Here is a 144,179-nt window from a genome sequence, read left to right as displayed (position 1 = left end):
ACATAAAGCTATGAATAAAGGAATTGGGTCATTAGACAACACAATCAATAAAACATTGGATGCTCTCTCCCAAAAAGGCTGGCCAACTACCAACACAAGACACCCTGAAGGGGCAAACAAGGCCCAGAGAAAAAGAAGCGCAGGGGATAACATAACAAAAGGGGTTAAAAAAGCGCAACCATTAACCAAGTGACCACATATTTGCGGTGAATCAGACGGTATAGACAATGAAGAAATTGAAAAAAGGAATATTGAAACTAGCGACAAGGCACCAAAGGCCTCTGGGTCAAAAATAGCCTGAGTTTGTTCGACCCACTCCTCATTAAACATCCCCTATCCCCATGGTGGAGCCCTGCTCAACATATTGCGGAGTACCTCTCATTCTGACTTTGCAAAGAAGTACCAAAATAAGTCAGATCTCACTTAAGATCTGAAGGCCCACGCTCCCTCCTTACGAGACAAAGTTGCTTCAACACAGAATTTGACCCAAAGGTGATGGCATTTATGGCTAAAGGAGGAAAAGACCCGAGGAAAGGCCTTGACAAAGATCTAGGGTTGCCTAATTTACATTATCGGCCCGCTCACAAATGGCTGAAGGAGCCTACATTGATGATTCCCTCATTGATCCGAAGGAATTGCGGCAGTGGGTGCAATGAGCCATTTGTCTCCTAGGGAACGCCAACACAGCCCTCTCAAATGAGAGGAGGAAAAGTGACCTACTCAAAAAAGACCCAAAGCTGGTTAAACTGGCCATGAAAGAAGGAGGAGGAGCATTGTCCGAGGGCCTGCTCTTTGGAGACGACCTCATTAGCGATATGGCAAAGTAGGTAGGGGTATTCAGCTCCATTGAAAAGTCCCAGAAGGACATCAAAAGAGTATTTCAGGATAGGGTTTTTGGCAGGGCCTTGAGAGCAAGGGGTTGGTTACTCGGCCGTGGCCAAAGCTCTTCAAGACCCTACATGAGACGTGGCCAAAGATTTACGCACCCAAGCTTCAGTTCCCACCCCACCATCTAGCCACAGAAACAAAGAGCTTGTGGTAGAGGATACACAGTGGAGAGGAGACAAAGAGGATTCTCGACAGGTAAGAAATCTCAAACACCTTTCACATACCCCTATAAAGGGGGGAGGGAGACTGGCCCAAATCTCTGGGAACTGGGTTATGGTAACTCAAGACCCTTGGATCTTAGAAATAGTAAGGGGATGCAAAATCAAATTCATTGCTACTACTAGAAAGAAAAATCCCCTGGAAAATAGTATTCTCACTTGTAGTATCACAAGAAGTAGAGGACTTACTGACCAAAGGGGTAATTCAAGAGGGGACGGAATGTGGGTTCACCAGAAATATTTCTTGTAGAAAAGAAAGACTAAGGGTTAAGACCTGTGTTAAACCTGAAAAAGTTGAATGAATGGGTGGCTTACCACCAGTTCAAAGTGGAAGGAATACACCTCTTAAGAGACGTATCATGGAAAGGGGACTGACTAACCAGTCTAGAATTCAAAGGTGCATACCAGTTCATCCCAATTTGATCACCACATCAAAAATGTCTTCAATGCACCTGAGGGTGGGGACTTTAGCAGTTCTGCAACCTCCACTTCAGTCTCTCCTCAGCCCCTTGGTGCTTCACCAAAGTTCTTTGCGCTGTAGCAGGATGGCTCAGAACAAGAGGAATACGTCTAACACTCTACTTAGACGATACCCTATTAATGGCCCATCTAGGGAAATGGTGTCACACCAACCAGACCTTACCAATAAACCTTTTAGAACACTTGAGGTGTTCTAAAAGGTGTTCCCCAGTTCATAGGTTGTTAGCCAAGTCACTGGTCTTCACACACTACCATTCCACATGGCATACAGTAAGCATACCTTAATATTTAACTGTTTGTAAGGCCGTCTAAAGCCCACAAAAGGCAGTATGTTGGCATGGTATAAAACACTAAATTAATTATTAAATTGATAAATCATTGGAGAGCCCAGGATATTTATAATTTAAAATAGCCGACATATCAAGGCCAGAGTTGGGCATGTGCAATGCTCTCCAAATTAAAAAAAAAACTAATAAAGTAGAAAAATCGGTGATGCAATGAAACAAAGTCCAAGAACATAAACAATTGCGCTCAAAAGGTGCTGTTGTCGTAAATAATGTCCTTAAGAATATTACTGCTCTGTGCTCACCCTGTGACAAAGCATCCATTAGCCATTTAGGAACAGAAATCTCGTAGAAATCTAAATGTGTATAATCGTGAAAGAGTAGGAACCCATCTCCAATGAGCATTAGGTGAAGTTAAGTGTAGAAGCAGTTGTGCAAAATACACAGCTTTAAAAAACTCACAGATGCTCCCAGTTCTACATAGGGAGGGTCAAGGCATATTGTTGGATATTCATTTCTCTTCAGCTGTTATGGTAATTGGATTTATAGAGCTCAGCGGTTACCCTGAGGTGTCCTGGCGCTATGCACTGCCTGTAAGTTAGCGGAGAAAAGGTCAATGAGTAACAGCCAGGTCTTCAGTCCCTTTCTAAACGAAAGGAGCTATTCAGCATTCCTCAGGTGGAGTGGCAAGTTGTTCCAAGCCTTGGAAGTGCATGTAATGAAGCTCTTGCCTCCCCAACTGGCTTTTTTAAATGTAGTGATTTGGATGTGGGGATTTTGCTTCTGTGGACCGAAGTGTCCTACCGGGGACATACCATTTAAACCTTTGCCTCAAATGGTCAGGGCCTGTTCCATTAAGGGCTGTGAAGGCCTGTGCATGCTTATCCCCCCAAGCAGCAAGTCTGGCATTTTCGGGCTATGATTCCGATCTTTCAGCCTCTATCCCGGGTTTCGGTCAGAATTACCCTGAGGCTGCGGGGCCTCATGGCCTCCTGCATCCTGCTGGTGGACTATTCTAGGTGGCATATGCGGGAAGTGGCTGGCACATCAGGGCATGTCCCTGGTGGTTCAACACCTGGGAGGTTCTCTGAACGCCAGGGCGGACGAACATTGCATGATGGATCACGAACGGCATCTTCACTCGGAGGTGTTGCAAGGCCTCTTTCAGCAGTGGGGGGGATCCTTGGTTGGATCTATTTGCCATCAGAGAGAACATTGTCAGCAATTCTGCGCGTTGGAATTTCCAAGGCGGCATTAGCTAGGCGATGATTTCGTCGCGAGTAGGGTTGCGGTCTTCTATACGTCTTTCCGCCTATAGAACTTCTGCCCAGAGTGCTGAAGTAGATCAAGCGCAACCGGGCCCACGTCATTCTTGTGGCTCTGGACTGGGCACGAAGAGTCAGGTATCCCGAGCTTCTGCACATGGCCATCGATCCTCCGATCAGACTGCCTCTCCGGGAGGATCTTCTGTTGCAGCAGCAAGGGACGGTCCTCCACCCTAACATGTCCAGTCTCCACCTCCTACAGTTGACAGCTGTCGACCTTCCTCTTGAAGTCTGTAACATTATCTTGGCAGGCAGGCGTCCCTCCACTAAAACGGTATACACCTGTAGATGGAATAAGTTTGTGGCATGGTGCGCAGCAAAGGCTGTGGATTTACTTTCTGCCCCGCTTTCAGGGGTTCTTCTCTTTATTCTTTCTTTGGTCCAGCAGGGCTCTGCTCTGAACACTCTCAAAGGCTATCTTTTGACCATTTCTGCCTTTCTTCGGCTTCCTGGCCAGCATTCTCTTTTCAAGTGCCCTATTGTAAATCGCTACCTTAAGGGCATTACACACTTGTTTCCTCCAATTCCTTCTGTAATGCCCCAGTGGGACTTGAAATTGGTTCTGACCTATCTTATGTGCACTCCTTTCAAGCCGCTACATAACTGTCCTCTCAGACTTCTGACACTTAAAACTGCCTTTTGTTTGCCATAACCTCTGTTCGCAGAGTGAGTGAGCTTCAGGTTCTATCTTCCATACCTCCTTTCCAGGCTGTTCATACAGACAAAGTTGTCCTTCGCACTAAGCCTTCTTTCCTTCTCAAAGTGGTTACCTCTTTCCACATAGGAGAGACCATCACTTTGCCCACCTTCTTCCTGCCCCTTCATCCTTCTAAAGAGGAAGAGAGGCTCCACCACCTTGATCCAAAACGTGCGCTTTCATTCTATCTGGATCACACAAAGCAATTCCGGGTGGATGACCAGCTCTTTGTAGGCTATGTGGGTGCCAAGAAAGGTCGGGCCGTGCAAAAAAGGACCATCTCTCGGGTCGTCCTTTGCATCAAAATTGGCTATTCCTTAGCGAAAAAGGAACCTCCAGTGGGGTTGCTCGCCCATTCTACCAGGGTGATGGCAGCCATTACTGCTTTGGGACGTGGAGTTCCCCTTCATGATATCTACCAGGCAGCTACGTGGGCTTCATTGCACATGTTTACTAAACACTGCTGCCTGGACAGTCCGGAGAGACTGCTTCTTTGGCCGTTCAGTTTTCCAGGATTTTGTGGTGTGAACTTAGCTTGCAGACCCACCGACAGGGTTGGTATTGCTGGGGTATCTATTCTAAGGTGAGGAATCCATAACTACTAGTCTCTTTCAGATGAACAAGTTACTTGCCTTCGGTAACAACATATCTGTAAGAGACATATAATAGTTATGGATTCCTCACCCCCCACCCATCCTCCCTGTTCTGTGAATTGACTTCTAGGGTAAGGGACTCCCTTTTCAGGGCCCTAGTTTTTGTGCACCAGTGGTCAGTGTCTTGCATGGCTCTGCGCTTCTGGCGTGGAATGTTGTGTAAAGAACTGACGTCAGCGCTTAGGGGTGGCGTCTAAATAGATACCGCAATGTCATTCCGGCGACCATGACGCCAACGACAAACGCGGAGTCGACGGATGCCACCTTCCGACGCGCAGGGGTACTGCTGAAAAAAAATTCTCTGTATCCAATCTGACGCCTGGCGGTAATTCTAAGGTGAGGAATCCATATCTAATATATGTCTCTTACAGATATATCTTTACCGAAGGTAAGTAACTTGTTCAGTTAGTCCTGGCCTGAAAACAGTAGACCGGTTGTATGCTTCGTATTTCCAGACTATGCCTTCTGGACCGGCTTCTGCGGTCTTGTCGGGAGTGGTCACACCGACCACCAGATTACAGTGCTTGCATATACACAAAAATCTGACTGCTGCAGTCCTTGCGACCTCACCAGGAAATGTTGACGGCGGTGGCATTTAAAAGGACCAATGGAGCCAGTTAGAGAGTGGACTACCTTACAAACTACCCGCCCAATTATGATGCACCTTTTCTGATGAGTCGACGGTGGCGGTCCAATCACCTCATCTGAGCTGGCAGAAAGGGAGGGATAGACGGCCGACACTCGGCTGTACACAGCTTCTCACATCCTGCACCAACATGGAGCCTATCATACACGTCCTGCTGCTGCTGTACCTGCTCAATGATGCCCAAAATCAACACTATCATGGACGCAACGCCGGTAAGTCTCACACCTACCCATGTACATGGAGTCCTCAGCAAATTGATGCACCACCATGGATAAGCAGGGGCGTAGCTTTGTCAGTATGAGTGGGGGGTGTGAGCAACATGTTTCCAAGTCATCACGCTGAGACATCTTGCCAATACATATTTAATGAGAAGAAGGACATGATGGGGCCTGAAGGGACAATGGACAGAGCGAGTAATTAAGAGTTGTGTAGCAGGGCTTGAAGTGGTCTGGGGTCTGCTGATCGTTAGCACCGGCAGGTCAAAAAAGCAGATGCCGAGACAGAATCCATCGGACTCCCCATATTTGCACTCACATTCAGTGTGCAAATAAATTCAACTCTGCAGCAGTACCACCTTCCACTCCCTCAGATATACCTAGATAGAGACACGTAATACTCTATTCCCAGTGTTGTCAGTTCAGAACTGAAGCATTATCATAAAATTATGGAATGAAGTCAAAGTTGTTGCTCTAGTAACTAATGAAACTAACAATCACTGGCAAATCCAATAGTCCTGACTTCTTGTTGGTGCACTGCAACTTGCTGTATCCGATAACTTGATGTTGTGCAATGACAGAAGTAGGAATATATTGCTTGTGTGGGAGAATATGCCAATTGCCGATTCAGAGCTTACATGCTTGTAAGGCACGCCCTCATGTACATCAGCCATGCCCCTGTGAGAGACTCCCCAGTACAGTCATCCCATCAAAGTCCTCTTGTGGAGAAGACTAAAAACACAAAGAAACACAAAATTAACCACGCTGTACAGATCCACCACAACATAGAAGACAGAGAGCATGTGTATGTGACAGTGTGGGCAGATCAAACATCTCTGGTAAAAATGTACAGACACTGCAAATCACCTGACTGAAAGTACTCCTATATACCAACAAAAAGAGAGATAGGGAGAGTTATGGAACACTCTTATTCCCCGGTTAAGTCTGTTCAAACAACAAAAGAGTGTCCTCTGGTGTTTGAGTAACCACAAACAGGAGCAGAAGAACAACAAACTGGCCTCACTTGGATCAGTTAGGAAAGCCCTCACTCACCACCTAGTGGTGACATGTTTCATCATTGAGCCCCACTAAAGAGGCTGAGTGCCTCTTCAGTGTGCTTCGATGCCAGATTTACTGCGCAGGTTTTGTGAGTTCGGGTGTGCAGTTAAAGTAAATTATTTTATAGTGAGGGGATTAAAAAGATGTCTTGAGTGTATCCAAAAAATTGTTTATTATCAGATCACTAGGACATACATTTAAAATTAGGTGTAGGAAAGTAGTCCACAATTAATTGTGTGGTCAACATGTTTCTGCCTTCGAAACGGTGTATAGTTACCAGGCATTCATCAGGACTAAAAAGGTGTACAATGATGAAGCATGTCACCACTAGGTGGTGAGTGAGGGCTTTCCTAACTGATGCAAGTGAGGCCAGTTTTTTGTTCTTCTGCTCCTGTTTGTGGTTACTCAAACACCAGAGGACACTCTTTTGTTGTTTGAACTGAAGGTACTCCTTGCCAACTTTGTCCCACACAATACATCAATCATAGGGTTGGAGCCATAACACTGTGGATAAGGCTAGGGCATATTTTCCCTGGTCCAAACATATTTCATGGGTCCCTATATGCAACATCACAGAATGTATATTCCTAACATATCTGCATGATGCCCTCTATGTCCAGGTCAGTGACAATGTAGAGGCACATTCTTGAAAATTCTACATGTGTGCACATCTCTGAAGCTGATGTACTAATGTGTGCAATAAACAGTGTCACAATACAGCACATCTCATGAATAAAATAGCAATTTTCTTCTGTGACACCCTCACATTGCTCATAAGCTAGATCCTGTTATCCCATCGAACATACATGAGAATGGATATCTCAAGAAAACAAAACACACCACTGCTAAAGCACTGTAATGTGTCTTCACACACCACTCACATGAAAAAGTGAATTCAGGTAAATGGGATTACCACAAACCATGGTCTCATACATTTAAAGGCCACAATGTAAAGTCTCCCTGAAGATCTGGGTTCCCCAAACCAAGGGGATTCCTGGAAGGCAACGGGCCAAAGCCAGTCCATATTGCACCTGCTTTGGTTTCTCCATGTGCACATGACCTCATGAGGTATATCAGGGACAACCAATATTCTCACAAAGTGCAATGCACATGTGGCTAATGTGTCAGAGCACATCCTGAAAAAAACACTACAGCAACACCAGTTGTCATCTAGTAAAATTATGTGGAAATAACACAATTGAAAAAGGGTACATGTGCATCCATTTGGGGTATGACAATACAATACCCCCATGTGTGGAGAAACAAATACCTACTTTGCACACATTAAACACACATCCACCCTGCATCTCAGTAGTACAGCAAGCCGTAAGACGTGGACACTGGCCAAGTCAAGCTGCAATACTTACCATAGCAGGTCCCACCCAATGCAGTGCCAGCCCCAATTGGAACTCATCCCACATATGCAACCATTGAACATTCACCCTCTTCCTCTGTAACACCTTAACTTGTCTAAGGTCTTACCATACTTACCACTGCAAATGGATCAGCTATCACGGCCCAACAAACACACCTGTAGTCACACATCTCAAATTAGCCAATAACCTCAAGTAGCAATGGCCAGCCAAAGGTGTTCTAAACAAAGCAAGTTCTTTATTATGGAGTACAAATTGGAATCCAAAAACAGCCAATGGCCAGTCCAAAATCCAGTATGTGGTTCAGCACACAGTTGTGCCGCCTAACTTGCCTACCAGAACACTGAAGGGGAGTCTAGTGGGCAGTCCAGGCACCTGAATGATGTTATTCTTGGGTTGGGATCAGGAGACCTGGGTTGATCCTTGGAAGGGCGGGGCTTGGGATTGGGAGGAAGGGGTTGGGTTGGGTTGGTCTGTGGGAGGGCTGGGCTTGGGTTTGGGAGGGCTGGGTTTGACCATACTGGGTATTCGATAAGCGTGAAGGGTAGTGATGGGTATAAGGAGGGTGGGAGCAGTTTTTTGTTTGGCCTTAGAAGATATGCGGTGCAGTGGAAAGAGGTCCTTTGGGTTTTGGGAGGGGGTGGATCAGTTTCTGGATGGGTGGTTTTCCTTTTTTTATGTCCTTGTGGGGTAGGGAGAGGTTTAGTAGGGGGGGCTGGTGTTTTGTGCGTGGACTTGGAAGTGGAAGGGAAAGGTAGGGGTGGAAAAGAAGATCTTTTGGCTTTCGGATGGGGCGCAGCTGTGATAGAGAAGAGGTTAAGGGCTAACAGGGTAAGTTGTTTGGGAGACTGGGGAGGAGATAAGCCAAGGTGTTGGGTGTTAGAGGTAGAGGGATATGAAGTCTTCGGTGTGAATGTGCGTGCTCTTTGTGCATGTCTCTGAGTGCATTTGGTTGATGAATTTTCCTGTCCCATGTCAATGTGTGATGCTTCTGTTGATTTGGTCGCATCCCACTTATGGTTGGAACTATTGATGGCACATATAGTGGAATATATCTCTTTACGACGCATGCGATACATCGCATGTGATTACAACGCGGTCGTCACAACTACCGCGTTGTTACACCGCGAACCATTACTTCACATGTCATTACAATGACTTGCTGTAGGGGGTGAGCTGGACTTAGGAATAGTATAATTTACTATTCCCCCTCCAGTTTGTGCAACAGCAGGGAAGGTGTTGGATTGTAAATCCAACACCTTCTGCCCCCTACAGCAAATTGCTGTAACAACTTGTGATGTATCACATGGGATGTAAACACTGTTTCCCCACATATTGCCTTAGTAACACTGCAAGCCAGGAAACAGGCTTATAGGAACAGAAAGCACTTCGACTCTATCAACATGCAAGTGGTTTGTTGATACAATGTCTACATCTCATTTGTATGTGCCAGATTCCAAGGATCTGCCCATGACTCCTTCATACTGCGGAACAGCACCATACGCCTGCTGTCACAACTACTATCAGAGCAGGCCTGGCTTGTTGGTGAGCATGATGTGTCCAACCTTTGTATGTCAGGGCATATCGTCTGAAAGTGTGACTTATTATTACACTTCTGTCTGCCTGCCATCTAGGAGACTCAAAGTGTGCCAACTGCCGATGACTGTTGACACCACTGAGGAATTCGACAATGCCAGGGGGAGTCTTCTTCAATGAGGCCCATGGAAGACCATGGCAGCCAGTGGAGCGGGCTTTTGGGCACCTATTGACTGGGGGCCCGATTCACAGAACTAACTTAAGACAAAATACTAAACTTACTACTTTTGGTATTCACAGAAGTTAGGATTTTGTCTTAAGACAAACTTAAGACAGACTTAAGACAGACTTACGACAAAATCCTAACTTAAGTCTGTCTTAAGTTTGTCTTAAGACAAAATCCTAACTTCTGTGAATACCAAAAGAAGTAAGTTTAGGATTTTGTCTTAAGTTAGTTCTGTGAATCGGGCCCTACATTCAGATGTCTGGACAGGACTGGGGGAGCCCTAGAAGATGTGTCAGAACACCATATAGTTAAACAAAAGAGAGAGTGAGGGATTGAATTCACAAAAGTGAACGGAGAGTACTCCTAGTCCCCTGGGTATCAGTAATAAACAAACAAAAGAGGAGTACCATCAGAGGCTGCTTAGATAAAGCGGTCTGAGTGGGATGACTGAAAAAAGAAGAGAGTCCTTCCTTTATTAATAAACCCCTCACTCACGGACCTAGTCGGTGACATGCTTCATCATCGGGGTCCACCCTGATAGGCGAGTGCCATCAGGGCGTGCTGCGACACCTGGACTACAGTGGAGCTGGTATTTGTGTGTGTGAAGTGAACAAAAAAAGGGTGTTAAAAATTGTCCTGGTATACTTGTGTGAAAAATTTATTTGCAAGGTACTGGGCAATATTAAAATTAGGTGTGTGGATACAATAAGGTACATTATGACCGTGTGTATCACTTATGTGTGAGGTCTACATGTTTCAACCCGTAGGATGGAAGGTACCGGGTTTTCGTCAGGACGAGAGGAAAATGGGTAGTCAGGGCACACTAACGTCCTGCCGGTCCCTAGATTCCTGTACACTACTGACAAAATCTGTCAAAGTGAAAATAAAGAGCTCAAAAACAAAATAGTCGAGCTAAAAGCAAAAAAAGACCTGGTGGGAGAAAGAGGCAAAAGGTCACAAGTATAATTAATACAAGCCTGTTACGAAGTGCCATGCTGGTTCTCACGTGTCTGCTGATATATTGTGCATCCCATTCAGAGCTTAATGTGATCGATAGTGTCTGTCTATCACTAGAGCTGGCACACTCTATCAATAGTGTTGTGCTCAGTGATCACTAGGTCGTTATTCCGACATTCGAACGCATTCAGCACTCACTAGTGCGTGATTTGACTGCTCACAATTCCATTAGCGTGAGATAACAACGACGTGGAATATATACATTCTGAACTTTGACTCGAGCTGACACACTCTAGTAATTGTGGTGTGCCCAGTGGTCGATAGGTCGTTAATTTTAAACAGTCGTAAGCACTCAGCCCTTCCGTGTGCATAACTCGACTGCTCACGGTTTCAATTAAAGTGAGTTAATAACGACGCGAAATGTTTGTCCCATCAAACATACAATCACGCTACGCATACATACATCACACATACATAGACCGGAAAAGGAATCAGGGCTTACTCCTATTTCGGGTCTTTTAGGCTTCACGGGGTGGAGGGAAGGTATTTAAACTCAAAATGCCATATTCTGCGATGAGGAAATAAGAGGAGACAATAGTCAGGGGACATGCTCACGAAACCGTGACCAAAAAAACGGTCCTGTATCGGAACCTGAGCGGTGATGTTACTTACAGTTAAGTTGAGGTTAGGTTTCTATGTACCTACTCGCCTCTCCGTGCCTCCCCGCTCGCGTTCTGAAGCAGCCGGCAGGAATATAGCGCCAGCGTTGCTTCCGGGGTGGGCGGGGTCACGCAAATACGTGATGACGTATTAGCGTGGCGTCAATGGAAATGGAGAAGGGAGTATGCTGTTCCTGGTGTTGCTAAGCAACGTTGGTCTGGGAACAGAAAATTGCTATACAGACTGGAATTGGAAGCGGAACAAAGTCTTGAACCTCTTAAAGGATTACAAGTGATTTACTTATAGGGAAGGGAAAACAAAGGGGAGGCATTTGACAAGCAAAGGCACGTATTTGATACGGCCATTATTATTATCATTCAGTAATCGAACAATTGATCCAACAAAGAACAGGTTAGAGAGAAGGTTCATGTTGACTAGGGCATAAGTTCAAAAAATGTTGGCCCAAGGAATATTGTCATTCAATCCTGTGACATGTGTGGATAATCTGTATATCCATATCTGTTCTTTCTCGTAAAGCCGTTTCTGAATGTTAGGCCCAGCAGTGACTTGTTTGATAACAGTCCATCTCATGTCATTAGGTGTGTGGTTCGATTCAAGGAAGTGATCTGTCAGTTTTGTTGCGTTTTTCTTGCAGCGGATGGTGCTGCGATGCTCGCAGATTCTTTGCTTTACTTTCCTTGTTGTCATCCCCACGTAGCGTTTGTTACATGTACACTCGATCAGATAAACCACATTGCAGCTATTGCAGTTCGTGTGAGATTGCTGCCTCCATATTTTATCAGTCTCAATATTCAGGGTTTTGGTGTTACTTGTTAAATGACATACGCTACAGTTACCGCAACGAAAATGTCCTGTAACATCAGGTAGACCCCATATCATGACTTTGACTGTTACAGTGACTGTTGTTGTGATGCTGTGAGGAGGAGGTTTATGATTACATGTTAGGTATGTACAGCTGTGGGAAACCTTATTTTAGGAAGGTCTTGACACATGGACTTGTTGTTGATGTAGGTTTGTGTAGGTGACATGTATCCATGTACTGTGTACTCCAGAAGTGGACCGCGATTGGTGTCATTTGTATGGCTTCCTAACTAATCTCTTTGTATTGGTCTGTTGTAGGTACTCTCACCATGTCATCTTCATTTTGGAATTTCAGAGTTGTGACATCAGCAGGTACATGATGCTGTTTTGAAGTACGAAGTAGACATGAATTGTTCCTGGGAATGTCTGGCACAGATTATGGGTGGACAACTCTTGTACCAAGCCAGCTTGCACAATGATAGGATGGAAGTTGCTAAGACTACTCTGGACTTGTTCCTTGTCGTGTGGTGGTCCTTTAGCAATATGTTCTCCAATACAATGTTGTTCTTGGGCCAAATTATGCTAGTCTCCATTCACATTGGATAAGTCCTCAATGTGTATTAACTGAATGCAACTATTGATGTGTCTCATTATTGAATGCCACAGTGCTTAAGGCACACCATTGACATATGTTTTTGACATTCCACCAGTTGCAGCAACACTGGATTGGAAGGAACCTGTGCACAGAAACAGCTGTACTGCCATGTTTTGGTTTCTTGTTTTCAATGAAGTGAAATTCCTTTTGTTAGGTTGTCGATATTGCTCCAGCTGATACCATGAACGAATTGTCAATTGTTGGTTCTATTTGGCATTGTCAGATGTATCCCCTCCAAACATGATGTTGAGGTCTGCACATAAATTTGTGGCCACTGACACAAATCATTTCAGTGATGTATTATTTACCTCTGTTTTAGACATTATGCCAGCCTAAGGTTGGAACTATGGAATAAAGATGTAATTAGACTGTTTTTGTGTATGTCTGTGTTGGGGTGACAAGGTTGTGATACTCAGTTGCACATTGTTGACATTCCACATGTCCATGCTTCCACAAGTAGCTTCTACTTACATTTGATAATTCACAAGGAGATCACTTCATAACATGCTAGATGTGAATGATACTACAAGAGCTAATGATTTTGTGAAAAGTGAATTTATTGCAGTGCACAATATGAAGAAAATAAACTAACAATATACAGACTAAAACTGACAAAACAGGAGTATAGTAGTCAGAGTCGGTGGATGGAAAAGCAGGAGAACGCACTCAGAAAAATGGGGGGAGGGAAGGAGAAAGCTATAAAAAACTAAGGAGAAGCAGGAGAAAGCACTCAGAAACACAGGGAGTGAAGAAGGAGAAAGAAGTAAAAATTAGGCAAAAGCAGGATAAAGCACTCAGAACAACGGGGGAGATGAATGAGAAAGCAGTAGAAAATGAGGCAAAAGGAGGGGAACGCACTCAGAAAAACAGAGGAAAGGAAGGAGAAAGCAGTAAAACAAAGCAAAGGGGGGAGAAAGCACTCCTAGAAATGGGGATGAAGCAGAGTGGTGCTGCAGTACAGGGAGAGCAAAACACACAAGGTGATGAACGGAATGTTGCACAATGGCAAAACATTCAACCCCAGTCACAGATCTGGGTTTAATCCATCGTTATTTTGCTCACCACACCACCCCAGTTCAGACATGGCCAAATGCAAATCAGTCTTGACCCTGTGCCTCAAGGGAGAGCTGGGCTTCCTCAATGAGGTTGCGCAGTGGCTTCTTGAGGGAGGAGGGAGGGGCGCTGGGAGGTGGTTACTGTTGCTAGGTGGGAGGCAGGAAAATTGGCAGCAGGGGGAGCAGCAAATGAGGAAGTAACAAGGAGAAGCAGTGAAAGGCGAGGGAAAAGCAGGAGAAAGCACTCAGAAAAACAGGGGTGAGGAAGGAAAAGCAGTAAAAGTGAGGCAAGAGCTGGAGAAAGCACTCAAAAAACAGTGGGGCAGGAAGAAAAGAAAAACGAGACAAAAGTAGGACAAAGCACTCAGAAAAACAGGGACAGGAAGAAGAAAGCGCTAAAAATCAAGGCAAAAGCAGGAGAAAGCACTCAGAAAAAAGGGGGAAAGAAGGAAAAAGCAGGTAAACGAGGGTAAAGCAGGAAAAAGCCCTCAGATAAAAAGGGGAGAGAAGGAGAAAGCAGTGAAAAACAAGCAGAAAGAGCACTCAAGAAAACTTGGGGAAAGGAAGGAGAAAGCAGTTAAACGAGGCAAGAGCAGGAGAAAGCACTCAGAAAAATGGCAGGAGGGAGGCAGAAAGCAGTGATACATGAGGCAGAAGGAGAAAGCACTTGGAAAGCGACGGGGAGGAAGAATGGATGAGCTGACCTGGGGTCCTTTCACAAGTATTCTCAATTTACTGAATCTCTTTAATGTAGAAGTTAAACTGTGTTTCTCCACACGAATCTCGCATTCACAAATCCAAGTTCCCAATCAACTCTTTATCATGCCCAGTTCAAAGTCCTTGTTTATTTTTTGTGAATGTTCTCTGAAGATTTTTTCTCGTTAAAGTTATGAGCACATAACCTGATATAAATTTTTCACTGACCTAACTTTTGCCACTACTGAGTTGCTGCAATCTCTATTTGTTCAAGTTCTTCCACAATCTGGGTGGCAAGATCTTCAAATTCTGAAAGAGCCAAAGTAAACAAGTTCTGCAAAGCCAAGCATATTGCAGTGGTTGGAAGCAGTTTAAATAGCTTCCGCACCCAATATGGCTGCCACCTCTTGCTTGATTTAGAGCCTCCGCATTAAAGCGCAAAGACTTTGCTGCCAGTCCTGCAACAGCTAGGATGGAATTTCTGCCACTCATATGCGTCATGGACCTCCTCAAGTCGGAGTGCGGCACAGTCTTTGAGGCTCCACCTACAGCACTAACTCTTCAGTGCCTCACTCCCCCGCTGCAGCAGGTTGACATCAGCACTTGTAAACACAGTCTCACTGGGTGGGAGTTTCAACGGTAGGACATTTTGGTCAGTCCGTCACAGAGATTGAGGGCCTTATTTACAAGGAATTAACGCAGCGCGGTGCCACAAGCCATTTGGCTGTGCAGTGTAGCGTTAATTTTGAAGCACAGGGATGCGTTATATCTACAACGGTATGACAGATCCCTTTGCTCACCCATGCGCTGCCATGCGCTGATGCAAGTTCCCTCGCACCATTGTGCAAGGATGCCTGCGTCACGGGGATGATTGTTTATCTGCACACATAGAAGTTGCAAAATATCATTTAATGAGTGTTTATGGGTGGGTAGGGTCATTTTACTGCACATAAATAACCCCAAGAGGTGATTTCCTCGATCTTTGTGCGCTGCAGAATGCAGCACGCAGAGAAAGAGGAAAAAAACGAGAACTTAATCAATTTCTCATCATTGCACCTCCCTGCGCCTCCCCTGGGGGTCGTAGCATTCAGACACATTTTCAGATTTACGATTTCTCGTAAACCTGGAAATGTGTGAGGGCCCATGGATGTTGCGTGGGAACACCCACAGCAACATCCATGGAACGCCCTTTTCACGCAAAGTGCTGCGTGTAAGGGGGCCATATTTACAAGGACAGGAAAAGCCAAGCAGGGTGGTTTTTCGTGTCCTTGTAAAGATGGGGCAACAAAATGCACCGCTGGTGTGTCGCAAAAAGTAAAGCACCAGCAGCACAATGAACTTGTAAGTCAACCCCTTTAAAAAAAGGGGCTTATTTATTTTTATTTTTTTAAGAAGCTTATTGAACATGCAGCTACCCCAAAGGGTGAAAAGAAATATATATATATATATATATATATATATATATATATATATATATATATATATATATATATATATATATATATATATATATATATGTGTGTGTGTGTTTTCACAAACCTCAAAGATTGTCCAGAAGTCAAAAAAGGACGGCACTCCAAATCAGCGTTTTGACCAAGATGGTTTATTTGGCAAAAAATAAATAAATATATATATATATATATATATTCAACAACAAACAGCCGTAAGGAGAGTGCACTTTGCATAGCGGGTGCCGGTACCGAGGACGGGCTTGTCCTCGCATTAATTCAGTCACCAAGGTTCCTTCGTGAAAAGGAAAACAGCGCACTCCAACAAAGTTAATATTCAAGGATTTATTTTTCATGCATCTGATCACCACTTACCACCACCAACGCTTCAACCTACAAAAGGTCTTGCTCATGGTACAACGTACCTTAGTGAAAAGGAAATCACCACACTCCAATAAAGTTAATATTCAAGGATTTATTTTTCATGCAACTGATCCCCACTGACCACCACCAACACATTTCAACCTACAAAGGTCTTGCTCACGGTACCTTGAATATTAACTTTGTTGGAGTGCGGTGTTTTCCTTTTCACAAAGGAACCTTGGTGGCTGGATATATATATATATATATATATATATATATATATATATATATAGCTCTGCTTCAAACCAAGAAATGCACTGAAATTCATCTGCCAATATTTTCAGTCCTTACGCGTTTCGAGCGCCATGCGCCCTTGATCACAGGTGTTTGGCAAATGTGGAAAAACAGGATACCGTCTCTCTACTCTTTGGAGGCCCGGCCAATGGGCGTGTCCGTAATTGCATTCTGGTAAGTAGAGTTCCTGTAAAAGAAAAGTCTTTGTGTGATACAGCTGTTGGTTCCACATTACATAGTTTAAAATACCTCAGTAGGTTTTCATTGCAAACCGCAGTTCTGGCAGGGCTGTTTTGCTACTTACGTGGAGAAAGCACCAAGGCTCCATATCGCGTTAAGTAACTCGCTGGACACTGCTTCTTGTGCAGGGGAGCTCTCCGCGACCCTGGAAGGCCGCAATTAGATTCAACAACAAAAGCACCAAACTTGGAGAGCCACACACCCTGCCGTTGTATAGTATGGGATGGTATGTTATAGCCTGTCAATGTATATAGCATGGTATGGTATGCCTTATCATTATATGGTATGGTATGGTATGGCTTGTATTTGTATAGTAAGGTATTGGGTGGTATGACCTGTCATTGTACAGTATGGTATGGGATGAATTGGCATGTTAAGGCCTATCATTGTATAGCTTGGTATCAGTGCTTAATTTGAGCCAGTGGTTTCCGGTGCCCGGCATTTAATTGCCAACACCTGCACTTAATTGCCTGCACCGGCGCTGTTCATGGAATTTAAAAATGATCCTAAAAATAGTTTCTTACTAATTTAATATACATTGTAAACAACTACTACCTATCTCCTAAACCACTCTTATAGCATTGGGGGCCAGTCTGAATTGTCACACGTGTAGCTGTGTGATGGTTAGGAGTTGTGTAGGTTCTGCTATTGGCAATGCTGACAGAGACAATGTGTGGTGCAAGCTGCTGTGGCCTCCTGATGAGGGCCATGAGAGTCTTCTTCTTTTTTTTTTTTTTTTTACAAATTAAGCATTGCATGGTTTGAGATGGTATGGCCTATCATTAAATGGTATGGTATGGTATGACATGGCTTGGCAAGGTATGGTATGGTATGGCATGACCTGGCCTGCCATGGCCTGGTAAGGTATAGAATGGTATTGTATGGTATGACCTGAAGTGATATTGGGGAAAAACAAAGAGCGAGCGAGGAGAAGAAGGGGTACGTACTTATCCCAAATTAAATGATTAGACAACAAAAGGGAGGGATGTTAGCACAGTAATCCAAACACAAGGCGGCTCAATGCTAAGCGCAGTGGAAAAAACCAATAGGTTTTGAAAAAGAACCCTCACCCACCAACCTGGTTGGTGGCAAGCTTCATCACTAGGTTCCCTGCTGGGCTGCCGAATGCAACCCAGCTGTGCTACGACGCCTGAGTTACAGCAGAGCGGGTGATTTTTGTGAGAGGGGTGTGTCTTGGTGCAGCGTAAAAGTACCTTTAGGATCCTCTATCACAGTTTTATTCCTAAGGTCCTGGGACACAAATAAAAACATAGGGTGGATATTGTGAAGACTCAATTGGTTTTCTTTATCCACACAAAATGGTCTAATTGTTTCAGCCTAAACAAAGGTAAAAAGGCTTTCTTCCGGACCAAGAAAGTGAGGTGCGTTAAAATTCTGGTGAATCATCAGTACACACACTACGGTGTGCTGTGGGTGCAGGGGTGTAGCCGTACTTATGGTTCCCACCGTCTGGTGTATAATAGAGGCTTCACCTGTAGTCACACATTTATCAAGGTGGACCGTCCGCCAGTGGTACCTATTCTGGTCCGACAAAGGATGCCACACTTCACAGGAAGTCGTCATCAGGTGGTGTTATGTGGGAATCTAGGACCGTAGTGTAACTTTTCCCGATTCATGCCCATATATAGGTATAAACCATCCAGTCCTTATATAAGCATAAAGAATCATTGCCTTATTTAGTTATAGCCGGCGCAGCCCTAATGTGGCACGGCTACTTCCAATAAACTCCGAGAATCCACATTGATTTCATGGAAAAACCGGCCCTCAGCAGTTAGGAACCTCCCCCTGCTTGAATACTGATTTATCCAAGAAATCCGGGAGTTTTCAAGCAAATAAGGCACTAGTGACGATATTATGTCCAATCTTACATCAGACTCGGTACCTTCAGGGGTATAAATATGCCTACATTTGCCCAGTCAAACACACAGTGGTTCCGGAGCAGGTCGACTAACTACTTGCCCGACGCCCTGCTGATGCAAGTGCTGAAGGAAGACGACCCTCCAACTGACGCACTGAAAAGACGCTGTCTTTTCTCCTGCCGAGAAATCCAGCTCCAGTGTTTCCAGGCTACCCTTGCGGGTTGCTGGGAGATCGAGTCCCGAGAGAGAGATACAAGACCTCTATCATTCTAAAACCAAGGTATGGAGCTGATTAGATCCCTAGAGAATTCTTGTACAGATTCTTGGCAGAGAAGTACTAAACTTAAACTACTAATCACTTACACCTCCCTCGTACTAGGCTTAGGTTAGGTACACTGGGGTAGGCGTACGTTAGAAGCACCAGTTGAGTACTTTTAGCCATCATTTTATCACTGTATGTATTTTATGCATTTTATGTATTCTATGTTTATGGCTTAGAAACCATATCATGCTTTTATAGTACTATTTTATAATACTATCCATATTATATGCCTCGTACTTCTTAACTAGCATTTCAATTGTAGCAGTGCATTTCTTATGCTTAAGAAATATGACTGTTCAAGTTCAAGGTCAAGGATTTATATAGCGCACTACTCACCCAGAGGGTCTCAAGGCGCTTGGGGAGGGGGGGTTCATTTTTTGTCGAATAGCCAAGTTTTAAGTTCTTTTCTGAAGGAGATGTGGTTCTGTGTGAGGCGGAGGTGAGTGGGGAGTGAGTTCCAGGTCTTGGCCGCCAGGAAGGAGAAGGATCTGCCACCCATGGTGGATTTTTGGATACGCGGGACTGCGGCGAGGGCTTGATTGGAGGATCTTAGTTGGCGGGTGTGTGTGTAGGACAGTCGAGTGTTGAGGCATTCGGGTCCTAGTTTGTAGAGGGCCTTGTGTGCGTGGTTGAGGAGACGGAACGTAATTCTCTTGTTGACGGGAAGCCAGTGGAGGTCTTTTAGGTGTCTGGTAATGTGATCTTGGCGAGGGATGTCCAAAATGAGTCTCGCTGATGCGTTTTGGATGCGTTGGAGTTTTTTCTGTAATTTGGCTGTGATTCCGGCGTATAGTGTGTTTCCATAGTCCAGTCGACTTGTGACCAGTGCGTGGGTGACAGTCTTTCTTGTCTCGGGGGGATCCAGCGGAAGATTTTTTTGAGAGTACGAAGTACGTTGAAGCAGGAGGATGAGACTGCGTTGACTTGTCTGGACATCGAGAGTGAGGAGTCTAGGATGAAGCCAAGGTTACGTGCGTGGTCTGTGGGTATGGGTGCTGTGCCCAGAGCCGAAGGCCACCAAGAGTCGTCCCAGGCGGAGGGGGAAGATCCTAGGATGAGCACCTCCGTTTTGTCTGAGTTGAGTTTTAGACGGCTGTGTTTCATCCATTCGGCTACTTCTTTCATGCCTTCGTGAAGATTGGTTTTGGCGGTGTTCGGGTCTTTGGTGAGGGAAAGGATTAACTGGGTGTCGTCGGCGTAGGAGATGATGTTAAGGTTGTGTTGGCGCGCGATGGATGCGAGTGGGCTCATGTAAACGTTGAAGAGGGTAGGACTGAGTGATGATCCTTGTGGTACGCCACAGATGACTTCAGTGGCCTCTGAGTTGAATGGGGGAGTCGGACTCTTTGAGTTCTCCCGGCGAGGAATGAGATGATCCAGTCCAAGGCTTTTCCTTGTATGCCGATGTTGCTGAGGCGTTGTATAAGGGTGCTGTGACAGACTGTGTTGAAAGCGGCGGAGAGGTCGAGTAGAATGAGGGCCACTGTTTCTCCGTTGTCCAGTAGTGTTCGGATGTCGTCTGTTGCTGCGATGAGGGCGGTTTCGGTGCTGTGTTTGGCTCGAAATCCAGACTGAGAGGGATCGAGGGAGTTGTTGGATTCAAGGAAGGTGGTGAGCTGGCTGTTGACGGCTTTCTCAATGACTTTGGCAGGGAATGGGAGGAGGGATATGGGTCGGTAGTTTTTAAGATCAGAGGGGTCTGCTGTGGGTTTCTTCAGGAGGGCGCTGAGTTCGGCGTGTTTCCAGCTTTCTGGGAAGGTGGCAGAGTTGAATGAGCAGTTGATGACATCACGGAGATGGGGTGCGATGATGGAGTCTGCTTTGTTGAAGATGTGGTGGGGGCAGGGGTCGGTTGGCGAGCCAGAGTGGATTGAGTTCATTAGGCGGATGGTGTCTTCAGTAGTGATTGTGTTCCAGGCGCTGAGGTTGTTAGTTGGCGGTGTAGGATCTGAGTGGGGTGGGAAGGGTTGTTCGCGGGGAGTGTTCTCGAAGCTGTTGTGAATGTCGGCAATTTTGTTGTAGAAGAAGGAGGATAACGCATCGCAAAGGTCTTGGGAGGGAGTGATGTCGTTAGATGCTGCGGTGGGGTTGGTGAATTCTTTGACGATGTTGAAAAGTTCCTTGCTGTTATGGGCGTTGTTGTCAAGTCGATCCTTGAATGCTGATTTCTTGGTGGATCGAATCAGTTGGTGGTGTTTGCGGGTGGCTGCCTTGAGGGTGGTCATGTTGTCGGTGGTTGGGTTTTTTCTCCATGTTTTCTCTAGGGTGCGGCATAGCTTCTTGGATTTTTTAAGGTCATCATTGAACCAGGGAGCCTTTTTGCTACCTTATTTGATCTGGTGGTTTTTCAGGGGTGCTAATTCGTCAGCGCTGTGGGTGATCCATTGCTTGAGTTTGGTGGCCGCTTGGTTTGGGTCCGATGAGAGGGTGGGAGGGTTTTGGTTGAGTGATGTGAGGAGTTGGTTGGTGGTGATTTTGTTCCAGTTTCTTCGGGGAATAGGTTGTGAGGGGTTGTGGGTCGAGGTGGTTTTGTACCTGAAGTGAACACAACTGTGGTCCGTCCAATGGAGGGCTGTGGTGCGATCGAAGGAAATGTGCTTGCTGGAGGTGAAGATAGGGTCGTGCGTGTGTCCGGCTACATGGGTGGGGGTGTCAACAAGTTGTTTGAGTACGAGATTTGCCAGGTTGTCCAGAAGGGTGGTGGTGTTGCTGTCGTATTTGTTTTCAAGGTGGAAGTTGAGGTCTCCTAGTAGAATGTACTTCTCGGATGCGAGGGCATGTGGGCTGACTAAGTCAGTGATGTCATCGCTGAATTGTGTACGGGTTCCTGGAGGCCTGTAGATGAGGGTGCCTCTAAGTGTGGTCCTAGGGTCGGTGTGGATCTGGAAGTGGAGGTGTTCGGCGGTTGCAAGATTATCGTCGGAGCTGATCGTGATTTTGATGGTGTTCCTATGGACGATGGTGATGCCTCCTCCTGTTTGATTGGTGCGGTCTTTTCGGATGATCTTGTAAGCGTCCGGGATGGATATGGCGATGTCGGGTGCTGATGATGCGTTCATCCATGTTTCTGTAAGGAAGGCGATGTCCGGTGATGCAGTGTCGAGTAGGTCCCAGAGTTCAGTGGCTTGTCTGTGGACTGAGCGGGTGTTCAGCAGGATGCATTTCAGGTGGTTAGAGTCGGAGCTGTGTTTGGAGGAAGTGGGTTTGGTGTGGGTCCTGAAGCAGGAGAACTTGCAGGAGTGGCAGGCGAATGGACCGTGGGTACGACCTGGGGCGGCTTCGCAGCATTGTGGTGTGCGTCCGGGGTTAAGGGCAAAGAGAGTAGCGGCGTCATACGTAATGCGGGTGGAGTGGGTTTTGCGGGGACCAGGGGGTCTGGCACCGGGCGCGGTCCAGGCGCGGACGGGCATAGACGGGCTTACCTTTGGCGCACCTTCGGCGCGCATAGGGCGCGACCACTGCGCGCACATGCATCTGTCATATATGGATAGTGGAGGGGGCCGGGGCGAGGGAGGGTCAGCTAGGAGGCGGGCACTGGGTGTAGGGGCGGGCTGGAAGGCACAACAAACAAGATGGCGGTAACAACTAAAGGAAACATGATCTAAATGGGGTTTGCAGAGGCGCAGGCACAATCAGGCACAGACAATTACACAGTGCAATGCGAGCCCACACAATCGTCACAGTAAGCAGTATCCTCCAAGTGGCACGATGTTACGCTTTATTCGGCAATGCGGCAAATTAATGAGTTCACGAAAGAGCGCAGGCACCAAAGGGCGCAATGTGGCAGCAGTATCACAGTGAAAGCAGGCTACGATACCAGATGCATGAAGCTGAAGCCAGGGAGCGAGGGGGAGCGACCGCGTCTGACGGAGTCAATAAATACTTTTATTGAAAACGCCCCCCGTCTCTCTATTTCTAAAGCAACTCTGGTGAAACTAAGCATGCACAATTGACTGTGTGAAATAGCCATCTATTGTTTCCGCAACTTTAGAGATACGTTTCATTCTGGGGAAACAAAGTTGTCATGTTATATGGTTGTCAGAGACTAATCCCTTCTTGTTTATTCGAGAAAGTTTCTAGTGACCTCTGAGCTAGCTGGCACTCACAATTAAGTCTAATATATTTGGCAGAGACCTAGTTGACTTCAGTCCTACGTCTAAGCTGCAGGGTATAATATTCCAATGCGCAGAGCCTATTGGGAATATAGGAACTACACTACAGTGGGAGGGGACCTGTTAGCACATTGGATAGTTAGACACTGCTGCTCCCTTAGCTAATAGCAGGTGTAAGAGTGGCACCCCTGGTACAAAGACCTCAGATCACATTGATACTGGAGAGAAGACCAAAGAAGGACTGCCCTGCTGCTTCCTGGAGCCAACAAAGAGATGCTGCACTGAAGGCTGGACTGCACCTGCTGAATCTTTGTATTAGCAAGTGGAGGACTTTGCCTGCAGTGCCCCACTTGTGGAAAAGTTGCCCACGTGTTCCAGACAGAGGAAGTGGCTCCAAAAGTCAGTTGTCTGACTCCATGTTACAGCCACAGAGGCATAAAAGCTGAGAAGTCTGCACCCTTTGCAGCCTAGCCCAAAAAGAGCAACGATCACTCGACCCCTAGGTGCAGCCTAGGAAACCGAGCCCTGACCTTCAGAAGTTAACTCCGAGGAGTCTGAGGGACCTTGGAAGGTCGTCACAGTAGTAAAATTTGGGGAGGGACTGGCCTCTCTCCGAACAGCACCGTGTCCAAGCGATAAATCAGCCTGCTTCGAAGATGCCAACCTACTAAGGATATAAAACAAAGGTGAAATTGTAGCACAATATGGACTCATCTCGTATGGAACTGTAATACCCAGAATGCATCAATAATTATGCACGAAGTTAACACCAATGAGATGAAATAAAAGAAATGAAAATGAGATGGGGTCCAATTGTGTTCTTGCCTCGAACCGCGTCGGCCATCAGTTAATTATCGACATTGAGGAAGCAGGCAGCACGAGGAAACTAATGCCTGGAGGCAGGGCAGGGTTGTGTGACCTTTCGAATGCTGAGAGAACTTTGGAAACAAAATATATATATATATATATATATATATATATATATATATATATATATATATATATATATATATATATATATATATATATATATATATATATATATATATATATATATATATATATATATAACTCTAACCGCTAGTATATGTAGTAGACCTTTGTACTTACTACCATTCCTGTGTGATTTTAGAGTTTATCTGTGTGTATCTCTTCCTTGAGTGACTTTACAGCTTGTACATTTGCATTTTTTCCCTCCTTTCACTCCACTTCTACATACAACTCCAACCACTAGTATATTTAGTAGACCTTTGTACTTACTACCATTCTGACGTGATTTTAGAGTTTATCTGTTTGTTTCTCTTCCTTGAGTGACTTTACAACTTGTACATTTGCAATTTTTCCCTCATTTCGCTCCACTTGTACATTTGCAATTCTTTTCCTGTTTATGACTCTTATGTAACTCATGTAATCCAAAGTTCTTATGTAACGCAACTGGTTCTTTTGTAAAGCGCTCTGCCACCTTCGGGTAATGTTTGCGATAAATAAAATTTCAATAAATAAAAAATAGCATTTAAAAAAACCTACTTTTATGTCCTGAGGCAATGTTTGTGCTCTGTAAACTGCCAAAAATAGAATGTGGATTCAGTCCGTCACCCACAATCTGCTCTCATCCTTCAAAAATTAATGACAGAGCATTTTGATGTCTCAAAGAGGTACCCATCTAGTGGCTGGCTTGCTCAACGTGAAACTGGAAAATTGGGGATCAATCCTGGCTTCCCTGCTTAGCCAAATTGTGTGATATTAGGCTAAGACTTTTACACTGAGCCTCCTTTTTGTTCATTAGCCATATGAGAGTGCTTCAGATACGTGAGTTCACTATGTGTACTGTACACAAACCTGTCTTGTATGCGATTTAATAGTATATAATATTGCTTCTTCTTTAATAAGAGTCTAGGCCACCAAAAGGGTACACATGACAAGTGACTTGCCTCTCAGTCAGGGCTATTGGAATTATGTGATCCTGTGGCTTCTGATTCTTTAGCATAATTATGGATTTGCCGCATTTGCAATATAATCCACCACCTGGTGCATAATCTGCAGAATTGAACAAAAAATGTGTTTTCATTTTAGCTCAAACAGATCAAAAGTTACAAAGGATCATGTTAGCAGGGTCCTGCGATAATTATCGCTCAGCGCTTTAGGCGCGAGGATAATTATCACAGGCTAACGCTGGATTCTATCACGGAGATAGTGTGCTATCAGCAACGCTTATCTCCCAAGCGATAGAAATCCATGCGTTAGCGGGAAAACAATTTGATTATCGCAGGAAATCCAGCGATAATCACACTGCAACCAGCGAAACCTTGCTGATAGGGCAGGGTGAACTTAGCCATGTAATCCACCTCCCATTGGATTACATGGCTAAATCAGGTTACAAGCAGGCGTTAGGAAAGTATCATTAACTGTGGTTAGCGCTACTTTTCTTAACGTTCTGCCTGTTAGCGTGCAGCTTGATAATTGGAGAAATGTCGGTTAGTGACATTTCTCCAGTTATTTTGGCACGGAATGCCCACTTTGCATCTTATTAGAGATGCAAAGCTGGGCGTTGTTGTAAGGGGCGCTAAATCAGCAAAACACGCGATACCGTGTCTTTGCTGATAAGGCGAAAAAATTATCGCCGCTTCTCGTCCGAAAACGCCTGCAAAAGCTGATATACTTTTATAGCGCCGCTTTGGTAATATGCCCCTAAAAAAGTGCCAGCATTTTAATTTGGTTCTTAAATTGGTAATAATGAACTGAAATACTTGCCAAGACAGTATTAGTATATGAAAAACATTGTAAAGTAATGAAGTAATACTATCTATCTATTTTTACTTAATAATGCAGCATAATTTGCTTTTTTTCTTGTCGCATAATTTACTAAATCTTGCCTCATAATTTGGTCCTCCCCTGCCACTTAATTCCAGTGGCCCAGCTATACTAACTTTGCCATCAGGGTCAGGGCAGCAATGCGTTATAACCAACTGTGTGTGTGGGGGAGACAGAGGCCATTGTAAATATGTATCTTTGTCGGTGTAAAAAGGGGTGCTACATTTAGATTTTTGTTGCTCGGGTAGGTGCACAAACGTATGTGGGGGCGTGAAATACTCTTCAGGAAATAGCTCACACAGATTTTTTTGGATGTTGTTTTCTCACTCCTTTCCTTCCAAGAAAAAATACTTTTCTTGGCCCCTGATACTCTATGGAATGTACCGGGGGTCGTTGGCTTGTGGTAAAACAGCTGGAACTCTGCCTCGTGCATCCATACACAGCAAATAGGGCCACTCATTCAAATAGGGAAGATATGGGGCCGATAGGCGCTATGTTGAATAGGGAACACCACTCGATTAAAAACTTTTTTTAAAGTCATCCATTTCTGTTTGGAGGTCGGGTGGAGGCTGCTCTAGATGGTCTAAGGCCCCCATGACGCGATAAAATTTCCAGCGCACACAGACTGCCTGCAGTCGAGCAGGTCCTTAGGGCTTAGGGCACAGGAAGGGAGATAAGTGAGTGACGGACATCGGCGCCCGAAGTTAGCAAACAAGCATCCTCTTAGATCGATTGAAGCTATAAAATTGGACACTGGAAGAGTTCATCCAGATCCTGACATCCTTTTCACATTCACACTTACACCATATTCCAGACTGATAACTGTGCGTCATAACTGACAGAAGTGGAAAACACTTAATAATTAACCAGTGTTTGGTCTGCGCATAAGGGGGCCGTTCCCATGCCGAAAAATACCTGGGCCTTGTCACTAGATGCTCCTGCAGTTTGGTATTCCTGCGCGTTTTCCGAAAAAGCTGGCGTATGCCAGGGTAGAGAAGCGCGGAAGTACACACAGAGAAAATAGTTCGGCAGAAATTCTGCAAGAAGACGCCGAATAATTCAAAATCAAATCCACTGCAGAGAGAACAACAGTGAGATACCGAGGAAAAGAAGAGAGGAACTATTTAAGGCGAAGGAGGGATGAATTGATAGCGGGGTACAAAGAAAAGCGAAAATGGTTAACAAATGAGATAAAAGTTGAGGAGAACCAAAAGGAAGAAACCCTGAAAGTGAGGGAACAGAGGGAGGTAAATATCCATATTGGGCACTAGTAGGAGAGGAGACAGTGCTGTATAAGACATAATGGCGCTGGTCGGTGAGCTCCTGGTGGCCCTGGTGGTCTCCCTCCTCATTGCGCAGTTTCTCAGACAGCGATGGATCATCTGGCGGTTTCCTCCCGGCCCAACTCCTGCCCTCTTCTTTGGAAACTTGTTGTCGATGAACTTTGAAGTGCACCACGAGACCCTCATTCAGGTATTTGCCTTCAGAATATGAAGCCAGACCGTAATTTTCTTCTAGGACACTTGCCCCCTGATTAGACTTGCGGGGCGTGGCGGTGGCAGTACATAGCTGCCAAGGTTTCAGATTGCTATGTGTGACATATTCATAATTTCACTGTATTTATGAGTGACAATTCAAAAACTGTGAGTGACACTTTCTCGCGAGCAACATCAAGCAAAGAAGATGAAAAAAACATAAATTACAGACATTACAACCTCCCTCCTCCTTTGGAGTTCAAGAGGGCCTATTTTTAAACAGTGAAAAGTTGGCAGTCTATACCAGAGGCAGTCAGATCTTTTGGGATGTATGTCGTTACAACGCATACTTTTACAACGCATACCTTTACAACGCATTTTTACACCGCAACATCCATTACAACGCATTCCATTACAACGCATGCCATTACAACGAGTTCTTTGAAACTTCCTTTACAACGCATTCCACTACAACGCATACTACATTTACAACGCATACCATTACAACGCATACCATTACATTGTATGTATGGTAAGTATTGGATAGTGTAGGGGTAAAAGTTACTATTCTAACTCCAGGGGGTGCACCAGTAGGCTAAGTGTTGGATAGTGTAGGTGTAAAAATTACTATTCTAACTCCAGGGGGTGCATCAGTAAGGTAAGTATTGGATAGTGTAGGGGCAAAAATGACTATTCTAACTCCAGGGGGTGCAACAGTAGGGTAATTGTTAGATAGTGTAGGTATGCGTTGTAATGACTGCGTTGTAATGACATGCGTTGTAGTCGTATGCGTTGTAGTGACATGCGTTGTAATGGTTGCGTTGTAATGGTATGCATTGTAATGGATGTTGCGTTGTAAAAGTTTAGTTGTAAAGGTAGTGCTTTGTAAAAGTTGCGTTGTAAGTGTTGTTTCCCGATCTTTTGCGATCCTGCCTCAGCATAGATGACTGTAAAAGAACGTCTGCTCTCCCAATGTTCACCATGAGGACAGGCAGCAAACTGGCTGCACACAGAGAGTGGCATTTCACTGTTGGCTGGGCGAGGGGGAGGCAGAGTATTATATGGTGAAAACTAAAGTGTACTTGCGTAGGAGTCACTGTCAGTCAACTCTGCTCACATGGTACTTGCAGCGCGGACTCACTCTCTGCACTCGTAATCTACGCTCATTAACCTGCAATGCACCGAATTTACATTCTCTAATTTATATGTATTCACAGACAAAAATGTGTGCATCAAAGTCTACACACCTGAAATTATCGAGGAATTTGGAGCTTCGCGGAGCCCCGCTACATGCACTACGCCCACCCTTAGTGATTAAGTGCTGGGAATGAGCACAGAAAATCACTGGCTCAAATTAAGCACTGGTTCGATGGGCTGTTCACTTATTTGAGATAGTGAAAGGTTCAGGGAAATTGGGTGGGCTTAAGCATCACCAGAAGGGAAAGGAATATTATTGACACAGAATGTACTATCCAGAAACGTAGCCCCCCTTTGTGCTTTCAGATTGCAACCAACGAGTCACTCCAATTCTACATACAATGGTTCGCATCAAAGGTTAATTTCTGGAGTCACCTCTGTTGCTCAAGGTCCGGGTGATATTTCATTGCTGAGAATCTTTCTAAAAGACAGAGGAACACCCTGATAACCAGTCAAATAGGAACCATTAAATAAAAATAAGCTGAAAAAAATATAGCGCTACACGGGGCATAACTGTGCAGTGCACGTGCTGATGACCAAATGTCCTTGCTATCAAGAAATCTCAGTTGAGAGCCTTATCTATGTGAGTCCTAGCGTTTTTAGCTAACAGCAGTTTGGATTCTGCAAATCTGTTGTGATGCAGGCATTTTCAGATCCTTAGCCAGAATTGCATTTGTCCATTTGTCATAGTATTTCCCATAATAACAATGTGTTTTTAGGCCATTTTTTGCAGTTTTGCATCCCTTCCTGTTAATTTGTGAAAGTGCTGTCACATAGCTGCCTGTGTATTCCTATCCCAGCTCTAGTCAAAGATACATTTTCAAGGGCTGTACCCGGGCCTGTGCCATCTATACTGCTTTTGCAGGATAATACAAAATAAATATACGTGGGACTAGGAATTTCATTTGATTGAGTTGTATCTTCAGAGCAAAGACCTTGCCCCAAGAATTATGTGGTTGCCAGGTCTGCCAGCATTCTACTTCTTCTCTGGATCAGGCTGCACGGTATTAGATGTGGTCCTGAAAGGTGGGGGTGCATGCACTGACCTTAAGGCAGTTTTCACTCAAAAGAAAGTTTCTCATCAAAGGGTGTTGCATGAGTTCTGTGGTTTTGAGCCAGATATACAACTTACAAATCTTAAACTTACAAAAACCTGGAAATGTTGTTTCGCTGTTGCGAACATTATTTGTCAGCTAACTGGTAGTCGAAGATGCTAAATCCCATCTTCCAGAAATAAATTGTGATGGGGACCCCAATTAATTAAAAAAATATTGCCAGGAGGCCTTTGTCATTTCGGGATATCACTGAGAATTTTGCAGGTTCAAGATTTCAGAAATTCTGATGCGCATTCTCTTGCAGAAAGTCTGTGGAAGTTTTATCCAGGGAGTGATTAATTAATTTTGATTACACAAAAGTGTTCTATTTTGATAGAAAGTAGCCTTTTACAACTTTCAAAATGTGCCCAGATTTTTGTAAGAGTCAATTAAGGGGCATATGTAGGTAATTTCCATTTTGTGATTCTCAAATAGCGATTTTTAAGATATTGCTGTTTGAGAATTGCAAAATGGAATGCAGGTAAAAAATCTCAATTTTTTTGCGAATTGCTAAAATTCCTTAATTGCGATTAGCAAATTGCGAATCGCAATTAAGGAATGAATGTCCCATTCATTCCTATGGGCCAAGGGGCCCATAGGAATGAATGGGGATACATTCTCAAATTGCGATTTTCTATGAGAAAATCGCAATTTGAGAAACGCAATTCCAAGGGTGCCAGGGTGTCCAAAGGACACCTGTTGCACCCCTGGAATGTGCCTGTAAGTACATGTGGCGCACATACATGCCCTAAGGGCATGTCTGTGCGCCACATGGCACTTTGAATTAAAAAAAAAATGCATTTTGACAGGAAATCGCAAAATACCATCTACTTGGAGTAGGTGGTATTTTGCAATTCCTTAAGCCAAAATCGCATTTTAAAAGTCACCCCTACATAGCATTTAAGGAATCGCAAAATTGCTATTCCTTAAATGTTCGAGCAAAATAAGGAATCACAATTTTGTGATTCCTTATTTTGCTATGTGGCACCTACATACCAAATGGCCGTTTGCGATTCGCAAACGCCTTCCTACATATGCCCCCTAAATCTTTTTCAGGTAATTTCTGCAGGTCCACTCTTTGTCGAGTAATTTGAGGTTTAGGCAAAATGGTCATGATAAAATAAACCTCTCGATATATAAAGTTGTACATATACAGGGCCTTATTTCGAATTTGTCTGTTTAATACAATGGGAAAGTTCTAATTTCTGCCAGGGTGGTGGTGGAAAACCTACCATATTCAGATTGTCCTTCAAGCGCGGCGAAGGCTTTGTCGGCAAAGTGGCTGCATTCAAGCAGTTCCTGGAAAATCCACCAATGCCTGTCTTTGCTTGGTGAACGTTTGCCACCATATATGGGCACTGACAGTGTACCCAAAACCTGGTGACACATTGTCAATGCCCACATACCCACTGTCCCTCACATGATTGGGGTGTTGGATTTGCAGCATGTCAGGGACATCATCCCTACCATTTCCTTGGTGGTGTGTCACAGAGCTACCACTTTCAGATATGATGGCCGACCAGCCACCCTAGATTGGTAGCTGACTCACCCCATGTGTGGTGCAGTAAGTCCGGAGTAGCGTAGTCCGGTGGCACGTTTTCACCAAGGGTACACAAGGTAGGGCAATTCTACTGTCAGAGATGACGATGAGGAATCCTCTGTATAATGGCAGATTCTTGAACTCAGGTCAGCCCTCTTTTGTTACATGCTGTTTGTGTATCAACAGCCCTGTGGGTAGAGGACAGGTTGGTATATTGGGTCAGTGCAACCCTACGATGTGGAGGTAAGAGAAGATTTCTGCTCCTAACCCTGGATTATGGGTGTGTACAGTATGAAGGACAACCAAAGAGATGGAAAAGGTATTCAAACAGCACAGATAAAAGAGCAGCTACTTATTGAGGTTCAGTTGGGCTTTTTATAGCTTAATGAGTGAATGTGATAATATGAGGTTCTACATAGACACTTACAAGAACTGAAAAGTAGTTTTAAGATAAAAAAGTATGCTATTGGTGTGAGGATTTTTTAATTGTTGTTTCCACAGTTGGCAAAGACCTATGGGAATATTTTCACTATATGGCTGGGGGGAACCCCCGTGATCGTACTGAACGGGTGCCAGACTATACGGAACGCTCTCACTTCCCATTCGGAAGAACTCTCTGGGCGACCATCCACACCACTCTTATCAGACCTTTTGGGAAATAAAGGTAAGATGTCCATGTCTCTCTATGTAACATACTAATGGCTAACCCACACTCAACATTGATTTTACTCTAGCCTTAATATGCTGTCCCTTTATCAGAACCATGAAAACAGATTGCATGACAAACCCAGGTGGTGTCTAGCAATGTAACCAGAGGTCAATTTTTGACTGAGTTCAGCAATGCAGCTCTATTATGGTCTTGGTTGAATATATGTGCACAATCCCTGGTGCTAAAATGTCTGTATCTTTTAATTTTATGCTTCACGTTATTTTCCCGAAAATATTGAAGGTAAATATAGAAATCCAAGATACTCCCAATATCCTTTTTAAGTTTGCTTCAATGCTAAATCCAATTAGTCAAAAAAGGTACAAGAAGCTCTCAAGAGATTATTGAAACCTATATTGGTTTTGCTTGTAAAATAGCTGGTCCACCCTTGATCCAGCATTGTCATTCCTCCCACACGTAATCCAAATAAAAAAATCTGCAACTTCCATCTGCTCCATCTCAAATAATACAAAAAGCCATGTCCCTCTCTCACCAAAAGCATCAACACACTCCTTTGCTCTCTTAAAATAAAATCTGTTTAATTGGTTTTCAGAAACAGATATAGTCAACAGCATAGCATAGTTGGACTATACTGTTCCAAACAGGGCCAAGTCGGCACGCATGATTAAATACAAGACGTGTTCAGCACCTTAGTACAGCATGAGGAAGCCCACATATGGCAAATGCTGTTGTAGTTGCTTAAATAGTTGTCAAACAGACATAACAGGGGACTTGGCGTGTGAACTGGGCGAAAGGGGGATATAACCGGAGTTGTTTGGGGTGGGGTGGTATGGCGGGATTCATCGTGGTGGTGTTGCCGAAGATGACGGCAAAATAGCAACAACAAGTGCAAGCATGCTCAGCAAAGATGGGATAGTGGAGCTACACACTCCTTTACTCTTGCATATAATCTGTGGAAATGCAGTCCCAGCCGGGATCCTGAAAGCACTACTTACCCTCATCCAAGAAATAGTCTGCTCTACCTCTCATCTCCTCTCTTCTACAGGAAATTCAGCCACATCATACCCATCCTCAGGGAATTTCACTGCCTCCCCTTTGAAGCAACGATAAAATTAAAGATCAGACGCTTTACTTATAAAGTGATTCATTTAAACTTACCTCCTTATCTGACCAATCTCCTAAACATCTGAGATAGCCTAAGACCTCAGAATCATACCCAAGCTATCCTTGAACCATCCAAACTCAAAACAAATAAGTGGTCAACAATCCTTCCCGCACCACAGCATCTGCCTGGATCTCCCTTCCTGCGGATCTACAAAATGCTCCGATGTATGACATTTAGAAAAACATAAAATAAATTCCATTTAGCATACAACTGAGTGTTTTGACTTCCAGATAGCTCAAATAATTTTCTTCTCTCCTTAAAGCTCATTACACAGTAATCCCCGCAGTCTCTGTACCATTCGCCTTCTTGTGATGTATTTTTTTCTGGCTCACTATGAGGCGCCCCAATGCCTCATAGCAAAGGAATGGTATATGAAACTGAAATGCAGAATTAATAAATGTGGACTTCAGTGGAAATTATTGATGTGTGCCAAGTCCAAGGAAACAAAAGGGACAGTGCACGTTTGATAGCTGGCTGCCATTGAACTGTACATCATACACTTAAAATATCCACTTTGTAATGTTGGGTTTCAGCCAAAGGTTTGCAGATAACTTTGAATGTTAGTGTTTAGCTGGATTAGGCCTAACTAGCAATGTTTCTGACTATAAGGTGACCCTGTGAGTCACTTCAGAGTTCACTTTATCACATGGAAATTTGAAAGGATTTGCAGAGAAAGGGGGACTAAGCCAGAGGCAGGATAACTTGCCTTCTACCCCTGAAAAAGTTTGGGATGTACTACAGGACTGAGTAAAAACCTACCACTTCAATGATCTGAAAGGACAAGGAGGTACCCTGCAAGGTATCCTGAGAACATGTTTCATTTGAAGCCTGTATCAGAAGACACAACTGCTACACCAGCTGGTCTGAGTAACTTCATTTGTAAATCATTCCAGAGATTGGAGACATTTTGCTATTGCCCATGCTGACCAGAGATTACTGAAACTGGATCTCTCAGCCATCTCTCCCTGTTCCATAGAGAGATCACAAAAGTGTGAGATCGATTTCAGGTGAGTGTGAAGATCATCTAGATGCGAACGTGGTGGACTGTGACATGTTACCGGTCTGCCCCACCCCAAATTGTCAAATGGAGGGAAAAACCCTCTTCTTCCTTCTCTTCATGTCTCCCCCAAGAGAGGTCGACCCAGTGACTTTACCAGCCAGTTGAGGTGTCGCGAACTAGATGTGAAGATGGTCTATATTAAGCATTTCCAGATTGCCTGAAGAAAGGATAACTCCTCTCGGTAGTAAAGATACCACCTTGTTTGGGATAATATATGTGTAAAGACGATAGGTGTCTCCTTTGAGGGTCACATCTAGGAGGAAAACCCCAACAAGGGTGGAACAAGCCTCCTTTTTTGATCTTGTGATTATTGATTGAAGAAGTAGATAGCATTGGTGACAAACATTGGGCAATAAACTTCATGAGCATCAGGAACAAAAGCCAACATATCCAGGGAAAGAAGGTCCTCAATGAAATCCACAATTACCAATTAAGGAAGGATAATTCACAAAGGAATAACTCACACTGACCTAACAAGAAGAACCTCTACCACAACTTGAACTGAGATAACTAAGACAACTTCCAATGAACTGACTACCGTCTTGGAAAGACCATTTTATAAGTCCAAACTTTGCTTTGATTTGGGAACTCATGGCATTTGCTTTACCTCAAAAAAGCCCAAGTTTGACATTTTGCGTGTCATGTGGCACTCTGCACTTTTGCGTGTCATGTGGCTCTCTGCACTATTCGCAACTCGACAGAATACCTGGTGGGTGTGTTTGGTATCAATGTAGCAGCTCCAATGTTAAGGAAGCCTGCATCAGCCAAAATCATGGAATGTAGCAAGGTGCTGACAAGAAGCATGTAAGAAGCTTCTTCCTCTGCTGAGCTTGCAGGATCCTGCAATTCTTTGCACAATTCTGGGCATGAACGTGGCATTAGGGAGCAGTAGAAAAGCTGGGGGACACTGCTCGCAACACTGCCGCTTATCCAGTGCCTTTCCTCTGCTCTCTGTTCCTGATTTCCATGATGTGGTGTGCCCAATAGTTTAATTTGACCCAGCAATTCACTCAAGGTCTCTGATCCATATTGCTGCTCTCAACCTTTGACCACCTCCTTAAAGCTACTTTGGACTTCCTACGCTGTTGTTGTGCAACTGTGAGAATAAATCTATTTCTAACGCTACAGCGGGTCCCAGGCCTTTGTCGACTCAGGATGCTTCCCTGCAAAATCACAGTGACTCTCAGAACTCTCCCGATGCTGGCGGCTGTTTTGGACATTATACATGTGCTGGCTGAATTTAATGCGGTGCCCAACAACTAGCCTTCCAGCATAAGCCTTCACTGTTTAACATCTTCCCTTGCGAATGAAATCCTCAAACCCGTGGCAATTCTGTTAGCTCGCCTCACGATTTCTGGCTCTGGTGGTTTCAGGGATAAGTTGTTACGAGGGTTGCCTAGATGCTCTTGAGTGCAGTATTCTCTGGCAAACTTGCATGACACCTTCAACTGCCCTTTCTGAGCATCCACTCGCCTTCCACATGGCATGGTGTGAGCAGAGGCACACACCAAGCCTCAAAGCCTAAAATAACCTGTGTGTTGGAGTAAGTGACCCGGAATCACACCTTGAGGATCCCCTTATACTGCCTTTAACGGAGACATCCCTCACCTAGTTCACATCTGCTCTAGCCAGATGTGGAGAACACAAAGAGGGTCCTAGTGATCATAGTGTGAGCATTGTGGCTGTGGTCTCACCGACCAACTACCCTCTGGATCTGAAAGTCATCTACCCTGTCCCAGCAGTACTGAGGTCTGCCCCCACCATGCGTGGAGCCATTTGAGCTGGATTCACTGGAACACTAATTGTCATGAGATACCAATTCTTCCATGGACCAGCACACCATAACTCAAAAGATTAGCATATCTTCCTTTTTGAGAACCTTGAATACTGAGCTCCAGTAATCTTTGCTTACATGTGTATTGATCCCTTCGATCAGTTGGTAACCCAAGGCACCATTTAAAGATCCAAGCAACTTAGAAGATGCTTCTACTTCAACAGAGAGCCAGTTAAGGGCAATGAGCATTGGTGAGGTGCGGTCAAAGAGTCTTGCTCCTGAGATAAATCCTGTAGAAGTGTCCAAGACTGCCTTCATGGGGCCTGTCAAGGCTCTTGGGACAAAATCTGTGATAGATTTCTAGCATCACTCACAAAACAAAGTAATCAATTTGTAGACAAAGATAAACCATGTACTATGAACAAACTCTGTTTAATCACTAACCTCTGGAGAAAGTCAATGTTTAATGCAAAGAGGTAAGCAGTTGCAATACACCCTGTTATGGGGCCGCAATGTGCTGACTCAGATACTAGAGTGTTCTCCTAACCAGGTAGTTCATGGTGTTGGTCTGTTGATGGTGCGCTTGGTGAAGGAGGTGGTGACCTTGAAGCAGAGCAATGATACAGGGCTTTAAACCCCACCAGTGAGTATAGTCAGAAGGGATAGTTTGAACTGTGGTTGCTGGTTATGTCATACTAGTGGGCTGGAGGAAGAGCTAGCTGGCAGCTATTAGGTAGATTAGAGGTTTCTTACAGGAGACCGGAATTAAAGGGTGGAAAGAAATGAAGCACATCAGGGAGAGAGGAAAGTTGGGTCTTCTCAGTTCTAACCTCTGATAATCTGCCCTGGATACTGGCTGGTCTTGTAGGGCAGAACAAACATTAGCACATGTTTGATGTTTAAAACCAGTAGACTCTGGCGAAATAGGCGCAGTGGAAGTTATGACCCTGCATTCCCGATGCCCAAGCCTCCACATGCACCTTAAAGACATCTAGATCTATGGCATTAGGTAGGCCACCAGGCCACAGAGGAGCAGCTCAGCGCCACATCTTCGGCCTCTGATTTGATAGGCAGGAGCATTGAGAACACTCCTGACTATAGGCCTCTACATTCCCTCCACACCCTTGTGTGACAGCCAACACTGACAGCCTGTCACCTGGGAAGGAAGGATGGAATTCTTGGCAAATGAGTTCTATGACCACCCAATGAGTCCCTCTCTCCTTCATGTTATAACTTTGATGTCAGGGTTGACCTGACATCTGACGTAATTTAGTTTGACTGCCCTATCTCATTTCTCCTTTCATGGCTTTACCTAGATGAGAACTAATCTAGATATGAATCCCAGATAGAGTCAGGCCTTAGGTAGAGTTACCTGCTGATGAAACTCTATTGCAGGCCACTAAGGGGCTGATTTGGAGTTTGGCGGATGGAAGAAGTACGCGAGTATAGCAGAGTACTTTACTTCCTTCACATCAAGGGTTCTCCACCCACCAAGTTTAGAGTTGCCCGCCAGCCCTTCAGATAACTCTAAACATTGTCCGGATCTGCCACCATGGCAGGTCCTGTCAATGTGTTCAAAGTTTGATGAACGATTTCATCAAAATGTCTGTATACTCCATCTTTAAAAATGTTTTTATACTTAAAAACAAAATCCCAAAGCAGCATTTTGTTTTTGAAACAAAAAAAACTAATGACCACCACCCTTCCTGCACATAAACAATCCTTAAATGGCGTTGTGTAACTTCTATGTGTGCTGCTTAATGCAGCACACATAGAAGTTGCAAAACGTATTTTAAAAGAAAAGCAAATTATTGTTTATGTCCTGGAAGGGACACCTTCCTGCATATAAACAATCAATGGCGTTTTGCTGTTTCCATATGTGCTGCACAACGCAGCACACATAGAAACAGCAGAAACGAGGAGAAATTAAACATTTCTCCCCGTTTCATCAGTTAAGACCAGGTTTTCTCTGGTCTTAATTATGGTGCTGGCCCATATTTACGCCACCCTTGTAAATATGGGGCAGCATCAAAATCAATGGGTGTTGCAGTGGAATGCAACACTCAATTCCCATTAAGTGGCTTAATGCTGCCTTGTAAATAAGGTGAAGCCTTTATCGCCACACAACATCCAAAAAAGTGACGTTGTCTTGGCAATAGGGGCTTGTAAATATGCCCCTCTATGTCAGCCCCTAAGTTCCACCCTCTGGGGATATGATCTGCTGCTCCACCAGAGCATGGGTTGTCCAGCTGTTTGAACTGACCCCTAAAGAAGCTAAAAGGTTTTTCTCATTGCTGAATCTTCTTGCAGGGATTTTGTTTTCCAGTGGTCATACATGGAAGCAGCAGAGACGCTTTGGAATGATGACTATGAGGAATTTGGGACTAGGGAAAAGAAGCTTGGAAGTCCGGATTCAGGAGATTGCTCAGCAACTTTTGGAATTCCTCAAGGTGGAAAAAGGTGAGTAATGTTTATGTTATCTGTCTGCAGAGCAATATATAGACTTTTGTTTTTTCCCATCTTCATCTGGTGGTTGGTGCGGACGCAACACAGAATAATAATAATAATAATAATACAGATTTTTATATAGCGCGAACAGCTACCTCCACAAGGAGGTGTCCCGGCGCTGTGAGAACAAAACGGGTCAGGAGCCCTGGTGAAGATGTCTAACGTTCCTGTAAGAAGAGCCAGGTTTTCAGCTGTTTTCTGGAATTAGCTTCCGAGGGGGCGCTCTGAAGGCCTGGTGGTAAAGTGTTCCAAAGCTGCCCCGCATTTGCTGAAAAGGACCGTCCCCCCATGCGAGCCCTTCTCACTCGTGGCTCGAGCAGCAGGACCCGACTGTTCGAGCGGAGAGAGCGGGCTTGACAATACCTGGGCAGCCTGGATCTTAGGTAATATGGACACTTTCCGTACAAAGCTCGAAACGCCAGTGTGAGAGCCTTAAATGTTATTCTGCTTGCCACCGTCAGCCAGTGTAGAGCACCTAAATGGGGGGTGACATGGTCCTTAAACGGTATGCGTCTTAGCAACCTAGCTGCTGCATTCTGCGCAATTTGCAGGCGCTGGATCAGGAATTTCGGAAGACCCAAATATAGGCCATTCGCGTAATCCAGCCTAGATGTAATTGTGGCATGGATCACCGTTTTCCTACACTCCTCTGGCAGTAGCTTGAGAATTTTCCGTAAATTCCTCAATTTGCTAAGGCAGCCCCCCGTCACCTGCTGAATGTGGGAGGAAAAAGATAGACTATCGTCCCACTTTACCCCTACGTTTTTAGCTGACACGCTGGGTAGGGGTGCCGGCCCCATCTCCCCGGGCCACCACAGTTCTGCCGCGGGCGGGGTGCCCTTCCCAAAAAAGATCACCTCCGTTTTATTTGGATTCAGTTTTAATTTGTTTGTATTCATCCAGTTTGCCACGTCGCTGAGACAGCCCTTAAAACTAGCAAAGGCTGACCCTGACACTTCTGAGTAACGAAAAACCAACTGGGTATCATCAGCATACGATATAGCTGTGACTCCCCAGTTGGCAATTAGTGTGAAAAGCGGGGCCAGATAAATATTGAATAATAGAGGGCTTAGTGCCAATCCTTGCGGAACGCCGCATCTCAGGCCCTTGGGCTTAGAGGAACATGCCCCCAGCGCCACCTTCTGCGATCTATTAGTTAGGTACAAGTGTATCCACCCAAGAGCCTGATCCTGAAGCCCAATACCTGCTAGCTGTTGTAATAATCTATTGTGGTCGACCGTATCAAAAGCGGCTGACAGATCCAGGAGCATCAGCAACGCCGAGTCCCCTGAATCCATCGACCACCTCACTGACTCGGCCACCTCGATAAGGGCAGTCTCGGTACTGAAACCGGGTCTAAATCCTGATTGGGTCTCATGTAAAATATTATTAGCCTCAATATAGCCATTTAACTGTCGCTGGATCAACTTTTCCATCATTTTACCCGGTGCCGCCAATAGAGAAATTGGTCTAAGGTTGCTCAAGTCCTCTGGGTCCCCATTAGGTTTTTTCTTCAAAGGGAGAAGCGTTGCATGTTTCCAACCCTCCGGGAACTCTCCCGTGCTAATGGAAGTGTTCCAGATATGCTGCAGGGTAGGTGCAATAAAGTCCGCCATCAATCCCCAAAGTTTTGGTGGGCAGGGATCATCTGGCGAGCCTGATTTACAGCGCTTCAATTCCTGTTTAACCATGTCCAATGTTATAGGCAGGAATTGCCCAAGGGATGCTGGCCGAGGGCCGTTGGCCATGGACTCAGCTTTTACCGTAGGTCTCGAGGGAGCAAAAGAATCATATACTTTTAATATTTTATTGTCAAAAAACGTCGAGATTTCATCACAGAGTGCTGGAGACGGGGGGACCTCCCTTTCTATACATAGCGGTTTAAAAAAAAGACTGTACAATTTTAAAAACCTCTTTACTTGAGTGTTCTGCCTGTTGGACTGCGGAAGCAAAGAACAATTTCTTGGCCCTTTTTATTAACTTGTGGAGTTTATTAATGGCTTCCTTGTATTGAGCTTTAGCTACAGGGCAGTAGTCAGACCTCCAAATGTGCTCTAACCTCTTGCAGACTGATTTTTCCGACCTGAGTTCGGCAGAGAACCATGGGGCCGATGGAGACTCCCTCAGCGACATTGCTCGCTTAGCCAGAGCTAGCTGTGACACCATATCCCCTATACATAGATTCAGAGCTCTTGCATCCTTGCTAGCATTTGTAGTTAGCTGTGGTGGATTACGAGCCAAAACTGGGCCCATGATCTCTGGAGTAAGCTTTTTCCACTGCCTCTGGAGGAAAGATCGTTTCCCCTTGGTCGTCGTGGACCCTTCCAGTACTACCACAAAAGGGATAAGTGCATGATCTGACCATAGCAGTGGCTGAGCCTCTTCCACTGACAACCCATTAATGTTTGAAAAGATCAGATCGAGCGTATGACCTGCCCTATGCGTCGGTCCACTAATAGCTAGGGCCAAATTTGCTGCACTCAGTGAGGCAATTAAAAGCTCCGCCTGTGAATTATCCAATCTATCAACATGCATATTGAAATCCCCTACTACCAAGAAGTGGTCATGCAAAAGAGAGCTTTGAATAATAGTTTCCATTAGTGCCTTAGTACTACTATCTGTGCAATCTGGGGGGCGATAGGTAACTATCCCCGCTAGAGCCACTTGAGGGTTAATGAGCAGGCAGAAATGCAAACACTCAATCCCCAGAGTTGAGCTCGGTAGGGCCGATGTAAGAGTATAACGCTCCTTAAAGATGAGGGCCACCCCCCCCCCCTCCTACCATCCTCACGATTGGAGAAGCACATTTTAAAGCCGTCAGGTACTGCTAGTGCAATGGCAGTCATATTGTTCTCATTTAGCCATGTTTCGGTTAAGAACAGGGCGTCCCATTCCTGACTCTCTAATAGCAGCCAAATGTCATTTGCATGCCTTACCAGAGATCTGCAGTTCAACAGTCCTGCTCTAAAGCGGTAGCTGCGCTGTCTGATGGGTGCCGGTTTAGCCCCTCTCAGAGCGCCCGCATCACACCGCGAGCTCTCACCTTCTAAGCATGAAGGCGGCCTGTACGTCGGTTCTGCGCCCGGGGTAAAGGTGTTGCACGGCCCCACTGGCTTAAAGGAAAGCAGGTCCTCCCTCGACCAAGTGATCCTGGTTCCCACTGTGTCAGCCCTTGCAGCATAACTGGCCTTGGCCGCAATCCGGTCGCGGACGGGCGCAGACGGGCTTGCCTTAAGCGACAATGACAATTGGCAAAAAGTGAAAATGGAAGTAGCACACTAGGGAGAGAGAGAGCAAGAAAACACAATCAGCCTTTGTACCATCTTTTCTCAAAAGTTTACTATTTTGGAGAAGCTTTGCTAACTGGAAAAATGTGGCACCTTCTATATTATATCCAGAACCTGCTGATTAGCTTTCTAGCTAATTTCTGTAGGTACACTTGCAATCAAATATGTTCAGCGCAGGTGTACAGATTAACTTGTTGTGCAACCACAGTCCTTTTCAAGCCCACACTGTGTTGTTTCTGTGCACCATTCTTCCTTCAAACAGTCTCCTGCCCTCCCACCCACATCTAGCATTCTGTATGCAGAACAAAACACACCACACCACACACTGGGAGGAGGAATAATAACCCTTTGTGTGGAGAGTTGGATAGAGCTTACAGAGAAGATGCTGGTATTCTTCTCTGTGCCTCTGAAAGTGGAATAAGCTTTCACTAATTAGACATCTCGCCATGGTCTTTACTATGGGTTTGAGTATTCTTTGGGTATCCTTTTTAACCAGAAAGCCTAAATTGTGCTTTTGAATTTCAAAACAAACTATGGAGCTCCTTCAGGGGACTCACAGTCTGTCAACACAATGGGCAATATTATACATTGTGCTCTAGGGCAAAAGAGAAGTGGCTGCAGACGCTTGTGCGGCCCGTTCTCTAATATTGATAGCACTGGTTCATATGTAGCGCCAGCGCTAATAATTATGAAAAGGCGTTCCCTCATTTCCATGGAGGTGTGGGTCCATGCAAACGAGGGAATCTCTTTGCTTCAGCGCCCGCGTCGTATTGTAGACATGAGCAAAGATGTAAACAGGCCCATCGGAGGCGCACTCATGGTGCACCAAAAAAAGGTGGCATACTGTCCGTGCACCCCTGTCCTGTCCTGAAGAAGACCCACCATGACGCACTTTACTATTTGCGCAACTTACGGGGTCGAAACGTCAACGCACCACATATGTCTGCACAACGCTCATGATCCCAGTTTCACTTATCAATGGTCCTGAAGCATATGTGCAAAATCATAAGGACTGACAGAAATTCTCCTTTTTTTCCCTTCTTAAGATACAGTCATTTTTGTTTTGAATATAATGTACTGTCGTTATCACTAATCACCACATGTCACTATTCACAACAGTCACCCAAAACCCCTTTTTGCAATTGAATTTGTAAATTGCGACAGCCTTTATTATTTGATATTTCTAAAACATATTATTGAATTCTTAACCATGGTGTGTGTTATGTTCATGCTATTTTTCTTTTTTTCTTAAATCAATGTTATGGGTTACAAGTGAACTCTATGCTTCTTGAACATTCAAAAGTAATTGCAAACCCAACAGAACCAATTGTTTTGTTTAACACTAATACCCAGGTTCTGATGGACACCGGGTCGCCCCAATATTTTTCTAATAATAACTAACGTGCACCCCTGAAGGCAGCCCTCTGGAGGGGGTAAAAGGGGTCCCATGTACCCCCCAGACATCTCCATGCAGGTGGGTTCAGTCACTCTGAATTCACCTGCAGTGGGCCTCTGTTATGTTAATGTTATGTTATGTTAATAAATGATTTGTAACAGTACAAAAGGGGGTGGTGATGGACGGAGCATCTGAATCAATCAAACACTCACACCCAGTCAAAAGATCTGGGTTTAATCCATCACCGTTCTTTAGCCCACTCTGCCACCCCAGTTCAGACATGGCTATATGCAAATCAGTCTGACCCTGTGCCTCATGGGAACAGTCCAGCCCGAACTGCCAAGCCATGTCTTCCCTGGACCGGAAACAAGCTTCCGAGGACCGGTTTCTGGCATTCCAGCCGTCTTCAGCCCGGCTTGCTTGAATCCAGTGGCAAAGTGAGCAAGGGACTCACGTCTGAGCATACCCTGCCACACTTATGGCAGCCAAAAGCAGTACAAAAGGGGGTGGTGATGGACGGAGCATCTGAATCAATCAAACACTCACACCCAGTCAAAAGATCTGGGTTTAATCCATCACCGTTCTTTAGCCCACTCTGCCACTTTTGACTGGGTGTGAGTGTTTGATTGGTTCAGATGCTCCGTCCATTACCACCCCTTTTGTACCGCTTTTGGCCGCCATAGGTGTGGCAGGGTATGCTCAGACGTGAGCCCCTTGCTCACTTTGCCACTGGATTCAAGCAAGCCGGGCTGAAGACGCCTGGAATGCCAGAAACCGGTCCTCGGAAACTTGTTTCCGGTCCAGGGAAGGCATGGCTTGGCAGTTCGGGCTGGACTGTTCCAATGAGGCACAGGGTCAGACTGATTTGCATATAGCCATGTCTGAACTGGCGTGGCAGAGTGGGCTAAATAACGGTGATGGATTAAACCCAGATCTTTTGACTGGCTGTGAGTGTTTGATTGGTTCAGATGCTCCGTCCATTACCACCCCCTTTTGTACCAATAAATGATTTGTAAAGTGCGCTAACACCGATTGGTTTCCTGGCACTGGCAGAGACAGGGGATGTGGGTGACCGAGGAGTTAACCAAAATTTTATTGATATGCTTGTGTATAGAGCCAGGTTTTTAATGCTTTCCTGAATGTCAGTAGGTCCAAGCTGGACCGAATTTCCAAGGGGAGAGTGTTTCAAATCTGCAGCCACCAGAACGTTTACGTTTAAACGACGGTATCTGTAAGAGACCCAGGTGGGCAGAGCGCAAATTCCGAGACGGGACATGCTTGATGATCAGTTTGTCGATAAACTTTGGGCTCTTACAGTGAAGGGATTTAAAAATTATGCAACCTGTCTTAAAGGTGCATCGCTGAGCCACAGGGAGCCAGTGGAGTTTCATCAGTAAAGGGGTGGCCGGTTGCCATCTGGGTTGATTCAGGATCAATCTGGCCGCATAATTCTGTACCATCTGAAGACGTTTCAGAAGGAAAAGGGGTAGGCCCAGGTAGACAGAATTTGTGTAATCCAGGTGGGAGATCACAGTCGCGATTACCACCTGGGTAATGGCTTCCATGTTAAGAGTCGCCACAGTTTCCGAATTTTCCTAAGTTGGAAAAAGCACTTGGAGACCACCTGGCCTTCTTGGGTTTTTAGAGAAAGGTCACTGTTCAAGGTGACTCCAAGTGTCCTTGCCGAGGAGGAGGGGATGGGGGCTTGGCCTAAATCAGAGGGCCAGTTGTGTGGGCCCCAGTACCTAGCGCTGTCTCCAGTAAGAACCAGCTTGGTTTTTCCCGGGTTCAGTTTTAGGTGGTTCTGGTCCATCCAGGCTTGGCTGAACCTCATAGTTGACTGGAAGTTGAAGATCGATGCTTCAGGGTTGTCAATTGAAAAGATCAGCTGCAAATCGTCTGCATAGTTGAACACCGTTATTCGTTGATTTCTGAGAGCCTGGATTTAGGGGAGGATATAGATGTTAAACAGGTGGGGTAATAGGGAAGAGCCCTGAGGAACCCCGCATGTGATGGTTTGTTTGGTACCGACTAGTTCTCCGAGTCGGACTGAAATAGCTGCTCCGTATTTCACTGAATGTGCTGCCCCTGGGGCAGCACAAGTTGGTGGCTGACCTGAGGGCAGCACATTCATTGTAATAGGGCACAATGTCCCTGTTTGCAGTCAGCATACCTGTTTAAACGTGTGCCGTGATGCAAACAGGGACAGGGAGCTCTTTTCCTAATACGGCCCAAGGTAACAAGTAGACATTAAACAGGGGCTGAGGGAATAGCTCATACTGCCATCCAAATAAATTTGTCCCCATTGTCCTATTGCTGGCACACTACCTCACCCGTTGTCCCTTCTGCACAGAAGCAAAATGTCTCATCCAGTGCCCCTTCCATGGCGACATACACTGCATTATCAGCTGTCCCTTCTATAAAGACAGAGAGAGAGGAAGAGAGATCGAAGGAGTGCTCAATCCTTTCATTTGGGAAATCCCTTAGCCAGCACCCTACCCTAAAAAATTGCATTTATGGGATTGGGATCACTGTTACTGAAGCTTTTGTTCAACAGCTCTGCAATACCCGCCGAACATGTACAATGACAATAGTTTTTGGGGTTCAAACCCATAAAATAATAGAAAAACTTGTGCAATGAATGAAAAAACTTAAGAAAGATTCCTAAAAGTTAGAAAGTCACAATAAATGATTGAAGAAAGTGAAAAGAGAGCACCCCACTACAATAAACTGTATGCATCATGATATTCAAGAATCAAAACAAAATCTGGACTGTCCATGAGCAAAAATAAAACCCCGCGGTTTTCAAAATCATAGGGTTTTCTGCTGAAAAAGGGCTTTTACAACATATGAAAAGCCTCTTCGGGAGTTGGAAAAATCCTTTCAACTTTGCTTCACTTTTCGAATCACAATTAGACGAAGGCATGAATGGGGTGACCCCTCCTATTTAGGAGTCACAACGATATGGATCAGTGCTTTGTGACTACAATTGGAATCGCAAACCATTGACCAGTTTTCTGTCTTTGAGATGGGGTGGTAAACAATTTGGAAAGGGGAATATGTCGTCATATGAGAGCTTCCTGTTTGGGAACCTTGTGGGGCAGCCTAGGGGAGAGAAGGTAGAGGTCTAGAAGACTTCTGTCTGCCCCTGGATGACGAGCATTTGCAAAGCCAAAAGGTCTGCTTTGGATGCCAGCCTTTTGGCAATTGTTTTGTCATGCTTTTTAGCTAAAGTCAAAAGTGTTTTTCTAGTCTCAAGAAAGTGCATATTACCATAGTACACTGGGCACTCAAGGGAACTACCTTGTGTGTGGATGTGCTCCTTGTGAAAGAGCAGCATGTCATAACTGATAGTGAAGTCAGTCAACGACTGAAAAGGCTAACATTTCCCCTTGATGCATGCTGGAGTAGGTTTAAGAAACATGTGAATGACACAGTCACAGACAAATGGATGAAGCTTGACTGAAAACCCTTATAAGGAACTATGTTATACATACCTTTAGTAAAAATCAAAGGTCTTGTCTAACAAAAACCTAAAAAAATGTATTGGTCTGGCATTGACTGCTCACATTTGAGAAAGAAGGGAAGAAAATAAGGAACAAAAAAGGAACGAAGGCAGACAAACTAGGAAGAAAGAAGAGGATAAAGGGAATGAAGGAAGGCAACAATGAGGGAAATGAGCTAGGCAAAAAGGGAAGGAAGGAAGGCAAAAGCGAAGAAAGGAGGTAAGAAGGAAAGAAGGCAAAAGGAAGAAAGATCAAAGAGCAGGAACTAAAGAAAGAAAGAATACATGAGAGAAAGGAAGAAAGAAGGCAAAATAAAAGAGAAGGAAACAAAAAGGCAAAAAAGAAGGAAAGAAGGAAACAGAGCAAAAACAATTAAGAAAAAGGAAAGAAGAGAAGAAAGAAAGAGAATAACCAGCACCACAGATTCGAGCAATACACTCCCAAGAAATAACTTTGAAACACAGATTGGAGTTACTGGCACTCCCATGGAAAGACTCAGAATATAGATTAGAGTTATGACACTCCCAAGAATAAACTTGGAACAAAGATCTCGGTACAGGGTTGATACATGAATCAAGCACTCTGAGGAGAGTTCTCTTAGCACGACTGTTCATCAGAGAGACACAGAGCAAAGTCTCAAGTCCCTGTATAAGTACAGTTCAAAGGCCAAGGTTGCAGGAAGGTTCTGGAGCAAGAACAATTGAGGTGGACTGGAGAGAAGTCACTGGTAGGAAACATGAGCTTACTACTATAAAAGGATAATGCACACAAACCTGATATCAAGTACTTAACCTAGTACTTCAACTTGTCCTAAGTTCGAAGAAGGTCCTGCGGTATTGATAGAGGAATTCACTGAGGAGCTGGCGAAGCTGAGGGGGAAACGAAAGATGTGTTGAGGAAGCTGGAGCCAAGGGAATCACCGGGGGAGCTTAGAACTGCAACCGAGAAGTGCGCTGCCCAGGTCCGGTTGATTCTTTAGGTGAGTGGTTAGGAAGAAAGGTTGCTCCACGGGGAGGGTAGACCAAGCACGGGGCACAGGCTTGGGCATGGTTTTTATAACATGTTCATGGTCCGGTGGATACAGCGGGATCACGTGTGGCATGTGGCAGTCTGGAAGTTTCTCCAAGACTTCTGAAGGAAACACGTGTTAGTACACTGGCTTTAACCTTATAGAAAGAACAGGTGCAAACTAATGGAAGGACTCAACATGAAATAAATGTATTGATTTGTCTAAATGTATACAAGTGAAAAACACTCCAAGACCCTAGTAACGGCAGAGTCAAGGCAAGCCATTGGTTCACGCGTTCTGGGAATGCTTGCAAGGTCAGTCGTAAAGGAACCGGGGATTAAGGAAAGATTAAGCATGACATCATGGCACGTCATAAGGCGCCTCTAAGTTAACACAGTGCAAGGTAAAGGACACTTATGGTTTGGGGAATAACACTACACTAAACCAAGGGTAATGGAATCAATGGTCTTGGAGAAATTTAGGCAAGTTATCATAGCGCCATAAACCGCCACAGCGGTAACGCTACAGGGGACCTGCGCGCTAGACCCACTACACATAGGGTGCATGAGGGGGTCGTGACATTAGCGAGGTAGCTAATATGCCCACCATAATATCTAGATTCATTCTTCCCACCCTAACACTCGCCTCTATTCCCCTGGTCTGTGCACACCTGGGAAGAGGCAGAACTAGGTGCAAAGAGACTCACCATCCACCCTTGTTTAAGTGCATGTGTTTTACTGAGCATGAGATCACCAGTCTACGGCCGTCCTGGACCCAGAAATGCTGCTATGCCAACAACCTAGATCAGTAGCTAGCCAGGGTAGATGGGGTGTAGGAATTGCAGGCAGCACACATAGCTTGTTCCTCATTTTCTCCACCATGAGGAGGACCAGGATATGTATTGGAATGCATCTGCAGTCCCTTTAGTGTGATGCAGGTTGACAATAAATTGTTTCATCATTCCAGTTACCGAGAGGTGCTTGAAGCCTTTGTTTTGTGTAGTGGCCACCTCTGAAAGCCATTTAAAACAAATGGTGAAAAAGTCTCCAGCATGGCTGGTTGACAATTTTGCTTCAAAGCGAGTGGCCAATATATAATGGTAATGTAGTTTCTTATATAGCGCACGTATCACCACAAAGGGTATCTCGGCGCTTGCTTTGGGAACCCGTCCTGGTTTTTCCCTGTGGGGTAGCCCAGCTGGGCGCCACCAAGGTGAAGGCCAGGCATCCCGCCGCGGGGGCCGTAGTGGAGATTGAGCAAGCTATTGCCCAGAGTTGCAGAGCGTGAACCCCTGATTCAAGCAGGCACGGAAGCGAGAATTGTCAGGTCCGTGGACAATTTATACCAGTGATTTAGAAATGAAAGAGTAATTAACTACAAGTATATTTAGAGCCAAATAATCTTTCCTGAAAGAGTATTCTAGCAAAGTCAGAGTCTGTATCCAATGTTATTTGAACTTATTGCTAAAAACGTTATAAAGTTGTATCAAGATTTACTTGCGCAGCGTTGGAGGCACCAGCAGCTTATTATTTACTTAGTGACTGCTTTGTTCCAACATTTGTTGTATCTTGTCAGCTGGAAACTGATTCCATTCAATCTCTTTCCATTTTTTCAGGAAAACCCATGGATCCAGCACAGCTGATTACAAACTGTGTTTCCAACGTGATTAGTTCTGTAGTATTTGGGCATTCCTTCCAGAGCGAAGATCCCACCTTCCATCAATTGCTGAGAGCCACCTATCTTTTGGCCAACATCCGCAAAGAATCCTGGAGCAGAGTAAGCTTTAGCATTTAGTTATTTAACTTTAAATATTGGGAGGTGAACATGAGTCTCTGAGTGGGGATGGCATTCTACTAACTCAAAGCAACATGCTAGAAAGTCCCAATGTCTCACCTGACAGCAGAGGCTGTGGTAACTACAGACATACCTTCAGTAAGAGCATTTAATACCTGCTGCCCCCAAGACCTCTTACAGATCTGAATACGCCATCCTCCACTTCTGGGACACTCAATCGAATCGCCTGGATCTTGGAGAGGTGTAGGACTCTAGAAATCGCCATACTAACACCCATGTATTAGACATACTGGATCCGTGTTGAGACACAGAGGGGCAGATTTACAATAACTGGCGCATCCCTGCATGTCAGCAGGGATGCGCCAGTTATTGTGCGTCAAGGCTCCGCCACCATGGATGCACCGCCATGGGGCAAAAACGGACAGGTGCGTGATGCATCTGTGCCGTAAAGGTGGCGCATTTCTGGAGTTGCGTCGCAAGCGCAACGCAGATCCAGCAAAGCTCCGGGGTGCCTTAAATGCTGCGTCAATCCTTACGCCTGCTTCAAGCAGGCACAGGGTTTTGACGCAGCATGGGCTTAAAAGTGACTGAGTGAAATCTTGTAGATTTCACTCAGCCCCTTTTAGGAGGCGTTCCTGCGCCGGAACGCCCCCCCCCCACGCCTGAACACCTACTTCTGGCGCAGGGCTGTACAATGTGACACATCTCACAGATGAGTCATGTTGTAAATACCCCGCAGCATGGCGCCTCTTTTGTGCCGCCGCTGCGTCACAAAAGTGACGCAACAGCGGTGCAAAAGAGTCGCATGGGGCTTGTAAATCTGCCCCAGAGTATCAGCAGCAAAGAGAAACTTCCAAAACATTTCAACAAGTAAACTAAAGCCCCCATATATGCTGTAGGAAACACACAAAACATACTCCAACCAATAGAGACAGTTAATGTGTCCATAACATCCTTGAAACTCCCTTCCTCTTTTTTTACTGCTCATAAACACAGAATATTCCTCTTGAAAGTTTTAGAGTGATTTATTGCTTTGCTATCATTGTGATTAATGAATGAGCTGTGCTTATTGAAGTGGTTGTTTTAAGGAAGTCATTTGGCTTATTGGGACAGGAATTAACTTAGAGTGACTCCTGGTTGGAGGGAGTGGCCGGCGTTGAGCTTCAAACAGGAAGTGCAGAGTGAGCATGAGGCGGATCACCTATGTTTAGAGGACTTCAAAGCAGCGACAGCCCGGCAACGAAAGAAGAGCCAGGCATCCTCCAAGAAACACCGCCTGGCATTGATCACCACCTCATTTGCCATGTGTTATGCCCACTCGGGGATATCTCTAGTAAACAGATACCCCTGGTTAAATGCCATTTGCAATCCGATGATTTTTCGTTAATCACAGTGAAAAATGGACATGTAGCTCAGTAGGTAGACCTAACTTTTTTAGGGGTGAAGAAGGGTTCCTTTGTGGATTCACCAAGTCAACAGGAGAAATAAACCCTGGTTACTCTATTGTATATATCAAATGTTTGGTGGATAGATTGAGTGCAAATTCAGGGAGGGGAAAAAAAAACCTCCAGATGTAGGGATCACGAATTACAACTCCCAAGAAAGAGAATCTGAGGAACTCTTCACTAGCTGAAAGTTTTCAACACATATTGGGGGTGTCAGTGGATAACATGGTGCAGTGTGCTGTGCAGGAAGAGCTAGAGCATAATAAGGCCACCATCAAATTGTTATCTAGCCAAGCAACCCATCCAAAAAACCTTCTAGGGAGGGAACCCAGGTCTGATTAAAAGGAGAAAATGTCTGAGGGCAGGCATACTGGCGAAAAGCTGGATTCTCAAAATTGGAAATGAAAGATCAGGTGTTAGAAATGGGGGTTCTGGTTGTCTAGGGTTTGCACCTAAGCCAAGCAGAACTCACTACTCTAGTAAGGGCAAATAAGTTAGACATCAAAGATTACTTGTGATCACCCTCTAGTAGCTTGGCGCAGAGCACGGAGGCTTATCATCAGACACAATGTATAAAGTGTTTGCGCAACACACTCACACAGAAACACGATGAATGCACCGCAAAAGAGGCTCCACACAAGATTGTAAAAAAATATAGTGCCAGATTCACAAAGGAAAACTTAGACCTTTGGTCTAAACTTATACCAAATGTTTATGTTTACGACTGGGAATTCATAAAGGGCGTTTACAAGTACTATCTTTATGTCCACACTTCGGCGGAGCACCCTGCCCACAGCGCTACCAAGGGCCTACCTTAGGAGTGACCTGTGTGTAATAAAATGGTAGTTTAAGGCTTGGCACGTAGTTTTGAATGCTAAGTTAAAGTAGCAATAAACTGTGCATGCATGCACTGTGGTGGCAGGCCTGAGATGGGTATGAAAGGCTACAGGCCTAATTACGAGGTCAGCGGACCTTAGGACTACCAAATCGGGGCGGACGGATCACCACCACACTGCGAGACTGCCTGCAGTATCATGACTGCAGTGGTTTGACTGCCATAAGCCGGGATGAAGGATCCTGGTGGGCCCGTGATCTTTTACCGGAAGAAATATGCTGGCGGTGCCGCAGCCTACATCGCGGAGCATTTAGAGTTGACATTGCACCGCCCTTTTCTTGGCTGCAAACCCACCATGAAAAGGGTGGCAAAATGGCAACAAAGGGCCCCCTGCCGAATTTGGTCCTGGGGTGCATGCGAGGGTGCACATGTAGTGCCCCCAAGATTTGCAACCCTCCCTTCCTTCACGGTGTAGCATATATGCCACACCATGCAGGAACGTGCAGTCGCACTCAGACTGAGGTGGGTGGAATGATATGAGCCTAGCTGACTGCCACAGTCAGGCCGCCCCAAGACGGCCCGCCAGACCAGGATTTAACTCCTAATCTGGCAGGCCGTCACACCATCAAATTCGTAATCAGGCCCCTCTTCTGTGGGTGGTACAAAAGGGGGTGGTGATGGATGGAGCATCTGAATCAATCAAACACTCACACCCAGTTAAAAGATCTGGGTTTAATCCATCACCCTTCTTTAGCCCACTCTGCCACCCCAGTTCAGACATGGCTATATGCAAATCAGTCTGACCCTGTGCCTCATGGGAACAGTCTAGCCCGAACTGCCAAGCCATGTCTTCCCTTGACCGGAAACAAGCTTCCGAGGACCGGTTTCTGGCGTTCCAGCCGTCTTCAGCCCGGCTTGCTTGAATCCAGTGGCAAAGTGAGCAAGGGACTCACGTCTGAGCATACCCTGCCACACTTATGGCGGCCAAAAGCGGTACAAAAGATCTGGGTGTAATCCATCACCGTTCTTTAGCCCACTCTGCCACCCCAGTTCAGACATGGCTATATGCAAATCAGTCTGACCCTGTACCTCATGTCACAGTCAAAAGATCTTGGGGGGGGGGGGGCACGGACAGCGCCCGCATGCTCATGACGAGCTCAGCTCGTCATGAGCTACAGTGCTCCTGTGCTCATGGCGAGCTCAGCTCGTCACAGGTGCATTGGCTCCGTGGAACGTTCAGCACAGCGGAGGAATTATCCCCACGTGTGAGCGTTCCACGGGTCATGACAAGCTGAGCTTGTCATGAGCACCGAAGCACCGTGGCTCATGACAAGCTCAGCTCGTCATGAGCATGGAAGAGGCTAAAGAATATAAACAGAGGGGCATCAGAGAGTCTGGCAGCAAGATGGATGCCACTCTTTAAGGCTCTGCAGGCCGGTTTACTTATCCCACATATATCGGCTGTTTCTAGATATCACGGGGGGCTACTGAACTGGGGAGCCCCCCCCCCATCGTCTGGATGTCTGGGCAGCCTACTAATCTGGCTGAACGGGCTGCGCAGAGGCGAACTGTAGCTGTGCGGGCTACCACAGCCTGGACGTCAGGCCCGCTGGGCCGAATTGAACAGGGCAAAGCTGTGGTGGAGTGCTGATCGTGAGGAGAGGGACAGCCTGCTGTGCCACCTGAAAAGCAAATTGTGGCTGAGAGCTGCGGTGTATGATCGGAGGTGAGGCTGCGGGGAGGAGGCGGCACCATCGGCTACCGGTCCGGTGCAGCTGGACGACTGCTGTGCTGCTCCGGCCGTGGCCTGAGAGCTGGTCCAGGGTTGTCTTTCTCCCGCTGAGGGGCAGCGGAAGCCTCTGTGGACTTGGACTTCGTAGCGCTCTGTAGAGGGGCAGGCCCACCCTGAAGTAACTGGGAGTTCCCCACGGAGACTCAGAGCGGCTACGAAAGGCCCAGGACATTATTAAGGACTCCTGAGGCCTGGCTGCGAGATGGCTGCTGCCAAATGGGCACTCTGGAGGCAAGCTGAGATGCCAGTTGGGGATAATGGCTCCCCTCAGGAGCCGTATAGCAGAGCAATGTTTATGGATCTTAAACAATCCCTTTCAGCGATCAACTGTAAAATAGACTCGCTGTCAGATAGATTTGATCGTCTCAAGGAAAAGGTCTCGTACCACGATGAAAGGATAGGCCAACTAGAGTAACGAACATCAGCAGCTGGAGACGATGGCAACCCAACAACTGAACAATTGCTTTGCATGGAAAAGGTGCTAGAGTTAAAACGTAACAAAAACAAAGATTTGGAGGCCAGATATCAACTTAATATTATTAGAATTATGGGGGTGCCGGAGTCCACCGCCATGAACTGTATTGAGGACTAGGTTGAGGGAATGCTGAAACTCTGTTCAGCACAGCGTTGTCTGCGGTATGCTTGGTAGAGAGAGCACATAGGTCGTTGGGCCCTAGACCACCACCTGGGCCTGCGGCAAGACCTATCATCGCCAGACTCCTGAATAACAGGGACAGAGACTCTGTACTTGGGATGGTGAGGGAGCAACAAGCCATATCCTATCAAGGAAATACCATAACTTTCTATCCCAACTTCACAACAGCTGTTCAGATGGCTCGGCATTACTTATCCCAGTGAAATGTGCTCTTCAAAAAACTGATGCTAAATATTCCCTATCATCTTCGGCCATTATGCAGTATTTTCACTCTAGTAAAACTGTTTATTTTACGGATCCAAAAGCGCCCCAAAGTTTGTCAAGAGTTTCCCACTGACTGGCGCTGCTCCAGACCCCACCCGAAGAACTGGGTAATCCAGCCACCTGAGTGGCAATGACTGAGAGCGATCCCTGACTTACCAGTTGTGCTGCTATGTTGCAGAGGATTGTAAGTGTTTGCCCGGGCATTAGCACTGGGCTCCCCTAATAGATGTTGTTAGATGATTGTTACCTGGGGGTCTCTCTACTGCATTTTGTTCAGTGGCCACTGATCACCCTAGGGAACTGGCCACCTGGCTCTGGTTACTGGAGGTGTCTCCCTTGGAATGATTCCCCTGTTGGTCTACTTTGTTGGCCTTTACTGGCTGTGGCGAGGGTGGGAGGTCTATATTCAGCCTGTTTCGATTGGCTGTAGTGGGTGCGAGTGGATGTTACTTGGGACGTTGGTCTTGTTTTTTCTGCTTACTGGCTCTCTTCTTTTCCTCCTCTCCTCTTCACACTCCTGGGCTGCCCATCATTATATTAGTGCCATTGGGGTAAGTCAGGTTAGCTGCGGGGCACAAGGGCTTTTCTTTCAAGTCTCTTACTCCCCACGATGGCACCCTTAAAGGTGATCACTTGGAATAAGGCCTGAATGACAGGCGTACGATGTGACACCCCACCTCCTCCTAAAACATACAGAGCTATAGACATCCCACTACAGCTTACAATAACCCACAGAGAGGAACAATTCCTATTACATGATAATAAAAGTAATGCCAAACGTAAACTTAAATTTGCTACCCCTACTAACTTACTCAAACTAGCCAAGTGTCAAACATGGATGATGGATGGCACATTTAAAATGTATTGAAAACCATTCTATCAACGTTACACCATGCATGGTGAATAAAATATATATATATATATATATACCTTTTTGGTATGCATTACTTTCAAACAAAAAAGGCAGCACCTACATGGAAATGCTAAACCACATTAAGCAACAGACAAACAACTACTATCCTACCTACTATCCAAGCCTCCGGGTGGGGCTGAGGGGGCACCTTTGGTGCCACACTGTTAATCCCTGCACCGTGTGGAAGGCACCTTGAGGTGCCTGCCACACAGTGCAGGGATTAACAGAATCTCCCATGGAGGGGGGCGTGGCCACGAGCTGAGCATGGCGGACGTGTAGCGCGTTAGCTCCGTCCAATGCCCACAATAACTGCTGATTATCCAGAAACCCCGGGGCCCTTGCCGACCCACTAGAGTGCGTTGACACCGCCGTGGAAGTGGACGACCGGCGACGACTGGCCGCGAGTCCTGCAATCCAACCGTGAGCGAAGAGGAAGAACGGCGCTGGTGAGGCCTAGGTACTCGAGGTGCAGCCGCGGCCTAATTTATCAGCTGGGCCGAGCTGGAGAGGGACGGCGGACGCTGCGCAGTGCGGGAGCCGGCGGATCGGCGCACTGCCCAGAAGTGGATTTACAGGCTGAGCCACAATAGCGTGGGTGCCGAGGGCGGCTCCGCACCCGTACACGTACAGACACCTGGGTCCCGGCTGGGGGCGGATGTGCGCGGTGTCTGAACCAGCGGCATCAGAAGGACTGTGACGGTGCGAAACTACTGGGCGACCCACGGAGGGGAAGCGCATTGAGGTGGGCTCTCACACGCAAGCGAAGGACTGCGTACACTACGGAGTTGGAACCTGGAACTGCACCCGGGAAGCGCCCGCCGCAACAACCGGACCACGACGTTCGGCGCCATTTTGCCGATCACTACCGACCCGGAGCTGCCGCCATTGCTATTGTAACGACTCTTAGGCATCTGAGGTCGAGACGGGACTGCGGCAGTGTTGGTTAACTGGGCACCATACAGCATCGAGACACGCAGATATAGCAGCGTACTAACTGCGCATGGTGGTAAGACTGCACGCGCGCCACCGCATAATCAACAGAAGTGCCCCCCTGGGAAGCATTCGTGGCGAGGAGGGACATAGCGGCATTTACGACCCTCTGGAGTGCTGGAAGCGGCGCTGCCCTACTCTCAGTCAGCGACACTACTTCAGGCACTGTCGAAGGCATACAAGCCTTGGTGCTGGGCTGAGACACTTAAGGGACCAGGGACCCAAACTGGATGCACCTCCGACCCCGCAAGATGTCCCCCTTGCACTGACCAAAGTGCTGGCTGGTGAGGCAGGAGGAGAGGAGTATCGGCAACGGGAGAACACCGGACTGATCAGAACAAACGGGACCCTACCACCGCCACCCTGCAGACGAGAGCTATGGGGAAACACAGGGCCAAAGTGCAAGATCAAGGCGCGAACGCTGACACTCACTGGATCGGAGGACCCGTTGGCCTCCTCCAATGTGGAAATCATATCACCGACAGGCAAGTGCACGCAAGACGCAAAGCTAGACCTCATCTTAGCTGAAATAAAGGCCTCCCGGGAAGCACTGGAACTCCGCATGGACAACATGGCGACAGGTTTGTCGCTCCTCAGGGCGGATCATAACAAGCTAGCCGAAAAGGTGTCAGAACACAAACTCGCACTTGATGATCTCATACCTCAACAGACAGACCACTCTACCAAGTTAGAGAATATGGAGAAGCAGATTAAATTACTATGGGACAAAATGGATGACGCAGAAGGGTGGGCTTGCCGCAATAATATGCGAATTTTAGGAATTCCGGAACGAAGTGAGGGGAAAAATCCAACGCAATTTGTTGAGGACTGGCTGAAGAAAATTGTGGGTCCACAGGAACTGACCCCACTATACAGTGTTGAAAGGGCGCACAGAATGCCAGCAAGACCACCCAAACCAGGAGCACCGTCGAGACCACTGATAGCATGCCTTCTAAATTATAAGGACAGAGATTCAGTTCTAAGAGTGGCATGGGAGAAGGCACCGATAAGGTATGAATATAAAACCATTTCAGTGTATCCTGACTTCACCCCAGCGGTGCAGAGAGCCAGATCGACGTTTATGGGAGTGAAACGCAAGTTACGAGACAGGAACTTAAAGTATGCCTTGCTATTCCCTGCCCGTCTTAAAATATTATACGAAAACAAATCATACTTCTTTGACTCCCCTGAGGAGGCGGCAGAATGGATGGAGGTGACTCTGACACCCACGAACACGCAGGAACCATTTGAAGAGGACATAGGCGAAAGATCATCACGCCTTGAGGAGTGGAGGCGGAACGACTCAGGAGGACACCGCTCGAATGCACCGGCGACGAGTGGGAAGACAAAATTGGACCGCTCTGGGAAATCGACGGGGGTGTTCCAACTGACGACGGCTGCAATAGCTGCCCACAATGCAAGGGACAATTCCGACATGGGCAGCAAATCAGGCACACAGACGGAGGTATCTGGTTCTGCGGACAGCCTGCAGCTGTTCCCCAAAATCACGGCGCAAGCGGCTGAAGAATTCTGAGTGCATCCATCGAAGAACCGGTCGGTAATGTATGAGACTCATGCACGGACAGAAGTGGGTTGAAGGGGATTAGGGGAAACACTAGCTTGGGGCACGCTGTAGTTCCATCGACAGGCCTTGGGCGAGTGCAAGTGGGACCCCACCCCCCAACGAATAGACATGTTTCGGTTTAACTTTCGCCCACGTTGGGCAGAAATGTTTGGACCTCGGGGTTGTTACTCGGAGACCTTGAAGTTCAGGGGCTGCAAGTTAAGAGGGCACTCAGCTTTATACTTCTCCTACACATGGCCTTACTGGCACAAGGCTTGTTGGACATGACCTCCACGGACAATGATGGGGACCCTTAATAACTATAAAATGTGCACCTGGAATGTAAGGGGTATGGGGTCCATACACAAGAGGCATAGACTTTTGGCACAACTCAACAGAAGGGTGATGGTGGCCTGCCTCCAAGAAACACATTTGAACAGTGCGGAGAGCGTAAAACTACACAAGAAATGGAAAGGACAACTGTTTGTCACCTCCTACTCTGTGTTTTCTAGGGGGGCGGCTGTATGGCTCAGAAACTCGGTGCCCTTTAAGTTGGTAGAAAAAAGAGCAGACTCAGAGGGTAGATATGTATTTGTCAGTGGAGTACTAGATGGCCTCCCCATTGTCATAGGTAGTGTGTATGCACCAAACTCAGGTCAATCCGATTTCTTGACGAGCATTAATAGTGTACTGGCGGATTGGGTAGAATATCCTTGGATTGTAGGCGGGGATTTTAATGCGGTTTTGGATTTAACATTAGATAGATCGCATCCACCCCTACAGGCCACTGAAAGCAGAAGACAGGCAGACGCACTAGCGCAATGGGCAGAGGGCTGGGAATTAGCCGACGCATGGCACTGTAAACATTTATTGGACAGGGAATACACTTTTTACTCCCCGCCCCATAAACTGCACACTAGGATAGACCGGGTTTTCTGTGCCAAACCATTGCTGGATGCAGTTCTAATAGCAGAACATATGGGGAAAACTCTATCTGACCACAACTCAGTAGAAGTCACAATACAACGGGGTAGGGTCCCGACGCCTATACCAACATGGCGCCTCGACACGGAACTACTTGAAGACACTGTATTCAAAACATCCATTGCAGAGGCAATTACACATTACTTCACAGTGAATACGAATACTGCTAGCTCTCGTCAGATCGAATGGGATGCCTTTAAGGTGGCGATCAGAGGGGAGGCAATGGGAACACGCGTGGGTATGAGACGGAATGTAGTGGAGAGACTCACGGAGGTGGAGGGCCGCCTGGCTATGTTAGAAAATGAAGCTCTCGGCACGAACTTACCGTTCACACCACTACAGGAGGCGAATATACAGCATGCAGAACTTTTAGAGGAACTGCGCGTGCTGGATTACAGAGAATACACATGTAAACAACACACACAAGCGGACAGATCAGGCCCCCTGCTAGCGCGTATAGTGAAAGATGTCCCATCGCAAATGCCCATACTGGAGGTCACCGATCACAGGGGGTCTCAAGCCACGACACAAACAACCATTAATACCGCCTTCAGTGACTATTATGAGACACTATATGGCCCACACCAACACCTCTCAGACACAGCGTTTGACGAGTTTATGACAGGACTCGATCTACCACGCCTAGAGGACAGACAAGGGGAGGAACTAGCACGACCTCTCACGCTTGCGGAAGTACAACAAGCTATCCGCTCACTACCGCGGAATAAGACCCCAGGAACAGACTGCCTCCCGGCTGAGTTCTACTGGACCTTTATAGACCTGCGTGCCCCGCGCCTTCACATAATATACCAAGAAGCGTTGCATACCCATACTCTACCGCAGACATCCCTACAGGCTTTAATAGTCTCGCTACTGAAACCAGGCAGGAATGCAACTGGCCAATTACAGACCCCTATCCTTACTAAATACGGACTTTAAAATATTAAGTAAGATCTTGGCGACGAGGCTAGCTCAGTACATCCCACAACTTATACACTCAGACCAATGCGGTTTTGTACCGGGCAGAAGCACGGCCATGAATCTGCGGCGACTAAGCCAACTAATGCTGTGCGACCAACCACTAGTGAGGACGGAGGGGTGTATCTCCTTAGATTTAAAACAGGCATTTGACTCCCTCAGGTGGGACTTCATGTTTGCAACGCTCGCCAATTTCGAGATACCACCTGCATATGTGGCTTGGGTCAAATTGTTATACACCCACCCAACGACTCGGGTGCGTACAAACAAGTGCATCTCAGAACCACTAGCCATAGAGAAAGGAACAAGGCAGGGATGCCCACTTTCCCCGCTCCTATTTATCCTGGCCCTTGAGCCATTGCTCTGTAAACTTCGCACTTTGGCGCAACACCGGGGCATACAGAGAGCCGGAACGGTGCATGTGGTTTCAGCCTATGCGGACGATATTATTCTATACCAACGGGATATGAGGGGTGACTTGGACCCTATCCCTAGTATTTTTGAGGAATTTCGCACACTGTCTGGCCTTACTATTAGTGAACCTAAATCCTACGGATTCCACTTCAGCGACACAGGAGCAAATACCCCACTGTCATTTACACCACACACCTTCCAGGTAGCGGAGTCAACCTTCCGATACCTAGGGATACAAGTGTATAGGGGGGCTGAGGACATGATTGAAGGCAACCTAGGCCGGGCCACTGCAACACTAAAATCACAGGTGAAATTCTGGACTGCTCTACCATTGTCAGTGGCAGGCAGAATAGCCATATCTAAGATGGTAGTCCTACCACGACTAATTTACTATTTCACGGGACTACCGTTTGTGATCCCAGCCGTTGTATTCCAGAAATTGAACACAATACTAACGGAACTGATATGGGGGTCGGGACGGAGGCACATTAGTCTGACCAAGCTGCATCTTACCACTGCGACAGGTGGAATGGGTGTACCGGATTTTCGAGCATACAACTATGCCTGCCAGTTGCAGTGGCTGGCCTACTGGCTGGCAGGCCGCAACCTACACGAAATTAGTATGTCAGAGACGGACTGGTCAAAAGGATCCATCCACACCCTGTTGCTACCGGGGTCAGAGATCCCCAGGCACACGCCTCCCCTACTACGACTAGTGATCGCATATTGGAGGAGGGCAGTGAAATACATGTCCCCTGCGTCCTCGTATGCCCCCACGATACCACTTCTGGGAGTCCCGCTAGGCACGGAATTGCTCTCGAACCAAACACTCAATGTGTGGCAGGAAGTGGGGGTTATGCAGATGGGAGACCTGTTTGCAGATGGCCAAGTTATGTCGTTTGAGGACTTTCGGGAGACTCATCATGCACCAGGGGGAACATTCCTCTTCCATGCCCGGGTACGCAGGTACATAGTCAGGGCATGGGCGCCCACAGGTGAGGAACCCCCCACGAACCCACTATTGACAATGCAGTACCTCATGGGAACGGGCAGTCATTTGACGAAATGGATCACGAACGGAATAAGAACCGGGAGGGCGGTCTCACTACAACCCCATAGAACTAAATGGGAGGAAGATGTGGGTAGGCCGTTCAGAGATAAAGAATTGGAACGTATCCTCAAATTCCCCCAAAAAGTTTCAAGGAACCCTAAATTTAAATTCATACAACTAATGGTTTTACACAGGGCATACCTATCGCTGCACCGTTTACACGCAATGTTCCCCAACACACCTGATTGTTGCCCTCGCTGCAGCACGGCGAACGCGCGTCTGATACACATGTTATGGGATTGCCCTAAACTGGGGTATTACTGGAACACGGTGCATGACACCCTAATTAAACTGGCACATTCAAAGCCATATGCCACTCTAGCTTAATCTGTATTAGGGCTTGGGCCTACAGAGCGTAAAAAAAGTGTCTCCACCCGATTCACATACCTGGCCTTACTACTAGCAAAACGCACAATAACAATGCGATGGAAGTCGGCCAGACCGCCAAACCCGGAAGTGTGGAGAGCAGAGGTGATACGCTGGGGGAGAGCAGAGGGTGAGGCACTGCAGCGTGAGGAGCGTAGGGGCCTCAGGAAGAACTTATCCTCCCTGGAATGGAATACTACACTGGGGGCTTTCGAGGCTGATGGGTACCCTGAATCGGACTCCGAACTATCAGTTGAATAGATGCAGAGAGACAGGAGGAGAGCTACCATGATCCCCTAGACAGCCAGTATTGATACATACCTCGGCAGACCCAACAGATCTAGGTGCACAGGTAGAACCTAATAGACTTATCATACGATATATCGTCCCCATGTGATACGTGGTGAATTAAAACATGTGATGCCATTGTGCTAGTTGTAGCCATGTAACATGTATTTTCAAAGTAACTAATTGAGTGCTGGGAGAGGGAGGGTGAGGGTGGGGGGAGTTTAGTCGGTGTATGTTTGGGTTATATGACAAAAGAAAAAATGGAAAATGTTAAATGTTATTGTGATACTTGACATGGATATGTGTACGTACAGGAATGCTTGAAATATGATTATGCCACGATACGATGTAACGTTCGCATCTACTTTGCTAATAAAAAGAATTTGAGAAAAAAACCAACAGAATCTCCCATTTCTCTGTGGGAGCTTGTGATACTGACGGTTTACTGTTGCAGCACCAGCTCCCATAGAGAAATGGGAGTATGTGACCGCACCATGTTGGTCGCATTGTCATTGCGGTGTTGGGGGCGCCGGCCGGAGACAGTCAGTCCCGAGACCGCGACGGTGTCGGTCAGGGGCAACTCCGAACGACATTGTAATCGAACCCTATATGTGTATTGTATAAAATACTAATGAATTGCAAACCTTACACTTTTTTACCACATCAATGCAAAAACTACTTTTTGAAATGATTTACTCCTACAAACATAACACATACTAGTCCCACTTCACTACAAAAAAAGTAAACACATATCTAACACTAAATAAATAACATTCTCTATTCCCACTGCAATACAACTTTCCTCAAAACAGGGTTAGGTCACTGAAAGGGTTAAATATACTGTTCCACTCCAAAAAAAAATAAGTCAGCGAAGGTGTTGGGCACTAAAGGGGCAATATTTACTATTCCCACTCCAATCTAACTTAACTCAGGGAAGGTGCTAAACACTAAAGAAGCAACATGAACATTCCTAATGCAATAAAACGTATCTGAGGGAAGGTTCTGGAGACAAAAAGGGTGAAATATATAATTTCCACTCCAAGCTAAATTAAGGGCCTGATTAACACTACAGTGGCCCATTGGACTGCCAGTCATGGTGGCGGTCCGTGGACCACCAGACTGGCAGTCCACCCACCGTATTACAACTTTGACAGTTGGACTGCCACCAGACCGCTGCAACCACCGGGGTTCTTTGATCCCACGGCGGTGGCACAGGGGTGGGAGGCTACAATAGGCTGGCAGTGCCTCTGCTGCACTGCCAAGCATATTAGGAGTTGCCTCTCCATCATTATTTCCATGGCTGTGAGCCCGCTTCAGAAAGGATTGCAGTGAGGCAACTCAGGGGGGCCTTATTGGACCCTCTGTTGCCTCTGTGCATGCAGGGGGGCCCTGGTGTGCCCACCTGTATTTCTGGACCTCCTGTTCCTGCATGGGAAGAAATGCACTTCTTCCTGTGCAGGAATGTGCTGGGGTGCTCCCATGGTGGTGTCTCTCTAAGGCTCTCCTTTGATCCTTAGAAAGGCACTGCTGTGGGACCGCCGCAGCACTGTCCGCCCACCAGGATTAGACTCGTAATCCTGCGGGTCGTCTGACTAAGAGTTTGGTTGTCTTCATGCGCGTTCTGGCGTGGTGCCTGCAGGAAGGCCACCAAACTCTTAATTAGGCCTTAAGTTTGGAAAGGGTATTGGACACTAAAGTGGCAACATTTACGATTCCCATTCCAATTAAACTTAACTTAGGGAAGGTGCTGGACACTAAAGAAGCAACATGAACCCCTCCCCCGGCAATAAATTGTATCTGAGGGAACGCTTTGGACACTAAAAGGGTTAAATATGCTATTCCCTCTCTAAGATAAAATATGTCAGGGAAGGTGTTGGACACTAAAGGGACATCATTTACTATTCCCTCTCCAATTCAACTTAACTTCGAAAAGGTGCTGGATACTAAAGAGATAACATTGTCCATTCCCACTGCAATAACAATTATCTGAGGGAAGGTTTTGGACACTTAAAGGGTTAAATATACTATTCCCACTTCAAGATAAATATAATCAGGGAAGGTGTTGGACACTAAAGGGGCAATATTTGCTATTCCCACTCCAATCTAACTTAACTCAGAGAAGGTGCTGGACACTAAAGAAGCAACATGAACCATTTCTACTGCAATTAAACTTATCTGAGGAAAGTCATTGGACAGTAAAAGGGTTAAATGTACTATTCCCAATCCAAGATAAATTAAACCAGCGAAGGTGCTGGACACACAACTGCAACATTGACCTTTTCCACTGTAATAAAACTTACCCGAGAGAGGGTTTTGGAAACACCAAGGGTTAAACGTACTATTCCCACTCCAAGATAAAATAAGTCAGGGAAGGTGTTGGACACTATAGGAAAAACATTTACTATTCCCTCTCAGATTTAACTTAACTAAGGAAAGGGGCTGGGCACCTAGTGGCTTATTTACAAGCCCCTTGCGCTGCTGGTATGTCACTTTTTGTGAGGCACTGGCAGAGCAACCTGCTGCCCTGTATTTACAAGGACATGTAAAGCCACCCTGCCTGGCTTTTCATGTCCTTGTAAACATGGCCCCTTTACATGTAACACTTTGCGTGACAGGGGAGTGCCATTGTTGTTGCTGTGGATGCTCCCACACAACACCGAAGGCTTCTATTACATTTCTAGATTGACGGGAAATTGCTATGTAAATAAAGGAAGGTTCTGGTAGGTAATTTATCCAGTAGTATGTATTATTCAGTTACAAGTAAGATGGTACAGTCCATCCAGAAACAGCATCCTTCTGCTCAGCCCTACTCATTCCAACTGACCACTCAACCAAACCATGCTCTTATGAACATTCTATTACATCACACTCACACAGGCTAAGCAGCAAGGAACTAGGAAACACAGGATCTAACAAATTGTAAACCTGGAAATGCATCAGAATGCTACGCCTCCCCAGTTGAGGCGTAGGGAGGCGCACCCAGGAGAAATGTTATAATTTCTCCTAATTTATTTCCTCTTTCTAGGCATGCTACATTCTGCAGCACACATAGGAAGAGGAAATCACCTCTTGTGATTGTTTTTGTGCAGGAAGATGCACCACGCTCCATTAATTCCTTGTAAATAAGGCCCTTAAGAGGCAACATTGTCTATTCCCACTGCAATACAATGTATCTGAGGGAAGATTTTGGACACTAAAAGGGTTGAATATATTACTCCTACTCCAAGATAAAAGAAGTCATTTACCCACTTTATTCTAACCTAACTCAGGGAAGGTGTTGGACACTAAAGAGGCAGCATTCACCATTCCCACTCCAATATAACTTATAACAATAAAGATGTTGGACACTAAGAGCCTTATTATGGTGTCGGGTAGACTTAACCGCTGTGAATACAGGTCCGTTCGGCGGTCCCAATCGCTGAATTGCGGCTCCCTTTTCTGTATGGCAGCTTGTGTTGTGGTCGGAAACCATTTGCTAAACAGAATAGGGAGTTTGTGTTTATCCATGCACCGTATGGCAGACACCTCATGGTGCCTGCCACATAGTGCAGAAATGAACAGGGGGGCACGCCTCCTTGGCCACCAACTGGAGACCGCTGGATGAAGGGGGCCGTTCGACAGGCTTTTCTTGTCAGAGAGCCCGGCATGGAAAGCCTGTTGGAACCTAAGCATCGTAATTCAGACGGTGTAAAACGCCGTCCATATGGATTACGGGCCGCTCTCCAACTGGCCGATGGGCTCCTTGAGCCCATTGAAATCTAGCTTGAATGACCGGCCAGTTTCACTTCCTACCGCCTAAATTGAAATTAGGCGGTTGGAAGTGAAACCGATGATCATGGTCTGAAAGCCTCCGACCTCTTTCTGACTGAGACCATAATCGGGCTCCAAATAATCAAAAATTACAAAACCCCCACTTCTACAAAAGAAGAAACCCAAAATACAGCACACTATGAAGATATTATTACCACCACAATATCAACAGAGTGAACACGGATCTACGTGAACATGTTATAAAAACATGATCATTCCAAGTTAAATCAAACCTCATAATTTTAAATGATTATTAGCCACATAACTTTTTAAATATATTTCATACAAAATTGGGTGAAATATTTATATATGAACATATTTAACAACGTACAATATGTAAAAACATAATCCAAATGTAATTAAAATTATGTACATAAGTATGAATATTATAGTTTTAAAACTTTTACAAAATATATAATGTACTTTTTTAATTAATACATTTATATAAAAACATAGCAATGTCTTAATATTTTAAAACATTTTTCCTATTTATAAAATAATTTATAAAAAATAGGTATTTGCATATTTTTTCTACCTGAATAATTCTTTATGTAATTAACTATGTTATTAAAATATTTTTAACTTTTCTTCAATTTTCAGTAATTAATGTTATTTTTTATAAACTAACAATAATTTCACATCAAATATCATTTAATACTATGTTTGTTAAAGAAATGCATTTAAATGTTTTATAATTAGCAATAATGTAACACATTTTTTAAGTCTGTTTTACAATTTGAAATTGTTTTTTTATAAATAAGCTAAAAACAATTTTATAATTAATTTACATAACTTTAATTATTTAAAAAAATCTATCCACACATCCAAAAATAAACACTAATACATATTTTGTTTAAATACTCTCAACCCTTACCTCATATAAACCCAGCATCCCGCTATTAAAAGTAAAAAAAATCTCCAAAAATGAAAACATCCAAAAATACACAATAAAACCAAATGTTATAAAATACTTCTCACCCTTATCCCCTATAAACCCAACATCATGTTCCAAATTAATCTTTTAAAATGTAAAAATAAACAGTAAAATATATATACCAATGCATTATTTTTAAAATACTTCCCACCCTTATCCCCTATAAACCCAACATACCACTCCTAACAATATAATTATACTAAATCAAAAAACAAAGGAACTAATTAAATTACAAAAACGATTCTTATAAAAAGTTACAAAAAATGATAAACAATGACTATAAATAAAAAATATATAAAAACAAAAAACAATATATTACGCACTAATTATCACTTACAAACAACTTTATTAACTACATCGATATTAAACACATTGATAATAAGTACAACACCTAAAACAATATTTTTGATAACAATATTAAAGGTAACAATATTTATGTGCCACAATATTCCTGACACAATATTTATGTTACGAAATATTTTTAATTCAATATTTTGACTGAATACCAAAACCTTTGTGACTATTGTCATAGCCTTTCAATTCTCAGAATCAAAGTGGGGTCCCTCCTAAAATATACCTGCTAAGGTCTCTGGCAGGTTTGTGCAATGCCCATACTGATGATCCATCTGGTAAAATAGTCGACAGGAGAGTCAGTGAGAATGTAGAGAAGTGTGGCTCAATGGTTAGAGCGGCAGACCCTGATGCAGTAGTCTGGCCGGGACCAGGGTTCAATGCCCGCCTCGGCGGGTCTCGGGCTCAATTTCCTCGGACCTGATAATTCTCGCTTCGGTGCCTATTCTAATCATGAGTCCCACTCTGCACCTCTGGGCAATAGCTTACTTAATCTCTACAACAGCCCCAACAACGCTGAGGATGCCTGACTTCACCTTGGGGGTGCTCCTCACAGGGAAAGGCCAGGAAGGGTTCCTCAGCGGTATTCGTACATGCGCCAAGATGCCTACGGGTAGTCGTGCGGTATACAAGTGCGTAATCATTTCATTTCATTTCAATGTCTCAGTTCTCTCCACTGTGCAGACTCATAGGCTATCTCCACAAGTCTGGAGACCAAGAGAGATCTAATGAGGGGGTTGAAATTCTTGCCGGCATCAGTGACACACATCATGGTCTCCAACTCTTCGATCAGTCAGAAGCCATACCAAGAGTGGAAAATCAGCCTATTGTCCATCACTCCTTTGGATTGGAAAAATTCACCCTTATCCCCCCAGGTCTTGTTAACAACTTCCCACTAAAAAATAACTCAAAATTAACGTGTTAGTTTGTGGGTTTAAACCATAGGTTACATTAACATACCAGTAAATGTGTGTCACATGCTTACTACCTACATAGAAATATGAGGTGTGCAACCCGCAGGTGGCATCGTTCCTTTTGTGGCATGATATGACCCCTAATTTACTAAGGAAGCATTATTTTATAGATTATATTTGACACAATTCTGAATAGAGGACAATATGCCCAGTACACCAATTAATCCACTGGTCTAGTATGTTTCATACAAGCCCTTGGAGGTACCATTAACAAACCATGAACAGACGCTGGGATTTCAGGGCAATTTGCCACATGTCATATATCCTATTATAATTTGTCAATCATGATACTGGGGCAAACCTGGCTGGTTTTCTAGCTTCTTCCAAACTGGAACCAACAAAATCAACATGTCACCCAAGCAATTCTAGCGTAATTAATATATGACTATAGATAGGTTAGGCATTACTACTTGCACACAGTTGGCTAAGACCGCCTTGTGTTTGCTTCTCATGTTACATCTCCTTAGGTAATTTTCCTTGAAGCTACAGCAAACAAAGCCAAACCTTGCATTAAAGTATAACTTTAATCAGAAAGTCTGCTTTACCTTCATTGATATAAATCTGTTCAGTAAATTTTGAGATATTAGTGAGGTGGCTTGAAAAGGTAATACTTTTGTATATAATGATTAAAAATTGCAATTTGAGTACGCGATTTCTGTCAATCACATTTGAATTTTCGGGCAAATATTATTAGCTAAAGAAGGGAATCAATTTTATTCCACCATCTTATAAATCGTTAAATAAAATCCACGGCAAAGGGAAGGCAAAATGATCGGTGCCGGGCCCCAAGGGAATGCTTGGGAGCACTAGAAGACATGGAAAATGGGGACAAGAAACAGAAAAAAAGAGTTTGTTACAGTATAGTCGTAATTGCCATGAAAATGAATATCTAATAACCACCATTCTGTGTTCAGAAAAAAAGGCAACATCTTCTCAAAAATATTACATCTTACAAGAAAATTACATTTTTAAAATTAAAGAAAGCAAAGCTATAGAAAAAGACTGTCGTAGCATGCTTAGGCAGGTGCTGCTGGTCTGGCTGTGGCCAAGCCCTGAAGATGTCATATATAAACTAAAATGCTTTAAATAGGGGTAGGCATGCGCATGTAACCCCCTCCCCAGGCTGATTTTGTCCTTGGAGGACACCATCCCCTGGGCCCTGCGTGATTATCAGGGGATGGGGCACACAGCCCCACTAACAGTCCTATTTTTACCCCAGAGACCCCATCCCCGGGGCCTGGCGTGATTATCAGGAGGAGAGGGGCACGTGCCCCCCCTCCCTGTGCTAATTTCAGCCCGAGGGACCTCATCCCCCTGGGATCTGCATTATTATTGGATGGGGGCAAGCAGCCACTACCAGGATGATTTTGTCCAGAGAACCCCATCGCCCGGGGTCCGGCATCATTTTTAGGGGGAGGTGGGCATGTAGACCCCTTTCCTTGTTTATTTTCACCCCAGCCCCCCTTCCCGGACAGATTTTGCCACCGGGCACCCCATCTCCTGGTGTCCAACATAATTTTTAGGGGGCAGGCAGGGGCATCCCCAGGTTGATTTCGGCCCCGCTACCCCATTCTCCAAGGCCCCATACAATAAAAGGTGGCAGCCCTGGTGCCCACCCAGGGCACCCACCATAGTCTTGTTGGGGGCCGCTGAAGGAGACTCAAGGCCGCAGCAGCCCCAGATGGCTCCTCACGAAAAGCGGGAGCTGGCATTGCTCCCACCCGCAAGAGTGGCTACTAATGCTTCTCCCTGCAGGCGGAAGCAATAGTTTGACCTGTTTCCTTGCCCACATCACCATGGGCAGGGAAACCAATCAAACATCTGAGCATTTTTTAAGTTCCTGCCCGCTGGGAGCAGCATGCTGTTACCTCTCGCTTGGCAGAAGTAGTGAAAATGCTCCTGCCAAGCTAGGTTTCCCACAACACAGGTTTCCCTTATCGGGCCGCTGTGGGCAGGAAACCGCTGTGTCCTGGGGATGGGCTCCCCGGGACATGGCATCTGAGCTGGCCCTGGGGGATGGGCTCATTAATGGCTCAGGGCCTTAAGAGGCTCAGGGAGGGGGACCATATGGCCTGTCTCCAATTCACAAAATGTAGGCCCCAGGGGTGGGTTTCCTGGGGCCTGTCATTGCCAGGGATGTGCCTTTCTAAGGCTCAAATGAGAGTCATAAAAAAATGCAGTACCGTGGGAGGGCCACATCACGTGCCTGCACAGGGAGAAATGCACCATGTCGTGCATTTCTTCCTATGCAGAAACTGTGGGTGTAAATATGCGGGGGGCACAACATGAGGCTTAAATTGCCTCACTGCCACCCTTTTCTAGGTGGGGCTCACCGCCATGGAAAGGGGCTTGGTGGCCAACACGTAATATGCTCGCCAGTACCACATTGGCACTGCCAGCATATTGTGGTCTCTGACCGCTGCACCACTACTGCGGGATCCATGATCCTCGGTGGTTGCGGTGGTCCTGTGGCGGTCCGACCGCCAAACTCAAAATACAGCAGTTGGACTGTCTGTGAGGCGGTTGCCACAGCGCCACAAACTCGTAATGCGGCCCTAAGTCCCAAGTCCTGTAATAGCTGCAAGCAACATTTTTCTTAAGTTGCTGGCAGCCTATCAGAGTGCTCACTCTCGTGGGAATCTGACTCTCCTGGGAGCGAGATGACCTAAGGGAAATAAAGCTCTTAGACCCAATCAGTAATAAAGTGAAAACACAACATAAGAAAAATGCCAAACCAACTTAGAGAAATAGATCTAAACAAAAGCACAGGTGCACCACAGAATACCAACAGTAAGATTAATTCAAAACCAAATGATAACATAAGAGAAGGCTCCTCAGTTTTGATTTCTTTATTCTGTTATGTAGTAGAAAAGACGATACAGCCGACGCGTTTCGTCCCAACTTGGACCTTCTTCAGGGCAATTTAGGAATAGTACTTCATGTCTCTATGAATAGCAGAGATGCGCTGTGCCTCGACTTGGAGTCCTTCATGTGAATATATGAGGAGAAAGTCCAGTGTTCTCAAGAGGAAGATATGTGATGAATGTGAACTCGTAGGTAGATGAGCTCTTTGAAGAGGAATGTAGCAGTGTTACTTCACGTGGGATCTGTGGTAATATAGGTCCCAATATTATAAAGCGAAGATTAACGGGCAGATGCACAATGAACTAGTCAGTTGATCCAGTGATGCTGTCACCGAAATCTAAGTGCTTAGGGAGTTGGGGACCGCGTATCTTAATTCTAAATGTGTTTATCCTTGAATCCAAATATCTGTAGAAGGTGAATGCCCCATCAGGCATAACCACCTTTGCTCGTAAAGGATAATTACGGCCAAAAACGCGGTCACCACGTACGCCACAAGTACCAGGGTCCGTCCAGCAGCTGAGAACACACAGGATGGCAATTGGAACATTTCAATAAGAATTTATTGGTCCAGCGACAGCCTGGTGTAAAACATATGTGCTGCAACAATCAGGTGACAGAAGCATAAAAAAGAGATTGCTAGTCCAAAAATAGCAAATAATAGATACATTTCTACTATAGTGCTAATAAGGTGAACAGAAACAGTTCAGATAAAAACAGTAGCAGTTGCATATTTCTAAAATGCGCGCCCTAAGTAATTTGCTAAAATGTACCTAGCCTAACCTGGATGTGTAGGTGTATATATGGGCATAGATATGTGTATCTGTAGCCAGGAAACCCCCAGGGATGAACCAGCCCCTCCCCTGATGGTTCAGAACGAAGGAGCCTGTCTCTGCGTCGAGGTTGACAACCTGCAAGAGAGGTCAGACCGCTGTGTGTCGAAGATTCGGCATGCAGGATCCCTGTCTCAGCTGAGAAGGAATTCTCCTCTAATTTGTAGGGGGAAGTGTGGGTCTTTTATACTAAAGTGGTCACTTCAGGGGTTTTTCTAGAATTGATATACCTTGGATGTTTTGAAAACAATCATAAATGTTTGAAAACAATTTTCTGAACAAGTGCGATTATGCACCGTTGGACAAGAATAAAAAAAGTGGTGACCCTTATACAGAATACATCTGCAGTGCCTGGGGACATGTTTATGTATGTCAGGTACAGGGATTCTGATAGAAGACTGTTTGTGCTGTAGCTGTGCATTGACAGTCACTGCAGGCTGTCGTTGCTGTAGCGCTAAGTGCAGATCTCGAAATGCCGGTCGCCGCTGTTGATCGATGTTTGGTGAAGAGAAGGTCTTCACCAGAGCTTCGCACTGGCAGTTGTTGTGGACAGCAGAGTGTTGGCATGAAGGGGCCCATTTGTGGTTGTGAAGAGCCCAAACCTCAGGATTTCCCCTTTCCTTCTTGGAAGGATCTCAGACGGAAGTCAGTGAAGGGTCCAGGATCTACAGGGCACCTCTAGGGGATCAGGAACTGACTCCAGCAGAGGACAGCAGGGATTAAGCAGGTTCAGATGCAGGTCCAACGGGTCTAGGCAGTTCCAGGTGCAACAGGTCAGCGAGACAGCTGCAGGGAGGTCCCTGGAGCTTGTTATGTCCCTGTAGCTCAAACAGGAGGTAAGACAACTTATCCTTGGATTCACTCTGGTTCGTTCGCCTAAAATGGAGATAGGCAGGCACATGCTTACGTCTCAGACAGCAAGACAATCTTCAAGCAGCAGGCCAGTCCTTCTTCTGTAAAATCCATAAGTCCAGTAGTGTTCTGAAGATTGGTTCTGAGGTCGAATACTTATACCTGGTGCAAGCCTTTATGTGTTGGGGACACCCTGCCCTACCTCCACATATGGTTCTGGGAGGCTCTTCCATTCCCTGTCAAGATCCCAAACTATCTTGGGTAACAATAGGCTGATGTCAGGTTCCTTTATGGGTGCTGGAGCCTCTGTCAGTAGGGGAGGGCACAGCTCCAATCCCAGCAATAATGTCAGGAAGACTCATCCTGCTCACACCTAGTCCCCTTTGTGTCACTGCGAGGAGTACACAAACACCAACAGTAGAACCGTTCACAGACATACAACCCAGGACACTGGCTGAAGGCATGAATGCTTAGACAAGAAAATGCCAACTTTCTGAACGGAGCATTTTCAGAATTGTGTCTCAAGTTCCGACTTTACCATTAAAGACAATTTTAAATTACAATTCATTTAATATCTCTACCTGCTTACAATCCAACGTTAGCACATTTCAAATGTAATAGGTAACCAACCCAGTGTTAGCCAATAGGAGAAATATGCCTTACAGTAGTGAAAAATGTGTTTAGGAATTTTTAATTACCAGGACATGTAAAACTTGAAGCCATATGTCCTACTTTTTAAATACCATGCACCCTGCCCTACCTTAGGGTCTCCCTTAGGACTGGCGAAAAGTTCATTTTCACAGGTCGAAATTACAGTTTAAAACTGCACTACAAGCTACAGTGGCAAGCCTGAGACATATTTTAAAAGGCTACTTTAGTGGGAGGCACAATGACTGATGGAGCACCACTACTAGCATTTCATTTACAGGCCCTGAGTACATGTAGGACCCTCTACTAGGGCCTTACAAGTCAATCAAATGTACCAATATGGTAGAACCCAATTGTACCATGCGGTTACGGAAAGAGCACAAGCTCTTTACCACTGGTTAGCAGGGAAAAGTGCACAGTGTATTAATGACAGCAAAAACGGGTTCAGCAACAGAAGCCAAAAATCTGGGGAATGGCCCTGCAAAAAAGGCCAGGCCCAACACAAGCCTTTCATGTAACAGAATGTATGCACAGTGTTATCATCTTATCATAACCTGTATAATGCAAAACGGGGACTAATAGCCTGCCTAGAACTGTATTTCCATACAAAAAAGTTTTTCAGAATATGATATTTGACTCAGATCTACCAGGAGGCATGTGTCCCCCAACAACAGTCATGCATTGATCTGCTATGTAACCTGCAAGAGACCAGAGACCATGTTAGAGATACAAAAGACGCTCATCAACCTAGCGGTAGAGCTTCTTAAAGTACTATATGGACTCCTAAACCAGGTGACCTTGTGTAAAAGAGAAAGTACATAAGTGGTGGATTGGATCTGCATTTTGTCCGCCTGTTCCGATGATAGGGGTAAGGCACATGTAAAGTAATTCTGCTACCACTACCAGGATCCTAGAAACATCTATTTGATTCCATTGACTGTGTTAAGCTTTATCATGTGGCCTCCAACACCCTCTCATGTTCAGCTCAGTCCTGTTCAGGGCTTTGCTATCATGGAGTTGTCTGCACTGCAAAGATCAGCAGCTTCCACCAGCCCAGAAGATGTTGTCACTACAGCAAAATTTGTTCCACATGTAGCTAATTTAGTCCTGGTAACTGACCACCTCTATGCAATGGAGACACCATTCTCAGAAACTGTTGCAACAAGAATTGACATTCACCTTGGACATTCCCTGGATGACATTTTCTCTTCATGACCCTATACCCATCCATGGATATTGATGCATTGAACAAGTGATTACGCCTGGGTGGAGTTTTCAGAGTTCTGCTACGTGGAACGCCACAAATCGATTAAAAAACTCTGCCGCGCTCACAGAGTTCTGCAAGCCACGAAGTCTGGTAAATCACACGGTTCGTGCTGATTTTTAGCATCAGGTGTTAGTCCCACGCTGGAAAAGCAGCATGAATCGCACCATGTACCGTGCAAGAAGGCGCTGCTTCTTTCTGCACTTGAGTAGATGTTCTACTCGAGCGGCAGCTTCCTCGATCCGAACGGATGGTTTCTCAACGCGAGCGGTAGCGGCCATCCGCGACCGACCTCATTGAGAAATCTCACCAGGAAGTGGTCTGGAGTAAGATTTTCTTCACTTGCCAACTTAATGTTGACGAGCGCGAGTGAATAAAAAACTACACAAGCGGAGCAGAATTTAAAGCCCAGGTCCTCAGATGATATCTGATTTGACAGTATGTGCATCCTTTCACAACACTTACTATTTGGGCACATTTACTCTCAAAAGCATGCTGTGTTAACATAACTACTGCATTTGGTATATTCATCAAGTGAATGCCTCACATTAAATGTATAATAGTAGCCAATGCCTACATTGTGCAACTCCACAAGCGGACAGTGCAGTGATTTAGGGAAACTTTTGCCTATTTTTTTGCAAAATCCAGAAAGGGACTAATATTTACATCTGCCTTATGTTTTGCCCACTTCTCTGATTGCATAAAAGAGCTAGCTATTTGTCTGCCTTTATTGATTCCTACATCTGTTCATACATTCTGGAATGCCATATTACCTCCAAACAGTCATGGGGGACAGAATATCGGCAACTGCAAGGAACTGAAATCCGGCCTCTCTCTGCATACAACAATATTATTTCATGTTCCAAATTTTACAATTCAGCAAAGTACATGGATATGTTTTGCCTCACTTTCAGGTGTGTATACTATTTTTTAGCAGCTTAATGGGCCTTTCATTACCTGGATTACCTAGAGTTATGCTTCAGGGCTCATTCCTCTGGCCCCTACAATCAAATGAGTGTACCCAGTACTTTCAAGGGATGTGTTATGGTTCTTCAGTTAAGAGAGAGGATCTTAGATGCTTTGTTGCTATAGTAGCCCCCAGCAGTGTCAGTAAAACTTGTCAATTATGATACCAAATGCCAGATACAATTTAGGTTCCTCTGTCAGATCTGACATCCACCAACTATAACAATGCAGAATAAATACTTTTGTTTTAGGCCTTGTTTCATCAGTGAAACAGAAAGATGAACTGGTTACTTACCCATTATCAGCACTTGTACCTTATAGCTACTCTTGATCAGGACAGGAATCTATTGAACCTGTTAGAGAAATCAACAGAAAAAACTTGCAATTAACATTCTCGTTTACTGCAGTTGATATGACTTTTCTCACTTATGTGATGTTTCAGATGCTACTTCTAGTGTAATAAAAGAAGACTTGTATTTTCTTACAGTAGACTAGTAACAAAGCTGGGCAAATATGATTACATTGTTTATTGCAATCATGTAAAACACAGAATTTATTTTTACAGATTTTTATATAGCGCGACTTGATCCGAAGGTATCGGGGTATCAGAGAGCTTACACGAGCACCAGTTGCGTTACATGAGGACACATTAATTTTTGTTAGGCACGGGGAGATTAAGTGATTTGCCGAGAATCACAGGATATTGCGTGTCCTTGCTGAGACTCAAACCCAGTTCCCCAAATTTGAGGTCGACCGCCCTAGCCGTTAGGCCAACTCCTCTGCCATTTAATTGCTTGCATTTGTTTACAGGACGAGTGGCACTTCAGCACAGTAAAAGGGCCACTACTAGTACCCCAGATTCTAACATGATGATTGTAAATGTGTTTCTTCAAGGACCTTCCAGTCGCTTGCCCCTCAATGTCTCCTACTTAACTTCTCTTTGCAGCTGTACGATGCATTCCCATTCCTGATGCGCAGATTACCTCTGTCCCAAAATGAAGTCTTCGTTCAGTGGAAAATGCTACGGGAGTATGTCAAGCAGGAGATCAAGACCCACAGGAAGAACCTGTCTGATGAACCGCAAGACCTCATCGACTGCTACCTGCAGCAGATCGCACATGTAAGTAAGTGTCTTTTGGACTACATGGACCTTTAAGGTACAGGAGCATTCTGGTGATCCAAAGAGAATTAGAATATTGGAATGTGTGGAGCTCCTTTGAAAACAATGGAGTGCTGCAGGCTTATAATGGGCGGTAGAAGCCCGGAGTGCCAACATTCCAAAGTTGTCGTTCACAGCTGTTGCTGTGAACAAAGGTCTCATGGAGCCGAAGGTATTTAAATCCCATCGGGCTCCGTGAGGCCTATTTTTTTTATATTGTTAGGGCATTCTGCCCTCTAGTTGCGGAATGTTTTAATAGCCTCATAGCCTTCTGTACCTGGGCTATATCGCACACTAAAGGCCCACTCCCTTGTTAAAGGCCCAGCTTTCGGCTCAGGCATTTATAGGTGGAGTTGGCCTTTAATGCAGGTATTGCCTGCTAAGGCAGGCTATAAGGCTATAGTGAGTTTGAATCAATGCAGAAATGTGTATTCAATCACTAACCTGAAACAACAACAATTACAGCAATTAGCATACATTTCTGACTTCTGATAGCCCCTGTGCCACATTTTATAATAAATTATGACATCCTGTTTTATTGCTAAATTCATGATTGTGGGTTGATTTCTGAAACATGGTTAGAGGTGTATGCTGCTTAAAAGAAACTTTAAAATGATGTTTTAAATCGGGTTGATGCTTGTCCATGACCTGATAACAAGTAGAAGCTCCTCATTGCTGTTCTCTCTTACAAGTCTAGAGAGGAAAATGTGAGCCCAGAATGAGTGATGGGAACAAACGGCTAAAATAAAGATACCTGTAGGGGAGTCTGAAAATAGAGTTAATGCCCAAAGACGTGACTATGGCTCAGATTGAGAGTTTGCAGACAGGGTGCTGTGCCAGTACCCTGTTTGTCAAACTCTCAGTCTGCCCATTTTATTACAAGTTGGGCAGACCGTCAGTTTTCTAATGGGGCAGTGGAGTAGGGCCCGTCAGAGTCGGACATCAGACCGCCCGCCCTATTAAGAGCGGAAGATCCATCATCGCCAGAAAAGACCTGGTGTTTCTAGACAGAAAAATAGAAAATGACCCCTTTGCCCTGGGAGAAATCTCCCAGAGTTTGATGGTCATAAGTTGTTAGTGAGAGAGTGGGATTTTCATTTGGAAAAACCAAAAGATTGGTGTGAGGGTGGCTAAAAGTCAGCAGCCGGACAGTTATTCTGAAGATACAGAGATTATCAATGGGCCACTGGTAATCTTTAAATATGGGGGGGGGTTGTCTACCAGAGTGGTGGTGGTAATGACCTCTGCCACCTTGTTAGATGGGCAGGCTGCCGCCAAACATAAAGTCATCGGGCCTAAGTGTCAAAGGGGGCCTTACCTAGTTGGTAATAATCTTGAGAGACATAGAAATGGGCTCCTTTGACCCTCCCATTGAGGTAGTGGACTATAATGCTAAAATAATAATAAGAACAAAATGAATATTAATTTACTTAGGATAAATCTGGACAGGTAAATTGTAAGCTTAGTGGTAAAACCTGACCATCCTGCAAACCACAGCTACAAATGTAAGCGCATATTGTGTTCACACAATGAGAACAGTACTTCCTAAATAAAAAAAATAGTAGTGAAACGTAGATAGCAACTGCGTTTCTGCAGGTAGTGGGTTAAAAATGTAGGACAAATAAATACATATAACACATGCCCACAATGTTGTAGTCCTATATTAAGTTTGCACAAATGTAAGCAGTTCATAGAAATTGTCCCAAGACTCACCCACAGAGTGCCCTAAAGTCCCTCAGCCATTGCATGCCATCTGAATATGTGTAATGGTTGAGGTTCCTCATCATGGTGAAAGTACACCTGGCCAATTGCAAGAGACAAAGAGATATGTCACTAAAGATTGAGGAATGTGGCTGGGAAAGTCGAAGGCGGAGACCACTCCACCAAATCAGGACCATAGTACAAAAGAGTTGTGCTGACAGAAGGAGCAGAGGCTCCAGGAGGCTTGTATGACACATCGAATACCAAAATACTGTGCTACAAATTGTGTCCAAAATATCGAACATACATATATTGGGGTACATTCACAACCTACATTTTGTAGTACATTTCGGAGTACTACAGTACAAGTTCTAAACTACTACAAAATGCTATTCACAAGCCTATGAGTGGAAATCTTCACATCCACCTTTCTAATCTTTTGAATAGGAAGATTCTCACACATGTAATTGTATTACTTAGTACAAAATGTTGGAGGGATCAGGGGAGTGGTTGAAAAATGGGGCTACTTACTACAAAACAGGTTAGATTTAGGATGGAGTAAGGAAATTTTAATGGAGGATTTGGGAGGGAGGTGCACCTGCCCGCCAAAGAGTAAAGGCCTGATTACAAGTACTGCGGTCCCAAGACTGCTGTACCAGCAGTGGCGGTCCGACCGCCACCTCCTTGGCGGTCGAACCGCACAATTATGAGTTTGGCAGTTGGAGCGCCACAAGCCCGACGAAAGACTGCCGCCACTGCCAGGATCCTGGATCCTGATGGGGCGGCGGTGGAGAAAGCGGTTATCCAGTATTATGGGTGTCTTTCATAGATTCACATGCCTGAATCATTCCCCGTCGCCGAGACGGGAGTCTCCGGTACATAGAAAAGTAATGTCCTATAGACATACATAGAGAATAGTAGGCCTAAAGGCCTCACCTTAGTAACAAATCCATGTCCTTTTGTAAAAAGGACTAAACTCTAGACAAGAGTCAATCAGCTGTCACCTTCCTCTAGAACCTTCCTGACAGGAGCCTCAGTCCCTCAGATTTTCTACTGCACGTTGTGCTAAGGGAGTCTCCAACTGAGTTCTGCTCAGGTTTGCTTATAAAGCTTTATTTCTTTAAAAATTGGATTCTTTCCAGGTAAAAGCGAATTATAATGGCTGATACTCATAAGAAGGGTCTTTTTAGAGCCTGTAGTTCTTGTAGTAAAAAAAGGCTCCACATCGACGACCAACACAAGAAATGCTTATATTGCCTGTACCCGGATCATTCATCTAAGGACTGCAAAATATGTAGAACATTTTCCACAAAAACTCTCAAGGACCAAGAAGGACGGCTTCTGATATGGCTCCAAAGGCTCTAGGGCAGAGACAATCTGGAATCCTCTGAAGAAGGTCTTCAGTCTCCTCTAAACTGTCTCTCAAGAGGCCACGGGTAGCTTCCCCTAGCCCTCAAGACGCTCCTCCAAAGAAGACACCCACTAAAAAGTCTTCAGAGGTCCAGTCAGCATCAGCGTCTGACAAGGAGTTTCACACCTTCAGAAGACCTGCGCCGTCGTCGACGACGACCTCATCGACATCATCATCGCCGCTCAGTAAGGCTGTGTCTCCTGTCTACGTCTCAACGTCGACAGCCTCGACGACGACGGCATCGTCAACATTATCTTCTTCAACGACGATTACCCCATCGTCGACGGTGGGTAAGCCCTTGTCGTCGACCATTGTTATTAAAAGGTCATCGTCGACGCCCAAAACGCCGTCGACGACTACAGCGCCGACGACAGTATCGACGACAAAGTCAACACCGTCGACGAAAGCCACGCCGACGAAGGCATCGTCGACGAAAACATCATCGTCGACGGGCACACCGTCAACGAAGGCGTCGACGACGATGAAGACGCCGTCGACGAAGGAGTCGTCGACGATGAAGATACCGTCCACAGCAACACCGTCGACGAAGGCGCGACAACTATAAAGACGCCGTCGACAGTGACACCGTCGATGAAACCATCGTCGACTGCCCTGTTGGAGCAGTCGACGATGATAATCCCGTTTACAGCAAAGGTCCAGAATGAACAGACTGTTGACAATACATCGTCGACGATCCCTCCGTCGACGAGCCAGGTGTTGATGACTGGTTCTGGGTTCCATTCCACTTCGCAGGTAAAAATCTCAAAGAGGGCAATCACACCGGACTTAACATCTCCAAGCCCGGTGCAAAGTCTACCACCAGCTCATCTCCTAGATGAAGAATCTGATGAGGAGGATATGCTCCAGGCAAACAGCCCTTCGGAGCTAGTAGTGAAATGTCAAAGCTCGGACAAGGAAGTAGTCCAGCAGCATACAGTACAAACGCACATTACACCCATGGTGTGTCTGCCAGCATCTCTAGTGACTGACTTAAGATTTCTGATTGAGGACTATAAGCAAAGATTTCCCGAATCATCAGCTCCTCAACCAGCGGCGACAGTGCCATCGCCACGACCTCGACCCCCGCCCTTGGCTCTCCAGCAGGAGAGGGTGCGTGTGTCTTGTCCTCCATCATCTGATGAAGAAGGAGAGGAAGATCAACCAGAGGAGGGTGAAGTGCAGGATGACCAATCCATTCATGACGACTATGACGAATATGTCATCGATTCTCCAGCGTCTCCTGTGCCCGCTACTTCAGACTTGCCACCGGTGGACATCGGTAGTTTCCACAATTTGGTTGAGAGAGCGGCAAAACGCTTCCACATGACAATGGAATCTCAGGAACATGACTGTTTCCTATACGATTTTAAAGAACCACTTAAAAAAGTAGCGAGATCAATTCCAATAATTGATTATGTATGGGAACAGGGTCTGCAGTTGATGCAAACTCCAGCCTCAGTCTCACTAGTAGTTCCAAGGCTGGATAAGAAATACAAGGCACCACCGTCAGCAGCGGCCTGTCTCACAGGACACCCTAAACCTGATTCTGTAGTCACTCAGGCGGCACAAAAGAATTCTAGAAACCCCTCATCCCCTGTGACAGCACCATCGGACAAGGAGGGGAGAAAGCTAGACAATATAGGAAAAAAAAATTCTACAATGTCAGCAATGACAGTGAAGGCAGCAAATACACTGGCGCTTCTAGGACGATACAATAGACAGCTATGGGCGGATATTGCACCGTATTTATCTGAGTTACCAGACGCCTCAAAAGAGGAAGTACAATCTATCCTTTTGGAGGGTCAGACGTCAGCGTCCGAAATAATAGACTGCGCCATGGACGTAGCGATGACGGGGTTCCGGCAGCTGGCCGGGGCAGCCGTTTTACGAAGGCAAGGATGGCTCAAGGCAACTTCATTTAGACAGGAAGTACAGTCTAAAGTCCTAGATATGCCTTATGATGGCCAACATCTGTTTGGAGCTAAGATCGACGAAACTCTACAAACTATTAAAAAAGACACGGACAAGGCAATAGCGCTGGGTGCGCTCCAATATAAGAACCAGTCCTTTCAAGGTTATGTTATGTTATATGTTATGTTATAAACCGTTTTGTAACGCGCTCTGTTACTTGTGAGTATCCTGGCGCGGGAACAGAGGACGAAGACAACCCTCATACAGAGGTGGTTTTCAGAGCAGATCATCATATTCTTCCAATCAGGGTAGAACCCAATATCAAAATCGCCAACAACAACAGGGCCGACAATCCTCATACGGAAAGTCAACCTTTAGAGGCAAAAATCAAAGGAGGAACAATGGCGGACGCCAATGACCTATTCATCCACCCAGTCCAACCCCTATCTACTTCTTTAAAGATTGGAAGAAAATTGACACATTTTCTCAGGAATTGGAAAAGAATTACCACGGACCGGTGGGTCCTTCAATTGATTCAATTTGGCCATTCCATGGAATTCGAAAGTATCCCTCCGACAACTCCTCCCCGCCCAATGCAACACAAAAACCTACGATTGCTTCTGCAAGAACTCTCAATTATGCTCAGGAAAGGAGCGATAGAGAGAGTACCATCGTCTCAGAAGGGGAAGGGATTTTACTCCCGCTTCTTTCTCATTCAGAAGAAGGAAAAGAAATGGAGACCCATTTTAGACCTCAGGGCGTTGAACAAGTTCTTAAAGAAGCAGTCGTCCCGCATGGTCACCATACAGGAGATCTTGAACATCCTAGAGGAAGGGGATTTCATGACGTCACTGGACTTAAAGGACGCATACTTTCATGTTCCAGTCCACAAAAATCACAAAAAATACCTGAGATTTGCAGTTGCGGGCAAGCACTTCCAGTTCCGTGTCCTACCTTTTGGCCTCAAATCTGCGCCCCGCATCTTCACCAAGTGTCTCTCCCCAATGGCAGCTTTCCTCAGGCAGCGCGGTCACCAAGTCTTCCCATATTTGGACGACTGGCTGGTGGAGGCACCATCCTTTGCAGGCGCCTCCAAATCCTCCAACGCCTGTCTCAATCTCTTCAGTCAATTGGGTCTTACAATCAACCAGGAAAAGTCCACTTTTCAACCTTCCCGCATCATCACCTTTCTTGGCGCAACTCTGAACACAGGTTCTGCAAAGGCGTTTCCATCCCAGGAACGAAAACGCAGGCTCCTTTCTCTAGCCTCAACAGTAGCCTTGAAGAAAACATTGACAGTTCGTATCTTCAAATCCCTTTTGGGGATGATGTCATCGTGCATCCTACTCATACCACATTGCCGTCTACGGATGCGTCCCCTACAAGGCAATGGACACAATGCACAGGGTCATTTGACGACCGCATAACTATTACAGTGCGAATCATCAAGGCATTACAATGGTGGATGTCATCAAAAAACCTCTCGCAGGGACTAACATTCCTACTTCCCACAGCTCCTCATGTAATCACAGCAGGCGCTTCCTTGGAAGGTTGGGGAGCTGTCCTTCAAGAACTGCAAATAAGTGGCAAATGGTCAGAGCTGGAAAAACATCTCCACATCAACCTACTCGAGTTTAGGGCAGTGTTCCTGGCCCTACAGTCATTCTTGCCAAGGATCAAGAACTCCCTAGTGCTCGTCAGGACCGACAACACTACGACGATGCACTATCTAAACAAACAGGGAGGGACGCGTTCGCAGACACTCTCTCGCAAATCGCAAAAGATTTGGAATTGGCTCATTCTCCACAATGTAACACTAAGGGCGGAGTATGTCCCAGGCAAGGACAATTTAATTGCAGACGCGTTAAGCAGGCAGAGAACATTGTCGCACGAATGGGAACTGGACCAGGCAATCATCGACCATATCTTTTCCAAGTGGGGATCGCCGCGTCTTGATCTATTTGCGACCAGAAAGAACGCAAAATGACCAAACTTCGCAAGCTGGCATCCCCAGTCAAAGTCCCTAGGGAATGCATTTTCCATCGCATGGCGCGACGTCTTTGCGTACGCATTTCCCCCATTCCCGATGCTTCCCAGTGTTCTCAGAAAGATGAAAGCGGAGCCTTGCACTCTAATTCTGATAGACCCATTCTTGCCAAGACAACACTGGTTCACGGAGCTCCATCGTCTATCTCTAGAGACACCGATTCATCTGCGCCAGTATCCATCCCTGCTCACCATGAACAACAAGCAGGTTCAGCATCCGGACCTGAAGTCCCTCAGGTTAGCCGGTTGGCTCCTGAGTACTGAGAATTCAGCAGTCTAAACATACCACAGGACTGTCGGGATATTCTAGCCAAGGCAAGAGCGGATAGCACTAACAAGACGTATTCCCTGAAGTGGAAGCCCTTTTGTGTATGGTGTGCGGACAGAGGAATTCGACCTTTTTCTTCCTCTCCGGAACAAATCTTGCCCTATTTACTACATCTGGCACAGTCGGGCCGAGCCCACTCCTCCATTAAGGTACACTTGGCAGCAATATCACGTATTAAAAGGACTTCAGTACGGATGGCTCCACCATCATGGCATCTAAATGTGGTTCTTAACCAACTTATGAAACATCCGTTTGAACCCATACACAAGGCTGACCTAAAGTACATCTTGTGGAAAACAGCTCTCCTAGCGCTTACATCTGCAAGAAGGGTCTGTGGAATGCAGGCATTTTCCATCCAGGATCCGTTTCAACAGTTTAAAGACGACAGGGTGATTTTAAGGACCAATCCTAAATTTATGCCTAAAGTCCCGTCAGACTTCCACTTGAACGAGCCTGTAATCCTAAGATCACTCTTTCCAAACCCCAGCACTGCAGCTGAGAGGTCGCTGCATTCGTTAGACCTTAAAAGATGCTTGAAATTTTACATTGATTAGACCAAAACATTCAGGAAGTCTAATCAACTCTTCATAGCTTTCAGTAGACCTAGGAAAGGTCTACTGCTTACCAAACAGAGTATCTCCAGATGGATCTCTTCAGCGATTACTTTCTGTCATGACCGAGCTGGACAGCCATTACGGTCTAAAGTCAGAGCTCATTCTACAAGAGCTATGTCTACATCTATGGCACTCTTTGCTGGGGTGCCAGTCGTGGACATTTGCAGGGCGGCAACATGGAAGTCGCCACATACCTTCACTAGACATTACTGCCTGGACACAGAGTTGATGAGGGATGCGGCAGTGGGACAAGCAGTGTTACGCCATTTATTTCAGTAAGGTGAGCCTTCCTCCGTCCCTCCATCCTTTTCTCATATGCACATTTCTATGTTGATGCTTATTGTTGATTGGTGGGGGAACTGAAATCTTTTGGGGGGAATACCTTGGTGGACAAGGCCACAGTGACCAGCGCAGCTCCAACGCTCCCCTCCGCTGCCGCAAACCCAGACCAGCGGCCGCAGTGCGAGGGGGGCGAAATCGGGACAAAACTACACTACCCAGACGCCCTAGCGGCAGAACACGCCGCCACACGGATTTCCTGCGCCAGGAGGCGCTTCAAAAGGACTACAGCACCCGCGTCGCGGGATCGCGCGCGGGTCGGCGCTGGGCTAAGCCCGGGCAACGGGCGGGACCTCTGTGGCCATCAGGGGCCAGAAGAGGCCGGGACGGGGCACCCCCCTTTCAATTCTGAACTGCGGAAGGAAGTAAAACAAAGATAAAAGGTACAGATATTAATTGACATTCCCCAATTTATTACAGGTCCCTCCAGAGCGTCACCATAGTTGAACTTTTCCACGGTGATTGATTTTGAACCAGTTTCAACTTATACAAGCCATTTCGCTATGACCCATGAGGAGGATACCAGATATACTCCCTCCCAGAGTGACTTGCATAAGGGAACAATGGACTATTTCATTAAGAGGGCAACTCTCCCCATTTCAAGTGAACTAGAGAGAATAGAACGATCCCCCGTCAAGGATAGTCCTACCAGTATATGTTCTCTCGTTCAGACTGCCGATGCAGCACCAGATTTATCACTACTGGAGGAACTAAATAAATTATGCAAATCCACGTACGCCCCTGTGGAATCAGGAATTGTGCAAATTAGTGCCCCTATTTGTACTATAGCAACCATTAGTCCTCACCCCTGTAGACAATCCCAACTAACTGAAAGCTCCCAGGGTACTCCCCTTTTTGCACGACCAAAGTTAAATCTCAAATCTATAGTGTCACCACAGGTCTCCTCTGCCAAAAGGAAGAGAGATGGGGTTAAACAAATGGGGAGTCAGGTAAAGCAACAAAAACTAAATCCAAATTCCCCCCTGCCCAACACTCCCAGCACTACCACCCATAAAGCACCCATTCAGGCTTCCTTATTGGCCTCGATCGAAAACATGTTGAAAACATTAATATCTTCCCTGATTTAAAAAAAAAAATCAGCTTAGGGGATAGGCTCACGGGTGTCGAGGAAGCGATTAAGGCCAACTCGCCACTCATAAAAACTCTGGCAGGACCCTCTCAGCCACAGCGCCTAGCCTCCACAGAAATGCCTAAAACCATCATACAAAGTAAGACCACCCGTAACCAATTAGTAACCCTACAAAAGACAACTTTAAACTCTTCAAAAGCAGGCCCAACAGCACGGAGCTCTTACTCTAGAGTAGGGCCTAACAAAGCATCTATAATACATAAGGGGTTAGCGGCTAACAGTGAGAATATGCCATATAAAACCAATCTCCTATATTTGCCACCGGAGGCCGCTCCTTTTCTGTGCGTCCTCTCGGGAGTACCAGAACTCACTAAGGGGAATAACGAAAGACAACAGGACCTAAGAAATAAGGTCACGTTCTGGCTAACTAAAAATAGACCTCTGCCATCCAACATCGATGGTACAATACTAAGTGTTAGAAGGGTGGGCTGGCTAGGACCTCTTCCAAAAGACATTGCTGGTGATTTAGTACTTGTAAAATTCAGGAGTAAATATGTCGTCCCACATCTTCAATTACGGCAGTCACAAATAGGAGATGGTCCTATATCAACCTGGAGCATAAGTGAATTCTACCCCAGAATATTATATGTCCCGTCCCCATGTCAAAAAGCACAGAGTAATTACCTGATGGGTAGAAGTGGTTTTGTATCGAGTGGCTACATCATCCCCACTTTTAATCAATTTCACCCACTCTGGGGTCTAACTCAGATGGATTAAAATGTATGGACAGAGACACTATTTTAAAAAGCAATGAATTAAACTCTTTTTCTGTAGTAATAATTCTTTTATCACTTTGTTTTTTCACAGTCTGGGACTATGGAATTACACTTTTTATTGATATCTTCGGTCATTTTATTTTTCTTGTGAATGTAATATTACGTGTCATGCTTTTATGGTTATATCTCTAACCGAATAAAGTACTTTGAATTGAATTGACATTTATTGGTGGTTTATCCCCTTCGATGCTCATGACGAGCTCAGCTCGTCATGAGGTATACCTCTCATGTGCTCATGAAGAGCTGAGCTCGTCATGACCACACCCATTTACATTAGGGCCCAGCACAGGAGAAGGATACCATCAGCAGCAATGGTGTTAAAGTCGCATGATATGTATTATCTAATGACTTGCATATGCTGTACCATCAGAAATGTGCACTTTGCATTGCTTGCTACTCTGATTCAGGCATGTGAACCTATGAAAGACACCCATAATACTGAATAAGAAATGCGCTACTTACCTGTAACTGCAGTTATCCAGTATTGGTGTCTTTCATAGATTCACATGCAACCCTCCCGCCTTCCCGGGAAGGACTCACCTAACTCTCTCAGTGTCACGCCTACTTAGCTTAGTGCGTACGAAAATCTGAGGGACTGAGGCTCCTGCCAGGAAGGTTCTAGAGGGAGGTGACAGCTGATTGGCTCTTGTCTAGAGTTTAGTCCTTTTTACAAAAGGACATGGATATGTTACTAAGGTGAGGCCTTTAGGCCTACAATTCTCTATGTATGTCTATAGGACATTACTTTTCTATGTACCGGAGACTCCCGTCTCGACGACGGGGAATGATTCAGGCATGTGAATCTATGAAAGACACCAGTATTGGATAACTGCAGTTACAGGTAAGTAACGCATTTCTTATCAATGGTGGTGGTGCCAGTACTGCCATGCTGATCATGACCTACCTTTCCGCTGACCTTTTCATGGTGAAGACCCCAATGAAAAGGTCGGCGGAAAGGCTGAGACGGATCCCCTAACAGGGCCCCAGGGCGTATTTGCCCATGTGGGGTTGTGCATGGGGGCGCATGTTGTGTCCCTCCTGTGCTTGCACTGTCGTGCGTGCACTGTATGCCATGCACAACATGGTGCTACAGTGCACCGACGTGCAAGTGGTACTCCCACAGTGGCGGCATATGCTTCAGGCTCTTTCTATGAGCCAAAGCCTGCCGCTGCCATGACACGGCTGACACAACGCTGCCAGTCCGGTGAGGTACTCATAACACAATGGGAGGGATGCCGTCGGTTTGGCAGCGTTTTCCTGAATGCCGCAATAGCAGTTAGCTCCCCAGTATCGTAATCAGGCCCTAAGTACATTGCTATTCATAAACTGCACTTCAAAAGTTACTAGAATCAAAATGGGACCCAAACATTAGTATATTACTCAGGCTAAGGGATGAAGTTAATCTAGTGTCACATATGGCCAACCATTGGTACTGCAGTATTCGTCTACAATAACGGAGGTAGGGACTTAAAATAAAACCCCATCGGAAACAATGTTAACTGAAAAAAAATGATTTAAAATGGATAAGAATATAAATAAATATAACTTCATGTTGAAAAGGTGTTAAAATAATACATATTTATTATTTAATTATAAAATACCTTAATAACCTTTTTTGTATTGAAAAAATATTGTAAACTTAAATGTTAATAAAATATAAGTAAATTACTTTGAATTAATTCTGTACACTGCTTTTAATAATTATTAAATGCATATTAAAAAAATTCACTTTTTTTTTTTAGGTGGGAATGTTCTTTTTAATTCAAGCTTCAGAAAAACTAATTTTATTTGATATGTATAAATTAATTAAATATTTGATTAAAATTAAGCTAGTGCTGTAGCATGTTTTTTTCTTTTGATCTACATTAGAAATAAATGTAAGAAATTAATTTACAGTATTATTGAGCATAAAAAATGTTTTGCAATTTTTTCAAGTTAAAATATAAGTTTTTACTTTTCCCTATAATTTAATGTAGGGAGACACTGCAGTTGAAGCAGAGATCTCCACATGGTAAATTAGGAGAGACGGTGACAGGAAAATAAAATAAACAAAGCTATTAGATAGGGCTACTTTATGGTGTTACCTCTCCTTGCTCTTAAACTAAGCCCCGCCGGTCTGAATTGGATGCTATTGAGAGGTTAACGCTAGGTCAAGACATTAACCCTGTGATGTCATCCAGCGGTCAAAGAGAGAATAATGTAGCTCATTACGATGGCGGGTGGACACTATCGTGGATTGGGACCGCCCGACAGGCAGTCAGCAGTCCAGCAGTAGGCTTTTTGATGTGACTGCCACCACAGCGTTTGCACTGCCTATATTTTTCTTTGCGGCGGGTGCTGCTGGCTGCAGCACCCACGGCCATGCAAAAAAGGGACACTGCACAGATCTCTAAGCTACGTGGCAGGCACCATGCTGTGCCTGCCACATGGTGCAGGGATATGTAGGGGGTACCCCCCAGGTCCCGTGTCTGGGGGCCAGAGGTTAAGGGGGGCCCCATGTCCCTTTCCACCAGCCTTTTCATAGCAGGTTCCCCGCCAAGAAAGAGCTGGCAGAAAGGAACATCGTAATGCCTACAGCGGAGCCTGGTAGGCACTGCCACCATTGAAGGCATTACTCTGCCTCTGATGGACCTACGGGCTCCTTTCTAACCGCCACACAGCCGCCCGCCATCCAAATGTGGCGAGCGGTAACCTTGGTTGCGATGGGGGGGGAGACCACCACTGACAGCCTGTCAGTGGCGGTCTCCCCGCCATCATAATGATGGGTCATAGCATTTGAGTACTGTAGCTGGAGAATTCTTATATACTGGTGATACCTGAGCCCTGGAGACCAGGATCATCAAACCCATCAAATGTTACATGGTGTTTTGATGTGCAACCAAATAAAAATAATAATAATTTTAAAAAATGGTGTCAAAAGCATCATTAACTGTACTATCAGGAAAGCTTAATCATTTTTGCAATGCCCCATTGCGCTTCCAGTACCTCCCTGTTCTAACTTTGCATACTTACAAATCATCATCAGAAGAAAGAAGACCCCTTCTCTACTTATGATGAAGAGAACCTTACACAGGTTGTGGCAGATCTCTTTTTGGGAGGAACCGAGACCACCGCCATCACGCTGCAATGGGCCCTTCTGTACATGGCAAACCGCCCAATGATCCAAGGTAAGATACAGAATCTTGTTACAGATGGTACATGCACTATGCACAGTCGAAAGACAAGTCACTGGTAAACATTGTGTCCAGACATAGGACACACAGGCCCACACTATAGAAAAATGATAAAGATTTGGAAAAGTTATTGTTTGCAGAAAATGGATAGAGATTCTGAACTGCTTGTTTGATCCTTATGTTTTTCTCTTTTTCACAATTCATTGTTTGCTTTTCTATTTCTTATTGTTTTCTTTAATATCCCTCTTTACCCATCTGCTCTTCTGTTTAGCAGTTTATCCCTCAACATTCAGTAATTCTCATATTTGTTATTAGTCTTGCTATGTACCACTCTTTTGGGCCGATTCACAGAACTAATCTGAGATAAAATCCTAAACTTACTACTTTTGGTATTCACAGAAGGCATTTAGTAGTAGTAAAGTTAGGACTCCTAATTTTACTACTAGAAAACTGAGACAAAATCCTAACTTTATGACTTTTGGTATTTGCAAAAGGAATTTAGTAGTAGTACAGTTAGGAATCCTAACTTTACTACTACTAAATGCCTTTTGTGAATACCGCACACAGGTTTGGCGGTGTGGCAGCAGGGCGTTCCATAGTGTGCCCACCACACTCAATCATAGTTAAACATCTTTTCCATCCAAGACTTAAGAATTCTGAAAACAGTGTGCCTGACATTCAAAGATTACAGTCCTCAAACCTTCCAAAACTAAATTCATGAAAAACAGAGTTTATTCTCATTCATTGCCCAATGGATGCCACTCTGTGCAATGACTTGCCCTCTGATCTTTACAAAGCGATACAAAAGGAAATGATGGACGGAGCGTTTGAGCAAATCAAACACTCACCCCCAGTCAACTGATCTGGGTTTAATCCATCCCCATTCTTTAGCTCACTCAGCCACCCCAGTTCAGACATGGCCATATGCAAATCAGTCTGACCCTGTGCCTCATGGGAACAGTCCAGCACGAACTGCCAAGCCATGTCTTCCCTGGACCGGAAACAAGCATCCTGGGACCGGTTTCGGATTCATAATCCTCATCAGCCAGGCTATCTTGAATCCAGTGGCCAAGTGAGCAAGGGACTCAACTCTGAGCATACCCTGCCAACTTAGGGCGAACAAAGCGATGCAAAAGGAAATGATGGACGGCGCGTTTGAGCAAATCAAACACTCACCACCAGTCAACTGATCGGGGTTTAATCCATCACCATTCTTTAGCTCACTCAGCCACCCCAGTTCAGACATGGCCATATGCAAATCAGTCTGACCCTGTGCCTCATGGGAACAGTCCAGTCCGAACTGCCAAGCCATGTCAGAAACAAGCATCCTGAGACCGGTTTCGGATTCATAATCCTCATCAGCCAGGCTATCTTGAATCCAGTGGCCAAGTGAGCAAGGGACTCACGTCTGAGCATACTGATCTTTACAGTGATAGTTTTTCTCAATCTTTACCCAAATCAATGAAATCTCTAGGCTTATCGACTGACCCACATACTGAAATTACAGCTTAGAAAGCCATTAGGTAAAGAGGACTAGAATAATATGTAAATACTAAATCTTCTAATACAAAACGATATTCAAAACTATACATCTTCAGCAGTAGAGCTCGTGCTATGGTCCCTAAAAATATTTCATTTCTGTTGCGGTATTGTATAAGAATTTAAGGTAATGATATAATTAAACTAAATAGCCAATAATGAATTGCTTTCCTGATGAGTTTAACACATTGAGCAATAGATTTTCTTCCTACCGGCCTGGAGAAGCTAAAAGAAATAATATTGAGCGTGCATCCCATATTGTGTTTGAATGTTTGTGGCTTTCAGGATTCATTCGTGGTTTAGATTTTGGATATATCTGTGCATGTGTGGTTATCCTATTGTGTTGTACATTTTGTCTCAGGTTTTTATTGGCAAATTGAAATATATTGTTCTGGATGGACATATTCCCAAAAATGCAATGGGTAATGTGGAACTTGGTTATGGCCAAGATGGTTTTGTCAATAGGTCATAGTCTGTTTCCTTGATGTTCATTTTGCTTTCTGTTTTCGAAAATTTTATATTTATGTCTAACATTTCAACTTCATCCGCCCTATTGTTGGCAAATTTGCCTTTGCTCCATCAGACGTATATTAGTATTTCCTTTGTGCATGCGATCCAAGATCAGGAGAAACAAGGGCTACTGCCCAAAGATCCTTAGTGCAGTTTCACTAAGTAATAGTTGACTATCTTTCTGTTCTTCACAGAGAGAATAACATTTTATCATTATCAATGTCTCTCTATAGATAAAGTCCAGAAGGAGCTGGATGCTGTCCTTGGAGATTCACAGGTCATCCAATACAATGATCGGAAAAAGACGCCCTACACGACTGCCGTGATTCATGAGATCCAACGCTACTGTAACATCGCTCCAATTGGGTTTCTAAGGAGATGTATAAAGGATATAACACTGCAAGGATTCCACATAGAAAAGGTATAATCATATGTTTCCACCACATATTGACCAATTATTGAAAGGCAGTCTTATTGACCACCATCCACAGTGCCATCCATATGTCATGGTTCAGTGGTTGACGTCCATTTAGCTCTGATTGTGTTGCTATTGAAGGAAATGCTGTTCTTGTGAATGGTACTGAGATGCTGTTGCTTTAATTTATCTTCATCAGGGGTTTGATTGGACAGGACAATTTGTAGAACTCGACGACAGAGTTCTATAGAGTATATTAGAAAATACATACTTGGCACCTTCCTCAGTGGTCTAATAGGTTTTAGGATTCTGCAGCATGGGAGGAGATACACTTCTAAGCACTACATATCTTCAGACTGAGAGGCATCATCAGAGCATTGATTGAAAACACATTGGAATGCTCTTGGGAGGTTGTTGTGGAACACTGGGTATGAGGTACCATTAGATCCCTGGTAAGAGGCACCATTAGTTTGTTTGTGAGATATGCCTTGAGAAATGATTGAGACAGGGTGTCATGCCCTGCATATCTGGTTGAGTAAAACTCTGCAGCTGCGATCTTGCAGGCGTGGAGACACTTTGAGTGCTTGAAACATATGATTTTCTTGAGCAACAGGATAGAAAATTGATCAGAGGATTATTCACAGACTAGTAGACTACCTCCTCAGAAGAAAATTATGAGAGAATTATGCCTACATGTTGGGATGCTACAACTAAGAGCTCATCGTTGAACTATCACATCACACTACATATACAATATAGATATATATACCTAAGTCTGATGAGCTAATAAGCAGTAGTGCAAATTACTTCTCAAATGCTGAACACATTGATAGTGAAGAAAAGCAGAGCTGATTCTGTTTATAAGACTCTATTATGAGCTGTTGGAATTGGCGACAGGGTACAAATGCTGGGATCACCTTGCTTGAAGCTGTAACGTTTATTTATATTAATACAGCAGGTGAATTGAAATACACATGCCCTTGAAGCAATTAGCTATGTTTTAACTGATGATGGTCTCGCGGCCATAGGACATTAGTAATGTCTTATCTCTGCATATCCTTTCATCCTCAAACTAGATTTTGTCTGCCCCTGTAGCAAGAAAGAGGTGCTGCAAATCTGTGTGTGAGATGTGACAACTCTTTCATTGTGCATTACACAACATAGAAGAGAAGGATTGGTAGAGGCTGTTTGAGAGATATAGTTCTAGTTTAGTGGCACAGCTCATATTCAGAAGTTTTTGTTATGCATTTTATTGCCCTGACCGCTTTACCCAGATTCCTAATTAACTATTAGTAACCATATGACACCGGTATTCAAATGATGGATTATCCCAGTTATATGTGATTGGAAAATCATTCTGAAAGGAATCTGAAAGATTTGATAGGCTACATGAGTAAGTTATTTAAATTCCTTCAGCAGTCTAAAGTTTTGTCAAAAGTTATGGCTCCTCTACAAAGAACATTTTAGAAATAAGAGCTTATCTTCCCTTTCGTTTGTCAGTTGATGCACATTTTACTCATTTTGGTGTAAAGGGAACATGGCGATTTTTCAAAGTTGAAAATGAAATATTTGAGTAATTAATTAACTTATACATCACTAAGCATGTGTTAAAGAAAAATTGTGCATGTCCATTTTTGAACTATTATCTTAGCAGCATTTCTCCTGATGTGACTAACATGTTAACTTATTACCACTATTGTTCTATGTATTGGGATTGGCTGGTTCCTGTGAGCAAGGCAAGGGGTGTATTATTATAAGTAGAGTAGTAAAGTTCTTTGGGACATTGTATTAATGACGAGGACTGAACAACATACTTAGGGTCATCATGATGTTAAGGTGTAGTAGTTCCCATATTAAAGAATCACCTCTTCTGGGATCATGTACTTTCACTCAGCAGGTTTCACACAGAATAATGCTATATCCATTGGATCATTCCATTTGAAAATGTCTTCCAAGTGAGGAAACATGTAATGGTATGGAAACAGCCAGACAGTCTAGTCAGGCCAATTGAATCAAATTAGGAGGCCATTGCAGACTACTCTATACTTTACAGCAAACAGTACCTAGTTCTCGATTGTCCCAGCAGTTCACACTGTAGTCTGTGACTTCATTTCTATCTTAAGTGACATCCAGGGCATATTTGAGAAGCATGTTATGTGGAACCAAATAAGTCTACAATGCCAATCTCAAAGTTGCAACTAAAAGAAAAAAAAGTCAACCCTAGAGGTGGGAGATAAATATCTCACCATCAGTACACCAATAGACAGATAGGAATTAACCTATCACAATATCTATCATAACAAGTATATATACCACCAAAAGTACTAGGGAATGGAGACGGCATATATTCTTAGGTCCTTTCAAATGGCTTACAGGTATCCACAGATATTTGGTAGGTCACTGTGAGAAGTTGGCCCGATATGCAACGTTCGCTATTCTAGCGACCGCTATGTATCGTTCCAACGACCCTTATGGTGTTTGGTTGTAAGTCAACCTATAGACCAGCTATCCTAGTAGCGTGGATACGAGCAGTCTAAGGCTAAAGACTCGAGAGGGCGCGTTAAGCCAGCTGTTTACCACACATGTACCCCTTGAACACCCAGTGAAAGGACACCACACAAGTGTTATGAAAATAAACAGTATATTTATTAAGAATCACAACAGCCCTGTACTCTTTATGAGGACAGGGTACTTAGCACAAACCAAATCTCTTTAGCAAATACTTTAAGTGCACAATTAAAACAAGTGTCCGAGGACACGGAAAGGTTAAGGCAAGTCGGAAGCGAGGGACTCGGGACCCTAGAGTAAGGAGGCTATGCAGGCACTGAAATGCCGAGTTACCTAGCCACGAGGGCTGCGGCTGCACAAGTCTTACAGGCGTCGGGGTCTTCGCTGACGAGCCAGGAGCCGGAAGAAAAAGGAGTTGCTGGCCGGCGACCAGTGATGAATAGTTCGTAGAGATCCAAGCCTGGATCGGAGATTGATGAAACCTGAAAGCAGAGGGGACCAAGTTCGTACTACTAGCCAGTAGTCAGAGGGTACCAGGAAGGCACCAGTTGGCCGTCACCTCGACCAGGTGAGTGGGCGACGCTAGGCTCTGCAGTCTCACGGACCAGGAGGCGTTGTCGGCGACCACGGTGGAGGTGCGAGCTGTCCCACGACGGATGACGCTGTCGGCGTCTTGAGTGGACCAGGAGGGTCCGGGGTGCTTCTTGAAAAGATGGAAGCAAGGGCCAGTCTGGAGCAACCAGACCGGCAGTGATGATTCTCGGATGTCGTCACAGAAGGACACAAGCCAGCGGCTAGTGACCAGACAACGTGCTGAGCAGCGAGCAGAAGGGCCCCACGCAGATCGTGGAGATGCTGGGGGACTGCACTTCGGAGCTGGAGCGGCTCAGGGTCGGGGCTTCTCGGACCCCAGAGCACTCACCAGAGAGTTACCTCGATGGTCGTGCTGGTTTTTAAGAGCGTGCAGGTTCTGATGATGGCCGGTCCCTCGAGGTCTCGTCGCACCCACCGATCACAGCTGAGCTGATGACGGGGGTAGAGGTCAGAGGTGCCAGGGAAGCCGGTTCTCGTCGAGCTGGGCCGTCGGATTCCTTGAGGAAGGACTTACAGCAAACCGCAGAGTTCTTAGATGGTGCCCGCTGATGCAGGGTGACTACTCCTTAGCCACAAGGGAGAAATCTTGAGAAGAGTCTTGAAGTCCTTTCGTAGAAAGTATTCTTGATTCAAAGATGATCTAATTTGGAAGGGTCCCCGCTCCGGCCTTTATCCTAAAGAAAGGGGTGGGTACATGACTAGGTCCTGCCCTAAGGGTGGGACCAGGAAGGGGGGTAGTTACACCCCTCTCCCCTGCCGGACTTTCCCCAGGCCAGGGCTGTCGCCCCTGGAACTGGTTCTAACCGGCAGATGCGTAGTGAGCACCGGGGTGCCACTCCGCAGTCACCTTCTCGCAAAAGCCCTACCTACCCAGAATACACAAACCCTGTCTGGGACGGTGCGAACACCGCCCTCGACAGGAAACCCTTTGTCCAAGCGCTCCTCGCTGGAAGGACTCCCAGCAGCAGGAGGTCAGACTCGTGTCTGTGGTGGCAGCATCCATTTTGTGGAGCTGAGGCTTTCGTTAACTTTAACCGGGGTTCACAGTTACGTACATGTCGTGTCCCTCTAGAAGGGCGGAATGCTAACCTCGTCGCCAGAGTTGGTGAGAGGGCAGCATCCCGATTCGTATGACACCTTACTCGACATGTCTTGATAACGCGACACCGAAGTTACCGATGTGGCACGCGTTATCATGGAACAGCCATTGGGTCTTTTCTCCGCAAGCTGCAACCGGCTCGGCTCGGGCCAGAACACAGTTCACGCGAGCCCATGCACTCTGCCTTCAGGATTGTCAAGGCCTGCCATAGGAGTGACTGATAGGGACTCGGGTGTCCATTGTATGGTTAGATATAGAGCTACTATATCTAAAGCAAAGGGTGATTACACGACTTCGCCCCAGCTGTCATGCAGCCAGTTGTGTCAAATTTAGGAGGTCAGCCAGGGGTGGCATAATACATGCTGCAGCCCCTGGCGGCCCTGGGTACACCTATGCCCTGAGTTACAGGGTCTGATAAGGTGGCCCAGTACCAATTGGTAAATGCACCTAGGGTACATATCGTAATTTAGAAAGAGAACAGCCAGGCTGTGGGTCTGATTGGCAGGCCCACAGCCAGAGAAAGTCGTAAACCAGTGAAACAAAAGCAAAAAATCTGGGTGATCATAGGATTGCAGACCCTACTCTCCTACATGACCCCCCCCCAAACGTCGGAACAACTAGCTAACCTTGACCAGGTGAGTCTTCTTGTTCTAAGTGGAAATATCTGGAGAGCCCATCGGCATTGCCATGATCAGTACCAGGTCTATGTTCCACTGTGAAGTCCATCCCCTGTAGGGAAATGGACCACCTAAGCAGTTTGGGGTTTTCACCCTTCATCTGATTTAGCCACAAGAGGGGCTTATGGTCGGTCTGAATCTTGAAGTGAGTGCCAAACAAGTATGGCCTCAGCTTCTTCAGGGCCCAAACCACAGCAAAGGCCTCCCTCTCGATAGCTGACCAATTCTTCTCTCTAGGGGTCAGCCTTCTGCTTATAAAAGCAATGGGCTGGTCTTGACCATCAAAATTCAGTTGAGAAAGAACAGCTCCCACACCCAACTCAGAAGCATCTGTTTGGACAATGAATGGTTTGGAGTAGTCCGGACTCTTGAGGATAGGCGCCGTGCACATGGCCTGCTTTAGGTCATCGAATGCTTTTTGACAGCTCGCTGTCCACTGAACCTTTTTTGGCATTTTCTTACTTGTCAGTTCATTTAATGGTGTCACGATGGAACCATAGTTCCTGACAAACTTCCTATAGTAACCAGTCAGGCCCAAGAAAGCTCGAACCTGAGTCTGGGTGGTTGGAGGAGCCCAGTCCCTGATTGACTGTATCTTGCTCTCCAGTGGCTGAACCTGACCTCCACCTACAAGGTGGCCCAGGTATACAACCTGTGTCTGCCCTATCTGGCACTTGGTGGCCTTGATAGTGAGGCCTGCTGCTTGCAGCGCCTCCAATGTCTTCCGCAGGTGGACCAGGTGATCCTCCCAGGTGGAGCTAAAGACAGCAATATCGTCAAGATACGCCGCACAGAAGTCATCCAGCCCAGTAAGGACGTGATTCACCAACCGTTGGAAGGTGGCAGGTGCATTTTTCAGACCAAAGGGCATCACCACGAACTGATAATGCCCACCAGGGGTTGAAAATGCTGTTTTAGGCTTGGCGTCCTCAGCTAACCTGATTTGCCAATACCCAGCTGTCAGGTCAAACGTACTTAAGTAGTTGGCCGAAGCCAGCCTATCAATAAGCTCGTCTGCCCTTGGTATTGGGTGGGCGTCAGTCTTAGTGACTGCATTGAGACCCCTGTAGTCTACGCAGAACCTCATCTCTCTCTTACCACCCTGGGTGTGAGGTTTCGGCACTAGAACTACGGGACTAGCCCAAGGGCTATCCGAGGGTTCAATGACTCCCAGCTCCAACATTTTCTGCACTTCACTTTTGATGCAGTCTCTAACGTGATCAGGCTGCCTGTAGATTTTACTCTTTACGGGCAAGCTGTCACCAGTGTCGACCTCATGGGTGCACCAATCGGTCTGACTGGGTGTCAGAGAAAACAGATGTCGGAACGACTGAAGAACCTGTTTACAGTCGCTCTGTTGATGTTCGGAGAGGCTGCCACAAAAGACAACACCATCTACCGAGCCATCGTCAGGATTCTGAGTGAGCAGGTCGGGGAGAGGGTCACTCTCTTCTTCCTGTCCTTCATCTAGGGCCATGAGCAAACTCATGTCCTTCCTGTCGACATATGCTTTTAGCCTGTTGACATGAAGCACCCTGTGGGGGCTCCGGGGAGTTCCCAGGTCGACCAGGTAGGTGACCTCTCCCTTCTTCTCCAGGATGGTGTGGGGCCCGGACCATTTGTCCTTGAGTGCTGCTGGGGCCACTGGCTCCAACACCCACACCTTCTGTCCGGGCTGGTAAACAGTCAAGACAGCCTTTTGGTCATGCCAAGCTTTTTGGAGTTCTTGGCTGGCCTTAAGGTTTTCGGATGCCTTCTCCATGTATTCAGCCATCCGCGAGCGGAGGCCGAGCACATAGTCCACTATGTTGGTTGCCGGCTTTTTGAGAGGTCTCTCCCATCCTTCCTTCACCAAACACAGGGGTCCTCTTACAGGATGCCCGTACAAAAGTTCAAAAGGGCTGTAGCCAACCCCCTTCTGTGGGACTTCTCTGTAGGCGAACAAGAGGCAGGGGATCAGGACGTCCCATCTACGCCGAAGCTTTTCCGGTAGTCCATGAATCATCCCTTTTAGGGTCCTGTTGAATCTCTCAACAAGCCCATTGCATTGTGGATGATAGGGTGTAGTGAACTTGTAGTTGACACCACATTCCTTCCACATAGCAGTTAAGTAGCTCGACATAAAGTTTGCACCTCTGTCGGAGACGACCTCCTTAGGGAAGCCCACTCTGGAGAATACTCCAACCAGGGCTCTTGCCACAACAGGTGCTGTAGTGGTCCTAAGGGGAATAGCTTCAGGGTACCTGGTGGCATGATCCACTACCACCAGTATAAACTTGTGCCCTGATGCTGTTGGTGGTTCCATGGGACCGACGATGTCGATCCCCACCCGTTCAAAGGGCACCCCCACCACAGGCATTGGTATAAGGGGGGCCTTTGTCGTGCCACCTGACTTACCACTGGCTTGGCAAGTGACACAGGAGCGGCAAAACTCCTTGGTATCCTCATTCATGTGAGGCCAGTGAAAGTGCGAGACAAGCCTGTCCCACGTTTTCGTCTGGCCTAAGTGACCTGCTAAGGGAATCTCGTGGGCCAAGGTAAGTAGGAAACCACGCTGAGACAAGGGGACGACCAGCCTCCTGGTCATGCCAGGCTTGGGGTCTCTTGACTCAGTGTACAGGAGTCCATCTTCCCAGTATACCTTGTGGGTACCTGTGGCGTTCCCAGCAGCCTCAGCAGCAGCCTGCTGTCTGAGGGGTTCAAGAGAAGGGCAGTCTAACTGGTCCTTCCCCAGGTCTTCCCTTGAGGGTCCCCCTGAGCCCAAGAATTCAACTTGATCAAGTTCGAACTCCCTAGGCTCAGTTTCCCTCAATTCCTGTAGGTCAGCCTCCTCTGAGACTTGATCCTCGACCTGGGGCAAGGGGGAAGGCGCAGCCTTAACCCTACTGCTCTTTTTCTTGGGAGGTGTCTGGTCCGTTGTTCCAGGATCCAGCACCTGTTCAGTGGGGCATTTCCTGACCTGTGACCTAGTCACAGCGAACACATGTGCTGGCAAACCTAACATTTCCATGTGAGTCCGGTGCTCCACTTCTGACCATTGTGACGACTCCAAATCATTGCCCAACAAACAATCCACTGGGAGGTCTGGACTAACTACAACCTTCTTTTGGCCAGTTACCCCTCCCCAGGAGAAAGCTACAATTGCCATACTGTGATTGGTAGTGACATTGCTTGCATTGGTCACCAGGAATTCTGTACCTGGCATGATCTGTCCAGGGTCCACAAAGTTAGGCGTCACCATGGTGACGCTGGCACAAGTGTCCCTATAGGCCTGAGCCATCTTTCCATTTATGAAAGGCGTCTGTCGGTATTTGCCCAGCGTATTGGGACTGATGTCAGGGGACACGTCCGCGTCCCCTGTACTGACAAGGACAGCCTGAGTGAGTGTGCCAACTAAGTTGTCACGCCCCTCAGAACCCAGGGTTAACCCTACTAAACCCTTGGGAGGCGCACTACCACTGCTGACTGTACTAGGGGGCACAGGTGCCTTAGGGGCTGCAGTGGCAGGAGTCTGCCCTCCTCCTTTCTTGGTGCACTCACTAAACCAGTGAGATTTACTTTTACAGTACTGGCACCATCTTTTGGATTGGCCTTCTTTCTTCTTTTGGGGAGCCTGACCCCCACCCTCTTTGGGTTGTTGGGGACCTGTCGAAGACTTCTGGTCATTTTGTTCCCCCTTAGAATCTTTACCCTTTTGGTCTGCTTTCTTCTGACCACCTTGATTCTGGCCCTGGTTCTGTTTAACTCTCGTACGAACCCATCTGTCTGCCTTCTTTCCCAATTCTTGGGGAGAGGTCAGATCCGAGTCGACAAGATGCTGATGCAACAACTGGTTCTGACAATTGTTTAAAATTTGTTCTCTCATCATCAAATTATACAATCCTGCGTAATCAGTAACCTTACTGCCCAGCAACCAGCCCTCAAAAGCCTTAGTGGCACAATCGACAAAATCAGACCAGTCTTGAGCCTGCGTTTTCTGGGTATCCCTGAACAGCACCCTGTACTGCTCAGTGGTTAGGCCGAACCCTTCAACGAGTGTATTCTTCAAGACTTGGTAATTATTAGCGTCCTCTACCCTTGTGGTGAGGAGCTTGTCTCTTCCTTTTCCTTCAAAGGAGAGCCACAAGATAGCTGCCCACTGACTCTGGGGAACGCCTTGCACAGTGCAGGCCCTCTCCAAAGCAGTAATCCATTTGTGGATGTCGTCCCCTTGTTTAAAGGGGGGCACTATCTTCCCAAGGTGTTTCGTATCGAAACTCTTTTCCCTATTACTAGGTACATTGCTGCCACCAGTGGGGATTGCCCCACTTAACTGTTGCTCTCTAGCGAAAGCAAGCTTTTCCTTGGCCAGGGCAAGTTCCTTCCTTTCGATCCTTAGATTAGCTGCCCTTTCCTTCGCTTCGTACACTCTCCTCTGAGGGGACGTCATCCCTCTTTGAGAAGAGTTGTGAGAGCCGTTGGTATGAAGGGATCTGCCAGAGTCTCTTGACAGAGATCGGGCTCGTCCATTCCCCAGGTTAAGCGGAACCGACAGTAGCGCCGGGGTTCCCCCCGTACCACTATCGTGTCTGCTTAAGTTGGACCGTGTTAGTCTGACGACTTCTACCTGTCCCTTATCTGCCTCGTCCCCAGAGAGATCCTCATCCTCGTCCTCCTCTCCCTCTTCGTTCTCAGTTACGAGGTGGATGAGGTCAGGATCATCTCGGGTTCCCTCGAGGGGAGGCATGTCTCCTTCTGGATTAGAAGAGCTACGAAGTTTCTCAGCTCTCCTGGCATCATAAGTCTCCAAGAGACCAATCAGAAAGGACGTTGTGGGGTTAGACCCCTGCTGAATCTTCCGGGAGTGACACAGTCGTCTTAACTCCTTGAAGCTCAGCACAGTATATCCTGAAGGGATGACCTGTGGAGGGTCAACTGACACAAGGGGAGACTCAGAGTTTCCTCCTTGGCCCGACATACTGTTTCTAGTGTGGTGTAAGTGATGCACCTACCTACACTATGTGTTTTCCTACTGATCCCTTGCTAAGAGTTGTAGCCAAGGTGTGCTAAGCCTTGAGGAGCTACAACAGCTGGTTCAGTAGAACTCAGAGTATTCTAAGCTTTAGTTATATGTACTAACAGTACTTGCGCGATCTTTCAACAAGATATTCTTAGGATACGTGTGGTAAAACAACAGCAAGCTCAAATCCCAACCGCTGCTCACCAATGTGAGAAGTTGGCCCGATATGCAACGTTCGCTATTCTAGCGACCGCTATGTATCGTTCCAACGACCCTTATGGTGTTTGGTTGTAAGTCAACCTATAGACCAGCTATCCTAGTAGCGTGGATACGAGCAGTCTAAGGCTAAAGACTCGAGAGGGCGCGTTAAGCCAGCTGTTTACCACACATGTACCCCTTGAACACCCAGTGAAAGGACACCACACAAGTGTTATGAAAATAAACAGTATATTTATTAAGAATCACAACAGCCCTGTACTCTTTATGAGGACAGGGTACTTAGCACAAACCAAATCTCTTTAGCAAATACTTTAAGTGCACAATTAAAACAAGTGTCCGAGGACACGGAAAGGTTAAGGCAAGTCGGAAGCGAGGGACTCGGGACCCTAGAGTAAGGAGGCTATGCAGGCACTGAAATGCCGAGTTACCTAGCCACGAGGGCTGCGGCTGCACAAGTCTTACAGGCGTCGGGGTCTTCGCTGACGAGCCAGGAGCCGGAAGAAAAAGGAGTTGCTGGCCGGCGACCAGTGATGAATAGTTCGTAGAGATCCAAGCCTGGATCGGAGATTGATGAAACCTGAAAGCAGAGGGGACCAAGTTCGTACTACTAGCCAGTAGTCAGAGGGTACCAGGAAGGCACCAGTTGGCCGTCACCTCGACCAGGTGAGTGGGCGACGCTAGGCTCTGCAGTCTCATGGACCAGGAGGCGTTGTCGGCGACCACGGTGGAGGTGCGAGCTGTCCCACGACGGATGACGCTGTCGGCGTCTTGAGTGGACCAGGAGGGTCCGGGGTGCTTCTTGAAAAGATGGAAGCAAGGGCCAGTCTGGAGCAACCAGACCGGCAGTGATGATTCTCGGATGTCGTCACAGAAGGACACAAGCCAGCGGCTAGTGACCAGACAACGTGCTGAGCAGCGAGCAGAAGGGCCCCACGCAGATCGTGGAGATGCTGGGGGACTGCACTTCGGAGCTGGAGCGGCTCAGGGTCGGGGCTTCTCGGACCCCAGAGCACTCACCAGAGAGTTACCTCGATGGTCGTGCTGGTTTTTAAGAGCGTGCAGGTTCTGATGATGGCCGGTCCCTCGAGGTCTCGTCGCACCCACCGATCACAGCTGAGCTGATGACGGGGGTAGAGGTCAGAGGTGCCAGGGAAGCCGGTTCTCGTCGAGCTGGGCCGTCGGATTCCTTGAGGAAGGACTTACAGCAAACCGCAGAGTTCTTAGATGGTGCCCGCTGATGCAGGGTGACTACTCCTTAGCCACAAGGGAGAAATCTTGAGAAGAGTCTTGAAGTCCTTTCGTAGAAAGTATTCTTGATTCAAAGATGATCTAATTTGGAAGGGTCCCCGCTCCGGCCTTTATCCTAAAGAAAGGGGTGGGTACATGACTAGGTCCTGCCCTAAGGGTGGGACCAGGAAGGGGGGTAGTTACACCCCTCTCCCCTGCCGGACTTTCCCCAGGCCAGGGCTGTCGCCCCTGGAACTGGTTCTAACCGGCAGATGCGTAGTGAGCACCGGGGTGCCACCCTGCAGTCACCTTCTCGCAAAAGCCCTACCTACCCAGAATACACAAACCCTGTCTGGGACGGTGCGAACACCGCCCTCGACAGGAAACCCTTTGTCCAAGCGCTCCTCGCTGGAAGGACTCCCAGCAGCAGGAGGTCAGACTCGTGTCTGTGGTGGCAGCATCCATTTTGTGGAGCTGAGGCTTTCGTTAACTTTAACCGGGGTTCACAGTTACGTACATGTCGTGTCCCTCTAGAAGGGCGGAATGCTAACCTCGTCGCCAGAGTTGGTGAGAGGGCAGCATCCCGATTCGTATGACACCTTACTCGACATGTCTTGATAACGCGACACCGAAGTTACCGATGTGGCACGCGTTATCATGGAACAGCCATTGGGTCTTTTCTCCGCAAGCTGCAACCGGCTCGGCTCGGGCCAGAACACAGTTCACGCGAGCCCATGCACTCTGCCTTCAGGATTGTCAAGGCCTGCCATAGGAGTGACTGATAGGGACTCGGGTGTCCATTGTATGGTTAGATATAGAGCTACTATATCTAAAGCAAAGGGTGATTACACGACTTCGCCCCAGCTGTCATGCAGCCAGTTGTGTCAAATTTAGGAGGTCAGCCAGGGGTGGCATAATACATGCTGCAGCCCCTGGCGGCCCTGGGTACACCTATGCCCTGAGTTACAGGGTCTGATAAGGTGGCCCAGTACCAATTGGTAAATGCACCTAGGGTACATATCGTAATTTAGAAAGAGAACAGCCAGGCTGTGGGTCTGATTGGCAGGCCCACAGCCAGAGAAAGTCGTAAACCAGTGAAACAAAAGCAAAAAATCTGGGTGATCATAGGATTGCAGACCCTACTCTCCTACAGTCACCTCACACACTAGTGTCATGGCATGCTTCATCATAGGGGACCTATTCACACCATGGTAGCCATACCACCACAGTAGACTCAACCGCATTCTGGGAGTTCTTAATATAATGGTACTGATAGCGACAAGGATCCACATCTACAAATACCTCAGATAATCCCACAGAAATTCTCCTTTAGTAGTTGGGTAACCTGGATATGATTAAATAGAACAACTGATAAGGATATCAGATGATATTCAAGGGTTTATTTATGAGCCCTTGTGTCACTTTTGCACCACCGGTGCGTCACTTTTTGTGACGCACCAGCGGCGTAAAAAGTGAGCCTTGTTGCGCCATATTTACAAAGTGATGCATCCACCTGTGTAACTGTGTAACCCCCTGCGTCACATTATACCTGCGCCAGGTATAATGTATGCGGGGGCGTTTCGACGCAAGAAAGTGTCGTGGAAGTGAGGCAGTGAAATCTATAAGATTTCACTGTGCCACTTCTAGGACGCAAATGCGGCAATATCTTACGCCTGCCTCATGGCAGGCATAAGACTGATGCAGGCACATTTCACATGCGACTTACCCATGTGTAATGACCCATTGCTGGAGTTGCGTCACTTTTGTGACACACTCCAGCAATGCGTCGTTTTTGCACCTACAGATACGTCAGAAATACTGACGTATCTGTAACTCCTTGCGACATGATGCGTCATATTGTAAATATGATGCATCATTGGTGTCGCAAGGAGGGCACAATGAAAAGTGACGCATCACAGTTTTATTGCAGCGATGTGTCACTTTTCATAAATGAGGACCTCAATGTATTATCTATCCACTCATCCATGAAAATTATGTTATATATATTGCCATCATGTTTTGACCTATTTCTTGACCATATGGGTCAAACAGTTTTGGGCAGTGCTTAATGTATGCTGTATGCAGTCTACCACACTGAGGCCATGCTAATAGATGAGCCAATGGCTCTCCTACCTAAGGCTTCTTGTTTGATTTGTAAGCAAGGTGTCATGGTCATGCCAAGGGGCCACCTCCCTGTAGTCACACACTCATCAAGGGAAAGATGCCAATCTGTTTACCTAACCGACTCACGTCTGCCCACCTGGAGAAATATCCACCGCTAACTTGGGAGTATGAACTGGCATTCAGGTCGCTCAATGAAAGCTCTGTGAGGAATTAACCAAACTTAAAACAACACCCTATTGAGTTAGAGTAACCTGTATGGTGTCTTGAAACGCATAGTGTATTGTGGGGAAGATTTGACATAGACTGTGTTTTGCCTAGTCGTTACGTTGTGGGTTTGTGGAGGGCTGTCACCAGTAAGTCAATATCCAGATTTAAAACATATTTTGATAAATATATATCAAACAACATATCGCCCAGCTGGTGTTTTGTCAAGCTTAAGGTTAATCTAAAAAAATCAGTTAGCCAAATGCATGCCAGTAAGTAAGAGACTTGCTAGTATAAATGATCAAATATATGTCAGAAAGTAGGGGTCAGCTGGAATAATGTGCCAGGGTGCCCATTGCTTTTCAATCTGATAATAACCTACAGAGCTGTTTCAAAGGAAAAGATTACTACCACTGTGCAGTTCAAACCGATAAGCTGAATAATGTTACAGACAGTAAGTTGCTGGTCGTATTGTTTTACATTACTAAGAACCAACTCTCTTGGGGGTTATTCTTTGGCATGTATCAGTGTCAACAGTCAGCAAACAAATTAGTAGTATATACTCATGTATGTAGATGTATGTAGAAGAAGCTGGAGGTAGAGGGCATGTGGGTGGCAGAATTGTGCAGTTGCAAGAAGAAGAATAAACTTTTGTGATATGATAGTTTCATAGAGGTTAATACACTCCTCTTTGAAGGATGTGGTAAGGCAGAAAGATGCACATCTCTGCATCCTTTTTGAACCCATTTTGGACAGTTTGTATATGCAGAATCCATTTCCTCTTGTCTTTTCTTTATCAATGGCCTGTGCCCTCTCCCCTGCTTCGTTGTAGTACTTTTTAATGACGTGGAAGGTCAATTGTGATAAATGTTCATGTTTTTAGCATAGAGTTCTAAATATGGGTGTTTTAAATTCAGTGTATTAATATTACAATAATGTACCTGGATTGATTTCTCATGATTTTAAGATGTCCAATTCACACAGGTTGTAGATCCTCTCGGACTAATGGGCATGACATTTTCTTCTGAAGAGTTTTATATTGTGCTATTCCTGAAGATATCAGGTATCACAGCGCTTTACATGAGCACCAGTTTCGTTACAGATTTTTTTTTTTGTTAGGCACTTGGAGATCATGGGCCATATGTATCATCAACCTGATTTGCGATTCTGAAAAATGGTTTTTATTTCGGGGTGGATGGGCGCCAATCACCTCAAGCTCAATCCAGACAAGACTGAGCTTGTCTTGACCGGCGGCTCATCCAGCCCTTGGTCCTCTGCTTTCTGGGCCCCTATTTTTGGTCCCCCTCCTACCCCTGTCCCCTCTGTCAAAACGCTGGGCATTAAGGTCAGCCATGACCTGTCTATGCACGGCCAGGTCAGTTCTGTAGTATCCTCTTGCTTTCTCTCCCTCCGTCTTATTCGAAAAATCTCCCGTTTCTTTTCCCTTGATTCTCTCAAAATTATTATTTCGGCCCTCATCACTTCCCGCCTTGATTATGGAAATAGCTTGTTCGTGGGTATCCCTGCCTACGAAACCCGTCGCCTTCAAGCAATCCAAAATCAGGCTGCCCGACTTATTTTTCACTTTCCCAAAACTCACCATATCACTCCTGTCCTCAAATCCCTCCATTGGCTACCTGTTTTGCAGAGATCCCTGTTTAAACTAGGTTGCCTAGTCTTCCGGGTTGTTGATCGCTCTGCTCCGGCGTTCATCACCTCCCTGATCTCCTCTCACACCCCTGCCCGCACCCTCCGTTCATCTTCCTCTGCCCTCCTCACTGTTCCCCGCTTCCGTAAATCCCGCACTGGTGGAACCAGATTCTCTGTCCTTGCCCCCCGCTTTTGGAATTCCCTCCCTCTCACCATGCATTCTATCCCCATTTTTTCACACTTCCGTAAAGCGCTCAAAACATTCTTGTTTGCCCAGGCCTACCCCGCTTAACTTCCTCGGCCCTGTTTGTTCTGTTCAGTAGAGCTCAGCGCCAGGAAGCCGTTTGGCCACCGTGCGCTCTATAAATACCTTATTCATTCATTCATTCAGCGATTTTTTAGGAATCGCTATTTCAGAAACGCAAATAGGGATGTATGTACAAGTTCACAATTCTTTTGCGAATTCTTAGTATTCCTTAATTGCGATTAGCAAATTGCGAATCGCAATTAAGGAATACTTTCCCATTCATTTCTATGGGCCAGGAGGTCCATAGGAATGAATGGGAAGTTATTCTCAAATTGCGATTCACAAATTGAGAATATCTTCAAGGGTGCATGGGTGTCCAAAGTACACCCTGTTGCAGCCCTGAAATAAGCATGGGTGCACACGTGGCGCACATACATGCCCTAAGGACATGTATGTGCGTCACATGGCACTTTCAAAACGCAAAAATGTGCATTTTTCAAGGAATTTGCAAATTACCAGCAACTTGAAGTTGGTGGTAATTTGCGATTCCTTAAGAACAATTTGCATTTTTCATTGCTTCATACATTGCATTTAAGGAATCGCTAAATTTGCGATTCCTTAAATGCAATTGCAAAATAAGGAATCTCAAATTTTGTGATTCCTTGTTTTGCACCAGATTTTCCTTAATACTTACCATTTGGCAAATTTGCATTCGCAAACGCCGAAATTCTGCGAATTTCGGCGTTTGCGAATGCGAATTTGCTTGATACATATGGCCCTAAGTGATTTGCCCAGAATCACAGGATGTTGAACGCTGCTGCCAAGACTCGAACCCGACTCCCCAGTGTCGAGGTCAACCGCTCTAGCCATAAGGCTACATCCTCTCCAATTCCCTCCTTTTTTCCCCAATACCAGCTGGTTACCTATGTCTATAAATGTAAGCCGGATATAGAATTGAGACATGGGTATCAAAGGAACAAAGGGTCTTTGTTTTCGGTTTGAAGTTTTTCTCCTGAAAGTCACCAGGATTCAAACAACTATTGTGCTCAAAATATTGGTTTAAATATTATACAATAACCTTGGCTACGGCTGCAAGCCAGTGGACTTTCTTACAGACATAATTTATTTTGAGACCTTTACTTTCTGATATCTCTATAATTGAGGCAAACACAAAGGTGAGGACTAGAATTGGGACTGGTGTTCCTTCCACATTTCCAAGGAAAGAAGACTAACACTGTCCAACTTTGCAGTGGATCAGATTCCCTCTATTTGGCTTTAGAACGCTGTGTCTCCTTGCCTTTTTTCCTGTTGTCTAGACAACCTTGTGTTTTTCTACCAGTCAACATGACATACCAGTGAGGCCACAATAGGGGCTCCTGTGTTCTTTTTTTTTCTAGTGGGTTAACCAAGTCGTACCACCATTCAGTTAGATGGTTACTGCAATCTCAACCAAGGCTATGTGATGACTGTGAGGAGACTGTCAACAGGTTTGATCCTAGAGTAGGTTTGCCCAATTCAATGGTGAAGTCAGATTTGTGATAAATATTTTAGAAAGGGGAACTTTTAGGAAGGTACAATTACCCTGCCTGAAGAACCCTAACGCTAAATGTGCATTTTGCTCTCATACTTCTTCCAGCCAGTAATTATTATTTCAATAGGCATGAATATAGTGCAAATGTACTCCCATGAGCAAACAACAGACTGATCTGAAAGGGCAGAGATGACCTATTTGAGCCTGATAGGATATGTAGGGTGAGGCTGTGAGGATCCTTTTTGACATTAAGTGTTAAATCCTGTTTGAATATCTCATCCTGATTAACATGTCTGTGTGAGTTTTCATATGAAAGTTGGGAAACACTTCAATGAAGCCTCCCCAGTCATAGGCAAATGTTAGCTGACATCTGTGCAGGGCCCTTCTTTTGTCTCCCCAAGCCAGACTGTCCCCAATCCCAGTGGGACTCTTTTTGACATTACAGTATCACAGCCGGTTTGCCTGGTATGAAGTGTTTACATATAACATTCACAGCACAATTCAAAGGAGGGAAAAGGGATGCCAAAACAATTGTTGTGTATTCCTTGCTTGATTGCTAAAACAAAATTGTTCTTCAAAACCTCTCTCTCTCTGAGGTTGTTGTGGTTGCAGAGACTGGCTCAAGCAGGAGTTTAGAGATAGAGGTGGTAGGATAGTTGGATCACCATTGTGCTCTTGCCACACAGCTCCTAACCCTCGAAGCCCAAGTTTAGTGTGGGCAAGGACTTCAGGCATCTTGAAAGTGCCCTAAATGGGTAGGGTTAGACCCCGGAACCTTTATCTAATTGGTTAGGACATCCCCAGGAATCCTTTCTCACCCATTAGTTTGTCCCAGACATACATGTGACATCTACAGGAACACCCTTCAGAACACTTTCTAGACCTAAGGAAAAAAAGAAGAGGACTGAAACTGATGTCTTCAACCTGAAAAGAGCCCTTGAGGACTAGATCTGTTCTCCCTCTTGTATCCAGAACAATGAAGTAAACTCCAAAGGTCATAAGGCTGACCTGTTCAAGCTGCAGGGATACAACAAGTTACCAGAGGCCTTTCTTCAACTGACTTCCTGAAGGACTTTAGAAGTGCACTCCTGTGGAGGATTGGGACTTAAAGGACTAAAAGTCAGAAGGTAAAATCTTTTCCTCAGGATGAACCTGGTTGGTGTATTTGGCCCGTGCTCTATCAGGGTTTGTGCCTGGTTGCACATACATCCAATTCTACTGTGACCATTGACTATCATTGGCACTTTGGGCTTCTTGGCACTATTTCAACTTAAAAGTGTTCCAATTAATTTCACTGGTTCCATTAGTGGATTCTTGTCATTTTGGGTGTCATTTAGTTTATTATTTTCACTTGTTTAGCACTGCATGAATACTTTACACATTGCCCCTAAGTTAAGCTTGTTTGCTCTATGCTATAGCTACCAGGGGGTTCAGGTTTATTTAGTGACTTTAGTGGGTCATCCTGACATGGATTTCGATTATTCCTGGTGGTGAGCACTTATCCCCTCATCTAACAACCCAATTTCTTACAGAACCACATCTGATGTCATCTACGTTTGGCAGGTACTCCTGTAGGTTTTGCTTAGCAGTAGGATATATATATATATATATATATTCGAAGAGCTCCACACCACCACTTCCAGCAAGCAATCCTGCAACGCCAGCGAGAGAAGGAGACGGACCACAGAATCAGGTGCAATGATTTTATTTTGCACAGAACAGCTACGCGTTTCAGGCTTCCTCGAGCCCTTGTTCACGCTGAATATATATATATATACACACACACACTTTTTTGCTGAATTTGTGGCCTTGGGACTCTGTGCACTTCATCACTGCTAACCAAGGCTAAAGTGCTTTTGCTCTCTCCTTTAAACATGGTTTAGTTGGCTAGTTGGCTTATACCCACTTGACATATTTAATTTACTGGTAAGTACCTGTAGAGTGGTATACCTTATACCCAGGGCCTGTAAATTAAATGCTGATAGTGAGCCTGCACACAAAGGGAGATAGGTCCTTGGCGGGGCTGAGGGGGGGCTGGACCCTATATTAATCTGACATACACAAGCTTGCCCCCTTTCTCAGTAAGTTTATGAGTAAGAACCAGATAAACAATTTCATTAAACCTGGTCCGGTATATTTATTTATACCTTTTTTTTCCAAATGATTTAAAAGACGTTTTTTGAATGGCAGAAAGAGAATACACAATACAAAAAATTGATAACAATCTTACTTAATCCACAATTAACACAAAACGCTTACACATTATACAAAAATAAAACATCAAGTGTTACATCCAACAAACAATGCACATTGCAGTGTCACAGTTTTGCAATATGTTAAACCATTTCATAATAAAAAAGTTATTTTCATGAAAGAGAGCCAATTCTATACAAGAGAACCGTTTGGATGAAATTAAATGTACCTGTATGTTCATGTGAGGTTGACCTGTAATGGTTTCTATTTGTGGACACAATCCTTGTTTCAGGTCTCAACCGGGGACACTTTTACACAAAAACAATCTGGGGGGTGAACAAAAAGAATTGTCCACATTTACAATGCGTAATTATGTGGCATTGCAAAAAGCGATTGTTGAAAATTAAGGAATTCATACCTTAATCTGGAAGATCTTGCAATGTGAGGAGGGGCGGAGGAGTTTCTTTTCTTGCCGTTAGTCCTGTTTTAAACAACACATGACCTACTTGTAAAACCTAGAAGTACTTAGATAAAGATTTAGGAAACTCATATATATAATGCACATATCGTACCTGTATCGTGCACCACTGTACTCATGAGTGCGTAGTTGTTTACAACATTGCCGCAATGTCATACATATAAATCTGAGAACAGAATACGATGATACTCGTACCTGTATCCTTGCCGAGCAAGGCACCACCTCTCGCCCCCAGTCTACGGCCCCAGCCCCAGGCTGTAGAAGATCGGAATTGCTTTCTCTTTGTTATTTGCGTCTTCCGATAACAAGTCTGTCGTATTCTAAAAAGAGACGCATTGAGGGTCACTACGCGGTAAGCGAGATTATTGTTATGAACAAACGTGGCTCACGCGACCGCTTCTGTTGCATACCTTTTATCAGCGTTCTACTTCTGCTGCATTGCACGGTGCTCGGCAAGGATACAGGTACGAGTATCATCGTATTCTGTTCTCAGATTTATATGTATGACATTGCGGCAATGTTGTAAACAACTACGCACTCACGAGTACATTGTCCACACAGGTACACGTGAGATTGATTGATTAAAAGATAAAGTAATCCCACAGTGGTGCACAATACAGGTACGATATGTGCATTATATATATGAGTTTCCTAAATCTTTATCTAAGTACTTCTAGGTTTTACAAGTAGGTCATGTGTTGTTTAAAACAGGACTAATGGCAAGAAAAGAAACTCCTCGGCCCCTCCTCACATTGCAAGATCTTCCAGATTAAGGTATGAATTACTTAATTTTCAACAATCGCTTTTTGCAATGCCACATAATTACGCATTGTAAATGTGGACAATTCTTTTTGTTCACCCCCCAGATTGTTTTTGTGTAAAAGTGTCCCCGGTTGAGACCTGAAACAAGGATTGTGTCCACAAATAGAAACCATTACAGGTCAACCTCACATGAACATACAGGTACATTTAATTTCATCCAAACGGTTCTCTTGTATAGAATTGGCTCTCTTCATGAAAATAACTTTTTTATTATGAAATGGTTTAACATATTGCAAAACTGTGGCACTGCAATGTGCATTGTTTGTTGGATGTAACACTTTATGTTTTATTTTTGGATAATTTGTAAGCGTTTTGTGTTAATTGTGGATTAAGTAAGATTGTTATCAATTTTTTGTATTGTGTATTCTCTTTCTGCCATTCAAAAAACTTCTTTTAAATAATTTGGAAAAAAAAGGTATAAATAAATATCCCGGACCAGGTTTAATGAAATTGTTTATCTGGTTCTTACTCATAAACTTACTGAGAAAGGGGGCAAGCTTGTGTATGTCAGATAGTGAGCCTGCAGCACTTATTGGGCCACCCACTTAAGTAGCACAACAAACATTTCCAAGGACTGCCACTGCAGCCTGAATACAGTTTTAAACTGTAATGTCGACTTAGCATTAAACCCCCCTTGCCAAGCCTTAAACTCCACTTTTATTACATATAAGGCCCCTAGGGTTTGCCTAAGGATGCCCATAGGGCTGTGGGCTGTGTAATTAGAAGGTTGAAAATATACTTCTAAGTTTTACAAATCCCGGTAGTGAAAAACTCCTAAATTAATTTTTCACTACTTTGAGGCCTACCCATTCCATAGGATGGGTGGGGATGTGAATTTGGAATAGCAATGAACCCCTATTTAATGGTAAAGGTGGGTTTTAGATTACAATTTAGAAAATGCCACTTTTACAAAGTTGTTACGAACAACTGGGGCAATCCTAGGACCTGAACCAGGGGCTAAATAATACTGGAATCCAGACAGTGGTTCAAGTACAACATTAACAATGAGTAAGGATTTAAAGCATAAATACTAGGACTTTTGGTTAAAAAGAGAAAGAGAAAAGAAGAACAAAAGATGGGGCTAGCCAACAGGCATAGCACCCAAAACCCATGCGCAGATGATAACTTTTGAGTTGTAAGATTCTGATTCTGATGAATTCTTCTTGATGATGCAGGTTATTATCATTTTTCTTCCTCTTCCAAAATCATTTGGGTTCATTTTGAGCTATATCTATTGCACTATTTTCATACTTTATCAATGCACTTTTCTGTAGTATATCTTTCTCATCCTCTTCTTTTTGGTACTCATTTATTCTTTGGGTGTATGACATACTCAGTTGTTCACTTCTTTGGGCCATACGAGTGACTTCTTTACCTTGCTTCTGCGTAAGAATATTAGTTTTCTGAAACCCATGTATATATTTTATTACAGATATTTTATTGAAATCCAGTGGACGCTCTTATGTATGATGTTTTGTCCTGATGATGACCCTTTAATTAACCACGGGTCAAAACGCCCTTGACGCTAACATATGGCTCTAAATGAAGAGGATACATTTTTTGTTGTGTGTCTCAGTTTTGTTTTGAACCATGTTTTTGTAGCTTCCCTCAGCCACATTTTGTTTGTTTACACATGTCATAGTTTATACTTGTAACACTGTTTGTGGACCCTTGTGAGCGCCATCATTGCTTTGTGTATGACTTTATGATAATAAATCTTACAAATCTAAAGTGATTATCTGTACATGGGTTTTGGGTTCTATAACTTTTAAAAAGTTGGCATTTTCTTGCCTTTTGCCCTTTGGTGCATAATAGCCTGTCTTGGGTCACATAACTGGATGTAGTTGACAGTCACATTTTGCGAATTCCGACCAGACTAACACCCAGTGGCGGGATTCGGTGTGCCTTGATGGGTCATTTGCTGCAGGATGAGGGACTGAGCTGAGCACAGCCCCACTTGCAAATGAATAACATGTGCTCTGCCTTTAGACAATGGGCCTAATAACCTCACATTGATATTTCAGCCAGCTTGGAGCCTGAGCAGGGCAGTCAGGATATTCCATGCACTGCAACAAACCTCTCTAGATTAACGGTACCAGGGTATGAAAATAGGAACTTCAGACCCACTCTTTAGTTCACTACTGGACCTGCGGAAGGAGTCTCAGAGGAGTGCCTGCTGCTGTGACCTGATGTGCACTCTGCCAGACTGCTCCTGTACTTGAAAGGAATGCTTTGCTGCCTGGAGTCTGCCTTGAACCCTCAGAGGCCAGCCCAGGTGTTGACCCATACATCTTCACCTGCACCCAGGACTACCAGAGTGACTCCAAGGACTAGTTTGCTGGCCTCCTGTTCAGAGGCACAGGGACGCAAAAGGCTCCCGCCATCTTAAACCCATAACTGGACCCAGCCTGTGTGAATCGTGAACTCTCGAGAGGTGTCCCACCAGTCTCGGGCCCTTGTTTGTGGTGCTAAATGTGCCCAGATGGCCATTTCTTAAAACTGAGGCCTGCTCTGAGACTCAGGAGGAGACTGTGACCAACGAGCCTGCTCTTAGAAGCAGGAGTAGACTGTGACCAACTGGCCTGCCTATACATCCTAGGTGTATCAGCAGTTGGATGGACTTTGCGGCTTCTCCTGCTACGTTCTTCACTGTAGCAGCAAATACAATTCAGGGGTCCTTCCCCAAAGGGATATCCCACTGGAGATTTTCAACTACCATTTCGCTGACTAAGTCCAAACTAGAACTCCTCACCGTGGCTTTGACCAAAGAATGAAATGAAATGAAATGAAAATAAATTTATTGAGCGCGGTTGCTGCCCGGGGGCGTCCAAGCGCTAAGGTGAGACAGAGACGTGACGGAGCACAGGAGTTAGAGCTCGGAGGATTTGGCAAATAGCAGTGTCTTCAGGTTTTTCCGGAATGAGAGCAGGTCTGGGTTGGAACGAAGTGAGAAGGGGAGAGTGTTCCAAAGCTTAGCGGTGTTCAGTGAGAACAGCCTACCCCCAGACCTGACTCTCTTCACTCTAGGAACAACTGCCAGGAAAGCCTCAGTGGAGCGAAGGTTCCTGTTTGGATGGTAGGGGATGACAAGGTTGTTGTTGATTGCGGGTCCCGTCTTCCAAAAGGCCCGGTGCGCAATACATAGCGCCTTAAATGTCACTCTGTGCTTCACTGGCAACCAGTGAAGACTTTTCAGTCCAGGTCTAGCTGACTGGGTTCGTGGAATCTGCAGCAGGGTGCGTGCGGCGCAATTTTGCACCACCTGCAGCTTCCGGAGAGTCATCTCAGGAGCCCCTACGTATAGGGCATTATTTGAGTCCAGGCGGGACTGGATGAGGCCTTGTACTGCCACCTTCTTGGCTTCTAGGGGCAGAAGTGGAAGGACTTTTCTCAAGGTTCTAAGTATGCCAAAGCATGTGGCGGACAGCTTGGTGGCCTGGGTGGAGAAGGAAAGCTTCTTGTCCAGCCACACTCCTAGGCTTTTAACGCTTTCCTTGGGAGTGGGGGGAGCGCCCAGGGCTCGAGGCCACAAGGAAATGAAAGGTGCTGGCGAGGCTGGACCTAGAAGCATAAGCTCTGTTTTTTCTCCGTTTAATTTGAGGGAGGAGTTGGTCATCCACTCCTTGACGTCCTCTAGGCAGTTCAGCAAACCTCCCGGGGATTGCCTGATGTTCTCTTGGGCCAATGAAACCACTAACTGAGTGTCGTCGGCGTACGACACGATTTTGATGCCGTACGGTTCGACGATCCCAGCCAGCGGTTTCATGTAAACGTTAAATAGTACAGGGCTCAAAGAAGAGCCCTGTGGTACTCCACAACTAAGAGGTTTGCTGGTTGACACTGTGTCACCGTCGAAGTTCTGAAAAGATCTATCAGACAGGAAGGAGTCGAACCACCTTAAAGCGTCGCCTGAGACTCCGATGTCCTGGAGACGGTTCAGCAGGGTGGCATAGCTGACCGTGTCGAAGGCAGCGCTTAGATCAAGGAGGATCACTGCCACTGATCCTCCCTGATCCAGAACCCTTCGAGATTCTTCGGTGACCGCTAATAAGGCGGTTTCGGTGCCGTGCTTCGGTCTAAAGCCTGTCTGGGACGTATCCAATAGGGAGTGGTTTTCAATAAACTGGACCAGCTGGGCATTTATGTATTTCTCCAGCACTTTGCTGGCCCAAGGGAGGAGTGAGATGGGGCGGTAATTGGAGTGGTCATCGGGGTCCAGATTGGGTTTCTTCAACAGCGCCCGCACCATGGCATGCTTCCACGCTGTGGGGACTGAACATGCGGATATGGACGCGTTTAGAAGCTCCAAGATTACAGGCAGGGTGGCTTTGTGTGCCTGCATCAGAACTTCTGGTGGGGCTGGATCACGTGGGGAGCCCGACTTGACTTGGCGTGCTATTTTGCCAAGAGTGTCAAGGTCCAGAGGGAGGAAGCGCTCGAGGGTTGGCTGGTCTGGGGAGGGCGGGATTCTCGAAGGGGGTAGATCAGTTGTCTCCAGAGATGTCACTACTGTTGGAAAGGTGGAATAGATTTTCAGGACTTTATTGTGGAAGAATTCCGCGAGCTCGTTGCATTGGTCCTGAGTTTTAATCGGAGGGGGGGCAGTAGTGACACTGGTACACTGTTTAATTATTTGAAAAATTTCCTTGGGCTTCTATTTGGCCTCCAGGATTTTGTCAGAGTAGTAGGTAGCCTGGGCCGTCCTAACTCCTTCTCTGTAAGCTTTGATCGCCTCTTTGTAGGATGCCTTTTTTTCCGGGAGGAAGTCTAGTCGCCAGGCTCTCTCTCGTTGCCTACAGCGGCATTTTAGCTCTCTTAGAGAGTCGGAAAACCAGGGCGCTGATTTCTGCATTCTCTTAGAGGAGGATCTACGGAGAGGGAGGATCGTGTCTAGTGAGTTCGTGATCCAGCCTACATAGTTTCCATTTGCCATACTGGGGTCTGGGCAGGGGGGCGGGCGGGTGGAGTCCAGGTTGTGCATCCAGGATTCCAAGGGGAGTCTTGTCCAGCTCCTCCTAGTTGTGACCTGGGGGGGCAACTGAGGGGCCTTGTAAGTAGCCCAGGTAAACGGAATCAAAAAATTATCCGACCATGGGAGGGGGATGGGATGGTCAACAGTCAGATCGCTACAATTGGTAAAAATAGGGTCGAGCAAATTGTCCTTCTCATGGGTCGGGCTGTAACCAGCTGGGACAGTTGGAGAGCTCCAAGGTCGTCTATTAGCTCCTTGGCAGTGTGGTCTGAAGGGGAGTTAAAATGGAGGTTAAGGTCCCCAAAGACTGTGTGATTAGCAGAGGATAGAATTATTTTCGCTATAATCTCTGGGAGCGACCTATGGAACAGTTTTGGTGGTTCAGGGGGGCGGTAGATCAAGGTGCCGGAGAAAGAGCTATTAGCGTTGAACTCTATGCAGAATTCTACACTCTCGCATTCGGGGATAGTTTCTGCTGTGGTACGGCAGCGGTACTGGCCCTTTAGTATGATAGCCAGACCTCCGCCTCTCCCTTCCGGTCTGTCCAGTCTAAAGATATGGTAGCCAGTGGGTAATGCTGAGACTATGTCTGGATCGGATTGAGTAGTGAGCCAAGTCTCAGTTAAGAAAATCGCATCTGGCTTACGCTCTTCGAGCAGCATGGAAATTTGTGTGCTATGCTTTGGCAGTGATCGGCAGTTTAGCGCATACATGCAATATTTCTGTGCCGAGGGCCACGAGGAGGTATTGCGGAAGGAGTGTTTGCAGTCAGAACAGCGGGGGGGAGGTCCGTAGGTGCATAGATATGAGTGCATTGGACAGTGGCTCTGCTTCCTATGCTGCGTAAGGCTGCCGAGCTGTAAGTCCTGCCCTGGGGAGCGGGGGAACCAAGGTTTGTGGCCCCTGGTCCCGTCTGGTCGCGGACGGGCACAGACGGGCTTGCCTTTGGCACGCCTTCGGCGCGCAATCGTCGCGCCCGCTGCGCTCGTCCGCTGCGCTTCCTACCAAGGCACATGATTTATGTTGAAGGGATGGGGCGTCGGAGGGGGCGTGGCCAACAGAGATGGGCGTGTCTCGTGGCGTGCCTCGTCCTCGAGAATGGCGACCAGGAAGTGGTTAACGTTGCAGCGTAAGACCCGCTGTTCGGAGGTACGAGAAGTGCAAGTAAGTAATTTTAAAAGGCAAGGTATCACAACAATTTTAAAAAGAGCTATCTCGCTCCCGGCTTTCCGCCTCAGGAGTCTCTCGTAGATGTCAGTGTCGCGCCTTCCAGCTGCGCGCACTATTTATACCTGTGTCGAGGGGGCGTAGCCAACAGAGATGGGCGTGTCTCGTGGCGCGCCTCGTCCTCGAGAATGGCGACCAGGAAGTGGTTAACGTTGCAGCGTAAGACCCGCTGTTCGGAGGTACGAGAAGTGCAAGTAAGTAATTTTAAAAGGCAAGGTATCACAACAATTTTTAAAAGAGCTATCTCGCTCCCGGCTTTCCGCCTCAGGAGTCTCTCGTAGACCATCTAACGGCAACACTCTCTCCTCAAACACTTCCTACAGTCTTGCCCTGCTGGATTTTATCTTCTCAGACACTTTTTCTCAGAATTTCTTTTAACTCTGAAGGTAAGCGCTGACCAATCACTTCTTGTATCCGAACTTCATTGCGGTCGGACAGATTTTTGAACTTTGACTCGGTCATGTGCAACTAGATGTCCACGGTTGGCACTTTGATCTTTTAGGTGCTAGTGTAAACTAAAAATATTGAAAATTCATAACTCTAGTTCTACTGTTTGGATGTTTATCATTTTGGTGTCAAATAATCTATTCAAATGCATTCTATTTTTCAAAATTGTTTTGTATTTTTCTTGTGTTGTGTTTTTACTTTATTACTGTTTGTGTGCTACATAAATACTTTAAAGATTGTGTCTATGTCAAACCTGACTGCTTTTTGTGCTAAAATACCCAGGGTTAAGCATAGGATAATTGAATGCCTTTTTGGGGTTCACCCTGCAATGGCTGTTGTTTAACCAGGGCTCACACCCCAGTCAACCAACAACCCAATTTATCACAATTACCCAGTGGCGATCGCCATTGGGTAGTTAAAGTTAGGACCATGTTTCCAAAGCAAGAGCATATTTTATTTTTGCTAATAACTTTGCCACTGTTTGACAAAGTTTCGCTAAAAGTTCCAGAACAAATAGGCTTCCACATCAGGTCCTTCCTGGAAAGTTTCATGAAGCTACGTTAAGATGGGGATGAGAAAAAGTAGGGGTCCCAAAACACGTTTTCCCCTTGCAATTTTCCATGGGAAAGGAAAATTGAACAGCAATACCACAAAAACTGCTGAAGAGAATTACAACAAATTCGTCTAAAAGCTAGATCTTGGTCCAGAAAGTGTCCTTTTTGTGACTTTCTGTAAATCCATTAAAAATTATAAACAGTGAGGTGTGCTGTTCCTAAAGGAAGACAGGGGTGGAGTGAGTAGCTCCTATAAGGAGCAAGAGCCTCACACACCCCGAGGAGTGTCATGCTTCATCATAGGGCAGTTCCTCGTTGGGACCGTGCTGCAATGGCCAAAAGGCCCCGCAGGGGGGCTCTTTGCCAGAGATATTTTACTTGCATTCCTGGCCATAGATGAAGTGGGTGTGTGTAGGGTATGTGGTGTATATACAAGGGTGAGTAGTGTGTGGGAAACATGTAAGTTTGAAAATAACTATGGGAACTAGCTGAACTATTGTTTACAACAAGGGGGAGAGGGTTTGATTGGGCGATTTCCACTTGTCCAGAGTGGCAGGTCCAACCCCAGCATGTGCCCTAAAGTCGTAAGTGTTCCAAAGAATGCTGGGTTGTTCCTCAAACTAATGAATGTATGTGTCACACTAAGGTTTGGATACTGTATTGACTTGATGAGTCCTACAGCTGGGCATCCATTTGTTGGATGTAATGCCCTCACACACCCTTTCAGGTGTCATGCTTCATCATCTGGGCTGCTCCTCGTTGGGTCGGCGGTGCAATACCCAGTGTACAATGACTCGCGATTCTTCGGGATCTCAATAAAGAAAGTATCTTTAAAGAAAACTGTCTACGTTTATGAGATCTATCTGTGTATCTAGTGTATGATTCTAAAAAAATCTCACAACAAGGAAAGGTGCTCCATGTAGTAGTTTACCTGTGTTGCGTTGCATCTGCCTAGAGTGGGAGACAAAAGAGCAAATCACAACAGGTACATGATAACAAACAAACGAATAGGTGACCTCGTACATTCCATGTGTAATGCTAGACAAGGTGCAGCTAGCATATAGGATTAAAACCAATAAAATTCAGTGTGGATGCTATTCCTCAGTGAGCAAGGTAGTGAGCATGCCCCTGTGGAAAAACATGATAAAAACAACAACAGCAATACAGTAGGTGAGTGGAACACCAGACTCACCTAATGGGTCAATTGAACACGCAAACAACAGTACCCGGCGAACTGTGCATCGGGTTCAGACATCCAAAGTATGGCTAGGTGTAGAAGGAAATTGTTAATAATAATTGTCTCAGTCGAGGTGCTTGCTATATATTCAAAAGCAGATATTAAATATTGATGCTGTCCTACTCCACCCTACAACCTGATTATATTACCCAGTTGTATGTTGGTTTGTTCGAAATCTAGTTGTTGTGTTTAGGAGGAGGGAAACTGTGGTTTGAAAACAATGCCCATGACCAGTAGTGATATCAGTAGGTCGTAGGTCACATGTCAAACGTACTCGCTCTAAACACCGCAGCAGAGCAGCGTGGAGAGCAGTGTAATTGCTTGCAGAGATGTATTAGAAAAAATCGGTACTCAATATATGGCGTGCTTAGTCTTGTGGCAATGTCCGTATAATTTGAGAAGCGTCTACACATTAAATTAGACCAGAGCCCTGGTTACGTGTTTGTGTTTAACCCCCGGTCCCATTTGATTGGGCGTAGCGCCCTCAGTCTATTCTAGCAGTGCGTTTAATGAATATTAAAAGGTTAAAGAACCAATCTACAGATGCCTCCAGAGGACTGGTGTCTGCGCATTCAAGCGTTCGCAGATAGCCCCGGTTACGGGAGCCCAAAGGTATCCAATATCGCTAAGTAAAGAACGAGTTGAAACGAGGCTTCCAGAGTACCCGGGTATGCGCAGTCTAAAACAGGTCTTACCCACCTAGAGTTTCTCCCACGGTGGTTAGCCGTGCAGGGAATTGTTTACAACAAGGGGGAGAGGGTTTGATTGGGCAATTTCCACTTGTCTAGAGTGGTAGGTCCAACCCCAGCGTGTGCCCTAAAGTCGTAAGTGTTCCAAAGAATGCTGGGTTGTTCCTCAAACTAATGAATGTATGTGTCACACTAAGGTTTGGATACTGTATGGACTTGATGAGTCCTACAGCTGGGCATTCATTTTGTTGGATGTAATGCCCTCACACATCCTTTCAGGTGTCATGCTTCATCATCTGGGCTGCTCCTCGTTGGGTCGGCGGTGCAATACCCAAAGAGGGGCATTTTAGCGGAGATCTTTTATCCAACTGCCGTCATGTGAAGTGCGGGTGTGGGGCCAGAATAGCGTAGATGAATATGAGTTAAAATAAAGCTAGGAGTACCAGGATCAAGTTTATTCTGGGGGTCCCCTGCTTTAATTAAAAAGAAAAACTAGCCGGTACTCGCTGGAATGCTATGCTCCCAATATGAGTCTCGGTTAGTGTGTGCTTTAAACGGTCAACATGTTTCTCGCGTGTGTACAATGACTCGCGATTCTGGCCGCCGGCTGCACTGGATATACCATGTGACCTGCGAGACTTCCACCCCCCTGTCATGTGTAACCGCTGAACTTTCACCCCAGGGTCATGTGACTCAGTCGATCGTTCAAATCTATGGCCGTCGGGGAACACATTACCACCCGGACCGGTCAGAAGGTCGAACAGTTGGTGACACGGGCGACTAAAAGTAAGTAGAAGGCAGGAGCGATGTGTAATTCCATTTGGGACCCCGTAACCGGGGGTATCTGCGTATGCTAGACTGCGCATACACGGGTGCTCTGAAAGCCTCGTTTGAACTCGTTCTTTACTTAGCGATATTGGATACCTTTGGGCTCCCGTAACCGGGGCTATCTGTGAACGCTTGAATCGGGCACGATCCGTGCCGGGCGTTATACCGGGGCGGTGACGTCAGGCAGGGGAGGGTCAGGGTGGGGGGTTGTAAAATGCGGGATATGGACCATTAGAGGTAAGTACCGATAAAAATAAATAAAATGAATTTCGTTGCCCATGCTGCATCACATTTGGCCTTTAATAGCGGGTTCCATGTCATGATTAAAAACCTATACTGCTCGCATGAAGAGATTATAATAGTCTCTTCAAGGATTTAAGTGAGAATAGCGGCCGACATGTTTCATGCCCTATATTGTCTTAGAGATCGCAGCATTTCATTAGAACCTAAAGAACCTTGTAGCTACTCAAAGGTGGGGTGGTTCACATCTAAGTGTAAGAATTGTAAGCCATGCCCTCATCAAATACACCAACTGCGACAAGAGACCCATGAGTAGGGCCCAGGGATGAAGTGTTGAAAGAGCCGAAGGCTTCAGAGTCACAGGATGCTCAGTGACGCCGGGACTGACTCGTCCGTCTGGTGCACAATTAGTGGACAACCTACCTTCCTTGGATTGTGACTTTGTGCAAATTCATTTCAGCAGTTTTTGACGAAGAAAGGTTAAAAAATGTATATTTCATGCTGCAGTGGATTTGTGGAGCCAACAGACCTCAAGATAAGATCTGATTGCCTGCCACCATCTAAACAACAATATAGTGGCAGCCATTTTTGGACTCGGGACTCAGACAACTGTCCTGAATAAATAGCAGCTCTGCCAGCACCACAGCACCAAGAGCCCCCAACAATGCAATATATTGTGGGTTTCCAGGTGGGCACTGGGGCACCCACTTACAAAAAAAAATGTGTGCTGACTTGAAAGTGCAGGGGTTCCCTCCTTGGCCACCAAAATACACCAATGTAGTGGGCGCTTCAGGTGGGCACCAGGTAACCCAAAAAGTTTTAAAAATATATATGAAAGAATAAAATATTAGCTGCAGGAGCTGCGCATTTATTATTCACTGTGTTCATGGAAGGCGCGCCCATAGGCCTGGCACTCCTCCCAACCCCATGCCAAGAACGGCAATGGATATCTTACTCTGTGTTGAAAAAAATAAAAATTCACTGAAATAAACAAAGGTTAAAGTTACATTGTAGTTAGGTGAAAATGTTAGTTAACACATACTATTTTAAAGGAACAAAATGACTAAAATTCACCAGTTATAGTTATCTTAAGTAACTTGTGCCCTAAAATAACTATAACTTGCCCCTTCACCAGGCACTGCCTCGTATAGTACATTACTCAAGACATGTTCTTTGACATCATTGATAACATGACTGCAACATCTGAAAATACATCATTGATGACAACATTGTGCATATTTATATAAATATGAAGCTCCAACCATGTAGCTGACCACTGCCGTGCACCAAACCGATGGGTGGCGTCTGCCATATGGTTTTCAGAGAGACTTATGCTGCTTAGACAGATTTGTCGTCGCCAAGAATGGGCATGGCGAAAATCTTACCTCTTTCCTGAATAAATTGCCTGTAAGGCTATTTTAGCTGAAAAGAAAGTGGCTATTAGGGAGGAAAGTCTTTAACCAAATCCACCAGAGATCTTTTTAAGTTGATCAACATCTTATCTGTCAACTCTGCTCCTTCGAGCACAGAGAACCGTCAGGATTTCTGTGACAAAATGGCCAATTCATTTTACTCTAAAGTTGTGGTTACATTACTTGACCATCACAACTCTTGGCTCTCTAACTCCTTTAATGTAGAGTATTAGGCCAAAGTTGGCCTTCAAAAAAGACTGTCCACTAAAGACAGCCCTACAGCTGGTCTATCGTGTTTCACTCTGTTGACACAAGAACATTACCTCCTCAGTGTAAAATTCGGCTCCCCACTTGAACCTTGTCCCCCTAATGTCCTGAAATTAGGAGCTAAGCGTATAGTTCCCCATCTTACTGAAACCCTGAATGAAGCTATTACATCTCGGTGCTTTCCTTGAGCTTGGAAAAAAGCATTGGTTAAGCCGATGTTCAAAATGCCCAACTTGGACCTTACAGAATTCTAAAACTATCGGCCCATTTCCTTGCTGCAAGTACCCACCAATCCTCGAGAAACATCTTAACACCCAATTTATGAACTATTTTGAACATTCAAAGGCCTAGGTGTAGCTCAGTTTGGCACCAGGAGCAACCATGGGACTGAGACAACACTAGTACATGCAGTCAATAACATCCGTTACATTAGTCCTTTTGGATCTATCTGCAGCCTTTGATACGATCTCCCTGACCCAGCTTGTCAATCAGCTTCAGCAACTGAGGGTCACAGACCTGGCATTCAAACTTTTGGCATCTTTCCTAGGTGACAAGTCTCAGATGGTCATTGTGGATCCGGGTTGCTCGGAGTCCATAACAATGTCATGTGGAGTGCCTCAGGGCTCTTCTATGAGCCCTACATTGTTCAACTTGCATTTTCCCTACTGGCGAAACGTATTAGATTTTTTGGGCTCCAGGCTTTGTCTTATGCTGATGACACCCAAATCATGGTATCTATCTCCAGGGACATGGATACGACTGCCTCCAATTTTTAAAATTGTATGCAGGCCCTGGCCACATGGATTGAGAGAAACTACTTAAGAATCAATGGGGACAAAATGGAGGTCTTGATCTTTGGTGGTCAACTATCTTTGTGGTCCAATTTGTGGTGGCCAGATAAGCTGGGGCCCTTACCTTGCCCAAAAAACTTCAATATAAACCTATTTTTCGACCTGCAGATAAACAGGACAGTTTCTACCTGCTTTTGGATAATCAAATCCCTGAGGGAAGTGTTTCCTTTCATTTCTCTCCCTGCATGAAAACAAGTGTCCTTGGTACTTGTCATGACCAGGTTGGATAGCTGTAATGCTTAATATTAATAAGACTGTTCTTGCTAAACTTCAGCTTGTTCAGAATGCTGCAGCAAGATTAATTCTTGATATCCCTAAATTTCAATCAGTCTCTGAGGGGATTCCGAAACTTGACTGGCTACCTGTGAACAAACGAATTACCTTTAAGGCTCTTTGTATGGTTCACAAAGAACTGGACAATATAGGCCCAGGACAACTCAGGAATTTGTTTCAACGCTACATTCCTCCTCGACGGCTACGTTCCTCCGGCAAAAATCTTCTAGTTGTTCCTAGATACAGAAAATTGAGATGGGGGGGTTAAGCCTTTTCAGTGACCACATCCAAGCTGTGTAACTCGCTTCCTCATTTGATTTCCAGTCTTCAATCGCACGCTTCATTTTGCAATGTCTTAACCCTTTCGATGCTGATGACGAGCTCAGCTCGTCATCACCCACGGGTGGCGTGTGCTGATGACGAGCTGAGCTCGTCATGTAACGCGGCTTTTAAAAAAAAGCCGCACAGCGCAAAAATCGCCGCAGCATCGATGCGGTTAAAGACCTACAGGTACATGCATCAATCTCGGCATTTGCGATTCCTTAATTGCGATTTTTAAGGAATCGCAATTAAGGAATCGCAAATGCCTATGCATTAAGAAATCGCTAAATAAATTGCGATTTTGTAAAATTCCTTAATTGCGATTAGCATTTTGCAAATCGCAATTAAGGAATCCCTTCCCATTCATTCCTATGGGCCTAGAGGCCCATAGGAATGAATGGGAAGACAATCTCAATTTGCGAATCGCAATTAGCTATTCGCAAATTGAGATTGCGATTTCAAGGGTGCAGGGGTGTCCAACCCTGTTGCACCCCTGAAATCAAACAATGCACATATGTTGTGTACACACATGCCCTAAGGGCATGTGTGTGCACAACATGAAAGTTAAAAAAATGCACAAATTGGCATATTTCTAACATTTCGCAAAATTACCATGAGGTCCAACCTCATGGTAATTTTTTCTCTCTAATTGCGATATCACAATTTTTTTTAGTTTCATGCATTACTTTTAAGGAATCGCAAAATTGCGATTCCTTAAAAGCAATCGCACTTTAATTAATCGCAAAAATAGCGATTTCTTCACTGTTAGGATGATGCATCCCAAATAGTGATTTGGGAATCGCAAACGGCCGAATTTTGCGATTCGCACCGTTTGCAATTCCTAAATCACTTGATGCATGTGCCTGCTGGCTTTTTACCCTCTAATGGTCAGTCAGCGAGCTCTTTCCATGCCTTCTGCTCCCTTCCTAAGACTAACTGTTATTAGCGTCTTAACGCCATTTGTTGCATTTTAAAAGTCTTTAAAAAAAATATTTAAGTGGCAGCTCACTTTCGACTCCTGTTCTCTCTCTCAGGGCTAGGTACAGATGTTCATCAGTGTGCTCAACCCATCTATTTTTGCAAATCGTCCACCATCAGGCATTTCAGCCGCTTAACTCAGCCTTGTTCACATGGCAAGGCGCCATGTTGTGAGTGTATTTAAGTGCACATGTGGTACCTTTAACATAAACATTAAAAAAATACTATTTTCTAAGTAAACTATATCCAGTCAAACAAGTGAACCCCAAATTACTTTTTAAAATCAATCCAATTAAAATATTCATTCCTATGCTTGGAGGCTTAGACAGGTTTTTCTATTCAGCATTGGCTTATAATTAGGTCATGAGCACCCATATTCAGTTATACAGTATTTACTTATCTCAAGTCTCACCTCAAATGGGCTCTGAATTTGCTCATCCTTGTTATACTGGTACAAATCAAATGTGGTGCATACATTACTCGGATATAATGATGCAAGCCCTTTGCTGATATTACTTTCACACTTTTCCTTTACATTCCGGCGCAAGTGGGCATTCATACACGTTTGCCTCCAAGTCAATGAAAATAAAGCCTCATGCGAAGGAGGGCATTGGGGTCTGGAAATGTTGAAATTCTGAAATGTATAGGTGTTCACGTAAATCTTCTTCAATATTGATACACATACATACATATTGGTACCTAGACCAGGTGGGCTGGCACAGGTAAGAGTGGCATGTGGTGGGGGGAGTCAACAAACGGCGGGATAGGTAAAATTAAAAAAAAAAGAAAAAAACACTTAATTGTGCTTGCCACAGCGCATTGCCCCACTGCTCTTACTTGTGCCGGTGGCGCCTGACATAGACGACCATCAAAAATTTAGGTTTAGGCGAGAAGACAAAGAAAGTCATATTTCAGTTCTGGACATGTGCTTTTTCTGAATCTGAAGTCGGCTCTATGTGGGCAGGTGAGGCACGCTTAGACTGGGCCTTTTACTTCTTACATTCTGGCAGTGTCCAAGCTTGCCCACTGACCACTAGTCCAAAAGCAGGATAGCACATTTTGATTCTTAACTTTGAAACTGATCTGTTGGTGAAGAAGGAGGAAAAGTAGGTGCACTATGGTGTCTGGTTCTAAAGTGGTGTGATATGGAAGATGGTGTTTCCTGTTCTTGGTTCTGAGTAGTAGGGTAGGAGGTCTATTTTTAACTATCTTTATTAGCCACGTCAGTGACATCGACTCATAAGTATTCTATCTGGCAATGCATAAGCCAGCATCTACCAAAGTATGACCGCCAGCCGGTATCAGTGGACCTTAAACTTCTTTCGTCCTATAGTGATGGGAATTTTTTTTATGCGTTTTGACCAGTGCGTAGGACCCTCAACCACTGCGCCTAGTCCCCCAGAAGTACAAGAACCAGGATCAGACATATTCCTCTAGTCATTATTCCTTTGGCACTCCTTCCTCCATTTCTAGTGCTCCCGGCACAATGTTGCTTTTTGTTGGCCACATGAACACCTTAGTGAACCTCTAAAATAATAGATAGACAGAGAGATAGATAGATAGATAGATAGATAGATAGATAGATAGATAGATAGATAGATAGATAGATAGATAGATAGATAGATAGATAGATAGATAGATAGATAGATACGTTATTCACATGGGCATTATGTTCTTGAAGATGTCCTTTGAATTGTTCAATTAAGGTCACTTTAAATTTACAGAATCCATAAACCTCATTCCCTCCTCATACAGTTTCTGAAAACGTAACCAGTTAGGACAGGAAGCATCACAAAATACAATTAGACAAAATACAACAATTAGTAGGATATTTTGTCTCAGTTGAGTCATTCCTGATGGTCTCAAAAGCAAAAAATATCTCATTTTTTCCTTGACTTGATAAGAATGTCTGCATGTTGTCCTAAGGTGCTTTGATGTGCAATCTCTATCAGCAGTGGTGTTCTTTCTTGACTGTGGTGTGCTTTAAAATGCCTATTGTTTGATTTCACTGAATTGTTAAAATATTTTGGTTTCCAGAATCATTTGTAGAAGAACACACATAATGAGATATCACAGAGTGATTTCTTTGCAGGATACAACTGTTTTAGCAAACCTATCCTCTGTCCTGTTTGATCCTGAGCACTGGGAGACACCGCGCCAATTCAACCCCAGCCACTTCCTAGACAAAGAAGGCAACTTTGTGAGCAAGGAGGCGTTCATACCGTTCTCTGCAGGTAATCCCATCACAAGAATGTTGATATAATATTTGAATGTGGACAGTATCTAGCTTTTGGCCACTAGTTATTAAATATAGATAATATGGGTGGAATGCTACAGGACACCTAAAATGGCAACTGGATTTGGCTTGAAAACAAACAGTATGTGCAAGATAGAAATTTCAGTGTGAGAACTAGTGTAAGAGCAACAAAACCCTGGATTTTTGTAATATTTTATGCCCATGAAGATGTTTCTTCAGAATTTGAATGCATTTTATTTGACAGAAGCACTTGGAAACCATCATTTCCATACTATAAAACTAGTCATATAAGCACTTACAGCATAGGGATGTGTATGTTTAGAGCATTAATGAACAGTGCAACATATAAACAATTGTTGTTGCTTGTGCAGCAAGTACAAACAAGATCTCAGTACAGCATTCAAAACCCATAGCGTTTCCAAACCATGGCGGCAATCCATAAGTACTGAAAGGGCAGTGGAGTGATCAGCCACATGGTTCCGCAATCAGGGAGCCAAATAAAAAATAACACTGGTTACACGTCCTAGTAAATTTGGAGGTCAGAACCATTAGGAGATTGAGATGGGCAAAATCCAAATATCTGGAAGCATGATCCTACCAATTTTTATCTTTCAATATGCCTGGTTCATCCAGATAGAGATATATGCCACAAACAGCATTAAAGGTGACGGCGGCCAATGCAGTGGCCATCGCACCTAAGAAATAGGGGATCTGTCTGAATCCTCAAGTAGTGCATTATGAAAAGGAGTTTGCTTAGCCTGATCTGCTTGGATACCAGCTCAAGTGTGTTGAACGTTTAGTGTCTTACTGCAACTGGCATGGAAGAATTGGGCACAAAACTCACCCAGGTGAAGCACCATGTCTGACCAGTATCTAGTTTTTTAGTGATCAGTTACAAAAAATGCTCCCATGCACCTTGAAGCGACTGCTCTTTGAGACCGGTTTCATTGCACGCTATTCACATTTATGCACTTTTTTTCTGGTATTACCTGTAGCAAATTATAGGGGGAGGAACCAGGATATAGAGCGCATTTCGCACATGTGAATTGAAGTCAGGTACAAATGGTGTTAGCATAGTACTCCGAAAGAGGCTGTTAACTTGGAAATTGACCATGGTCTTTTCCACCAAGGGACAACTCTTTTGATGAGTTGAAGGCAACTCCTACAGCAAAGGTAACAATTAAAAGAGGGATTTTACCAATGCCTCCACCTGGGAGTTGATGTGTAGGGATACATCATGCAGTGTGTCTAAGTTTAGGTGGAGCTAATTTGATGGACAATGGATCCAAGATAACTGTTGGTGAAATAGTGAAAATCTGACCTTCATCAGCTCATGCATTTGACCATCGCAAAACATTCTAGCTACCAGTTAACTAACCCTCCTCACAGAGATAATCTGAAATATATAACGAGAAAAATTCTTTCACACTATGGGCTACAGCCTTTGTCAAGATTCGAGAGGTCAGACTAGGCATCTGTATGGAGGAACGTCCACACATTATGCCGAGCTGTGCCATTCTGCTCTTTGCCAAAGTGTTGTTCGCCCTATTGTATAGAATGTGTCCATTCACTCAGAGGAAGGCCTGTTCCTACCTGTGAGTGTCTGCTGCATGGCTGTATTACGTGCAGCGTGTGTGGTGACGGTGATGTCTGATTGGTGTCCTCATCAATGACACATCACAAAAACTTAAGATAGGGGATCCTTTTAATAAGGTTCATACCTTCTGGTCTGGTGAATGGTGGCCTGTAGAACTGGGTCCAGTTCCCACTCCAAAGCAGACGGTGAAAAACTTGGGAGTATTATTCGACCATACGCTGACATTTAAACATCACGTCAACCAAGTTGCCGGCACATGCTTCAGGGCTATTGGTTTGCTGAAAAGGGTGTTCCCCTATCTACCCGACAACCACAGGAAGACACTAGTCCAGGCACTAGTGATCAGTAGATTGGACTACTGCAATGGCCTTCTTTTGTCAACAAATGAAGGCCAAATGAACAAACTGCAAGTAGTCCAAAATACGGCGGCGAGGTTAGTCCTTAATGCTCCATCTAGGACCCCCTCCCGACCCCTACTGGCGGAACTCCACTGGTTGCCAGTGCGGCAGCGCACGAAGTTTAAAATCTTGTGCACTATTTCATAAATGCCTGATTTGCAAGGGCCCCAAATATCTTACAACTGCCTTTCAACCCTATGTCCCAGTTCGATCTCTACGGTCCAGTAATCTCCATCTACTTCAGGTCCCTAAAATAAAAAGGTCCCGCCAGGGAGGGCGTGCCCTGGCACATACTGGACCCGCTCTCTGGAATTCACTCCCCCTTACATTAAAATGTATTTCAAGCCATCTAGCTTTCCGCAAAACGCTTAAGACCTACCTATTCACCAGCGGCTAATTTTCCCTCTGCCTCGGTACTTCTGGAATGACCTGGATAATTTTATGTTCCTTTCAGCTAGCAAAAGCGCGGAGATACCCCTTCGGGGGTCTATTCAGGCGCTATACAAGCACATAAAATAAATAAATAAAATAAATAAATAAAATACCCTTGAGGGCCCCCCTTCACTGTAGCAGCACCTGCACCCTGTATATTGGAGTCCCTGTATCAGTTGTTTCAATGTTTGCTTATTGGGTTCAAACAAGCAAAAAACACACAGAACTTCCAAGCAACACCACCTAAGCGAAATTTGTATGACTGATATAACTGAGCAGGTCCTGTTTATTGGAAAGCTCTTTTCAGATGCAGTTGGGCTGGAAGGTCACTTAGTATTAAGGATGCTGGACTTTCACCCATGTCATGTGGCATTCTTCGTCATCGAGTCTCTTCGTACCCCTGAATTTTAATTTATATCAATTCCAGAAGGTTACCCTTTGGAAAGGATGTTCTCACTTCTGGGGTCAGTGAGTTATAACTGTGTAGTGGAAGATTGGTAGAGTGTCTTTCGTTTAGGTTTCCCAATCACTAAGCTAAAAACAGCGATCGACATGTAATGCAGTTGAAGACAGTGCCTCGTTGAAGTGAAAAGTTACCAATGTCAAAGAAAAGAGGGTACACGTAGGTCAGGGTACCAAAACTAAGTGCCTCTTAGAAAAGGGCAGGGTTTTGCTTTAGATCCTGTACTATAAATTAAAGTAATTTAGCATTTTAATATACATGATAACAACTTCAGTTTTATTGATAAACCCAAAATTGTGAGTCCATAGAGTTCATGTGATAGCTCTCTGCTTTTTTTACCTACGGCTTTCCAGTCTTGAACCTTGTATAAAAAAGTAATGGGGATTTCTGAATAAAGGCAGTGAAGAACACCCAGACCTTGTACACAACTGTTAGGCATAAACTCACAACACTTTGCTTAGTTTTGGATATTTGGAAAATGTAGTGTGTAGAATTAAAACCCCAAGAAGACATAAGTTGTGCAGCAACACCACATCACTGTTCATGGCCTAGGGTTCTGGGAACTGTAATCACCTGACCCCACAAAGACATAAGTTGTGTGTGGACATGGTAACATGTAATCACATCACTGTTCTTGGCCTAGGGTGCTGGGAACTCTAATCACCTGACTAAACGTCCCACAATGTGGATCCAGGTACATGGACATAACCTAGTCCTAAAACTGGCCAAAACTGGAGACTGATATTAGCCTCATGGTGTTTCGTTGCATGTCAACGTCAATGTCAAATGTTCTTGTTAAGCGCACATATCACCGGGGAGGTCTCATGGCGCTAGGCAACAACAGCAGCAAAAAGGACAACAACAAGAACAGTGAAGGCAAGCTTACTAGGGAAAGAGCCAGGTTTTCAGTTCTCTGCGAAAGCATCTATTGTCAACTATGGACAGGATGTGTGATGATAGCTTATTCCAAAGCATAGGGGCCAAATAGGAAAATGATTGGCCACCATTTTGAGAAGTTCGAATGCGAGGCTGAACAAGTTACGATTTGGTACCAGACCTTAAAGATCTTCCGGGCATGTACCATTGAAGTTTTTTAGCTAGGTATCTTGGGCCGGTGTCATACATTGTCCTGTGTGTGAGACATAGGATTTTGAAATGGCCTCTTTGCCGCACCAGAAGCCAATGACGAGTTTTAAGATGTGGGGCGGTAAGCGATCTGGAAGGGAGATTGAGAATAAGTCTGGCAGCAGTGTTCTGAAGAATCTGGAGCTTGGAAAGCAGATCTTCATTGAGTGCCACCAGCAGAGCATTCCCATAATCCAGTCGACTGATAACAAGACCCTGCACCAATGGTTTCCTGGCTTCAATGGGTAGCCACTTGAAGATTCTGCAAAGTGTATGCATGATACCATAACAGATACCAAGAACCTGGGTGACATGGGTTTTCATGGACAATGAACTGTCGATGGTAACTCCAAGGTTGCGAAATGCTAGCTTGGGGGAAGGACATGGGCCCAATTCCAGGGGCCACCAATCATGTGCCCAGAATTCCTCTGCTCTGCCAAACAGGATGATCTTGGTCTTGCAACCAACCATTCAGGTGTAATGCATGCATTGCATGGGCCTATTGCAATGGAAAAGTCCAACAGATCTGGAAGCAAATGCCAAATTCATCATAATAACTTGTTGCTATATTGATTAGTCTCCCTCTAGAATATTGGGAAATATAGTCAGACCTGTGAACTTTTTCTATTTAACACCATTAATGGTGTATTCAAAGAGTGTATGGTGATGATCTGTATCGGAAATTTCAGAGAGTGAGCCCCATTCAGTCCAATAGGATGGTATATTATATTTATTCTATTTTCAGTCAAAGGAACCCTAAAGAGTTACCTAATATAGTGGCCCTGGTTTTGAGGCAAATGTGGTTTTCTACGTGTCCCTATGGATTCTGGCAAATGTATGGAAAATCCTTTTCATGTAGGTAGGGGGCAGCTGCTTGCTTGTCCTAAATTTAAAATATTGTTTTTGGTCCTCTTTAAATGCTGAGTTGCACCCATTACACATTATCAATTATAGCATGTAGATGTGTGGAAAGTCTAAAATCCCTCTTCTGTATTCAGTAAATGGTGTGTAGTCATACACGGGTCATTACAGGGTTTCCTTCAATAACTGTCCAGTACAGGCCATCCGCCTTGTGAATCATTTGTACATATTGGCTACTCATTTGGTTGTTTGTCTCACACACAGAATGTTGCATGTGTTCTTGAATCCTGAAACAATTTTTTTGTGTTCATCCTGATATATCACCTGTTATATGGGCATGTTATTCTGCAGATGATATTTGTGCTGTGACAAGGTGTGTGTTTGCATTGTTCCCAGCAAGTATTGGGCCCTATATCTATTGATGTGGTCCTTTTGTTTTGGTTGCAGACATTACAGTGGCCAGCTGGGACATGCCCTTTTGAGCGACTTATTTGTGTGTCTCAGTCTAGTGTGGCTACCCTGGTCTTTGACATTCTTTCCTCTTTCAAAGATGAAAAGTGGCCTTTGGATGTAGTTCTGACCAATTTGTAACATTCCATGATCCATATCAATTACCGACTTCAGTTTGTTGGACAATGTAAATAACTTTACGTTGAGCAAGAACCAACGCTAGACCACCTATGGGTGAGATTTCTCAATGCAGGCGGTCGCTGCAGGTCGCTACCACTCGCGCTGAGAAACCTGCCCCTCGCATTTAGTAAGTTGCCGCTTGAGTAGAACATCCACTCGAGCGGCAGAAAAGAAGGTCCGCCCTCTTGCACTACACGTGGTGCCATTCATGCTGATTTTACAGCGCAAGTCAAGCTCCCAGCGCTAAAAATCAGCACATCTTACCTCACTCCAATTGCTTGCAGAACTCAGCACAGCAGAGTGCGGTGACATTGTTTGACACTACACAGAGTTCGCATAGCGGAACTCCGCCCAGGCCTATTGTAAATATGGTCCATAATTATTTGAAATACATTGGAACCCTCCTTATGGTACCCAAACTTTGTTGACTAGAATGTGAAAAACGAAAACTATTAAAATAAAGAAACTTAAGATGATCTGCCTGTATTCTTACGAGATATGCAATGGTGAACTGTTGTGAAGAATTTTCTCTGTGACCTGGAGCAGAAAACATTGTCAGAAGTGGGTCTAAATGGTTAAGTTTGATGTGTTAGAGAGTGAGCAGTACATAGTGAACACATATTCCTTTTAATTCTCACATAAAAACAGGAACCTGTGACACTAGTGGTAAGTGACAATGCACACTACTTTTACTGGACTCTTACCTCTGTCTGCCTTAAGATGTAGATAACATTCTGTTCACAAGCAAGCGCCTTTGCATGTCCCAGAAGAATATAAACAGCCTAGACCTATCAGCCTGGCTTGTTCTAGTTTACAGTAATGAGGGTCAGCAGGTAGGTTCACATATACTTATGTCCCAAAACCTTGTTTGGTGCCTTTTTAATGATACACTTGGAGGCTTCTACAGTGAAATTGGCAAGTCTCAAAGTAGTTGAGCTCCAGCTGATGTTGCCCCATCCAATCAATATTCCCAGAACTTCCATTACTTCAGTCCTGAGTCCCAGCTGTGTGCGCATCACACATGCCTGAGAATATTCATTGGCCCCAATAATCCATATGGCTCTTCGAGTGAGTAATTTCGGTCAATGGCTTCATCGGATGACAGTTCTCCTCTTTTCTCTCTCCTGCAGGGCATCGTGTGTGTTTTGGGGAGCAGCTGGCAAGGACCGAGCTCTTCATCTTCCTCTCTAGCCTTCTTCGGGCCTTCACCTTCCGGCCTCCTGCAGGAGTAAAGAAACTCAACGAGAACTACATTTTCTCATCTACATTACATCCTCATCCATACACAGTCTTCGCTGTTCCGAGATAGCCCCAGGAGAACAGTCGTAGGTAGCCTGAAGTCTTCAACAGACCAGATTCAACAAGTTGTAAAAGGAAAGTGTTTGATTGGAAAAGTTAAGTATCAATGACATTGAAAATCATCTGGTAACACAATGATGAATTTACATGTGATGTTGCTATTGAAATAAAAGCGATTTTCCCATCAAATACCTCATTGAACCTATGCCTGGTCTACAACAAACACTGAAAAATAAATTCTGTACATTTTTCATAATAACAAATAAGAATGATTCTTTATTTGAGAATTCAAAATAAAGATTGTAGTGAAGAAGAGAGAACACACATTGTAATTAGTATAGCCTGTAATTGACAGTACAAAATTCTTTCACCCTTCAATTTACATTAAAAAAGTACCAATTTCATGCACTGTTTTACTTTGTTGCTCATAAAAACCAATAAAACTGTTTATTAAAAAAAAAGTACCAATTTCCTTCAGTGACCCACCAAAATATGTATGGAGTCCACTGGAAAGTTCACATTAAACTAGCATTTCAAAGTCGAGCAGTATTTGATTGTTATGGCTTTAGCACACCCAGGATCTAGTTTTACATAAAAATATTGAAATTCTTATCCAATGAATTTGAAGATGAATAGACAAACTAGCACTGGTAAGTCTTAGGCCCTGATTATAACATAGGTGGAGCGAAATTATAGCTTGATTGTATGCATTCATTTGACACCCCCTGAATATAACTTGTTTGGTATTTCCTCACTGGTATTATTGGGGGTGGAAGAAGCTAACACATTTTTGTGGCTGGAAAAACCGCATGAGACTTTGGCTGCAGCAGCAGCCAATCCTCGTTGCGCTTTTTTTGCCTATTGGAGAAAGCATGCAATCCTTCCCTTTCTGGAAAGAAGTTCCCCTCGCGTCCTAGTCTACACCCTCTAGCCCTTAACTCACCTTCCCACCTCACACACACCAGCCCCTGCAAGCACTTAGCCCTGCTCAGAGAAAGGAAAAGGGGATTCCATATGGTTTTATGAAAAAGGAAAAATGGGACCCGCATGGTAATTTCCAATTGCAAAGGGTTTTACTAGTAATTGCATAGTATTGGGGCTATTTTACCGCACAGGAAACAGTAGAATCACAAGTCATTTTACTGTCTTGTAAATCCTCCCCAGTGTCATACAACTTGTAATTAGGTCTTAAATATGCCATACTGTGCTTAATATGTAACAATTGAAGTGCCAGGGCCCTCATCAGGAGCCACTGCAGCCTACACCACCCATTGCCCCTGCCAGTGCTGCCAATGACAGTACCAAACCAGATACTAACCATCACACTCCTACAAGTGTGACAGTTCAGACTATTCCAGGCCCTAAAACTATAAGATCAGCATGGGTGGCACGTAATTATATTGAATTAGTAAACAACTGTTGTTGTGCGCACTCTAAATCAGACAAACAGCGCCACCATGTGGCAGACTGTCATAAGTGCCGGTGCTGCCAATTAACCACCGGCTCAAATTAAGCACTATTGCCATGTCATGAGGACACTGCCTGCCATATGATAATGAAAGTCAATGGAGTGTTTTCTCGGCACCTTGTGTAATCTGTGCAATTTTTAAACAAATCAACCTCAATTATCTCGGTGCAAGACTAGAAAACTTGAAATGAAGAAGGGTGTCAGTATTGCTCATCAGAGCGAATGAATAAAATAACAAGTGGTGCAGAATACTCACGAGAAAGGCATAAGAAGCCCAGAGAAGCAGTTCTATGATTCTTACCTGACTATATATACCAGCCAATAGGTTTCATATCTTGTATATCACCTTCCGCCGGTTCTGGCTTTTCAGTCACAATTCTTTGCATTCAAACTTGCAATTTCTCCATTATAGGTCCCACAATGCACAGCGCTGTTGTGAGACAAGAGTGCTTAATTTGAGCCGGTGGATTCCTGTGCTGGGCACCAACAATTAATTGTAAATACCAGCGCTTGTGACAGTCTGCCACAAGGTGGTGCTGTCTGTCTAATTTAGAAATGACCACAACAACAGTTAATTATTCATTCAATATACATTGAAAGTCACTATTACCTGCCACCCGTGCCATTCTTATAGCTTTGGTGGCCTGAAATAGTTCCAATTGGCACACTTGTTAAAGTGTGATGGCTAGTAGTGCTTTTACTATCATTGGCAGCATAGCAGGGACAATTTAGTGTGCAAGCTGAAGTAGCCTCCTTGTGTGGGCCCTGGCATTTAAATATTTTGCAAATTAAGCACTAGAGTCAGGCACTCAAGAGGTTGATCCAATTAAGGTGAAAGGAGGGTTAACTCTTTTTTGGAGGGTGATATTTAGTTGGAAAATCGGGTGACCCCATTAAAGTCTGTAGATGTGTTTTGTCAGGTGGGTGAAAGGAAATACAAAGAACCAAAGATGGGTGAGTTCTCAGATAGCCATATGCATGGGGTTACTTAGCAGCAGTTATCTTTTTCCTGTCTGGGCATGGTCCAGGTTTTATTTGGGACCAGTGATTCCGCGCACATGGCCTGAACAGAGACGCCAAGCAAACTCTGGTTCAGTTGTGACCGTGTCTTTGAGTTCTATTGCAAACAGAGGGTTGGGCCCACAGAAATGTTCATTGAGTTTTTAGACACAAAATGGGACTTAAGAAGTGTGGCAAATTAAGAACTGTTGAAAGGCTGTGCATGCAACGAACCCATGCAAACAAATAGACTGCTGAAGTCTACAACCACAGGTGAATCACAAAATAAGATCAGATGACATCTGTAAGACAATATCACATAAGGGCAGTCAGTCATCAGGAGACATCTGGTGGCAATGGACGATAGAGCCCTGTATCCAAAAGTCTACTCAATATTACAAAATACAAGAGTGAACAATTAGGTTTCGTTTTTAGACGTTTCTAGAACATTACCATCAATCTGCCTCCATTAGGGGGAAGAATGAGAGTCTGGGCCCCAGAGTGAGGAGTAGGACCTGATACCGGGATTGGCCAGCCCTCAAATGTTTTGTCTACGATGAAGAATAACTGGCAGTGTGTTGTCTGTGGGGTGGCAGAGTTGAGGCAAACGTTCAGCATGCCTTCAGTAAGTGCTACAAAGACTGTCTGTGCTTGTGGGCAGGAGGGTGATGTGGCCAATGCTAAAAAAAAAGTGCCAAATACCCTTATTCCATTGCAAAAAGAAAAACTGGTTGCTAGAGTGCTTTCTACAGCCCCTGGGGTAAGAAGATTGAGGCAACCCACAAATGACCCCCAGAAGGGACAGGATGATTGTCTGAGGGTTTTGGGAGGGCTTAAGGGTGAGTGCAACTCACTCTGAACATTGGTCAGCCACAGCCCGGATTTAATTATAACCTCTTCCTGGCTTCTAGTGGACTTAGCCTCCCAGGCATGGCTGAATGGGGGTAACCTCTCAATCTGCCCTCTCAGGGAAACAGAATGAGTGTGCTGGGCCAGGAGATGGAGGGCATGGCATAAAGTCAGGACATAATATAATCACTCCCTGGTGTCTAGTTGTCCTTCTGCCCTGTTGGGGAGGGCAAGTTGGTGATAAACTTCAAACTCCACCCATCACAGGGAGGCTGCAAGACTGACTGAGCCATTGGCAATAGAAGATATGACTCGATGCTAGGATGGGCAAGCCACCCCACCACATTTATGAATTTCAAAAATAGCTTACGTAGATTGGGAGAAATACTTCGATCAGGAATCCAAACGTTGTCTGTCTAATTTTGGGATGAACACAAGAAAAGTGTTTAATACTTCAATGTACATTAAAAATGAATAATACCTGCTGCCCAAGCAACTCGTACAGCTTTGGGAGGACTAGAATATTCTGAAGCATCACACTTGCAGGAGTCGGGCGGTTAGTAGTAATGTTGGCAGGAGCGGTTGGTGGCAGGGAAGAGTGGCTTGGGCGGGGGGTCAGAGACTGTGTAGTGAAGACACGGTTCTGCTTGCACACATTGCTATGTTAGCATAAGTGAATTAGATGCTTAAATGCCATTTTGCCGCTTTTGCACACAGCAATACATGCCTCCCTTTCTTGAAAGACAAACTGCTTGCTTTTCTTCACATGAGAACGGTCTGTTTTTCACATCTCTAGACTTAGACCGTGAACTCAAGTCTGTCCAGAGCTTTCAAGGTTAAATAACAATGTATGCTGTTGAATCAGCTTGATAGGCCCATGCTCTAGACACAACACCCACACAGCTGTAAATAACTGAAACTCTGGTGCTTTTAATATTGCATTGAATGCATGATCAGACACACTTGGAGAAAACCTTTCCAGCTACAGAGAGCTGCGCTGATATGGGATGTGATTCACTTTACCTGATCTTGGAGGAATAGGTGTCCCCGTTTTAACCTAGAGATCTTCTATAACTATAATAGCTAGCTCCTAGCATGGGGAGGGTGGTACACAAGGCACTATAGACCTGGTTCCACTATCATTATAATATGATTTCTCCCTTTGTATTTTATGGAATTGTAACAATGCTGATTGTATTGATTTTATGCATCTTTTTACTGATGTTGGCAAAGATACTGCATCTTAGAGCACATAGTTAAAATAAACATTTTAAACTATACCGTGTCTCTGATTACTCATGTTGTGGACTTGTATGAGAATAAAAATGGTAGAGTGTGCTTGAGTCCCACTATTCCTGAGAGGTCGCTAAGTCGCTTGTTCTGGGTTGTCTAATCATTGGTAGCTTCGCTGTAGTACGGAGAATGAATGAGACACTGATGCTAGTCGGATTGGGGTTCTGGACACTGAGGGGGGTTTTTGAAACCCCACTTTACACCGAGATCCTGGTTTCCTGTGCATACTTCTGTGCATGAGCAGAATCCCTGCAATAACTGGGATGGGGCAGGGGTGACAATGACAGACAAAAATAAAAAACACACAATAAAAAAAAGAACTTATCTGCCGCCATCGCAACACTACACATGCGGTCTGACATCAATTTTGAAGGCGTCGCTCCTTGGAATTCTACATCAACAGCAACCTCAGGTTAAGAACGTACATTCAGCCTAGAACCGGTTGGCCACGATCCACAGAGTGAAGCCTTTCCTGACAGAAATAGACCCATTTTTTTCTGATATCCAAGGAGGCACCATCGCTATCACTTTTGGACTTCTAAGTCAAAATGTGCATTATTAATAGTGTGCAGAGCAACTAATCTACACTTGAATTCACATCTGTATACTGACATGGAATTAATTGAATTGAAACAAACTTACTAGGCTATGATACAGTGTGTTTTTCAGGCTTAGGCTCAATGCTATCTTGTTTAAAATGGATGCTGCATCAAGTTTATTCTCTGTTTATTTTCATGCCTGACACTATGCACAGGAAGATTTGTTTATTTCGGAATGAGATTGTCCTACGAAGAGAACCTTTAGGTTTAGTAACAGTTCTCAAGGACCTTCCGCTTCCAAGCAGTCTTGAATGCATTCACAGTGGTTCACTGTTGTTTATGTAACTAGTTTGTTCTGACACCTGATGTCAGAAGGGCTGACTCAAAATTCATGTAGTGGGTTAGTGCTAAAGCGAAAGGGTTATATGAGAGTTTATAATTCTGTAAAATTATTTGATGAACATGTAATTCTTTGCTCAATCCATGATGATTTTGCAGTTTCAATTCTTTCTTATGGTGCAAATGGCTATAATAAGCCCTTGAATTTGGGGCTCAGCCAGACACACTTTATTAGTGATACAGTCTGATTCCCTATTGATTTTGCTGCACATTCGAGATAGTCTATTTTTATTTTGCCTATTAGTATGCAATGTTCCTATTATTGAGGGCCTTCATGGCTGTGAGTCGATGACTATAAACGAGACTATTGCTGCATCTGAACCTTACTATTTCTGCATAGTACCTTTTGAATATTTGTAATAAACCTAAATGGTTTTTCTAAATTCCCTTCTAGAACTCACTTTTTGAATCAGTCCTTTTTGTTTATTAAGTGTATTTTGAAATGCTGTCTTGAACCTTGCCTCCAGGCACATTGCCTCCTGGTTAGAGGTCAACAAAGTCCCCAATCCACTCAACACCTGGGCAGGCAATTGAGATGCAGATTTTCTAGGGTTAGGGAGCATCCACACCATTGTCCAGGCTGCCCACCCTACCCAGAAGAGAATCCTCCCTGAAGTGGCCTCCCTCATCAAAGGTCTTGGTAAGTATGATAGGGGCAAACACAGACCTCCCGCTCATTCAAGATTTGCTGCTCTATCTACATGGTAGTCAATGTTGGCACCATAGCATACCTACTATCCAAGATTGAAGATATCCAGTGAGGCATACATGGCACAATGCAGCAGCATTGCCCAAATGGAAATTAGGAATGCAGACAAGAAAGACCAAATGGCAGACACTTTCCAGCTCAGATGTTTCTTCTTCATTTCCACGAGGAGCTGGATTGTCATGTCTTCAATCAATTACGAGGAAACCAGGTGACCCTTAACTGCCTATAATATATGTACGATGGATTAAGTCAAGAGCCATGCGATTCTTTAAGGCTGCGTGCCTGGATAAACACAAACCGGGTCTTTTTAGGGCTGATTGTTAGCCAAGATCTTTTGGTTTGGTAAAATATGTACAATTTACCTACATACATATAGGGGCTTCCAGCCACCTCTCTTTATCCCTTGATCTGTTATTGTGTCAATCACATTTTGATACCGCCCACCACAGCACAGTATGGGGCAAAGGGTCAGCCTACATCAGCAACTGGTTAACTGCACTTTGAGAGACTTCATTTTGTTCTCTCACAGGGAGCACATCCCCACACAAGTTAGTGTCCTTCAGTGCCAGTGTGTTTGTTTGTACTTTATAATTCTTAGTGTCACATTTGTGTTTAGAGCCTGATGTGATAGCAGGACACTTCTGATGCACATTTCATCTTTAGCACATCCCATCTCCTGTCAATGATGTTGTAAATTCCTTTGGAGTGTTTTGCTTTTCTGACTGCCTCTATTTAGAAGCATACCCGATCAGAGTGTGTCTATTTGAAACTGTTCTGTAATAGGTATTATATGTTTACTTTGTTTCTTTCTTTCCTTCTTTCTTTTTATCTTTTTCATTCTTTCGAGTCTTTTGTCATTCTTGCCTTCATTCACTTCTTCTGTCATTCGTGCCTTCATTCATTCCATTTCCTTTCTCTCTTTTCCTTCTCTTTCTTTCTTGTTCCTTCTCTTTCTTTCTCTCTTTCATTCTTTATTAGTTTCTTGCTTTTTCATTCTTTCTTGCCATTTTCTTTCTTTCTTTTCTCATTCAATTTTCTTTCTTTCTTTCTTTCTTTTCCCTTCTTTCTCTCTCATTGTGCTTCTCTCGTTGCTTCACACTTTGCTTCTCTCTCTCTCTCTCTCTTGCTTTCTTTCATTCTCTTTTTTCCTTCTCTCGTTCTTTTCCTTTCCTTCCTTCCTTTCTTTCTTCCTTTCTTTCTTTTTTATCTTCCCTCTTTCAGTCTCTCTTTATTGGATTCTCTTTTTTGTGTCTTCTCTTTTTTTCTTTCCCCCTTTTCTTCTCATCCTCCATTCTCTTTCCTTCTTTCTTTCCTCTCTCTTCTTCTTGCATTCCTTCTCTTTCTTTCTCACCTCTTTCCTCGCCCTTTTTTTATGGCCATCTTTCTTTCCTTCCTTCTCTTTTTTTTTAAAGGCAAGAGGCTAGCAGCTAATGCCAGACAG

The 144,179-nt window shown here is 45.1% G+C and overlaps 1 protein-coding gene across 2 annotated transcripts; it reads left to right on the top strand.

Moving 5' to 3' along the window:
• Positions 1-26,828: 26,828 nt before the first annotated feature.
• On the top strand, positions 26,829-137,023 carry LOC147683846 (cytochrome P450 2J6-like). Of its 2 annotated transcripts, XM_086944245.1 has the most exons (9): positions 26,829-27,388; positions 31,723-31,885; positions 38,198-38,347; positions 49,209-49,369; positions 76,427-76,600; positions 89,941-90,082; positions 92,371-92,558; positions 129,513-129,654; positions 136,314-137,023. In XM_086944245.1, the coding sequence occupies exons 1-9, from the start codon at positions 27,218-27,220 to the stop codon at positions 136,490-136,492; spliced, it is 1,470 nt and encodes a 489-aa protein (XP_086800371.1). In that variant the 5' UTR covers positions 26,829-27,217; the 3' UTR covers positions 136,493-137,023. The 2 variants fall into 2 exon arrangements, with proteins under 2 accessions (XP_086800371.1, XP_086800372.1); XM_086944246.1 differs by lacking the exon at positions 38,198-38,347 and having other exon boundaries at positions 26,835-27,388.
• The last annotated feature ends 7,156 nt before the right edge of the window (positions 137,024-144,179 follow it).

This window comes from Lissotriton vulgaris, chromosome 11 (genome assembly GCF_964263255.1).
Source record: "Lissotriton vulgaris chromosome 11, aLisVul1.2, whole genome shotgun sequence".
Classification (NCBI taxonomy): domain Eukaryota; kingdom Metazoa; phylum Chordata; class Amphibia; order Caudata; family Salamandridae; genus Lissotriton; species Lissotriton vulgaris.
This window is presented reverse-complemented; position numbering and strand designations above follow the sequence as displayed.

Excerpts from the sequence above, each read along its gene's own strand:
- LOC147683846 (XM_086944245.1), top strand. The coding sequence starts at position 27,218 with ATGGCGCTGGTCGGTGAGCTCCTGGTGGCCCTGGTGGTCTCCCTCCTC. Across the intron at positions 38,348-49,208 it reads ATTCCTCAAGGTGGAAAAAG|GAAAACCCATGGATCCAGCA; the intron begins GTGAGTAATGTT and ends CCATTTTTTCAG. Across the intron at positions 90,083-92,370 it reads AAACCGCCCAATGATCCAAG|ATAAAGTCCAGAAGGAGCTG; the intron begins GTAAGATACAGA and ends GTCTCTCTATAG.